This window comes from Anolis sagrei, chromosome 1 (genome assembly GCF_037176765.1).
Source record: "Anolis sagrei isolate rAnoSag1 chromosome 1, rAnoSag1.mat, whole genome shotgun sequence".
Taxonomy (NCBI): domain Eukaryota; kingdom Metazoa; phylum Chordata; class Lepidosauria; order Squamata; family Dactyloidae; genus Anolis; species Anolis sagrei.
This window is the reverse complement of record NC_090021.1, coordinates 3,224,530-3,367,187: the sequence shown is the minus strand read 5'-3', so window position 1 is coordinate 3,367,187 and position 142,658 is coordinate 3,224,530. Positions and strand designations below refer to the sequence as shown.

At 46.6% G+C, this 142,658-nt stretch overlaps 5 protein-coding genes across 6 annotated transcripts in view; 2 read left to right on the top strand and 3 right to left on the bottom strand.

Moving 5' to 3' along the window:
• Positions 1-1,778: 1,778 nt before the first annotated feature.
• LOC132761695 (zinc finger protein 658B-like) lies at positions 1,779-26,132 on the top strand. The gene is made up of 2 exons (XM_067471819.1): positions 1,779-1,813; positions 23,870-26,132. Exon 2 carries the CDS (start codon positions 24,040-24,042, stop codon positions 25,831-25,833), a length of 1,794 nt encoding a protein of 597 aa, XP_067327920.1. The 5' UTR covers positions 1,779-1,813; positions 23,870-24,039; the 3' UTR covers positions 25,834-26,132.
• Positions 26,133-58,468: 32,336 nt separating this feature from the next.
• Positions 58,469-80,005, top strand: SLC35F6 (solute carrier family 35 member F6). The gene is made up of 6 exons (XM_067471772.1): positions 58,469-58,634; positions 70,549-70,621; positions 72,480-72,651; positions 74,710-74,922; positions 77,074-77,184; positions 79,327-80,005. Exons 1-6 carry the CDS (start codon positions 58,555-58,557, stop codon positions 79,812-79,814), a joined length of 1,137 nt encoding a protein of 378 aa, XP_067327873.1. The 5' UTR covers positions 58,469-58,554; the 3' UTR covers positions 79,815-80,005.
• Positions 80,006-85,436: 5,431 nt separating this feature from the next.
• On the bottom strand, positions 85,437-116,505 carry LOC132761705 (uncharacterized). Of its 2 annotated transcripts, none has more exons than XM_067471718.1 (7): positions 116,283-116,505; positions 113,036-113,216; positions 101,353-101,559; positions 98,051-98,256; positions 95,212-95,431; positions 88,006-88,214; positions 85,437-85,893 (listed from the first exon to the last, which is right to left on the bottom strand). In XM_067471718.1, exons 1-7 carry the CDS (start codon positions 116,334-116,336, stop codon positions 85,870-85,872), a joined length of 1,101 nt encoding a protein of 366 aa, XP_067327819.1. In that variant the 5' UTR covers positions 116,337-116,505; the 3' UTR covers positions 85,437-85,869. The 2 variants fall into 2 exon arrangements, with proteins under 2 accessions (XP_067327819.1, XP_067327778.1); XM_067471677.1 differs by lacking the exon at positions 113,036-113,216 and adding an exon at positions 102,405-102,591.
• A 4,525-nt stretch (positions 116,506-121,030) lies between these two features.
• LOC132762158 (uncharacterized) lies at positions 121,031-130,803 on the bottom strand. The gene is made up of 4 exons (XM_060755118.2): positions 130,665-130,803; positions 125,954-126,080; positions 122,428-122,625; positions 121,031-121,374 (listed from the first exon to the last, which is right to left on the bottom strand). The coding sequence occupies exons 1-4, from the start codon at positions 130,743-130,745 to the stop codon at positions 121,166-121,168; spliced, it is 615 nt and encodes a 204-aa protein (XP_060611101.2). The 5' UTR covers positions 130,746-130,803; the 3' UTR covers positions 121,031-121,165.
• Positions 130,804-134,962: 4,159 nt separating this feature from the next.
• The window catches only part of LOC132779599 (uncharacterized), a 14,792-nt gene continuing 7,096 nt past the window's right edge, over positions 134,963-142,658 (bottom strand). Inside the window, exons 3-4 of the mRNA XM_067463190.1 lie at positions 139,452-139,658; positions 134,963-135,673 (exon numbers count right to left, since the gene is read on the bottom strand). Of these exons, the coding sequence (XP_067319291.1) occupies positions 135,471-135,673; positions 139,452-139,658 (410 nt within the window). The 3' untranslated portion in view covers positions 134,963-135,470. The remainder of the gene's footprint in view (positions 135,674-139,451; positions 139,659-142,658) is intronic.

Sequence of the window (142,658 nt, the reverse complement as noted above, 5' to 3'; positions counted from 1 at the left end):
GTTCATTCGTTCAGTCGTCTCCAACTCTTCGTGACCTCATGGACCAGTCCACGCCAGAGCTCCCTGTTGGCCGTCACCACCCCCAGCTCCTTCAAGGTCAGTCCAGTCACTTCAAGGATGCCATCCATCCACCTTGCTCTTGGTCGGCCCCTCTTCCTTTTACCTTCTACTTTCCCCAGCATAATTGTCTTCTCTAGGCTTTGCTGTCTCCTCATGATGTGGCCAAAGGACTTCAGCTTTGTCTCTAGTCTCCTTCCCTCCAATGAGCAGTCGGGCTTTATTTCCTGGAGGATGGACTGGTTGGATCTTCTCGCAGTCCAAGGCACTCTCAGCACTTTCCTCCAACACCACAGCTCAAAAGCATCGATCTTCCTTCGCTCAGCCTTCCCTAAGGTCCAGCTCTCACATCCGTAGGTGACTACAGGGAAGACCATGGCTTTGACTAGGCAATGGATCTTTGTTGCCAGTCTGATGTATCTACTCTTTACTATTTTATCGAGACTGGACATTGCTCTCCTCCCAAGAAGGAAGCGTCTTCTGATTTCCTGGCCACAGTCTGCGTCTGCAGTCATCTTTGCGCGTAGAAATACAAAGTCTGTCGCTGCCTCCACATCTTCTCCCTCTATTTTCCAGTTGTCAATCATTCTTGTTGCCATAATCTTGGTTTTTTTGATGTTTATCCTGGGAGACCTGAAAGCGAGGAGGAGCTGAGGAGCCTTCTAATCAAGGTGAAAGAAGAAAGTGCAAAAGCTGGGTTGCAGCTAAACATCAAAAAAACCAAGATTATGGCAACAAGAATGATTGACAACTGGGAAACAGAGGGAGAAAATGTGGAGGCCGTGACAGACTTTGTATTTCTAGGTGCAAAGATGAGTGCAGATGCAGACTGTGGCCAGGAAATCAGGAGACGCTTCCTTCTTGGGAGGAGAGCAATGTCCAATCTCCATAAAATAGTGAAGAGTAGAGACATCACACTGGCAACCCAAGATCCATTGCCTAGTCAAAGCCATGGTCTTCCCTGTAGTCACCTACGGATGTGAGAGCTGGACCTTAGGGAAGGCTGAGCGAAGGAAGAGAGGCGCTTTTGAGCTGTGGTGTTGGAGGAAAGTGCTGAGAGTGCCTTGGACTGCGAGAAGATCCAACCAGTCCATCCTCCAGGAAAGAAAGCCCGGCTGCTCATTGGAGGGAAGGAGACTAGAGGGAAAGTTGAAGTCCTTTGGCCACATCATGAGGAGACAGCAAAGCCTAGAGAAGACAATGATGCTGGGGAAAGTGGAAGGCAAAAGGAAGAGGGGCCGACCAAGGGCAAGGTGGATGGATGGCATCCTTGAAGTGACTGGACTGACCTTGAAGGAGCTGGGGGTGGTGACGGCCGACAGGGAGCTCTGGCGTGGGCTGGTCCATGAGGTCACGAAGAGTCGGAGACGACTGAACGAATGAAAAAAAACAAATCTCAAAGCTCCCTGCTTGAGCGGTGATGGCACGATCATCAGCATAGATGAAACTCTTTGTCTCTTCTGGCAGTGGCTGGTCATTTGTGGAGATGTTGAACATGGATGGAGTTGCTTGAGCCTCTCAATGGAGAAGGGAGGGCAGCACAGTCCCTGCAGCCAAGGAAGCCTGGCAGGAGAGAGAAGGAAGGAAGGAGAAAAGGAGCCCCAAAGGGCACCAAGCCCCGCCCCTTTCTCCTGACAGGCCCCGCCCCTTTGGCCAGCCCCCGTGGCCACGCCCACTTTGCGTCAGAAAGGCGTCGCCGCCGCCATTTTTGCCAGGAGGAAGACAAGGAAGGAAGGAGAAGAAGGAGGAGGAGGAGGTGAGGGAATGGCACTGAGTCTCTCTTTCTTTCTCTCCCTCCCTCTCTGTTTTCCATCCGGGACTCATTTCAGGAGGGAGTAAAGAGGGAGGGAGGCCTTTCTTTTCAAACTCAGCCGCCTCTTTCCTGAGGGATTCCTTCCTCACTGGAGGCCAAGCCCAGAGAGAGAGACTCAGAGAGAGAGGCCCAGGCCCTTCTAGAGTCTCCCTACACAGCCTGCATTCAGTTTCCCATCCAATGAAGGGTTTTAAACTCAGTGCCTTGTGTTTTGATCCCTGGTCTGTGCATTTTAAGCTATACTAGCCGTCCCCTGCCAGGCGTTGCTGTGGCCCAGCCTGCTGATCTGGAAAATAAAGTAGTGAGAAAGTGTTGGTTTCTGATATATGTAATTTCTTTATGCTTGTGGGTAAACAATATTTAATAGAATCATAGAATCAAAGAGTTGGAAGAGACCTCATGGGCTATACACATATAGTAGAGTCTCACTTATCCAACCTTCGTTCATCCAATGTAGAATCATAGAATCAAAGAGTTGGAAGAGACCTCCTGGGCCATCCAGTCCAACCCCAATCTGCCAAGAAGCAGGAATGTTGCATTCAAACCACCCCTGACAGATGGCCACCCAGCCTCTGTTGAAAAGCTTCCAAAGAAGGAGCCTCCACCACACTCCAGGGCAGAGAGTTCCACTGCTGAACGGCTCTCACAGTCAGGAAGTTCTTCCTCATGTTCAGATGGAATCTCCTTTCCTGTAGTTTGAAGCCATTGCTCCATTGCGTCCTAGTCTCCAGGGCAGCAGAAAAACAGCTTGCTCCCTCCTCCTCCCTGTGGCTTCCTCTCACATATTTGTACATGGCTTTCATATCTCCTCTCAGCCTTCTCTTCTTCAGGCTAAACACGCCCAGCTCCTTAAGCCGCTCCTCATAGGGCTTGTTCTAAATACACCATATCACTCAGAGGCTAAATACACCATATCACTCAGAGGCTCACCAGGCTCCTCAAGCCCTATCACCATCCTCCCCTCATGTTGATTCATGTAGGAACCAATGATACTGCAAGGCATACGTTTCAAAAGATCACAAATGATTTTCGAGCTCTAGGAGCAATGCTAAAAGAATGTAATGTACAGGTGGTCTTTTCATCCCTCCTCCCTGTTGTAAGACACGGACCCACAAGAGCCAGAAAAATAGTACAGGTCAATGACTGGCTTAGAAAATGGTGTCAGGAGGAACGCTTTGGCTTCCTCGACCATGGCCTGCTATTCCAGGAGGATGGCCTACTGGCAAGGGATGGGGTGCATCTCACACAAGCAGGAAAACACTTTTTTGCTCACAGACTCGCAAACCTCATTAGACGCACTTTAAACTAGGTCCACCGGGGGAGGGGGACAACAGCCTTGCGAACGCTACTTTACCCATAATGTCTGGGAATCGCCAGAAGGCTAAACGGAGGGCTGCACAAACACAACAAGGACCACGTACCAAAAGCACAATAATCCCAATTAAACAGCTCAAGGGAAGATTCCAGGGGCTCACATGTCTTTACACTAATGCACAGAGCATGGGAAATAAACAAGACGAACTCCAACTTCTAGCACTACACCACAAATATGATATCATAGCCATCACTGAAACCTGGTGGGATGACTCCTATCGCTGGAATGTAGATATCGAGGGGTATAACCTCTTTCACAGAAACCGAACAAAGGGGAGAGGAGGCGGAGTAGCCTTATATGTCAAAAACTCTTATGCTGCAGAAGAAATTCAAGACAGCAATCTGGGAAACCAGCTTGAAATCATCTGGATAAGAATCAAGGGAACTGGGACTCAAAAAGATGTCGTTGTAGGCGTCTACTACAGACCCCCAAGCCAGGAGGAAGATCTTGATGAAGTCTTCTGCCAACAGTTGACCAAACAGGCACAGAAAAGAGATGTAGTAGTCATGGGCGATTTCAACTATCCCGATATTTGCTGGAAAACAAACTCGGCCAAGAGTACAAGGTCCAACAAATTCCTCGCTTGCCTTGCAGACAATTTCATGGTCCAGAAGGTAGAAGAGGCAACAAGGGGATTGGCTACTCTTGATCTCATCCTAACAAATACGGAGGACCTGATCGATGCGGTCGAAGTGGTAGGATCCTTAGGGGCAAGTGACCATGTGCTCCTGCAATTTGAGGTACAAAGGAAGGCCGAAACTAAGACAAGTCAAACCCGCATTTTGGACTTTAGGAGAGCTGATTTCCAAAAAATGAAGGAAACGCTGAGCAGCATTCCGTGGACACAGATACTAAAAGACAAGGGAGCTACGGATGGATGGGAACTTCTCAAGAGTGAAATACTCAAGGCGCAATTGCAAACCGTGCCAACAAAGAGAAAAAATAGGACAAGTGCAAATAAGCCAGAATGGATGTCCAAAGAACTTCTAACTGTGCTAAGACACAAAAGAGACATGCACAAGAAGTGGAAAAAGGGAGAAATCACCAAAGAAGAATTCAAACAAATGGCCAACACCTGTAGGGAAAAGGTCCGCAAAGCTAAAGCAAAAAACGAGCTCAGACTTGCCAGGGACATTAAAAACAATAAAAAGGGCTTCTATTCTTATGTCAGTAGAAAAAGGAAAAACAAGGAGGCGATAGGACCTCTTCGAGGAGAAGATGGGGCAATGCTGACAGGGGATAGGGAAAAGGCAGAACTACTTAATGCCTTCTTTGCCTCGGTCTTCTCACAAAAAGAGAGTCTTCAACCTCAGCAAGATGGAGTGGATGAGGGATTGGAGGACATCCAACCTCAAATTGGGAAAGAAGTCGTCCAGGAATACCTGGCCGCTCTTAATGAGTTCAAGTCCCCAGGACCAGATCAACTACACCCAAGAGTATTGAAGGAACTAGCGGAAGTCATTTCGGAACCATTGGCAACCATCTTTGAGAGTTCTTGGAGAACGGGAGAAGTTCCAGCAGATTGGAGGAGGGCCAATGTGGTCCCAATCTTCAAGAAGGGAAAAAAGGACGACCCAAACAACTACCGTCCGGTCAGCCTCACGTCGATACCGGGCAAGATTCTGGAAAAGATTGTTAAGGAAGTGGTCTGCAAACACTTAGAAACAAATGCAGTCATCGCTAATAGTCAACATGGATTTATCAAAAACAAGTCATGCCAGACTAATCTGATCTCTTTCTTCGATAGAGCTACAAGCTGGGTAGATGCGGGGAATGCCGTGGATGTAGCGTACCTGGATTTCAGTAAGGCCTTCGACAAGGTCCCCCATGACCTTCTGGCAAGGAAACTAGTCCAATGTGGGCTAGGCAAAACTACGGTGAGGTGGATCTGTAATTGGTTAAGTGGACGAACACAGAGAGTGCTCACTAATGCTTCCTCTTCATCTTGGAAAGAAGTGACGAGCGGAGTGCCGCAGGGTTCCGTCCTGGGCCCGGTCCTGTTCAACATCTTTATTAATGACTTAGATGAAGGGCTAGAAGGCATGATCATCAAGTTTGCAGACGACACCAAATTGGGAGGGATAGCCAATAGTCCAGAGGACAGGAGCAGAATTCAAAACGATCTTGACAGATTAGAGAGATGGGCCAAAACTAACAAAATGAAGTTCAACAGTGACAAATGCAAGATACTCCACTTTGGCAGAAAAAATGAGATGCAAAGATACAGAATGGGGGACGCCTGGCTTGAGAGCAGTACGTGTGAAAAAGATCTTGGAGTCCTCGTGGACAACAAGTTAAACATGAGCCAACAATGTGATGTGGCGGCAAAAAAAGCCAATGGGATTTTGGCCTGCATCAATAGGAGCATAGTGTCTAGATCTAAGGAAGTAATGCTACCCCTCTATTCTGCTTTGGTTAGACCACATCTGGAATATTGTGTCCAATTCTGGGCACCACAATTCAAGAGAGATATTGACAAGCTGGAAAGTGTCCAGAGGAGGGCGACTAAAATGATCAAGGGTCTGGAGAACAAGCCCTATGAGGAGCGGCTTAGGGAACTGGGCATGTTTAGCCTGAAGAAGAGAAGGCTGAGAGGAGATATGATAGCCATGTATAAATATGTGAGAGGAAGCCACAGGGAGGAGGGAGCTAGCTTGTTTTCTGCTTCCTTGGAGACTAGGACACGGAACAATGGCTTCAAACTACAAGAAAGGAGATTCCATCTGAACATTAGGAAGAACTTCCTGACTGTGAGAGCCGTTCAGCAGTGGAACTCTCTGCCCCGGAGTGTGGTGGAGGCTCCTTCTTTGGAAGCTTTTAAACAGAGGCTGGATGGCCATCTGTCAGGGGTGATTTGAATGCAATATTCCTGCTTCTTGGCAGGGGGTTGGACTGGATGGCCCATGAGGTCTCTTCCAACTCTTTGATTCTATGATTCTATGATTCTATGATTCTATGATTCTATGAAGCAGAAAACAAGCTTGCTCCCTCCTCCTCCCTGTGGCTTCCTCTCACATATTTATACATGGCTATCATATCTCCTCTCAGCCTTCTCTTCTTCAGGCTAAACATGCCCAGTTCCCTAAGCCGCTCCTCATAGGGCTTGTTCTCCAGACCCTTGATCATTTTAGTCGCCCTCCTCTGGACACATTCCAGCTTGTCAATATCTCTCTTGAATTGTGGTGCCCAGAATTGGACACAATATTCCAGATGTGGTCTAACCAAAGCAGAATAGAGGGGTAGCATTACTTCCTTAGATCTAGACACTATGCTCCTAGAAAGTGTTGGTTTCTAATATATGTAATTTATTTCTTCTGGTGGGTAAACAATATTTCTTGCTGTTTCTTTGCCAGTGTTGATGTGGAGATTGTCTGGCTTGCCTACTCTGGGACATGCAACATATCATTACCCTGAGTTCTTGTGGGTTTTTTCGGGCTATAGGGCCATGTTCTAGAGGCATTTCTCCTGACGTTTCGCCTGCATCTATGGCAAGCATCCTCAGAGGTAGTGAGGTCTGTTGGAATTAGGACAATGGGTTTATATATCTGTGGAATGGCTGGGGTGGGGCAAAGAGCTCTTCTCTGCTGGAGCTAGGTGTGAATGTTTCAACTGACCACCTTCGTTAACATTTGAAGGCCTGGCTGAGCCTGGGAAAATCTTTTGTTGAGAGGTGTTAAGATGTGCCTGGTTATATTGTCGAAGGCTTTCATGGCTGGAATCACTAGGTTATTGTGGGTTTTTTCTGGCTATAGGGCCATGTTCTAGAGGCATTTTCTCCTGACGTTTCACCTGCATCTATGGCAAGCGTCCTCAGAGGTAGTGAGGTCTGTTGGAACTAGGACAATGGTTTTATATATCTGTGGAATGACTGGGGTGGGACAAAGAGCTCTTCTCTGCTGGAGCTAGGTGGGAATGTTTCAACTGACCACTTTCGTTAGCATTTGAAGGCCTGGCTGAGCCTGGGAAAATCTTTTGTTGAGAGGTGTTAAGATGAGCCTGGTTGTATTGTGGAAGGCTTTCATGGCTGGAATCACTAGGTTCTTGTGGGTTTTTTCTGGCTATAGGGCCATGTTCCAGAGGCATTTTTCCTGACGTTTCGCCTGCATCTATGGCAAGCGTCCTCAGAGGTAGTGAGGTCTGTTGGAACTGGGGAAAAGGGTTTATATATCTGTGGAATGACCAGGTTTATATATCTGGAATGACCACAGATATATAAACTCATTTTCCTACTTCCAACAGACCTCACTACCTCTGAAGATACTTATTTATTTATTTGTTTTATTTACTTTGCTTATATACCGCTGTGAGGGGCGACTCACAGCAGTGTACAACATAGAAAGAACAAGGTTCAAAATTCAAGACACAATCTAAAATATCAATCTAGCAATAACCAAAAACATCATCATCAAAAACATCAACAGTATCAATAATACAAAAAGCCATTCGCGTCGTCTCATCGTTTAAACCACAATGCAGTATCATTATCCGTTGTTCCATTCCTGTCATCATTACCAATTATTGTATTTCTTGTTCGAACGCCTTCTTGAACAGCCAAGTCTTTAATTTCCTGCTTGCCATAGATGCAGGCGAAACGTCAGAAGAAATGCCTCTAGAACATGGCCATATAGCCCGAAAAAACCCACAACGGTTATAACTGTTATAATTGTTGTTGTGAACTGATGTTGTGTTTTGTTGTCATGTAATGCGGGCATTGAACTGTGCCTTGCTTGTGGAAGCCGCCCTGAGTCCCCCCCGGGGTGAGAAGGGCAGGGTATAAGCGACCGTAATAAATAATAAATAAATAAACTTAGTGATTCCAGCCATGAAAGCCTTCGACAATATCATTACCCTTCTTTAAGGGTCCCTTTCAAATCTATGATACTGCATCTGTCATATATATATGTGTGTGTGTGTCTGAATGGCTGGATGGCCCTTTGTCAGGAGGGCTTTGATTATGTTTTCTTGCCCTGGTGAAGGGAGTTGGACTGGGTGGCCTTAAGGCAGCATTTTTCAACCTGGGAAGTCAAGACCCCGGAGGGGGGGTCACCAGGGGGGAGTCAGAAGGGTCACCAAAGACCACCAGAAAACACAGTATTTTCTGGCTATAGGGCCAGGTTCTAGAGGCATTTCTCCTGACGTTTCGCCTGCATCTATGGCAAGCATCCTCAGAAGCAGTGAGGTCTGTTGGAAATAGGAAAATGGCTTTATATGTCTGTGGAATGGCTGGGGTGGGGCAAAGAGCTCTTCTCTGCAGAAGCTAGGTGTGAATGTTTCAGCTGATCACCTTCATTAGCATTTGAAGGCCTGGCTGAGCCTGGGGGAATATTTTGTTGAGAGGTGTTAAGATGTGCCTGGTTGTATTGTCGAAGGCTTTCATGGCTGGAATCACTAGGTTCTTGTGGGTTTTTTCGGGCTATAGGGCCATGTTCTACAGGCATTTCTCCTGACGTTTCGCCTGCATCTATGGCAAGCATCCTCAGAGGTGTGAGGTCTGTGGGAATTAGGACAATGGGTTTATATATATGTGGAATGGCTGGGGTGGGGCAAAGAGCTCTTGTCTGCTGGAGCTAGGTGTGAATGTTTCAACTGACCACCTTCGTTAGCATTTGAAGGCCTGGCTGAGCCTGGGAAAATCTTTTGTTGAGAGGTGTTAAGATGTGCCTGGTCGTTTCCTCTCTGCTGTTTTGCTGTTGTAATTTTAGAGTTTTTTAATACTGGTAGCCAGATTTTGTTGGTTTCTAATATATTTAATTTCTTTCTTCTTGTGGAAAAACATTATTTCTTGCTGTTTCTTTGCCAGTGTTGATGTGGAGATTGTCTGGTTTGCCTACTCTGGGACATACAACATATCATTGCCCTTCTTTAAGGGTCCCTTTCAAATCTATGATACTGCATCTGTCATATATGTGTGTGTGTGTGTGTGTGTGTGTGAATGGCTGGATGGCCCTTTGTCAGGAGGGCTTTGATAATATGTTCTTGCCCTGGTGAAGGGAGTTGGACTGAATGGCCTTAAGGCAGCATTTCTCAACATGGGAAGTCAAGACCTCGGGGGAGGGCGGGCCCAATTCCATCGGTGGTGAGTTTGAAATGCTCTTTGATTGTAGGTGAACAATAAAATCCCTATAACTACAACTCCCAAATGTCAAGGTCTATTTCCCCCAAACTCCATCTGTGTTCACATTTGGGCGTATTGAGTGCATGTGCCAAGTTTATTCCAGATCCATCACTGTTTGAGTCCACAGTGTTCTCTGGATGGAGGTGAACTACAACTCCCAAACTCAAGGTCAATGTCCACCAAAGCCTTCCAGTATTTTCTGTTGGTCATGGGAGTTCTGTGTGCCAAGTTTGGTTCAATTCCATCCTTTGTGGAGTTCAGAATGCTCTTTAACTATAGGTGAACTATAAATCCCAGCAACTGCAACTCCCAAATGACAAAATCATAATGTTTTGCGTGATGGTCACTCCTTGTGTTGTGAGATGTTTTGTTGGCAAAATTTGGTGTGATTTCGTTCATTAGTTCTTTTGTTTTTAAGTACTCATTATGCACAGAGCATTTATATATAGATATAGATAGAAGATAGATAGATAGATAGATAGATAGATAGATAGATAGATAGATAGAGGGCAAAAAAACGTAATCAAAGCCCTCCTGACAAAGCACCATCCAGCCATAAATATAGATAGATAGGATTCACACAAACACAGATATAGTATTGTAGTTTTGAAAGGGACCCCTAAAGAAGAACAATAATATGTTACATGTCCCAGAGAAGGCAAACCAGACAATCTCCACATCAACACTGACAAAGAAACAGCAAGGAATACTGTTTACCCACAAGCATAAAAAATTACAAATATTAGAAACCAACACTTTCTCATTACTTTATTTTCCAGATTACCAGACTGGGCCACAGCAACGCCTGGCAGGGGACGGCTAGTATGTATTTAAAAAAAACACGTTTCAATGTGCGCCTTTTATAGAAATACAGTTCAGTATTTGTATTTTGTGGAGGTTTTTTAATATTGTTTACAATGTGTTTTAGTTCTGCTCTAACCTGCCTTGAGGCACAAGGGGAGGCTGGTTAGAAACACAATTATTATTCTTTCCACAGATATATAAACCCATTTTCCTAGTTCCAACAGGCCTCTCTACCTCTGAGGACGCTTGCCATAGATGCAGGCGAAACGTCAGGAGAGAATGCCTCTAGAACAGGGGTCCACAAACTTTTTAAACAGAGGGCCAGGTCACAGTCCCTCAAACTATTGGAGGGCCGGATTATAATTTGAAAAAAAAAAAACATGAATTAATTCCTATGCACACCACATAGATTTGTAGTGCAAAAAACCACTTAAAACAATACAATAATTAAAATGAAGACCAATTTTAACAAATATAAATTTATTAGTATTTCAATGGGAAATGTGGGCCTGCTTTTGGCTGATGAGACAGGATTGTTGTTGTTGTTGTGTGCTTTCAAGTCGTTACAGACAGATTGACCCTAAGCAAGGGCCGGGTAAATGACCTTGGAGGGCCACATTCGGTCCCTGGGCCTTAGTTTGAGGACCCCTGCTCTAGAACATGGCCATATAGCCCCAAAAAACCTACAACAACCCAGTGATTCTAGCCATGAAAGCCTTTGACAATATTATTATTATTATTATTATTATTATTATTATTATTATTGGCATGGGGAGGGAGGGCTCCTTGTGCGGCTTGGGTATAGGGAATAGAATAGAGAGTATATTGAAGTTGCATCTCAGGCTGATGTGAAATCTTTCTTTTCCGGGCTTCAAACAGCCACAGAGGCACTTGTGGTTTCCTCTGAGCGCTGAGTGAAAAAGAGGAAGTATGCTTCTTGAAAAAGAGTTGAAGCACGAGAAAAGGGATCTCTTTTGGGAAGGCACGTTGGTTTTGGGGACTGCGCAGGGAGTCCCCAAAACCAAAAATTGTCCTGTCGAAGACTTTCATGGCCGGAATCACTGGGTTGCTGTGAGTTTTTCAGGCTGTATGGCGAACATGTTCCTGCAGCACTCTCTCCTGACATTTTTCCTGCTGCATCTTCAGAGGTTCAGTTGGTGGTCAAGCAAGTGGGGTGTGCATAATATCTCTGGGATGTCCAGAGAGAAACAAACAAGGAAAGAAGCCTTGTTTATGTCAAGCAATTGTTAATGTTGCGGCCTTGGGGCCCACTCCCCACACCCACGCCACATTCCCAAGCTTCTCACCCTGCCCACACCTAAGCCACCCTCACTGCCCAAGCCCCACGCCCAAGCCACATTCCAAAGCACCCCTCTCTGTCCACCAAAACTAGCTTCCCTGCACCCAAGCTGCAATCGCAAGCTGCCCTCCCTGCCCATTCTTCGCACCCAAACTGCCCTCCTTTCCCACTTACGATACCCAAGCTGCCCTTCCTGCCTACTCCCAAGATGCCCTCCCTACCTACAACAAAGTCGACCTCCCTCCCCATGCCCAGTGCGGCCTCCCTGCCCACTCCCAAGGGCCATTCCCAAGTTGCAATTCCTGCCCACTCTCCAAAACCAAGGCGCCTTCTTCCCCACACCAAATCGACCTCCCTGCACCCAAACTGCTCTCTCTGCCCACTCCCCACACCTAAGCCACCCTCACTGCCCAAGCCCCACGCACAAGCTGGCCTCCCTGCGCAGACCCCAAAACCAATGCGCCTTCCCAAAAGAGATCCCTTTTCTCGTGCTTCAACTCTTTTTCAAGAAGCATACTTCCTCTTTTTCACTCAGCGCTCGGAGGAAACCACAAGTGCCTCTGTGGCTGTTTGAAGCCCGGAAAAGAAAGATTTCACATCAGCCTGAGATGCAACTTCAATATGCTCTCTATTCCCTATATCCAAACCGCACTTGCACTCCCTCCCCATGCCCAAGGCAGCCTACCTGCCCACTCCCCACACCCAAGCCACGCTCCCAAGGATCCCTCCCTCCCCATGCCCAAGGCAGCCTACCTGCCCACTTCCCACACTCAAGCTGCCCTCCCTGCCCACTCTCCACACCCAAGCCGCCCTCCCTGCCCACTCTCCACACCCAAGCCGCCCTCCCTGCCCACTCTCCACACCCAAGCTGCACTCCCTGCCCATTCCCAAGCCACACCCCCAAGGAGCCCTCCCTCCCCGTGTCCAAGTCAGCCTCCCTGCCCACTCCTCACACCCAATGGGGAGGAGGGGGGAGCCCCCCCCCCCAAAACAAATCCTGCCAATGGCTGCAGCAGGCCTCCTCCCCATTCTCTCTTCCCCTTCCTTCCTTCCTTGTCTCAGTTTCCCAAACTGCCTTTAATCCTGCATCTTGAGCTGGGTCTCCCTCTCTCAGGTCCCACACAGCCATATAACCTGGAATATGATGGCCATGTATAAATATGTCAGGGGAGGTCAGAGGGAGGAGGGAGCAAGCTTGTTTTCTGCTGCCCTGGAGACTAGGATGAGGAACAATGGCATCAAACTACAGGAAAGGAGATTCCACTTGAACAATAGGAAGAAATTAGAAACCGTCCTGAGTGTGTGTGTCCCCCTCCCTGCCTACAACAAAGCCGCCCTCCTTCCCCATGCCCAGTGTGGCCTCCCTGTCCACTCCTCATATCCAAGCCACATTCCCAACTTGCACTTCCTGCCCACTCCCCAAAACCAATGCACCTCCATGCCTACACCCAAGCTCCCCTCCCACCCACTCCCCACATCTAAGCCACATTCCCAAATTGCACTTTCTGCCCACTCCCCAAAACCAATGCACCTCCTTGCCCACACCCAAGCTCCCCTCCCTGCCCACTCCCCACACCAAAATGCCCTCCCTGCACCCAAGCCGTATTCCCAAGCTGCTCTCCCTGCCCACCCACCCCCCCCCCCACACATTCCCAAGCTGGAGGGTTGGGCTGGATGGCCCATGAGGTCTCTTCCAACTCAATGATTCTATGAATATCAAGGCAGATAGAATCATAGAATCAAAGAGTTGGAAGAGACCTCATGAGCCATCCAGTCCAACCCCATTCTGCCAAGAAGCAGGAACATTGCATTCAAATCACCCCTGACAGATGGCCATCCAGCCTCTGTTTAAAAGAATCCAAAGAAGGAGCCTCCACCACACTCCGGGGCAGAGAGTTCCACTGCTGAACGGCTCTCACAGTCAGGAAGTTCTTCCCCATGTTCAGATGGAATCTCCTTTCTTGTAGTTTGAAGCCATTGTTTCGCATCCTAGTCTCCAGGGAAGCAGAAACAAGGTAATCCATAATATCTGCTTTGAACGGGGTTCTTTCAACATACAGCTATTGGTGAACCAGTATCTTTCTTTGTAGTCCACGATGGTACTCACTACATAGGGTACTTTGACTACTAGTTCTTGACCCAAAATCAACTTCTCGGCTTCTCCTACTGTCCTTTTTTGTCGACTTCTCCTGTTATCCCCTTTCTGTCATAATAGATATCTTCATAAAGTTATAGCCTGGCCCCCAATTTTTTCATGCTCACCAATAGTTCTCCTGGGAGGGGGGCAAACGATCCTATTCAGTCCAGTCTTCATGTCAGCCTATCTAATAACTTTTTTTTTGAAATTATTTTTACTTAGAACTAGCTGTCCCCTGCCACGTGTTGCTGTGGCCCAGTCTGTTGATCTGGAAAATAAAGTAATGAAAAAGTGTTGGTTTCTAATCTATGTAATTTCTTTATACTTGTGGGTAAACAGTATTTCTTGCTGTTACTTTGTCAGTGTTGATGTCAAGAGTGTCTGGTTTGCCCACTTTGAAACATGCAAATATAATTGTCCTTCTTTAGGGGTCCCTTTCAAATCTATGATACTATATCTCTCTGTGTGTGAATCATATCTATCTATCTATCTATCTATCTATCTATCTATCTATGGCTGGATGGCTCTTTGTCAGGAGGACTTTGATTATGTTTTCTTGCCCTGATGAAGGGAGTTGGACTGGATGGCCTTAAGTATTTTCTGTTGGTCATGGGGGTTGTGTGTGGGAAGTTTGCCCCATTTTTGTCGTTCATGGGGTTCAGAATGCTCTTTGATTAAGCAGAGGCTGGATGGCCATCTGTCAGGGGTGATTTGAATGCAATATTCCTGCTTCTTGGCAGGGGGTTGGACTGGATGGCCCATGAGGTCTCTTCCAACTCTTTGATTCTATGATTCTATGATTGTAGGTGAACTGTGAATCCCAGTGATTACAACTCCCAAAAGCCAAGGTCTATTTCCCCCAAACTCCATCTGTATTTGTATTTGGGCATATGGAATATTTGTGCCAAGTTTGGTCCAGATCCATCATTGTTTGAGTCCACAGTGCTCTCTGGATGTAGGTGAACTACAACTCCCAAACTCAAGGTCAATGCCCACGAAACCCTTCCAGTATTTTCTGTTGGTCATTGGAGAACTGTGTGCCAAGTTTGGTTCAATTCCATCACTGGTGAAGTTCAGAATGCTCTTTGATTGTAGGTGAACTATAAATCCCAGCAACTACAACTACCAAAGGACAAAATCATAATTTTTGAGTGATGGTCACTCCTTGTGTTGTGAGATGTTTTGTTGCCAAATTTGGTGTGATTTCGTTCATTGGTTCTTTTGTTTTTAAGGAACTCATTATGCACAGACGAAAAAAGACAAACTTCCAGGTCTCCCAGGATATGTTTCTAGACTATAAGTCTTTCCATTCTTGTCTTCGGGTCATCGGTCCTTTAAGGCTTTACTTTTTGACACTGGTTACTTCCTAATAATATTTATTTCCTTATTTTCATTTTCAAGAATGTTTTTAAAAATGTCCCAATTTGTTTCCTGTGTTTTGGTTTTATTATAAGACATACTCTGTGTAAGTAAATCCATATTCATAATGTCTAGTATTTTTAATATCCGGTGATCTAACGTAGGTATTTCTTTGGCTTTCCAAACCTGTGCTAATTTTTTTTTGAAATAGATTTTTATTAAACAGTTTAAAACATATATACATGGAAAGAGGGAGAATATTCAAAAAGAAGATAGAAAAGTAGGAAATACAGTCAATTAAAGAAAAAAGAGAAGAAAAATAAAACAGCAGGAAAAAGAAAAAAAATACCAAAAATAAAAAATAAAAATACAATAAAATGACTTCCATTCCAATCTCAGGATCTTGTTGTCTTTTGTTTCATTATTATTTACCTCTTCTTTGTTTCTTTCTCTTTTCTATTCTTTTCATAGTCATAAAAGAGAACCCAGTCTGTCCTTTTTATAGATTTCCCGGTATTTTTCTTTAACAAAAAAGTTAACTCATCCATATCTCTTATTTCTTTTACCTTATTCACCCACTCATTTGTTCTTTTTTCAAAAACTTTGCAAAAATAATTCTAGCCGTTGTTGTAACATAAGTCAGTAATTTATCTTCATTTTCATCCTATTGTAGTTCCGAGTCAGTGAAGCCCAACAGATAGTATTCTGATTTTTTCTTAAACTTTTTGTTTAAACTTTTTTGTGTTTCCTCATCGATTAAAGACCAATATTTGATTGTTTCCTTACAAATCCACCACATGTGATAGAATATACTAGAATGTATTATTATTATTATTATTATTAACTTTATTTGTACCCCGCTAGCATCTCCCGAAGGACTCGATGCGGCTTACACAGGCCGAAGCCTCAAACACAATACAAAAGAAAACATATCACAGCAATAAACAAGCAAATCAAAACAATTAAGCAAAATAAACAACAATGACATACATCAAGACACTATTAAAACTGGTTCGGCCGGCGCAATGGGGTACAGGGTTAAAAGTGCTGATATGGCAGGAGGAACGTAGGATTAAAGTGTGATGTGCAGCAACATTTGTTGTACTAAAGTGCTTCCAGGACTTGGGATGGGGATTCCTAGTTTGGGAAGGCACAACGGAACAGCCAAGTTTTTAAATTCCTTTTGAAAACGGCTAGAGTGGGGGCCTGTCTGAGATCTTTTGGGAGGGCGTTCCAAAGTCTGGGGGCCGCCACGGAAAAGGCCCTGTCACGCGTCCCCACCAAGCGCGCTTGCGACGTGGGTGGGATCACGAGCAGGGCCTCTCCGGATGACCGTAACGAGCGTGTGGGTTCGTAGATGGAGATGCGGTCACGCAGGTAGGGTGGTCCCAAACCGTTCAGGGCTTTATAGGTGAGCACCTGCACCTTGAATTGGGCCCGGAAGATAAATGGCAGCCAGTGGAGCTCCTTAAACAGAGGGGTAGACCTCTCTTGATAATGAGCTCCGGTTAGCATCCTGGCTGCTGCACGTTGGACCAATTGCAGTTTCCGGGCCGTCTTCAAGGGTAGCCCCACGTAGAGCGCATTGCAGTAATCCATTCTAGAGGTGACCAAGGCGTGGACCACCCCGGCCAGATCAGCCTTCACGAGGTATGGTCGCAGTTGGCGCACAAGTCTCAGTTGCGCAAAGGCCCTCCCGGATACCGCCGACACCTGAGCTTCAAGTGTAAGCGAGGAATCCAAGAGGACGCCCAAACTGCGGACCTGTGGCTTCAGGGGGAGTGTAACCCCGTCCAACACAGGTAACCACCCTATACCCCGATTCGGTTTACGATCGACCAGGAGGACCTCTGTCTTGTCGGGATTGATCTTCAGCTTGTTCTTCCTCATCCAGATCGACACAGCGGCCAGGCACTCACCTAGCACCTGAGAAGCCTCCTTGGAATTAGGTGGAAAGGAGTAGTAGAGTTGTGTGTCATCTGCGTAGAGATGGCACCCAACTCCAAAACCCCGGATGACCTCTCCCAGCGGTTTCATGTAGATGTTAAAAAGCATGGGAGACAAAATAGAGCCTTGCGGGACCCCACAGGTCAAAGGCCAGGGGTCAGAGCAGGCCTCTCCCAGCTTCACCATCTGAGTTCGTCCCTCCAGGAAGGACTGGAGCCACGACAGAACCGTGCCCCCAAGGCCCATCCCGGAGAGACGACCCAGAAGGATACCATGATCGATGGTATCGAAAGCCGCTGAGATGTCCAGGAGAACCAGCAGAGTCACACTCCCCCTGTCTAGCTCTCTGCGGAGGTCATCCACCAAGGCGACCAAGGCTGTCTCGGTGCCATGGCCAGGCCTGAAACCAGACTGTGACTGATCTAGGTAGTTGGTATCGTCTAGGAAACCCTGAAGCTGAGAGGCGACCACCCTCTCCAGCACCTTTCCCAAAAAGGGGAGGTTGGAGATCGGCCTGTAATTATTCAACACCGAGGAGTCAAGGGAAGCTTTTTTGATAAGTGGGCGAACCACGGCCTGCTTCAGGTTAGATGGAAAAATTCCTTGCTCCAACGATGTATTGATAATTGGTACAAACCAGTCAAGCAACCCCCCTCTGGCTGATTTAATGAGCCAGGATGGGCATGGGTCCAGGGATGAGGTGGTCGCTCTCACAGCCCCAAGGATCTCCTCAACGGTTTCAGGAAGAACAAGCCTAAAAGAATCCCATAAAACCGGACAAGCAGGTGCCTCCGTCACCTCTTCTGGCACTGCGATGGAATTGGAGTCGAGCTCGAGGCGTATCTGGGCGACTTTATCTGCAAAATGGTGTGCGAAATCGCGACACCGAGCTGCGGGGTCGTCGGGGAGCTCCTCCACCGCTGGAGGGTGGAGGAGTTCACCCACGACCCGAAACAGCTCCGATGATCTATTTGCTGCAGATGCTATACGGGTGGTCGTGAATGACTTCCTGGCCGCCCGTATAGCCGCGGAGTATGCCTTAAGGGAGGCTCTAGCCCGTGTTCGGTCAGACACGTCTCGAGATTTCCTCCATTTGCGCTCTAGCCCCCTTCTCGTATGCTTCATCACGGCCAACTCCTCGGTGAACCAAGGAGATGGCCTGTCACGACGCAACGAGATGGGGCGTTCGGGTGCGATCGTATCTAACGCCCTGGCCATCTCCCCGTTGTAGAGAGTTACTAAGGCGTCGATAGAATCGCCAGGCTCCAAAGCAGGAAGAACCCCAAGATTCCTCAGGAATCCGTCCGGATCCATCAGTCTCCTAGGGCGGACCATCTTAATTTGTCCTCCACCCCTGGGGGGGTTTAGGGTCGCAGTAAGTCTAAATGTGATCAGATGATGGTCAGACCATGACACTGGAAGGATGTAACCTGTGCTAATTTAATTCTCGCTGCTGTAACTAAATAAAAGAATATCTTATTAGTGTTGTTATCCGTGGCAAAGTCTGTTGTGCCCAATAAAAAGTATTCCGGTTTAAAGTCATATTTGATTTGTAGAATTAATTCTATTTTTTTGTAAATCTGATGCCAAAAAGTTTTTATTCTTGTACACTTCCACCACATGTGGATAAAGTCTCCTCTGTGTTTGCCACATTTCCAACATTTCCCTTCTATCCTTCCTTTATTGAATTTAGATATCTGTGCTGGAATTAAATACCATCTATGAAAGAGTTTTAACCAATTTTCTTTAAGCTCGGTGGAGTATGTGTACTTTAATTTCCTTAACCATATCTCTTCCCATTCTGAAAAGCTAATAGAGCGGCCTATGTCGTTGGCCCATTTTATCATGGTTTCTTTTACCAATTCCCCTTCCATTGACCATTTCAGCAGCTGCTGGTATATTTTTCTAATTCGCTTTGTTTCTGATTTTATTATTTTATCCCAGAAGGTTTCTTCCATTTCGAAACTTCTTCTTCCCTCCTTGGTGGCCACTTACCTGGCCGTACTCATCCACGGCTCCATCCCACACTTCCTCTTCCTCTCGTTCCTTCAGTATTTTGAGGACATTCGTGCACACTGGTTCCTTTCCAGTCTTGGGCTGTCCTCTTTCTCTTATTTCTCCTTTCCATCTGTATTCTTTTTTCCTGCTGGCTCCTTCTTTTGTCTCTTTAATCCAGAGTCTTGTCACTTACTTAAGCGATCCTTTGTAGTCCGAGAATGATGTTCCTCCAAGTGTAGTGTCGTGACGGTGGGTCCGTAGGTGGCTGTGGAGCCCTGTTCTTGATTTGCATGTTCTCCCGCAATGAGGGCATTGGTTTCCAGGTTAAAGGCTGGTATGAATGGAGGGCAAAAGGAAGGTATGAATGGAGGGCAAAAGGGAGAAACTTGTCAAGAGGAAGGAGGTGTGTCAAGCCAACCCTGACCGGGACGGTCAGGGTTGGCTTGACACACCTCCTTCCTCTTGGCAAGTTTCTGCCTTTTGCCCTCCAGTCATACCTCTTTGAATTCAGCAGCACTGCTGGTCACAGCTGACCTCCAGTTAGCACACTCAATGGCCAGGGCTTCCCAGTTCTCAGTGTCTGTGCCACAGTTTTTAAGGTTGGCTTTAATCCCAACTTTAAATCTCTTTTCCTGTCCACCAACATTATGTTTCCCGTTCTTAAATTGGGAGTATAGTAACTGCTTTGGGAGACTGTATTATTTTCATAAACATAATTTGGAAGTAAAATTGGATTTTAGAAATCCTTCATCCACTGTGCCATAAGGGTGGCTTGGGTTTTAATATTCTCCTTCTTTCCATGCTGGTAGAAAGACTATTAAGTAAGTGGTATTTATTTATTTATTTATTTATTTATAGTGGTATGTATTTATTTATTTATTTATTTATTTATTTATTTATAGTGTCAACCAGACATTTTTTCCGTAATTCTATGCAAAATAAGTCTCTCTAGAACTTTGTAGAGGTGGCACAACAGGGAGATGGGTCTGTAGCTTTTTGGATCATTACGGTCTTTGCCTGGCTTCAAGATGGCGATGACTCTTGCTTTCCTCCAGATTTTGGGGATCTGACAGGATGCCGTGCAGTTGTTCATCAGCTCCAGCAGCCAGCGCCTTGCTTTTGGGCCAAAGTTCTTGATTTGTTCCATCCGTAGATCATCCAGGCCAGCTGCTTTGCCATTTTTACATTTATTGAGAGCCATGTCCAATTCAGTAGTTGTAAAGGGTGTAAAGGGAGTGTGGTGGAGGCTCCTTCTTTGGAAGCTTGTAAACAGGCTGGATAGCCATCTGTTGGGGGTGCTTTGAATGCGATTTTCCTGCGTCTTGGCAGAATGGGGTTGAACTAGATGGCCCATGAGGTCTCCACCTCAATAAGTCTATGATTCTATGATACCAGAGAGGGGGGGTGTACCGGAGTTGATTATAAATTTAAAATATGAAAATCGTGACATTTTTAAAGAAACTGGAAGCTGGCCTTGGCATACTTGACAGGCGATCTGAAGAAATAAAAACAAGAAGAATTAATTGAGCTAGAAATACAGAGGATTAAATAAATTGTGTATAAAGGTTCAGTGACGGAAATCAAGGTAGTGGGTAGGTTGTGGGGTTACTGTACTGTGGGTGGTGGGTTGTCTTTGTATGTGTATGTTTGTAAAATACTGTACAATGCTAGGTAAAATCTAAAAAAAGAAATACAAATGTCCGCCTCTTTCCTCCATTAAAATCTTTTTAAAACCTATCTATGCCATCTAGCTTATGGAGAGGTGGAGGATTAATATACTTTTACATATATCCCTGCCTTGATCTACCTCAGCCCGCTGGACGTGCAATAGTATTTTCTTTTAATGTATTAAAATTTAATGTATTAAATTTTAATGTATTTAATTATTTAAGATTGTCTGCACATGTCGTGACCCAGAGTCCAAAGATTGTCCAACACAGCTAGTAAGGGATTAACAGAGTCTTTAATAGGTCTTTAACAAGGCTAATAGCACTTAAACTGCAGTACTGATTAGCAACACAAAAGCCTTCAAGCAGGTAAACAAAGAGGGGGAAAAGCCAGGCTTTCCCAGAACTCAGTCACTTGGAAAAGGAAAGCTGGAACAAAACTGGCAATAGCAGATGCGTAGTCAAACAGTCCTGGATCATACATGGAATAAGGCAGCAAGAAGAGTCCCAAAAGGCAGATGGTGTGGCCAAGAAATGTTCCGAAGTCAAGGGCAAGGCGAAGTCACTCACGTAGTCCAATCCAGAGTCGAGGCACACGGTAACATGATAGCTGTATTCCCAGGACCCAAACGAAGGTAAGGCAGCACAAAATACCCGATACAACGCTTTGTCCTCTGAAAAACTACCCATCCCAAAGCCCTCATTTTATCAGCAGTCGCTGTCGCTAGATTGACTATCATCACTTACACCTGGATCATTATCTTCAGCTGCTGGCTCATTACTTCGCCAGAGCTGCCAGCGTTGGTCTTGTCTAGAATCCTCCCAAGAAGTACCTGCCTGCCATGTATCATGAAACCCCTCAAATTCATCGCTAGACGTGGGCTGTGTACATATGTCCTGAATTTCCCTAACCCGAGTCCAATCCAACTCTTCCATTTCCCCATCACTGGATCCCTGTTCATCCGAACTGTAATTATCGGCTATGTCTTTAAGCCGCTTGCTCATTAACTCCTCATCACTGTCAGTCTCACTGGCAAAGCATTTTATTCCCCTGTGATCCACTACTTCTATGTCTTCGGGTCCAAACCCTGCAAAGTCATCAGAATCACTGGGTGCCATAATAACATCCCTAATGCGTTCCAGCTGACGCTGCTCCTCCTCCAACTGTGCATCACTGCTTCTCCTCCTTCTCCTAATAGTAGCTTCACTATCAGGACGCTGAGTTACAACAACACATTCATCTCTCTCCAAAAACTTCTATCTTAGTTCCATGTCAGCTTGTCATGCCCAGCATTCTTTTTAAAAAAAAATTAATTATTACATTTGGCCCATCCATAGGTTTTTAAACATGTCGTGTTACTGTTAATGTTTATTGCTTATTTTTGCTAATGAGTTATTTATTGTTTTGTATTATTGTTGTTATTGTTTATTGTATTGTGGGCTCGGCCTCGTGTAAGCCGCACCGAGTCCCTTGGGGAGATGGTAGTGGGGTACAAATAAAATTATTATTATTATTATTATTATTATTATTATTATTATTATTATGTATTGTGTTTCATTTGTATGACTCCTTATGTTACATTATGTTTACTTAATTTAATTCTCGGCTAATTTTTGGTTGGTTTTATAAGTTATAATGAGATTATTATATTCCTTGTTTATGTCTTTATTGCTATGTGGCTGTTCTTGGCATTGAATGTTTCCCATTTTTATTATTTCCTGGAAACCACCCTGAGTTCCCTCACCTCAGGGAGAGTGTTGTAGTTGAGTCTCCTAGTAACGTAACCACTGATGATAGGAGTAGTAGAGGAGGGAAGAGAGGTGCTCAGAGTTTGGATGAGGAGCAACAAAGAACGAGAGTTAGGGAGATATTCATGTCTCCTACAAATGATGACTCATTTGAGGGTTTCTCAGAAGGGGAAATGGAGGAGGAAGGAGATGAAGGCAGGGGTTTAAAACGGATTACTCAGGAGCAGGCGTTTGACAAAGAGCGTCAGAGGAAACGGATCCGTGATATACTTACTGCTCCAACTGAAGAAGAAGAGTTTATGGGCTTCACTAGAAGTGATGAGTCTGGGAGTAGTGATGAGGAGGAGGATGGGTTGGATTGGACTTGTTTGCAAGAAGTCAGAGATGTGTGTACACAACCTACGTCCAGAGATACTTTCAAGGGGTTTTCTGGGGACTGGCAATCTGGTGATACATGGGGAGACCTAAGTCTTGATAAGAGATGGAAAAGTTGGTGAGAGGGGCGTTGGCGTTCAGCTGTGGAGGCTAGAGCAGCTGATAGCGATGAGTAAAGGGCAGAGGACGGTTCATCAACAGATAATGAGTTGTAAAATAAATGTAGGCACTGGAGTAATGGGACTTTGCAGAGGCAAAGTGTTGGATTCGTGCCTGGGTCTTTGTTGCTGCCGTTTCTCTTGTTGGGTCCTGGAACTACAGGTTGCTGCTTTCTCCGTGTATCGACTGGCTTTGGATTCCTGTAAGTACTGACTTCCCCTCTTCTTGACTTCGGATTGCCTGGAAAACGATGCTGCTTCTTGGACTCTAATATCTTTGACTTCAGACTGTTTTTGGACTGCGGCTTTGTGTTCTTCCACCTTGTTTACTTGCATACCTTGAACTCTGTGATTTTGGAGCATTTTGCTCAACCTTTTGTTTATCCCAGATTATTTGCAGGTTTGCTTTGTTCTGTTAGAAATGTAATATAATTGACTGGATGCCCTGTCACGACATATAAATAAATAAATAAAATCCGGATTATTTGCCAAGTTAAGTTTTTGTCTTGAAAACTGCTTGAAACCTTTTTGTTTTGGCCAGGGACACTGAAGTAAGTGTCCCTGAGTCCTTTTTGTTGCCTTAATAAACTTTGTTTGGACCTTATCCCTGTGTCTGGCTCTTTAAAGGCGTCTGGATCCCGACAGAGAGAGGGCGGGTAATAAATGCATCCTCCTCCTCCTCCTCCTCCTCCTTCTTCTTATTATTATATTTATACCCTGCTTTATCTTGCCAAAGGGAAATAAACATTAGGAGTCCCCCTTTCTTCCTTCCTTCTTTCATTCTTTCGTTTCTCCAACCTTTCCTTTCCTTTTTTCCTTTCTCAATTCATTCCCTTCTTGTTTAAGAATCAGTGGTTGCCTTTGTTGACATCAGTGTATGTGTTTGAGACCCAGATGTCTGCCTTTCTTGGTATTCCCATTTTCCATGTGACCCATGAAGGGAAGCGGGGAAAGTATTGAAAGTAAAGAAGATTCCTGGCTTTCATCACTGATCTTTTGCTTCTTTCTTCACCAGGGAAATGAGGATTCTATGGAGCCAACTCTTGGGTGCAGTAAGGAAACCATTAATATAGGAAGAAGGAAGAAACAATCTCACTGTGATGATCTTGCCGATTCTTGACTTCACTTACAGATAAGAAAGGAAATAAGTAGTGCCAAATATCTGTATTGCCGTTCATCACGCATATGAATATTGACATGGAGGAGAAAGCATTTAAATGCCTGGAGTGCGGAAAGAGTTTTACTCAAAGGGAAAATCTGGAGCAACATGAAAGGACTCACACTGGGGAGAAACCCTATAAATGCCTAGAGTGTGGACAGAGCTTCAATCATAATTCACGTCTACGTTTGCATCAAAGGACTCATACTGGGGAGAAACCCTATAAATGCCTAGAGTGTGGACAGAGCTTCAGTCAGAATGGAAGTCTACGTGTGCATCAAAGGACTCACACTGGGGAGAAACCCTATGCATGCCTAGAGTGTGGAAAGAGCTTCAGTGAGAATGGAAAGCTGCGTGTGCATCAAAGGACTCACACTGGGGAGAAACCCTATGCATGCCTGGAGTGTGGAAAGAGCTTCAGTGAGAATGGAAGTCTACAGGTCCATCAAAGGACTCACACTGGGGAGAAACCTTATAAATGCCTTGAGTGTGGACAGAGCTTCAGTCAGAGTGGAAGTCTACGTGTGCATCAAAGGTTTCACACTGGGGAGAATCCCTATGCATGCCTAGAGTGTGGACAAAGCTTCCCCCGTAATTCATATCTACGTTCACATCAAAGGACTCACACTGGGGAGAAACCCTATAAATGCCTGGAGTGTGGAAAGAGGTTCGTTGACAGTGGACATCTACGAAGACATCAAAGGACTCACACTGGGGAGAAACCCTATAAATGCTTGGAGTGTGGACAAACCTTCACTCAGAATTCACATTTACAGAAGCATCAAAGGACTCACACTGGGGAGAAACCCTATAAATGCCTGGAGTGTGGACGGAGCTTCACTGAGAATGAAAATCTACGTTTGCATCAAAGGACTCACACTGGGGAGAAACCCTATAAATGCCTGGAGTGTGGACAGAGCTTCACTCGTAATTCCAGTCTATGTTTGCATCAAAGGACTCACACTGGGGAGAAACTCAATGCATGCCTGGAGTGTGGAAAGAGCTTCACTGATAATAGAAGTCTACATAGACATCAAAGAACTCACACTGGGGAGAAACCCTATGCATGCCTGGAGTGTGGACAGAGCTTCACTCGTAATTCTGGTCTACGTTTGCATGAAAGGACTCACACTGGGGAGAAACCCTATAAATGCCTAGAATGTGGACAGAGCTTCACTTGCAATTCACGTCTACATGTGCATCAAAGGATTCACACTGGGGAGAAACCTTATACGTGCCTGGAATGTGGAGAAAGCTTCATTGAGAGTGGAAATCTACGTTCGCATCAAAGGAGTCACACTGGGGAGAAACCCTATAAATGCCTGGAGTGTGGACACAGCTTTATTAATAGTGGGAATCTACGTGTGCATCAAAGGACTCACACTGGGGAGAAACCTTATACATGCCTTGAGTGTGGACAGAGCTTCGCTCACAATTCAAGTCTACGTTTGCATCAAATGACTCACACTGGGGAGAAACCCTATGAATGCCTAGAATGTGGACAGGGCTTCGCTTGTAATTCACGTCTACATGTGCATCAAAGGACTCACACTGGGGAGAAACCCTATACATGCCTGGAGTGTGGACAGAGCTTTACTGGGAGTGGAAATCTACGTGTGCATCAAAGGATCCACACTGGGGAGAAACCCTATACATGCCTGGAATGTGGACAGAGCTTCACTCAGAGTGGAAATCTACGATCGCATCAAAGGATCCACACTGGGGAGAAACCCTATACATGCCTGGAGTGTGGAGAGCGCTTCAGTAAAAATGCAAGTCTACGTTCTCATCAAAGGACGCACACTGGGGAGAAACCCTAAACATGCCTGGAGTGTGGACAGAGCTTCACTCAGAGTTCAGGTCTACATACACATCAACGGATTCATGTAGGGGAGAAATCCTAGAAATGCATGGAGTGTGGACAGAGCTTCACTCATTATTTAGATCTATGCTTGCATCAAAGGACTCACACTGGGGAGAAACCCTATAAATGCCTGGAATGTTGAAAGATCTTCACTGATAATTTAAGTCTACAAAGACATCAAAGAACTCACACTGGGAAGAAACCTTATACATTCCTGGACTGTGGACAGAGCTTCACTTGGGTTGAAGTCTATGTTCACATCAAAGGATTCACACTTTGAAAAAAGCTTATACATTACTGGAGTGAAGCTTTGTCTGGAGTGTGGACAGAGCATCACTTGTAGTTCAAGTCTATGTTCGCATCAAAGGACCCATAATGGGGAGAAACTCCAGAAATGCATGGAGCGTGGAAAGAGCTTCTCTGAGAGTTCAAATCTACATAGACATAGAATTCACATCAGAAAGAACAGTATTATTTGACCCCAGAGAGACTCCCTAAAATAGAATTTTCCGAACTTTTCATGTTGGTGACCGTACCCAGTTGCTGAAGCTGGGGGATACCTGCTCGGACCCCTGGCCTTTGACCTGTGGGGTCCCACAAGATTCTATTCTTTCCCACATGCTTTTTAATATCTACATGAAACCTCTGGACAAGGTCATCCGGAGTTTTGAAGTTCGTTGTCATCTCTATGCAGATGACACGCAACTCTAATATTCCTTCCCACCAAAATCCAAGGAAGCCTCTTGGGTCCTGGACCAGTGCCTGGCTGTTGTGATGGGCTGGATGAGGGCCAACAGGTTGAAACTGAATCCTGATAAGACAGAGGTCCTCCAGGTCAGTCACTTGGCCGAACGGGGTATAGGATGGCAACCTGTGTTTGACGGGGTTACACTTCCCTTGAAGACACAGGTTCGCAGTCTGGGGGTCCTTCTAGACTCAGAGCTGAACCTTGAGGCTCAGGTGTTGGCAGTGGCCGGGAGGGCCTTTGCACAGTTAAAACTTGTGTGCCAACTGCGACCGTACCTCGAGAAGTCTGACTTGACCATGGTGGTCCACGCCTTAGTTACCTCAAGATTGGACTACTGTAATGCACTCTACGTAGGGCTGCCCTTGAAGACGGTTCGGAAACTACGGCTGGTGCAAAGGTCGGCAGCTAGATTAATAACACTGTTCAACGGAGAAAAAGTTGCGGGCCTGAAAATAGTTGTTCTTTTATGATTTTGGGGTGCTTAAAATGGAAATGACATTTAAAAATGTATATTGGCTCTAGTTTTTATGATATAAGCAATCACGTGATCACGTATGGTTGAAAAAATGCATGTTGCGACTTACACTATGGAAGATTCTAGAAAGTTGGAGGCCTGAGAATAGCTGTTCTTTTATGATTTTGGGGTGCTGAAAACGAAAATGACATTTATAAATATATATTGGCTCTAGTTTTTATGATATAAGCAATCACGTGATCATGTATGGTTGAAAAAATGCATGTTGCGACTTACACTATGGAAGATTCTAGAATACTTTAGAAAGTTTGATGACGCAGTATTAGTGCCGTGTGCAAAAGCCAGAAAGCCCTATATAAGGCCAGACTTTTGAACGGTGAGGGTCAGTCAGTTGAAGACTGAGACAGTCTCGTTAAACATCGTTTTACATTGTTCTTTTTACTGTAGTGATGCCTCGCACGTGTGTCAATAAAGCACTATGGAAAAAAGATATCAAGGCCAATGGACTCCGTCAATGCTGTCAGACTCCTGCTGGAGCATTGCAAGAGGGAATCCTTTCCTTGAATACAAAAGAAAAGTCAGGAGAAGCAAACGGGATATAAACTAAAGTCACGATTAAAGCGACATTTAAACTTTCAAACTTTTCAACTGCATTAGGCCTACTCATATAGTTTCTTGCTGCACAAACATAAACAATAGACTAATTAAATAAATATTTCTCATGTATAAACTATTGGCAATATAATTTGACTAAAATTTAGTAAATATTCACGGTTTATATACATGCAGTAAGGTTAGGCGCATTATCATAATATTAACGAGTTACCTATTGTGGAGAAAATTGAAATAGCTGTTGCATAAAAACCAGAGCCAATTAACACATTTAATTATTATATTTGAATTCAGCATGTTAAATTTATTAAGAAACGGCACATTTCTTTTCTGCAACTGAGAAAAACTGAAAATTTGTAGAACAGTGTAACTGGAGCAAGTTACAGGGAGCGGCCAACCCCCCTGTTTAAACAGCTCTACTGGATGCCGATAAGTTTCCGGTCCCAATTCAAGGTGTGGGTTATTATCTATAAAGCTCTTAACGCTTCAGGAGCTGCCTATCTGCGTGACCGCCTCCTCCCCTATGAACCCACACGATCCTTAAGATCTTCTGGGGAAGCTCTTTTCTCGCTCCCGCCCCCATCTCAGGCGTGGTTGGTGGGGACGAGGGAGAGGGCATTCTCGGTGGTGGCCCCCTGTCTCTGGAACTCCCTCCCCAGGGAGATTAGGCTGGCACCCTCCCTATCCACTTTCCATAAGGAATTTGTGAAGGAGACCGTTTTAATGCCACCGAATGCCACCAAATGTGAAGGTGCGTGTTGTAAAACACCCACTGCCACCTAATCTGTGAGGGAAGCCAGGCAATGATCAATATCAGACTAGGAACTATCTTATAAAGGGACTGTTAATTACAGAAGGTTTTATTCAGTGGATAGCGTAGCGTTTACTGTCTCTGGCTGACTTCACTATTGCAGGCTGTTCAACTTAGAAGAAACTGTATCAGGCAAGGCTTGAGGAAAACAGTAACAAGTTTATTTTAACAGGAGTATAACATGTTTAACTGTTTCTTCTCAAGAGGCACAAATCTTGATGGTTACATTGTAAAGGTTTCATGAGTAATCTCAGGCACAGACTTCAAAACGTTTCACAGCAGGCACAGCAGGCTTAAACCCTGCCAAACCTTGATTCTTAATTCAGAATCAACAACCTCCTGTAGCTCTCTCACTACCGGGCTCTTCTCTGCAATCACTTTGGTCACCAATTGATTCCCTGAATCTCCACCCTGAGATCCAGTCTTTCCTATAGTACACCGGCTACAGACACATTCCCTGAATCTCCACCCAGAGACTCAGTCCTCTCAGTAGCTCTCCGGCCACTGACTGACTTTTTAAAACAGCTACCTCCTGAAGAGGCAGTTGGCTCCGCCCCTGTTGCTATGGCAACTCAGCTAACGCCAAGCCACCATCTCCACCAAAACATAATCCTCCATACTTACCATCCCTAAACTACTGTTTAAATTACACATAACCAAAGGAATAAAATTTACACATCGTCACAGAATTAAAGACCTGGATGTTTCGTTATCCTTTTTCTGACTGAGGACTCTTATGACAAATAATCTGTATCATGACAAGAATCACAATCTGAATCTGAATTCCTATATTACATCATTATATATTCTTAAGTTGATCTGATCCTGTTAAACTGCTCTGTTTGCCATGCCATTTCCTATGCTATCATACAATTTTATCCACCTTATTGAACCCCCATTCTTTAATCAGTTCGCATAGCAGTCCCTTTCCCTCCCTCCAAAATTAGCTCGTTGTTGCTTGATTCTTGCTTGTGGTTGTTACGCTGTTTTATGCTATTTTAATTTGTTATTGCTTTTGCTCTTAGTTGTATTTTGCCTGGGGTTGGCAATTTACTCCATTAGAGAACATATTATCCTGATTTATATTATATTCTTGAGAGTCTTATAAAATACACATACATACATTCTTGTTTCTATGTTACTATAGATATTTGTGCATTGTTTGCTTTGCCCATGTAAGCCGCCCCGAGTTCCTTCGGGGAGATGGAGGCGGGCTAGAAAAATAAAGTTCATCTTCTTTTTCATCTTCACTCTTTTTAGACATACATCCTTTTGCAACATGTTAATTCAGTTTAACTAGTGACCAGCACTTAAACCAGTGGTTCTCAACCTTCCCAATGCCGCAACCCCTTAATACAGTTCTTCAAGTTGTGGTGACCCCCAACCATAAAATTATTTTTATTGCTACTTCATAACTGTGATTTTGCTCCTGTTATGAATCGTAATGTAAATATCACATATGCAGGATGTATTTTATTCACTAGACCAAATTTGGCACAAATACCCGAAACACCGAAATTTGAATACTGGTGGGGTGGGGACTTGATTTTGTCATTTGGGAGTTGTAGTTGCTGGGATTTATAGTTTACCCAGAATCAAGGAGCATTCTGAATTCCACCAACGATGGCATTGAACCAAACTTGGCACACAGAATTCCCATGACCAACAGAAAATACTGGAAGGGTTTGGTGGACGTTGACCTTGAGTTTTGGAGTTGTAGTTCACCTACACCCAGAGAGCACTGTAGACTCAAACAATGATGGATCTGGACCAAACTTGGCACAAATACTTAATATGCCCAAATGTGAACCCTGGTGGAGTTTGGGGAAAATAGACCTTGACATTTGGGAGTTGTCTTTGCTGGGATTTATAGTTCACCTTCAATCAAAGAGTGTTCTGAACCCCACCAACGACAGAATTGGGCCAAACTTCCCACAGAGAACCCCCATGACAAACAGAAAATACTGTGTTTTCCTGGTGGTTGTTGGCCACTAGGGCTGGGCGGTTTCGTTCTTCAATTTCGTAATTGGTTATTAATTCGTTATTTTTTTGATAACGAAGCGATATTGAACCATTCAGGAGCAACTAAAAAACGAAACGAATTTTTCAATTCGTTTCGTAATCGTTTCGTAATTGTTTCGAAATCGTTTCGAAATCGTTTCGTTATTATTTCCGCATGTCTGGTGCAAGTTTTATAGTTGTTGTTTGTTTTATCAGTGAAAAAAAATGTAATTATCACACCAACAGTCAACAACAGAGGGAGAGGGAAGCTTCAGAAGTTCCCCCTGTCCCATTTGGAGGTTTTTTTAGCGTATTGCGCGGTCGCGTCTGCCATTAACGAATCGATTCGTAATTGTTTCGTAATTGTTTCAAAATTTCCGAAATTTCGTAAATTTCGAACTTTTTTAAAGAAAAATTTCAGAATTCTTTTAAAAATCGAAACGCAACCCCCCCCCCCCCCTAAAAACGAATCGAGTTTAGAAACAAATTTTTCCGTGGTTGCCCAGCCCTAGTGAGCAGTCAAAGTCCTCTCTTTCCTCCTCCTTCTTCTTTCGGCCGCAGCAAACACACACACACCGGAGGCCCCCCCTCTCCTTTTTCCTTCTCTTTCTCAGCTTTTCTCCCTCTTCCCTCTCCTTCTCTTTTGTTATATCCATTTCTTTTCCTTTCTCCCTCTCCCTCTTTCTCCCTTCCTTCTCTCTTTCTCTTTTTTTCTCACCCTTTCTCCTCCTCTCCTTTTTATATCCCTTTCTTTTCTCCCTCTTCCTTTCCCTCCCTCCTTCCTTCTCCATGCCTCCACTTCCACACCAGCAGTTTTCTGGAAGAAGGGTGGGGGAGGAAGAAAGGGCAGCCGAGAGGAGGAAGGCTGCTGCTCCAAAAATGCTGCTTCTGCCAACTCCTGGTGGCCGGCAGGTGGGAGAGGGACTTCAGGAGCCCACCCGCTGTCCTACTCATCTACCCCTCCTTCTTCCTCTTCAAAACAGCGGTGATGGGGCAGCAGCGATAATAACACAATGTTCAGCCTGCAAAGCTGGAATGGCCATCTGATTGTGCTGTTCCTTTATGGCAGAAGGAGGTTGGACTGGATGGCCCTTGGAGGTCCCCTCCTATTCTAGGTTGCTATTATTATTATTATTATTATTATTATTTTCATTAGCAGAGGCTGAATGGCCATCTGTTACGAGTGCTTTGATTGTGCTTTTCCCTTATGGCAGGAAGGAGGTTGGAATGAATGGCCCTTGGAGGTCTGCTACTCTAGGATCCTATTAAGCCCTAAACGGCTCTGGCCCAGTTTACCTGTCCGAACGGATTCTCCCCTATGAGCCATCAAGGCTACTAAGATCTTCCGGGGGGGCCCTGCTCTCGGTCCCACCACCCTCACAATCATAGTTGGTGGGGACAAGAGACAGGGCCTTCTCGGTGGTGGCTCCCCGGCTTTGGAACTCCCTCCCATTAGAGGTTAGATCTGCCCCCTCCCTCCTGACGTTCAGGAAATCGTTAAAAACATGGCTCTGGAATGCGGCATTCAAAGACTGAACCTGGAACCTTCCCTGTGATGGATTATGATGAACTGCGACTATGAATATGATTATGACCATGACTGGATTGACGATTTGGCGTAGGAAACTGTAATGACTGTAATGATGTAATGATGATGTTTTATTGTACTGAGTTGTACTATTTTAATATGTATTGAGTGGTATTTGCTGTTTTGTCTGATTGTATTTGATATGTACTGTAAACCGACCTGAGTCCCTCGTCGAGGTTGAGAAGGCCGGTATAGAAATCCTCTAAATAATAAAATAATAATAATTATTAATATTATTATTAAGCAAGGTCTCTATGGCCATCTGTCAGGTGTGCTTTAATAGTGCTTTTCTCTTATGGCAGGAGGGAGGTTGGAATGAATGGTCCTTGGAGGTCTCCTCCTACTCTAGGATTCTATTATTATTAATAATAATAATAATAATAATAATAATATTTAGTTGAGGGTTAATGGTAATCTGTCAGGTGTGCTTTGTGCTTTTCCTGCATTAAGACAAAAGAAGGGGGTTGGACTGGATGGCCCTTGGAAGCCTCTTCCAACTCTAGGATTCTATCATTATTGTTATTTTTATTAAGCAGAGTTTGAATGGCCATATGTTGCAGGCATTGATTGTGCTGTTCCTACATGAAGGCAGAAGAAGGTTGGACTGGATGGCCCTTGGAGGTCTCTTGCAACTCTAGGATCCTATTACTATTAATCACTGTCAATTCCTCCCAAACCCCTCCAGTATTTTTTGGTGGTCATGGAGGTTCAGTGTACCAAGTTTGGTCCAGATCAGTCATTCATGGTGGTCTCAGTCATCTGTGGAAGTCAGAGCTGATTTGGTTGAAGGTACTGCAAATCCCATCATCCATTGTCCATATTCTCCCAAACATACTGTTTTTGTGATTCATCACTGTGCTTTAATTATGTTCAATTTGTAACAATGAAAATACATCCCGTATATCAGATATTTACATTATGATTCGTAAGAGTAGCAAAATCACAGTTATGAAGTAGCAACAAATATAATGTTATGGTTGGGGGTCACCACAATATGAGGAACTGTATTAAGGGGTCGCAACATTAAAAAGGTTGAGAACCACTGCGGTAAGGGGATGGAGCCCTTCTAATTTCTGTGGTGGAGGGTCAAATAAAGATTATTATTATTATTATTATTATTGTATTGTCGAAGGCTTTCATGGCTGGAATCACTAGGTTCTTGTGGGGTTTTTTGGGCTATAGAGCCATGTTCTAGAGGCATTTCTCCTGATGTTTCGCCTGCATCTATGGCAAGCATCTTCAGAGGTAGTGAGGTCTGTTGGAATTAGGACAAAGGGTTTATATGTCTGTGTGATGGCTGGGGTGGGGCAGGGAGCTCTTCCCTGCTGGAGCTAGGTGTGAATGTTTCAGCTGACCACCTTCATTAGCATTTGAAGGCCTGCCTGAGCCTGAGAAAATCTCTTGCTGGGAGGTGTTAATCTGTGCCTGGTTGTTTCCTCTCTGTTGTTTTGCTGTTGTAATTTTAGAGTTTTTTAATACTGGTTGCCAGATTTTGTTCATTTTCATGGTTTCCTCCTTTCTGTTGAAATTGTCCACATGCTTGTGGATTTCAATGGCTTCTCTGTGTAGCCTGACATGGTGGTTGTTGGTGTGGTCCAGCATTTCTGTGTTCTCAAATAATATGCTGTGTCCAGGCTGGTTCAACAGGTGCTCTGCTATGGCTGACTTCTCTGGTTGAAGTAGCCTGCAGTGCCTTTCATGTTCCTTGATGCGTGTTTGGGCAATACTGCTGCGTTTGGTGGTCCCTCTGGAGACTTGTCCACAGCTGCATGGTATACGGTAGACTCCTGCAGAGGTGAGAGGATCCCTCTTGTCCTTTGCTGAACGTAGCATTTGTTGGATTTTCTTGGTGGGTTTGTAGATTGTTTGTATGTTGTGTTTCCTCATCAGCTTCCCTATGCGGTCAGTGGTTCCCTTGATGTATGGCAGGAACACTTTTCCTCTGGGTGGATCTTCATCTTGACTCTCGTGGCTTGTTCTCTGTTGTCTTGCAGCTCTTCTGATGTCTGAGGTGGAGTCTCCATTGGCCTGTAGAGCCCAGTCTTTATCCTTGGCAGTTTAAAGACATGGTTCTTCAGTTTAACAGCTGAGTTACCCGTGTGCCATTCCATGAATGCTTATGAATATCACTTGTTCAAAGAGTTGTCTTCTAACAAGGTCATGCTTTTCTTGACTAGAGGTTTTCAGAAGGCGGTCACATGTTTTTGAAGATTCACATTTGCAGAACTGATGTGATATCATCTTTACTTTTTCGATAAGGTTATGGTGCACTTATTTCCAATCGGTTATGGAATTTCCAATACTGGAAGCTTTGGTGCTGCAACACATTTGTGCTGAAAGAAGGGATTCTCAGCAGGCAGCGACCACAATGAACAAGTGAGGGCCCGTTCTGCCACTGTACATTACATTCAGCAGGAAATCCTTTTTTCTTTTTTGGTTTCAGGGCTTTGTAAATGGAGGGGCCCTTTAGATTCTATGGCATATTAGACTTGAGTAAATACGACACACACAGTGCCTAGCAGGGTCTCAGCAGGGAAGGTCAGCCTTGAAGATGTCAGTTCTCAGCGGGTGCCCCTTCCTCCTCCTCCACATCCCTTAAATGTCAGGGGAACGTGTCACAATGGAAGCATCATCAGGAGACGCCAGCAGAGTGAGCCGGGAAGGATGCCAGGATGAGCTGCAGCTCCAGGTGCCAAGCACTTCCCCGGGAGATGTAGGGCTGTTGGAAACTGGCACCCCTGAAACATCCCTGAGCAGCTGCCAAGGCGTCACAAATTTATTTATTTATTTACTAGCCGTCCCCTGCCAGGCGTTGCTGTGGCCCAGTCTGGTGATCTGGAAAATAAAGTAATGAGAAAGTGTTGGTTTCTAATTTCTTTCTTTCTGCTTGTGGGTAAACAGTATTTCTTGTTGTTTCTTTGTCAGTGTTGATGTGGAGATTGTCTGGTTTTCCCAGTCTGGAACATGCAACATATAATTGTCCTTCTTAAGGGCTCCCTTTCAAATCTATGATACAATATCTCTCTCTGTGCATGAATCATATTTGTCTGTCTAATCTATCTATCTATCTCTCTATCTCTATCTATGGCTGGATGGCTCTTTGTCAGGAGGGCTTTGATTACGTTTTCTTGCCTTGGTGAAGGGAGATGGACTGGATGGCCTTAAGTATTTTCTGTTGGTCATGTGGGTTCGGTGTGGGAAGTTTGCCCAATTCTGTCATTGGTGGGGTTCAGAATGCTCTTTCATTGTAGGTGAACTATAAATCCCAGCAACTACAACTCCCAAATGTCAAGGCCTATTTCCCCCAAACTCCATCTGTGTTCATATTTGGGCATATGGAATATTCGTGCCACATCCATCATTGTTTGAATCCACAGTGCTCTCTGGATGTAGTTGAACTACAACTCCCAAACTCAAGGTCAATGCCCACCAAACCAATCTAGTGTTTTCTGTTGGGAGTCCTTTGTGCCAGGTTTGGTTCAATTCCATCATTGTTGGAGTTCAGAATGCTGTTTGATTGCAAATGAACTATAAATCCCAGCAAGTACAACTCTCAAATGACAAAATCAATGTTCTTGAGTGAAGGTTACTCCTTGGTTTAGTAGACCTCCAGAGAAGGCGACTCACTCCACCAGACTCCTGGGATGTCTATATGAGGTTTGGAAGGGACCCGAAATATCATCCAATGTGCTGCCCTCCACTTCTTGCCTTGCTGGAATACACAATCCAAGTGTTCTAACTAGGTTGTGCTCTGCCTCCAGCCCTGAGGAGAGGCCCCGAAGATCTAGAGTAATAATAATATTCAGAGAATGTGACCCAGCTTCTGTTCCTGATTGGAGAGAGTGGTTCCTTACTGTGTGAGGGTGCGGAGCTTGCATGTGGGGGGAAGGGAGGCCAGGAAGGCTCTCCTGGGATCCCCCTCCCCACTTTTGAGTCCTAGAGGGACTTCCTTCCTTCTTTCCTTGGGTGGGAGCAGCCGGGGGCCTCCCAACCAAGTCCACCCCGCCAGGGCTGTCCCTGCTCAGCCTCCTAGGTCAGCCAGGAAAGAGCGGGGCCTCAAGGGGACTCAGGCCAGGCAGACCCAGAAGGGACCCCTTGGGGTTAGGGTGGCTCTTCTGGGGGCTGGGCCCCCCTCCCTCCCTAGACTCCTGAGGGTTCACCCTGGGATCCCTTGTGGGCTTTGGGGCTGCTTGATCCTGAGAATGGAGAAGGGAGGGCAGCACATTCCCTGCAGCCAAGAAAGCCTGGCATCTCTGGAGAAGGAAGGAGAGAAGCCCCGAGAGGGAGGGAGGGGCCCCCAAAGGCCATCCAGTCGGGTAGGCCCCTCCCCTTAAGACGCTCCTCATAGGGCTTGATCTCCAGACCCTTGTTCTCCAGACAGAATGTGAACCAGCTTCTGTTCCTGATTGGAGTGTGTTGTTCCTTCCTTTGTGCTGGTGTGGGGCTTGCATGTGGGGGAAGGGAAGCCAGGCAGGCCCTCCTGGGGTGTGTTCCCCCACTCCTGAGTCCTGGAGGGCCTTCCTTCCTTGGCTGGAAGCAGCAAGGCTTCCCTCTTGGGCCTCTGGGGGCCTCCCACCCAAATCGTCCCCCCCCCCCCCAGGGCTGTCCCTGCTCAGCCTCCAAGACCAGCCAGGAGAGAGCGGGGGCCTCGAGGGGACTCAGGCCAGGCAGACAGAAGGGACCCCTTGGGGTTAGGATGGCTCTCCTGGGGGTTGGGCCCTTCCTCCTCTCTGTCCTCCTCTGGATGCAGCCTGGAGCTCTCCGAAGCTCTAGGTGCTCTAACTGCCTACTACAGGGAAAACCAACTGATCCCTAATCCATCTAAAACACAGACATGTGCCTTTCACCTTAAGAACAGACAAGCACCCCGAGCTCTGAGGATGATTACCTGGGAAGGAAACCCACTGGAGCATTGCAGCGCACCCAAATACCTGGGAGTCACTCTGGACCGAGCTCTGACCTACAAGAAGCACTGCCTGAACATCAAGCAAAAAGTGGGTGCTAGAAACAACATCATACGAAAGCTGACTGGCACAACTTGGGAAGTCTGATCTGGCCACGGTGGTCCACGCTCTTGTCACATCCCGGTTGGATTACTGCAACGCACTCTACGTGGGGTTGCCTTTGAAGACCGCTTGGAAACTTCAAATAGTCCAGCAAGAAGCAGCCAGATTGCTCACCGGAGCGGCGTACAGAGTGCACACCACCCCCCTGTTGTGTCAGCTCCACTGGCTGCCGATCCAATTCCGAGCACAATTCAAAGTGCTGGTTTTGACCTACAAAACCCTATACGGTTCCGGCCCAGTGTATCTGTCCGAATGGATCTCCCTCTACATCCCATCTCGAAGTTTAAGATCTTCTGGGGAGGCCCTGCTCTCGACCCCGCCACTCTCACAACTGAGGTTGGCGGGGACGAGGAGCAGGGCCTTCTCGGTAGTGGCCCCTCACCTGTGGAACTCACTCCCCGGGGAGATTAGATCGGCATCCTCCCTTTTATCATTCAGGAAAAAACTGAAGACCTGGATGTGGGACCAAGCCTTTGGGCATTCTGGCAGCTAAAGGAGAAACCCGACGATGAGCAGGAATTGATGAAATGGAATGGACATTCGGAACTCTAAACACTGAGCATGAGATTGTTATGTTTTGATATTGTATTGATGTTTTAATCTGTCAATTCGCTTAAATTGTTTTGTATGTTTTGTATAATGTGATATAGGCATCGAATTGTGCCTTCGCTTGTAAGCCGCCCTGAGTCCCCCCTCGGGGGTGAGAAGGGCGGGGTAGAAGTAATTGAAATAAATAAATAAATAAACTTGGGGATCACAACCAGACACAGTGAAGACATCTGCCCTTGTGCTGTGGTACTCTACTGCTGAGTATGCATGCCCAGTGTGGAACACATCTCACCACACTAAAACAGTGGATGTGGCTCTTAATGAGACATGCTGCACTATCACAGGGTGCCTGCGCCCCACACCACTGGAGAAATTACACTGCTTAGCCGGTATCGCACCACCTGACATCCGCCGGGAAGTAGCAGCCAATAGTGAAAGGACCAAGGCAGAGACATCTCCAGCTCATCCCCTGTTTGGGTATCAGCCAGCACGTCAATGACTTAAATCAAGACATAGTTTTCTTAGATCTACAGAGACACTCGCTGGAACACCCCAGCAAGCGAGAGTCCAAAAGTGGCAGGCCCAAACCCAGCACCTTAATCCATGGGTGATACCAGATGAGAGACTCCGCCCTGGGAACACAGAAGTCTGGGCGACTTGGAAGGTGCTGAACAGACTGCGCTCTGGCACCACGAGACGCAGAGCCAATCTTAAGAAATGGGGCCTCAAGAATGGAATCCTTGGCATGCGAGTGCGGAGAAGAGCAAACCACTGACCACCTGCTGCAATGCACCCTGAGCCCTGCCACATGCACAAGGGAGGACCTTCTTGCAGCAACACCAGAGACACTCCAAGTGGCCAGATACTGGTCAAAGGACATTTAACCAACTACCAAATTTGCAAAATCTATGTGGTTTTTTCCCCCCCCCCTTTTTTCTTTTTAATCTCCGTGTTTGCTTTGCTCTGTTAGAATTGTAATACAATGGTTGTTGATGTAATTGGTTTCTTCGATAGAGCTACAAGCTGGGTAGATGTGGGGAATGCCGTGGATGTGGCGTACCTGGATTTCAGGAAGGCCTTCTTTGACAAGGTCCCCCATGACCTTCTGGCAAGGAAACTAGTCCAATGTGGGCGAGGCAAAACTACGGTGAGGTGGATCTGTAATTGGTTAAGTGGACGAACACAGAGAGTGCTCACTAATGCTTCCTCTTCATCTTGGAAAGAAGTGACAAGTGGAGTGCCGCAGGGTTCCGTCCTGGGCCCGGTCCTGTTCAATGTCTTTATTAATGACTTAGATGAAGGGCTAGAAGGCAGGATCATCAAGTTTGCAGACGACACCAAATTGGGAGGGATAGCCAATAGTCCAGAGGACAGGAGCAGGATTCAAAACGATCTTGACAGATTAGAGAGATGGGCCAAAACTAACAAAATGAAGTTCAACAGTGACAAATGCAAGATACTCCACTTTGGCAGAAAAAATGAAATGCAAAGATACAGAATGGAGGACAATGCCTGGCTCGAGAGCAGTACGTGTGAAAAAGATCTTGGAGTCCTCGTGGACAACAAGTTAAACATGAGCCAACAATGTGATGTGGCGGCAAAAAAAGCCAATGGGATTTTGGCCTGCATCAAGAGGAGCCTAGTGTCTAGATCTAAGGAAGTCATGCTCCCCATGCTCTATTCCGCTTTGGTTAGACCACACCTGGAATATTGTGTCCAATTCTGGGCACCACAATTCAAGAGAGACATTGACAAGCTGGAATGTGTCCAGAGGAGGGCGACTAAAATGATCAAGGGTCTGGAGAACAAGCCCTATGAGGAGCGGCTTAGGGAACTGGGCATGTTTAGCCTGAAGAAGAGAAGGCTGAGAGGAGATATGATGAGGGCCATGTATAAATATGTGAGAGGAAGCCACAGGGAGGAGGGAGCAAGCTTGTTTTCTGCTTCCCTGGAGACTAGGACGCAAGGGAACAATGGCTTCAAACTACAAGAAAGAAAGGAGATTCCATCTGAACATTAGGAAGAACTTCCTGACTGTGAGAGCCGTTCAGCAGTGGAACTCTCTGCCCCGGAGTGTGGTGGAGGCTCCTTCTTTGGAAGCTTTTAAACAGAGGCTGGATGGCCATCTGCCAGGGGTGATTTGAATGCAATATTCCTGCTTCTTGGCAGAATGGGGTTGGACTGGATGGCCCATGAGGTCTCTTCCAACTCTTTGATTCTATGATTCTATGAGGCTGGATGGCCATCTGTCAGGGGTGGTTTGAATGCAATACTCCTGCTTCTTGGCAGAATGGGGTTGGACTGGATGATGGCCCAGGAGGTCTCTTCCAACTCTTTGATTCTATGATTCTATGATGACACGAGAAATAAAATAAGCCACTGGGTCCTCTCAAGGGACATTCATTCCCTGCAGCCAAGACAGCCTGGCAGCCCTCTCCAGAAGGAAGGAAGGAAGGAAGGAAGGAAGCCCAGAGAGGGAGGGGCCCCAAAGGCCATCTAGCCCCGCCCCCTTTCGGTCTGGCAGGCCCCGCCCCTTTTGCAAGCCCCGCGGCCACGCCCACTTTGCGTCAGCCCAGGCCCCGCCCCCTTCTTCTTCTCCGCCGCCATTTCTGCGAGGAAGACAACAAGGAAGGAAGGAGAAGAAGGAGGAGAAGGTGAGGGGTTTGGACTCAGTTTCTCTCTCTTCCTCCCTCTCTGTTTCCCATCCGGGACTCATTTCGGCCTCTTCCAACTCGACCAAGACAGGCTGAGGTGGGCCAGGAATGCCTTGGGGCCCTCTTTGGCCTCTTTTGTGCGGCAGGCAGGGCTGGGACACATCTCACCACACTAAAACAGTGGATGAGGCTCTTCATGAGACATGCCGCATTATCACGGGGTGTCTGCGCCCTACACCACTGGAGAAATTACACTGTTTAGCCGGTATTGCACCACCTGACACCCGCTGGGAAGTAGCAGCCAATAGTGAAAGGATTCCATCTGAACATGAGGAAGAACTTCCTGACTGAGAGACGTTCAACAGTGGAACTCTCTGCCCCGGAGTGTGGTGGAGGCTCCTTCTTTGGAAGCTTTTAAGCAGAGGCTGGATGGCCATTTATCAGGGGTGGTTTGAATGCAATATTCCTGCTTCTTGGCAGAATGGGGTTGGACTGGATGGCCCATGAGGTCTCTTCCAACTCTTTGATTCTATGATTCTATGACCAAGGCAGAGACATCTCCAGCTCATCCCCTGTTTGGGTATCAGCCAGCACGCCAACGACTTAAATCCAGACATAGTTTTCTAAGATCTACAGAGACACTCGCTGGAACACCTCAGCAAGCGAGAGTCCAAAAGTGGCAGGCTCAAACCCAGAACCTCAATCCATGGCTGATTCCCCCCCCCCCCCCCCCGGGCACACAGAGGACTGGACGACTTGGAAGGCGCTGAACAGACTGCGGTCTGGCCCCACGAGATGCAGAGCCAACCTTCAGAAATGGGGCCACAAAGTGGAATCCTCGACATGCGAGTGTGGAGAAGAGCAAACCACTGACCACCTGCTGCAATGCAACCTGAGCCCTGCCACGTGCACAATGGAGGACCTTCTTGCGGCAACACCAGAGGCACTCCAAGTGGCCAGAGACTGGTCAAAGGACATTTAATCAGCTACCAAAGTCACACATTTTGTAACTTGCTTGTTTTCTTTGTTTCTGTTAGAAATGTAATATAATTTGACTGGTTGTTCTGACACGACAAATAAGAAATAAATAAGGGCTGGGCAGGGAGGGGAAGAGGCACCCAAGGAGGGAGGAAAGAGGGAGGCCTTCCTTTCCAAACTCAGCGGCAGCCTCCTCTCTCCTGAGGGATTCCTTCCTCCCTGGAGGCCCAGGCCCTTCTGGAGGGACTCTCCTCCTCGCAGCGCCCGCCTTCAGTTTCCCATCCCGTTCTCGAACTCTGCTTCTTGTGTTTTGATCCCTGGTCTGTGCCTTTCAATCTGTATTTTGTAGAAACGCGTTCCAATGCGCGTCTTTTATAGAAACACAGTTCAGTATTTGTTTTATTTATTTATTTATTTCTCGTGTCAGGGCAGCCAGTCAAATATATTACATTTCTAACAGAACAAAGCAAACAAAAAGAGAAAATACAAAATGTGTGAGTTTGGTAGCTTGTTAAATGTCCTTTGACCAGTATCTGGCCCCTTGGAGTGCCTCTGGCGTTGCTGCAAGAAGGTCCTCCCTGGTGCATTGCAGCAGGTGGTCAGTGGTTTGCTCTTCTCCGCACTCGCATGTCAAGGATTCCACTTTGTAGCCCCATTTCTGAAGGTTGGCTCTGCATCTCGTGGTGCCAGAGTGCAGTCTGTTCAGCGCCTTCCAAGTCGCCCAGTCTTCTGCCTGCCCAGGGGGGAGTCTCTTATTTGGTATCACGTTCTAGGTTTGAGCCTGCCACTTTTGAACTCTCGCTTGCTGAGGTGTTCTAGCGAGTGTCTCTGTAGATCTTAGAAAACTATGTCTGGATTTAAGTTGTTGAGTCGCGATACCAGCTAGACAGTGTAAATTCTCCAGTGGTGTATGGCGCAGACACCCCGTGATAATGCGGCATGTCTCATTAAGAGCCACATCCACTGTTTTAGTGTGGTGAGATGTGTTCCACACTGGGCATGCATACTCAGCAGCGGAGTAGCACAGCGCAAGGGCAGATGTCTTCACTGTATCTGGTTGTGATCCCCAGGTTGTGCCAGTCAGCTTTCGTATGATATTGTTTCTGTTCATTCGTTCAGTCGTCTCCGACTCTTCGTGACCTCATGGACCAGCCCACGCCAGAGCTCCCTGTCGGCCGTTACCACCCCCAGCTCCCTCAAGGTCAGTCCAGTCACTTCAAGGATGCCATCCATCCATCTTGCCCTTGGTCGGCCCCTCTTCCTTTTGCCTTCCACTTTCCCCAGCATCATTGTCTTCTCTAGGCTTTGCTGTCTCCTCATGATGTGGCCAAAGGACTTCAGCTTTGTCTCTAGTATCCTTCCTTCCAGTGAGCAGCCGGGCTTTATTTCCTGGAGGATGGACTGGTTGGATCTTCTCGCAGTCCAAGGCACTCTCAGCACTTTCCTCCAACACCACAGCTCAAAAGCATCGACCTTCCTTGGCTCAGCCTTCCCTAAGGTCCAGCTCTCACATCCGTAGGTGACTACAGGGAAGACCATGGCTTGGACTAGGCAATGGATCTTGGTTGCCAGTCTGATGTCTCTACTCTTTACTATTTTATCGAGACTGGACATTGCTCTCCTCCCAAGAAGGAAGCGTCTTCTGATTTCCTGGCCACAGTCTGCGTCTGCAGCAATCTTTGCACCTAGAAATACAAAGTCTGTCACGGCCTCCACGGTTTCTCCCTCTATTTTCCAGTTGTCAATCATTCTTGTTGCCATAATCTTGGTTTTTTTGACGTTTAGCTGCAACCCAGCTTTTGCGCTTTCTTCTTTCACCTTGATTAGAAGGCTCCTCGGCTCCTCCTCGCTTTCGGCCATCAGAGTGGTGTCATCTGCATATCTGAGGTTGTGAATGTTTCTTCCAGCCATTTTCACCCCAGCCTTGCATTCCTCAAGCCCCGCACATCCTCGCATGATGTGTTCTGCATACAAGTTAAAAAGGTTGGGTGAGAGGATGCAGCCTTGCCGGACGCCTTTCCCAATCTTGAACCCGTCTCCTGTTCCGTGGTCAGTTCTGACTGTTGCTCCTTGGTCCTTGTACAGATTCCTCAGGAGAGAGGGGAGGGGGCTTGGGATGCCCATCCCACCAAGAACTTGCCACAATTTATGATGATCCACACAGTCCAAGGCTTTAGAATAGTCAATGAAGCAGAAGTGGATGTTTTTCTGAAACTCCCTGCCTTTCTCCATTATCCAGCGGATATTGGCAATCTGGTCTCTGGTTCCTCTGCCTTTTCTGAACCCAGCTTGAACGTCTGGCAGCTCTCACTCCATGTATGTATACAATTATGGCTACTCCTCTAGATTTAGAGTTGCCATATGCTTTCTCATAATATTTTACCCAGTTTAACTGTAGTTCATTTACATCTTCCCGTTTTTGATGAGTTTCTTGGAGAAAATAAACATGTGCAGCATCTTTAAGCAAAATTTCAATTCTATTATATTATACCAGGGCTCCTCAAACTATGGCTTGGGGGCCACATGCGGCCCACCGAGGACATTTATCCAGCCCGCCAAGGAAGAGGCCCCCCTCTCAGTGGAATTAGTCTTGGCTCTTCTAGTGCAGAGCTCCTTTTGTTCTTTCTGTCTCCCCCTCATGCTCTCTCTCTCTCTTTCACAATATATAATTACATATTGTTTTGGTGATTAATCACTATGCTTTATGTTCAGTTTGTAACTATGAAAATACATCCTGCATATCAGCTATTTACATTATGATTCATCACAGTAGCAAAATAACAGTTGTGAAGTAGCAACAAAAATAATTTTATGGTTGGGGGTCACCACAACATGAGGAACTGTGTTAAGGGGTCGCAGCATTAGGATGGTTGAGAACCACTGGTGTACATGAAGAAGGGGCACCCGATGATGTGCAGCTAAAGCGCTGAAAAATAGAGTGCATCTACACTGCAGAATTAATGCAGTTTGACACCAGTTTGACTGCTATGGTGTAATGCTATGGAATCTTGGGATTTAAAATTTTAAAAGTTGTTTCGCCTATTCTGCCAAATGATCAAACTGCAGATCCAGGATTCCATAACATTGAGTTAAAGTGGTTCTTCATTTTCAATATTGTATTAGTTCCCATTTTGTTCCTAGCTTCAAAATAAGACATGTGTAATGTGATCATCTTTTTTTAAAAAAAACCTATAGTCCGGCCCTGCAGCGGTCTGAGGAACAGTGAACTGCCCCCCCCGTTTAAAAAGTTTGAGGACCCCTGTTTAATACCAACTCCTAAGACCGCTTGTATAACGTGTTGACACTTTTAGTTTGCCCGTCATTTTTATACCATATATAGTTAACTTGTGAACTCTATACAGTGCTTCTCAACCCAGTTCTATTACCCGTATGTCCTTGTCCGTTCCACCCTCCCCTCTTGGCATTGAATGTTTCCCATTTTTGTTATTCCCTGGAAACCGCCCTAAGTCCCCTCCGGGAGAGGGGACGGGTTATAAATATATTGTTATATGTATTTATATGCTTCTTTACCTCCCCGAAGGGAGATAAATATTAGATGGTTCCCCTTCCTTCCTTCCTTCCTTCTATCATTCATTCTTTTGGTTCTCCATCCCTTTTTTCTTACTGGATTAATTCCCTTCTGGTTTAAGAATCAGTGATTGCCTTTGCTAGCATCTGTGTACGTGCTTGAGACCCTGATGTCTGCGTTCCTTGGTATTCCCAGTTTCAACATGACCCATGAAGGGAAAGGGGGGAAACCTTGTAGGTAAAGAATGTTTCTGCCTGTCCTCACTGATCTTTTGCTTCTTTCTTCACCAGGGAAATGAAGATTCTATGGAGCCACCTCTTGGATGCAGTAAGGAGACCAATAATATAGGAAGAAGAAGAAATAATCTCAAGGTGATGCTCTTGCTGAATTCTTGAGTTCACTTACAGATAAAGGGAAATAGTGCCAAGTATCCATATTGCAATTCAACAACCTTATCACTGTTGACATGGAGGAGAAAGCATTTAAATGCCTGGAGTGCAGAAAGAGTTTTTCTCGGAAGGTTCATCTTCAGCAACATGAAAGGACTCACACTGGGGAGAAGCCCTATGCATGCCTGGAGTGTGGAAAAAGCTTCCCTCATACTTCAAATCTACGTTTGCACCAAAGGACTCACACTGGGGAGAAACCCTATACATGCCTGGAGTGTGGAAAGAGGTTCACTCAGAGTTCAAGTCTACATTCACATGAACGGACTCACACTGGGGAAAAACCCTATAAATGCCTAGTGTGTGGAAAGAGTTTTACTCGGAAGGTTCATCTTCAGCAACATGAAAGGACTCACACTGGGGAGAAGCCCTATGCATGCCTGGAGTGTGGAAAAAGCTTCCCTCATACTTCAAATCTACGTTTGCACCAAAGGACTCACACTGGGGAAAAACCCTTTAAATGCCTGGAATGTGGAAAGAGGTTCACTCAGAGTTCAAGTCTACATTCACATGAACGGACTCACACTGGGGAAAAACCCTATAAATGCCTAGAGTGTGGAAAGAACTTCATTGACAGCGGACACCTACGTGTACATCAAAGGATTCACACTGGGGAGAAACCCTACAAATGCCTGGAGTGTGGACAGAGCTTCATTTGTAGTGCAGATCTAAGTTCACATCAAAGGACTCACACAGGGGAGAAACCTTTTAAATGCTTGGAGTGTGGAAAAAGATTCACTCAGAGTTCAAATCTACGTGTACATCAAAGGACTCACTTTAGGGAGAAACCCAATAAATGCTTGGAGTGTGGACACAGCTTCACTAACAGTGGAGACTGTGCATGTGTCAACAAGAGTAGACATTCCTAATTTCTCTCCTAACTACAAGCACAACTAAAACCTCCAAATGCCCATAAAGTGTCATAAATCTCTCCCTAACACGGGTCCAGATCAAAAGAGAGGAGACTGGGCAGTCATGACTGAAGGTGACTGAAGCCATAAATCTCAGAAAACAAACAGAAGACCGAGCGATAGGAAGTATGGCTGATAGAAAAGAGAAGAGTGAGGAGGAAGAAAAAAATTGAACAAGATTATTACTGCATTAGAACATCTTAAATTTATGGAGACAAAGACATCTAAAGAATTTATTAATATGGGTTAAAGAAAATTACTATAAGTTAATATGGTAGCTTACACCAGTATGAATAGCAAATATAAATAAAAACTACTCAAAAAATGCTGGAGAGGATGCCAAGAATCAGGAACATATATATATGTGTGTGTGTGTGTGTGTGGGTGGGTGGTGGCAATGTAAATATGTAAATAATTTTGGGGGAAATTATTTAGAGAAATAGAGGATATAATGAACATTAAAGAAAGAAGTCCTAGTATAGCTTTATTATCATTATATAATAAACAATTGAAGAAAGAGGATAAAGATGTGATAACAAACAAGGAATTGGAAAAGAGAAATAAATATACAAATAGAGGAGTGGTACAAGGAAGTATGGAAATTGGCAATAAATGATAAGCTGACATGTATATTAAAAGTTAAAAGAAGAATATGGAAACAAAGTGATTTTGATGAAATATGGAGAAAATTTATTGAAAAAGTATTTAAAAAGAAAGAAGGAAAGTTAGAATCATAGAATCAAAGAGTTGGAAGAGACCTCATGGGCCATCCAGTCCAACCCCATTCTGCCAAGAAGCAGGAATATTGCATTCAAATCACCCCTGACAAATGGCCATCCAGCCTCTGCTTAAAAGCTTCCAAAGAAGGAGCCTCCACCACACTGCGGGGCAGAGAGTTCCACTGCTGAATGGCTCTCACAGTCAGGAAGTTCTTCCTCATGTTCAGATGGAATCTCCTCTCTTGTAGTTTGAAGCCATTGTTCCATTGCGTCCTAGTCTCCAAGGAAGCAGAAAACAAGCTTGCTCCCTCCTCCTCCCTGTGGCTTCCTCTCACATATTTATACATGGCTATCATATCTCCTCTCAGCCTTCTCTTCTTCAGGCTAAACATGCCCAGTTCCCTAAGCCGCTCCTCATAGGGCTTGTTCTCCAGACCCTTGATCATTTTAGTCACCCTCCTCTGGACACATTCCAGCTTGTCAATATCTCTCTTGAATTGTGGTGCCCAGAATTGGACACAATATTCCAGATGTGGTCTAACCAAAGCGGAATAGAGCATGGGTAGCATGACTTCCCTAGATCTAGACACTATGCTCCTATTGAGGCAGGCCAAAATCCCATTGGCTTTTTTTGCCGCCACATCACATTGTTGGCTCATGTTTAACTGGTTCCCCGCGAGGACTCCAAGATCTTTTTCACACGTACTGCTCTCGAGCCAGGCATTGTCCCCCATTCTGTATCTTTGCATTTCATTTTTTCTGCCAAAGTGGAGTATCTTGCATTTGTCACCTCCATAAGAAGAGCTGAAATTTTGGACAGATGGTATGTAAAAGCTGTGGCTTGGGAGGGGGAAAGGGAGCACAGGGGTGAGAGATAGATGATACGTATAAGCAGAAAAAGAACAGTAGATGCCAAAAGTTAAAGTATGATAGATTGTATTGAATTGTATGAATCTGCTGTAAAATAAACAATGTATAACAAATGTATTGAACTATGATAAAATAATAAAAATATATTTTTTAAAAGGAACATCTTAAATTAAGCACGGAGAGTTTAAGACAGGGAAATGAACAGAGAAGAGAACAACTTACACAAATTAATAATCGTCTTGGGCTAATTTATTTATTTATTTATTTATTTATTTATTTACTATGCTTATATACCGCGATTCTCAGCCTACTGGCGACTCATTGCGGTGTACAACATAGAAAAAGGTGCAAAATACAACATCAAATAAAATAATCCACAGTACATAACTATCAACATCATCAAAACATCAACTTTATTACAAGATCATTCCGAGTCGTCTCTTCGTCCAATTCACAATCCGATACCATTTCCGTTGTTCCATTCCTATGGTCAAGTTACCAGTCATTGCACTTCTATTCAAAAGCCTTCTTAAACAACCAGGTCTTCAGCTTCCTGCGGAAGATCAACAGGGAGGGGGCTAACCTGATGTCTACGGGAAGGGTGTTCCACAGCCGAGGAGCCACCACCGAGAAGGCCCTATCTCTCGTCCCTGCCAGCCGTGCCTGAGATGCAGGCGGGATCGAGAGCAGGGCCTAATAGTAATAAGTAATTAATTACTTATTAATTAATTAATTACTTATAATTAATTAATTAATTACTTATTAATTGCTTATTAATTAATTACTAATAGTAATTAAGGTAGAAGAATGCCAATAAAATTTCAAAGAGGCAGCAGCCGAGATGAGAAGTTAAAAAAATGAATTGATGGCTTTGAAAAACGTAAATCGAAAACCCCTCCAAAAAGTTGCTGGCCTTGAAGACCGCTCGTGAAGAACCAAATAAGACCAAGGACAAGCCAGTTGGACAAAAAGGACCAAAAGATCTGGAAGCTGCAGAGAGAGGCGAGCTGACCGAGACAGGCTTAACTTGTCCTTGGTCTTACCTGGTTCTTCACGAGTGGTCTTCAAGCATCAGCAACTTTTTGAAGGGGTTTTTGATTTGCATTTTTCAAAGCCATCAGTTCAATTTGCTATGGGAAATCCAAAGGACGTGGAAGAAAAAAGAATGTTTAGGAACTTGAAGGACATGGATTTTGATTTGGAAAAAAATTAAAAATATTGAGAAGCAATTACGAAATCTTAAAGACAGAAAATAAGAGAGGAGAATAGAAGAACTGAAACAAGATCCAGTACAGAGACATAGGAATGAACAGCCTAAGAACTGTGGAATAATGAAATGTGGACAAATGGGGTTAAATGGGTGAAAGAAGTTTCAAGAGGGGAGAACCGGGGAAAGGCAACACAGTCACCAAGGGAGAGTCTGGGGATGAAAGAGAACAAAGGGAAAACTCTTTCAGGTTTCCCTCTGAGGGAAGGAGGGAGAGGTCTGGACTCGGAGGGGAATTTGGGGGGGGGGGGGGTGGCCCTCGCTCAGGTTCAACCTAAGGCTGGATCAACTCGAAAGCACACAACAACAACAATCCTATCTCATCGGCCAAAAGCAGGCCCGCACTTTCCATTGAAATACCATTGAAATAAGTTTATATTTGTTAAAATTGTTCTTCATGTTAATTATTGTATTTTAAGTGTTTCTTGCACTATAAATATATTTATTTATTTATTTGCTTTATTTCTATACCGCATATTTCAGCCCAGACAGGCGACTCAATGCGGTTTTAAGATATGTGCATTTTTTTTCAAATTATAATCCGGCCCTCCAACAGTTTGACGGACTGTGACCTGGCCCTCTGTTTAAAAAGTTTGAGGACCCCTGATCTAGAACATGGCCATATAGCCTGAAAAAACCTACAACTACCCAGTGATTCCGGCCATGAAAGCCTTCGACAATACATCAAACAAGTACACTTTAAGTTTCTGCAGCCTTTGGAACTCCCTGCTGCAGTCACGAAGGGAACAAATAATAATTTTGCCCAGCAGGGGTGTTTCATGCATGCCACATGATTATAGCTTCCCTCCTGGCTGCGCGGGCCTCCCATCGAAGTCCCATGTCACAGAAGGGGAACCAGCTTGTCTTCCTGAGTGGAGGGTGTTGTTGTTCCTGCTTCCTGTGTGATGGTGCGGGGCTTGTGTGTGGGGGAAATCCTTCCTTCCTTCCTTGGCTGGGAGCAGCAGTGATATCGAGACCGCTTTTGGAAGGATCTTCCCAGCCGAGGAGATCCTGAGGGTCCTTGGACCTTGGTGAGGGCAGCGAAGCCAATTTCAGCAGCAGAAAACATTAAAAATAATAAATCCTCACCAAAGCGGAAGAAGATGGCAACCGAGGTATTTTATTAGCGATTCAGCTGAGATCAGATGCAACTGTAGGGATATTTCCTCTACAAGCATACCGATACAGAGTTTACAGGCATTTTTATAGAGAAAATACAGGAAAACATTTTGAATTTCCCGCCCGCCCCTCTCTGCCCGGCTTCACGTTGATTGGTTGACAGCTTGAATAGCTGGGAGGAGGTTTGGCGGCCCGCCTCTCTCTGGGCCAATCAGCTAGCTTCTCCGCCTCCAAGGAGCCAATGGGTGCGCTTCTCTCACTTCTGAGGATGGACGAATCAGGAGAGAGAAGGCGGGACGACCGTGGACAATGGGGGAAATGATGGGATTATCGCTAGCCGGCCAGCTGTAATTTGAGGCATTGTTTTGGCCGGCAAAGTGTAATCCTTTTAAGAAAGGTTTTCCTGCCTTCGATCAGATAAGGAGAGTCCTTGATGGGTCTTGGCAAAGGGAACAAACAGAGCCAGGACAGGGGATCCCGGGGGTCGTCCTTGTCCTTTTGTAAATTAATCAAAGGATCCAAAGAAACCTCGCTCACCAGACAAACTCAGAGAGCGGGCGGAGGAAATCCCAACTTGTTATTGTCCATGTAGATGTTGAATAATCAAGCAAGTTTCGAGGGAGGCGGTGGTCCTCCTTCAGACAGTAACTTCTAACTGCAATTTTTCTAGGGCAAAAGTCAGAGGGCAAGACAAAGGGGCAAGCAATACTTTATACATGTCCACTTAATACATTTCATGCAGAAAAGATCCCTTCCCTATCCCAAACATTTAATAAAGAATTGATTTTTTTATTCGAAAACGTGGAGTCCTATGTTCCTGGAGAAAGTTTGTGGAAATGGAGGTGGCTTGCAGTTCAAAACAAGCAAGCAGAAAGTCATTTTCCCCTGGTTGAAGTCAGCAGATGGGCGCTGAGTTGATTGGTAACATGATCCATAAGCTTGGTCCTTGGGGAACTATAACTCCTTCCCAAGGACCGGGCCTCCTGCCCAGCCCCCTCTCCGGGGTCCCCTGGGGGCAGCCGCAGCAAGTCCCCGGTCGCGGGGCTAGGCAGGAACGGGCAGCAACGGGGAGAAACATGCTGTTTGTGCGGAGCCGGCAAAATTTGACAATCAGCTGTTTTCTGTCAAATTATATTCTTTAAAACAAAAAGATTATTTCCCAGGTGTAGGGGTCCGAAATGGGAAAAGCAAGATAGCAGTCTTATTTAGAATTTAATGGGGGAAAATATAAAATTAAAATGGAGCCGATCCACCATTTTGAGATTTTTGCGGATACGGAGGTCCAAAATGGCGGTTTCCATATCCGCGGTTACAGGGGACGCAGATCCAGCGTCCCTGGGACGCCAGGAAGGCATCCCAAGCAGGCTCACGGCTCTCCGGAGCCTAGAAAAGGGTTTATTCCATGCATTAGATCAGGGACCCTCAAACTTTTTCAACAGAGGACCAGGTCACAGTCCCTCAAACTGTTGGAGGGCCGGATTATAATTTGAAAAAATTATTTGTAGTGCAAAAAACACTTTAGAACAATACAATAAGTAAAATGAAGAACAATTTTAACAAATATAAACTTATTAGTATTTCATTGGGAAGTGTGGGCCTCCTTTTGGCTGATGAGATAGGATTGTTGTTGTTGTGTGCTTTCAAGTCATTTCAGACTTAGGTTGATCCTGAGTGAGGGCCAGGTAAATGACCTTGGAGGGCCGTATTCAGCCCCCGGGATGTAGTTTGAGGACCCCTGCATTAGATGGTTCAGGCAAGAGAAAGACACAAAGTATCAAGTGGAAAAACTTAAAAGTTGCAAATCTCAAGTACCTTTATTAGGGATTAGTTACAAAGTCAGGGCTTGGGGGAAAGTAAAAGAAGTTGAAGGCAGTCCTAGTTTGAGCTGTTGGGGCACATTTCATCAGTTTTCCCAACTTTGGCTTCCAGGAACTGCGGAACTCTCTGCTGCAGTTCACACCAACTTGAAGGCGGGGGCCTCCGCCGCTCTCGGGGTCAGCAGGGCTTCCCTCCCTCTTGGGCAGTGGTTCTCAACCTTCCTAATGCCGCGACCCCTTAATACAGTCCCTCATGTTGTGATGACCCCTAACCATAACATTGTTTTTGTTGCTATTTCAATAGAGTCATTTTACTGAGAGGCTAAGAAAGGCGGTATACAAATACAGTAAATAAATAGATAAAATAAATCATAATGTAAATATCAGATATGCAAGATGTATTTTCATTCACTGGACCAAACTGGGCACAAATACCCAATGCACCCACATGTAAATGCTAGTGGGGTTGGGGGAGGACTGATTTTGTAATTTGGGAATTGTAGTTGCTGGGATTTATAGTTCACCTATAATCAAAGAGCATTCTGAACTTCACCAGCATTGGATTTGAACCTAATTTGCCACGCAGAACTTCCATGACCAACGGAAAACACTGGAAGGGTTTGGCGGACATTGAACTTGAGTTTGGGAGTTGTAGTTCACCTATATCCAGAGAGCAAAGTGGACTCACACAATAGTTGATCTGGACCAACCTTGGCACAAATACTCAATATGTGCAAATGTGAACACTGGTGGAGTCTGGGGAAAATAGACCATGACTTTTGGGAGTTGTAGTTGCTGGGATTTATAGTTCATCACAATCAAAGAGCATTCTGATCTCCAAGGATAGAATTGGCTCAAACTTCCCACATGGAATCCCCATGACCATCAGAAAATACTGTGTTTTGTGATGGTCTTTGGCGACCCCTCTGACACCCCTTCGCGACCCCCTCAGGGGTCCCAACCCCCAGGTCCTGAACCGGTGCTTGGCCGCTGTGATGGTCTGGATGAGGGCGAACAAATTGAAACTGAATCCAGACAAGACAGAGGTACTCCTGGTTAGTCGAAAGGCCGAACAGGGCATAGGGTTACAGCCTGTGTTGGATGGGGCCGCACTCCCCTTGAAGACGCAGGTTCGCAGCTTGGGTGTGACCCTGGACTCATAGCTGAGCCTGGAACCCCAGGTTTCGGCGGTGACCAGGGGAGCATTCGCACAGTTAAGACTCGTGCGCCAACTGCGCCCGTACCTTGGGAAGTCTGACTTGGCCACGGTAGTCCACGCTCTGGTTACATCCCGCCTAGACTACTGCAACACTCTCTACGTGCGGTTGCCTTTGAAGACGGCTCGGAAGCTCCAGCTAGTCCACCGCTCGGCAGCCATGATACTAACAGGAGCGGAGCGCAGGGAGCATACAACCCCCCTGTTGCGCCAGCTCCACTGGCTGCCGATCTGCTACCGGGCTCAATTCAAAGTGCTGGCGTTGGCCTATAAAGCCCTAAATGGTTCGGGCCCAAGCTACTTATCTGACCTATCCGAACGTATCTCTGCCTATGAACCCACCAGGACTCTAAGATCTTCTGGGGAGGCCCTGCTCTCGATCTCGCCTGCATCACAAGCACAGCTGGCGGGGACGAGGGACAGGGCCTTCTCTGTGGTGGCCCCTCGGCTGTGGAACGCCCTGCCCATGGACATTAGATCAGCTCCTACGTTAATGGTGTTTCGAAGAAAACTAAGAACCTGGCTGTTTGAACAGGCATTCGGATAAACAGTCTATAATTCCGTTCCTATAGACGACGAATTGGATCACGATTCTAGTTACGAGACGTTAATGTGCTGTTATTGATGTGCCATTACTTTGTATATTATGCTCTCATGGTTTTAAATTGTATATTGCTATATTGTTATGACTGTCTTTTTGCTGTTGTTGTGAACCGCGTTGAGTCGCCTGCAGGCTGAGAAACTGCGGTATACAAGCAAAGTAAATAAATAAATACTTACTTACTTTACTTACTTAGGCGATCCCTCGCTTTCCGAGGATGATTGTCTTCCAATATTCTTTTGGGTCCGTATGTGGTTGTGGAGCCCTATTCTTGCTCTGCATCTTCTTCTGCAGTGAGGGCATTGGTTTCCAGGTGGAAGGCGGTCTCGGCCGGGGTTGGCTTGACGCGCCTTCCTCTTGGCACGTTTCTCTCTTTCACCCTCCACTCGTGCCTCCTTGAATTCTGCAGCACTGCTGGTCACAGCTGACCTCCAGCTGGAGCGCTCAAGGGCCAGGGCTTCCCAGTTCTCAGTGTCTATGCCAGAGTTTTTAAGGTTGGCTTTGAGCCCGTCTTTAAATCTCTTTTCCTGCCCACCAACATTCCGTTTTCTGTTCTTGAGTTTGGAGTAGAGCAGCTGCTTTGGGAGACGGTGGTCGGGCATCCGGACAACATGGCCGGTCCAGCCGAGTTGGTGGCGGAGGACCATCGCTTCAATGCTGGTGGTCTTTGCTTCTTCCAGCATGCTGATGTTTGTCCGCTTGTCTTCCCAAGAGATTTGCAGGATTTTCCGGAGGCAGCGCTGATGGAATCGTTCCAGGAGTTGCATGTGACGTCTGTAGACAGTCCACGTTTCGCAGGCATAGAGCAGGGTTGGGAGGACAATAGCTTGATAGACAAGCACCTTGGTATCCCTACGGATGTCCTGGTCCTCGAACACTCTCTGCTTCATTCGGAAAAATGCTGCGCTTGCAGAGCTCAGGCGGTGTTGTATTTCGGTGTCGATGTTGACCAAGGTGCTTTTCCAGCAGGCACCAGCCAACCCCTCCCCAATGCCAGTGATACAGCTTAATGGTGTAACATTAGAAAATGTTGATCATTTCGCTACCTTGGCAGCCACCTCTCCACCAAATAAATTAATAATAAGGTTGAGAAACGGTGTTCTTGGGGGCCTCCCTCCCGCCCAAGCCCCCCCCCCCCCCCGGGCTGTCCCAGCTCAGCCTCCTAGGCCAGCCAGGAAAGAGCGGGTGGGGGCCTCCAGGGGACTCAGGCCAGGCAGACCCAGAATGGTGGTGGACCACGTGGTGGGATTGTTATAATGGCTCTTCTGGGGGGTGGGCCCTTCCCCTCCCTCTGAGGACGCAGCCTGGGAATGATCCCTACTAGTCTGGGCTTGGGAGCTGCTTGAGCCTCACAAGGGAGGGCAGCACAGTCCCTGCAGCCAAGGAAGCCTGGCAGCCCTCCAGAAGGAAGGAAGGAGGGAAGCACAGAGTCTTCTGCGTGCCCAGGAAGGAGTCTCTAATTTGGTATCAGCCATTGGTTGAGATGCTGGGTTTGAGCCTGCCACTTTTGGACTCTCGCTTGCTGAGGTGTTCCAGGAAGTGTCTCTGTAGATCATAGATTCCGGCCATGAGAGCCTTGGACAAGGCCTGGGACCCCTTCTTGGGGTGAGGATGGCTCTTCTGGGGGGTGGGCCCTTCCCTTCTCTCCTCCTCCTGAGAGTTCAGCCTGGAATGATCCCTACTAGTCTGGGCTTGGGAGCTGCTTGAGCCTCACAAGGGAGGAGGGAGGGCAGCACAGTCCCTGCAGCCAAGGAAGCCTGGCAGCCCTCGAGGAGGAAGGAAGGAGGGAAGCACAGATTCTTCTGTGTGCTCAGGAAGGAGTCTCTAATTTGGTATCAGCCATTGGTTGAGATGCTGGGTTTGAGCCTGCCACTTTTGGACTCTCGCTTGCTGAGGTGTTCCAGGAAGTGTCTCTGTAGATCATAGATTCCGGCCATGAGAGCCTTGGACAAGGCCTGGGACCCCTTCTTGGGGTGAGGATGGCTCTTCTGGGGGGTGGGCCCTTCCCTTCTCTCCTCCTCCTGAGAGTTCAGCCTGGAATGATCCCTACTAGTCTGGGCTTGGGAGCTGCTTGAGCCTCACAAGGGAGGAGGGAGGGCAGCACAGTCCCTGCAGCCAAGGAAGCCTGGCAGCCCTCGAGGAGGAAGGAAGGAGGGAAGCACAGATTCTTCTGTGTGCTCAGGAAGGAGTCTCTAATTTGGTATCAGCCATTGGTTGAGATGCTGGGTTTGAGCCTGCCACTTTTGGACTCTCGCTTGCTGAGGTGTTCCAGGAAGTGTCTCTGTAGATCATAGATTCCGGCCATGAGAGCCTTGGACAAGGCCTGGGACCCCTTCTTGGGGTGAGGATGGCTCTTCTGGGGGGTGGGCCCTTCCCTTCTCTCCTCCTCCTGAGAGTTCAGCCTGGAATGATCCCTACTAGTCTGGGCTTGGGAGCTGCTTGAGCCTCACAAGGGAGGAGGGAGGGCAGCACAGTCCCTGCAGCCAAGGAAGCCTGGCAGCCCTCGAGGAGGAAGGAAGGAGGGAAGCACAGATTCTTCTGTGTGCTCAGGAAGGAGTCTCTAATTTGGTATCAGCCATTGGTTGAGATGCTGGGTTTGAGCCTGCCACTTTTGGACTCTCGCTTGCTGAGGTGTTCCAGGAAGTGTCTCTGTAGATCATAGATTCCGGCCATGAGAGCCTTGGACAAGGCCTGGGACCCCTTCTTGGGGTGAGGATGGCTCTTCTGGGGGGTGGGCCCTTCCCTTCTCTCCTCCTCCTGAGAGTTCAGCCTGGAATGATCCCTACTAGTCTGGGCTTGGGAGCTGCTTGAGCCTCACAAGGGAGGAGGGAGGGCAGCACAGTCCCTGCAGCCAAGGAAGCCTGGCAGCCCTCGAGGAGGAAGGAAGGAGGGAAGCACAGATTCTTCTGTGTGCTCAGGAAGGAGTCTCTAATTTGGTATCAGCCATTGGTTGAGATGCTGGGTTTGAGCCTGCCACTTTTGGACTCTCGCTTGCTGAGGTGTTCCAGGAAGTGTCTCTGTAGATCATAGATTCCGGCCATGAGAGCCTTGGACAAGGCCTGGGACCCCTTCTTGGGGTGAGGATGGCTCTTCTGGGGGGTGGGCCCTTCCCTTCTCTCCTCCTCCTGAGAGTTCAGCCTGGAATGATCCCTACTAGTCTGGGCTTGGGAGCTGCTTGAGCCTCACAAGGGAGGAGGGAGGGCAGCACAGTCCCTGCAGCCAAGGAAGCCTGGCAGCCCTCGAGGAGGAAGGAAGGAGGGAAGCACAGATTCTTCTGTGTGCTCAGGAAGGAGTCTCTAATTTGGTATCAGCCATTGGTTGAGATGCTGGGTTTGAGCCTGCCACTTTTGGACTCTCGCTTGCTGAGGTGTTCCAGGAAGTGTCTCTGTAGATCATAGATTCCGGCCATGAGAGCCTTGGACAAGGCCTGGGACCCCTTCTTGGGGTGAGGATGGCTCTTCTGGGGGGTGGGCCCTTCCCTTCTCTCCTCCTCCTGAGAGTTCAGCCTGGAATGATCCCTACTAGTCTGGGCTTGGGAGCTGCTTGAGCCTCACAAGGGAGGAGGGAGGGCAGCACAGTCCCTGCAGCCAAGGAAGCCTGGCAGCCCTCGAGGAGGAAGGAAGGAGGGAAGCACAGATTCTTCTGTGTGCTCAGGAAGGAGTCTCTAATTTGGTATCAGCCATTGGTTGAGATGCTGGGTTTGAGCCTGCCACTTTTGGACTCTCGCTTGCTGAGGTGTTCCAGGAAGTGTCTCTGTAGATCATAGATTCCGGCCATGAGAGCCTTGGACAAGGCCTGGGACCCCTTCTTGGGGTGAGGATGGCTCTTCTGGGGGGTGGGCCCTTCCCTTCTCTCCTCCTCCTGAGAGTTCAGCCTGGAGTTCAGTTCTGTTTCAAAGCTTCCAAAGAAGGAGCCTCCACCACACTCCGAGGCAGAGAGTTCCACTGCTGAATGGCTCTCAGAGTTCTTCCTCATGTTCAGATGGAATCTTCTTTCTTGTAGTTTGAAGACATTGTTCCGCGTCCTAGTCTCCAGGGAAGCAGAAAACAAGCTTGCTCCCTCCTCCCTGTAGCTTCCCCTCACATGTTTATACATGGCTATCTCCTCTCAGCCTTCTCTTCTTCAGGCTAAACATGCCCAGCTCCTTAAGCCGCTCCTCATAAGGCTTGTTCTCCAGACCCTTGATCATTTTAGTCGCCTTTCTCTGGACACATTCCAGCTTGTCAACATCTCTCTTGAATTGTGGTGCCCAGAATTGGACGCAATATTCCAGGTGTGATCTAACCAAAGCGGAATAGAGCATGGGGAGCATGACTTCCCTAGATCTAGACACTAGGCTCCTATTGATGTAGGCCAAAATCCCATTGGCTTTTTTTGTCACCACATCACATTGTAGCCAGATTAGAAAACCTGGCCAGGTCCCTCCTTTCATTCCTGATTGACTTCAGGAATTGCATTTTCCCATTAAAGACCCATCAAGAGACTTTGGCCCGACCTGGACATTGGCAAAGATTTGCAAACTCAACCAAAGCAAACGCCTTTTGCAAAACCTGGGCTGGGCTTCCCCAACTCCCTCCTCCTTTTCCTCCTCCTCCTCCCCCCTCCCGAGAGTCAGCTGGTTGGGGTGGTCATGTGACCGCCTCTTCTTCCTCCTCTTTCCCTAGTCCTTTGGCCTTTGGTGGGCGAGTGTTGGAGGCAGGATGGCGACCTGGACCAAGTACCAGCTCTTCTTGGCCGGCCTCATGCTGGTCACCGGCTCCATCAACACCCTCTCGGCCAAGTGAGTCTCCGGATCGAGGCCCTGCCTTGGGGTGGTGGGGGTGGGAATGACCCATAGCTTCCCAATGTCTTTGGTAGAGAGAGGATTGCAAGGACTGAGCTTTGGAGGATGCATGGTGGTGGTGCATGCAGCAAAAAGGGCTTTGCAGTGGGTCATGTCTATGGAACAGGCATGGGCCAACTTGGGTCCTCCCTCCAGGTGTTTTGGACTTCAACTCCCACAATTCCTAGCAGCCTACCGGCTGCTAGGAATTGTGGGAGTTGAAGTCCAAAACACCTGGAGGGAGGACCCAAGTTGGCCCATGCCTGCAAGCTTGGTCATAGTCTACAGGCTTTGTAAACAATCCATGGGAAAGGGATCTGAGAATCATAACAGAGTTAGAAGGGATGGTATCTCACTGAAATGATTTGTTTTATTACATATATTTATGTATTTATTTACTAGCCTTCCCCTGCCACACGTTGCTGTGGCCCAGTCTTCCGATCTGGAAAATGTTGGTTTCTAATATATACCATTTCTTTATGCTTGTGTTGATGTGGGGATTGTCTGGTTTGCCTACTCTGGAACATGCATGCAACATAGAATTGTCCTTGTTTAGGGGTTCCTTTCAAATCTGTGATACTATATCTCACTATGTGTGAATCATATCTATCTATATCTGTGGCTGGATGGTTCTCTGTCAGGAGGGCTTTGATTACATTTCCTTCCTTGGTGAAGGGATGGCCATAAGTATTTTCTGTTGGTCATGGGGGTTCCATGTGGGAATATTTGCTCCAATTCTGTCGTTGGTGGGGTTCAGAATGCTCTTTGGTAGTAGGTGAACTATAAATCCCAGTAACTACAGCTCCCAAATGTCAAGGTCTATTTTCCCCAAACTCTATCTGCGTTCATATTTGGGTATATGGAATATTTGTGCCAAGTTTGGTCCAGATCCATCATTGTTTGAGTCCACAGTGCTCTCTGGATGTAGGTGAACTATAACTCCAAAACTCAAGGTCAATGCCCCCTAAACCCTTCTAGTGTTTTCTGTTGGTCATGGGAGTCCTTTGTGCCATGTTGGGTTCAAGTCCATCATTGCTGGAGTTCAGAATGCTCATTGGTTGTAGGTGAACTATAAATCCCAGCAACTACAACTTCCAAATGACAAAATCAATTTTTTTGAGTGATGCTCGCTCTTTGGGTTTGTAAGTGTCTTGCGGCCAAATTTGGTGGCAATTCACCCAGTGGTTTTGGGGTTATGTGAATCCCACAAACAAACATTACATTTTTATTTATATAGATTTAATATATTTAATGAAAGCCTACCAATATGAGTCAAATTCTGATCATGCCATTCCCCCCCCCCCCAATACCCTAATTTCCATTGATAATTGATTGTTTTGGGCTGCATTACATACCTCCCCATACCATGCTTCCAGCATGAGATAGGTTATTATCTTGCAATGACTTGCAATGGTAAGTCTTGCCACTGTGAGCAAAATAATCACAAATTCTTTCTTTTCCGTTTCTAAATTCAACTTTGTGGCATTTATTAGTAACTTTGTGGCATCCGTCTCTTTTTTCTACCTCTTTAGTTTCCCTCCTCTAGACATAGATCCTAGAATCCTAGAGTTGGAAGAGACCTCCTGGGCCATCCCGTCCAACCCCATTCTACCAGGAAGCAGGAATATTGCATTCAAATCACCCCTGACAGATGGCCATCCAGCCTCTGTTTAAAAGCCTCTAAAGAAGGAGCCTCCACCACACTCCGGGGCAGAGAGTTCCACTGCTGAACGGCTCACACAGTCAGGAAGTTCTTCCTCATGTTCAGATGGAATCTCCTCTCTTGTAGTTTGAAGCCATTGTTCCATTGCGTCCTAGTCTCCAAGGAAGCAGAAAACAAGCTTGCTCCCTCCTCCTCCCTGTGGCTTCCTCTCACATATTTATACATGGCTATCATATCTCCTCTCAGCCTTCTCTTCTTCAGGCTAAACTTAAGCCGCTCCTCATAGGACATGTTCTCCCGACCCTTGATCATTTTAGTCGCCCTCCTCTGGACACATTCCAGCTTGTCAATATCTCTCTTCAATTGTGGTGCCCAGAATTGGACGCAGTGTGAGTCCAAACTGGAATGTGTTCAGAAGAGGGTGACTAAAATGATCAAGGGTCTGGAGAACAAGCCCTATGAGGAGCAGCTTAAAGAGCTGAGCATGCTTAGCCTGAAGAAGAGAAGGCTGAGAAAAGACATGATGAAGGCCATGGATAAATGCATGAGAGGAAGCCACAGGGAGGAGGGAGCAAGCTTGTTTTCTGCTTCCCTGGAGACTCGGATGTGATGGAGCCATGGCTTCAAACTACAAGAGAGGAGATTCCATCTGAACATGACGAAGAACTTCCTGACTGTGGGAGCTGTTCAGCAGTGGAACTCTCTGCCCCGGAGTGTGGTGGAGGCTCCTTCTTTAGAGGCTTTTAAACAGAGGCTGGATGGCCATCTGTCAGGGGTGATTTAAATGCAATATTCCTGCTTCTTGGCAGAATGGGGTTGGACTGGATGGCCCAGGAGGTCTCTTCCAACTCTAGGATTCTATGAGTCAACCCAATCTGTGATTTGTAGCCCACCTGAAAGTAACTTTACACACTCTCTAGCTGCATAAAAATAGTTGTGGATGGATAGATGGATGTGTACAAACTGACAAGAGGAGATTCCATCTGAATATGAGGAAGAACTTCCCAACTGTGAGAGCCGTTCAGCAGTGGGACTCTCTGCCCTGGAGTGTGGTGGAGGCTCCTTCTTTGGAGGCTTTTCAACAGAGGCTGGATGGCCATCTGTCAGGGGTGATTTGAATGCAATATTCCTGCTTCTTGGCAGAATGGGGTTGGGCTGGATGGCCCAGGAGGTCTCTTCCAACTCAAGGATTCTATGAGTCAACCCAACATGTGATTTGTAGCCCACCTGAAAGTAACTTTACACACTCTCTAACTGCATAAAAATAGTTGTGGATGGATAGATGGATGTGTACAAACTGACAAGAGGATATTCCATCTGAACATGAGGAAGAACTTCCTGACTGTGGGAGCCGTTCAGCAGTGGAACTCTCTGCCCCAGAGTGTGGTGGAGGCTCCTTCTTTAGAGGCTTTTAAACAGAGGCTGGATGGCCATCTGTCAGGGGTGCTTTGAAGGCAATATTCCTGCTTCTTGGCAGAATGGGGTTGGACTGGATGGCCCATGAGGTCTCTTCCAACTCTAGGATTCTATGAGTCAACCCAACGTGTGATTTGTAGCCCACCTGAAAGTAACTTTACACACTCTCTAACTGCATAAAAATAGTTGTGGATGGATAGATGGATGTGTACAAACTGACAAGAGGATATTCCATCTGAACATGAGGAAGAACTTCCTGACTGTGGGAGCCGTTCAGCAGTGGAACTCTCTGCCCCAGAGTGTGGTGGAGGCTCCTTCTTTAGAGGCTTTTAAACAGAGGCTGGATGGCCATCTGTCAGGGGTGCTTTGAAGGCAATATTCCTGCTTCTTGGCAGAATGGGGTTGGGCTGGATGGCCCATGAGGTCTCTTCCAACTCTAGGATTCTATGAGTCAACCCAACGTGTGATTTGTAGCCCACCTGAAAGTAACTTTACACACTCTCTAGCTGCATAAAAATGGTTATAGATGGATGGATAAATGGATAAATAGATAGATAGATAGATAGATAGATAGATAGATAGATAGATAGATAGATGTGTACAAACTGAAAAGAGGAGATTCCATCTGAACATTAGGAAGAACTTCCCGTCTGTGAGAGCTGTTTAGCAGTGGAACTCTCTGCCCCGGAGTGTGGTGGAGTCTCCTTCTTTGGAGGCTTTTAAACAGAGGCTGGATGGCCATCTGTCAGGGGTGCTTTGAATGCAATATTCCTGCTTCTTGGCAGAATGGGGTTGGACTGGATGATGGCCCAGGAGGTCTCTTCCAACTCTAGGATTCTATGAGTCAACCCAACGTGTGATTTGTAGCCCACCTGAAAGTAACTTTACACACTCTCTAGCTGCATAAAAATGGTTGTGGATGGATGGATGCTCAGTTCTTGTGGGTTTTTTCGGGCTATATGGCCATGTTCTAGAGGCATTTCTCCTGACGTTTCGCCTGCATCTATGGCAGGCATCCTCAGAGGGTGAGGTCTGGAGCTGGGAAAAAGGGGGTTTATATATCTGTGGAAAGACCAGGGTGAGACAAAAGGCTACTGTAAGATGGGCTAGGTGTGAATCTTTTCAATTGGGCTAGATTCACACCTAGCCCATCTTACAGTAGCCTTTTGTCTCACCCTGGTCTTTCCACAGATATATAAACCCCCTTTTTCCCAGCTCCAGACCTCACCCTCTGAGGATGCCTGCCATAGATGCAGGCGAAACGTCAGGAGAAATGCCTCTAGAACATGGCCATATAGCCCGAAAAAACCCACAAGAACTGAGTGTTTCCGGCCATGAAAGCCTTCGACAATACGATGGATGGATGGATGGATGGATGGATGGATGGATGGATGGATAGATAGATAGATAGATAGATAGATAGATGTGTACAAACTGAAAAGAGGAGATTCCATCTGAACATTAGGAAGAACTTCCCGTCTGTGAGAGCTGTTTAGCAGTGGAACTCTCTGTCCCGGAGTGTGGTGGAGTCTCCTTCTTTGGAGGCTTTTAAACAGAAGCTGGATGGCCATCTGTCAGGGGTGCTTTGAATGCAATATTCCTGCTTCTTGGCAGAATGGGGTTGGACTGGATGGCTCATGAGGTCTTTTCCAACTCTAGGATTCTATGAGTCAACCCAATCTGTGTCAAGATGGATCCTTCTTGATATGGCTACCAAATGCAGCATTCCTTTTTTTAATGATTCCCTTCAATGAAAGGCTTTTAGTTGACTTTTTCTCCCAGCCTTTGACTTATCTATCTTGGGCTGAGTAAGCATTAACTATCCTGACCGACCAGAGACATTTCAAGAGAGCTCACGTGCCTCGAAATTCTGCTGCATTAGCTTTAGAAAAACATGCTGTTGACCAGTTTGCCCTGAGGCTTCCTTGTCTGCTTCCTGGAGCCATAAATCCACCATGTGAGTCTGAGCAATCCCTCTGCCCTGGCCAGACATGCAAGGGTCAGTTGGGATCTCTTGCTGACCACAGTCAAAATATCAGAAACAGCCACGAAGGGACTTGGCTGTCATCTCATGGAGGACAAAAGCACCCGGCTCTCCGGCATTTATCTGAATTGCTTACTTTAGTCTTACTTCGCTTTTCTCCCAATGTAGGGACTCGAGGTGGCTACCAATAAACATAAAACAATCCTAATTAAAGCAATATGAACACATTGCAATCTAAATATAAAAGTTATAATCTGACACACATTTATTTTGCCCTAGTAAAATAGTAGATACACACCCAAAGTGATGAACAAAATGGTTTCATTTTTGAACTTAAAATAGATTGGAAATTGGGCTCTGGCTCCCACAGCTGAATACTTACTTACTTAGACGATCCCTCGTAGCCCGAGGATGATAGTCCTCCAAGGTCGGTGTCCTGGCGGTGGGTCCGTAGGTGACTGTGGAGCCCTATTCTTGATCTGCATTGTCTCCCGCAGTGAGGGCATCGGTTTCTAGGTTGGCAGAATCTTGGGCTAACAGCGGGAGCTCATGCCGCTCCCTGGACTCGAACCTGCAAGAAATACAAAATATAGAATCATAGAATCAAAGAGTTGGAAGAGACCTCATGGGCCATCCAGTCCAACCCCCTGCCAAGAAGCAGGAATATTGCCTTCAAATCACCCCTGACAGATGGCCATCCAGCCTCTGCTTAAAAGCTTCCAAAGAAGGAGCCTCCACCACACTCCGGGGCAGAGAGTTCCACTGCTGAACGGCTCTCACAGTCAGGAAGTTCTTCCTAATGTTCAGATAGAATCTCCTCTCTTGTAGTTTGAAGCCATTGTTCCATTGCGTCCTAGTCTCCAAGGAAGCAGAAAACAAGCTTGCTCCCTCCTCCTCCCTGTGGCTTCCTCTCACATATTTATACATCATGGGTATCATATCTCCTCTCAGCCTTCTCTTCTTCAGGCTAAACATGCCCAGTTCCCTAAGCCGCTCCTCATAGGGCTTGTTCTCCAGACCCTTGATCATTTTAGTCGCCCTCCTCTGGACACATTCCAGCTTGTCAATATCTCTCTTGAATTGTGCTGCCCAGAAATGGACACAATATTCCAGGTGTGGTCTAACCAAAGCAGAATAGAGCATGGGGAGCATTACTTCCTTAGATCTAGACACTAGGCTCCTATTGATGCAGGACAAAATCCCATTGGCTTTTTTTGCCGCCACATCACATCACTTACTTAGACGATCCCTCGTAGCCCGAGGATGATAGTCCTCCAAGGTCGGTGTCCTGGCGGTGGGTCCGTAGGTGACTGTGGAGCCCTATTCTTGATCTGCATTGTCTCCCGCAGTGAGGGCATCGATTTCTAGGCTGGCAGAATCTGGGGCTAACAGCCACTCCCCTGACTAGAACCTGCGAGAAATACAAAATATATAGCCTTCTAGGTTGTTGTAGGGTTTTTTTTTTGGGCTATATGGCCATGTTCATTCTCTCCTGACGTTTCGCCTGCATCTATGGCAAGCATCCTCAGAGGGTTGTTTTTGTTTTTTTGTCGTGTCAGGAGCGACTTGAGAAACTGCAAGTCACTTCTGGTGTGAGAGAATTGGCCGTCTGCAAGGACATGGCCCAGGGGACACCTGGATGATTTGTGTAGTATAACCAACCTGGACACAGCATATTAGTTGAGAACACAGAAATGCTGGGCCACTCGTTACACCCACCATGTCAGACTACACAGAGAAGCCGTTGAAATACACAAGGAGCATGTGGACAATTTCAACAGAAAGGAGGAAACCATGAAAATGAACAAAATCTGGCTACCAGTATTAAAAAAAACTCTAAAATTACAACAGCACAACAACAGAGAGGAAACAATCAGGGACAGCTAATCACTTCTCAACAAAAGATTGCTCCAGGCACTGCCAGGCAATCAAATGCTAACCAGGTAGTCAGTTGAAACATTCACATACTGGCTACCAGTATTTAAAAAAACTCTAAAATTAAAACAGCAGAGGGAAAACAATCAGGGACATCTAATAACCTCTCAACAAAAGATTGCTCCAGGCACTGCCAGGCCATCAAATGCTAATCAAATGCACACCTAGCTCCAGCAGACAAGAGTCCTTTGCCCCACCCTGGTCTTTCCACAGATATATAAACCCATTTTCCTAGTTCCAACAGACCTCACTAGCTCTAAGGATGCTTGCCATATATGCAGGCGAAATGTCAGGAGAGAATGCCTCTAGAACATGGCCATATAGCCCGAAAAAAACCTACAACAACCCAATGATTCCAGCCATGAAAGCCTTTGACAACATATAGCCTTCAGTTTCAAAAGTTACTATCTCCCCCCCCCCCCCAAGCTGGCTTTGTTATGATTGGCTGTGACCTCAGCAAGCCAGTAGGAGAAGGGAGGCAGGCAATAAGTAAACAATGAAGAGATGTCTAGTTGACTGGATTAAGGTGACCAATGTTTGTCCAACGACCCAACCAGGATATGACACAATGCAGAAGCTGTGGGGAACTTCCTAGTTCCTCGCAGATAGGAAGACACCCTTTGTGCTGAGTGATTTAAAATGTCCATTGATCCCATCATCTCCGTTGGCCTGGCTTTGCCCTCTGAAGTCTGGTCTGATAAGAGCCATTTACTTATTGTCCATGCAAGTGGACTTGGCGAAATCCTTTGTTAGGGGATTATAGGAGCAAGACATGGTGATATGAGCAAGCGTTTACAAATGCAGAGTAACTAACCTAGGAAATGGAATCACTCGACAAAGGAACTTGGACAACGTTATTTAACTAGGAGACGCTGATGATAGTGATGCTTGTTTTTATTGCTTCTATTGTGGTTTTATACTGTTTTAATGTTCAATTTGTATTTTGTTGTTATGTGTGCTGACTTGTTGTAAACTGCCTTGAGTTGCCGATAAGGCTGAGAAAGGTGATATACAAGTATAGTAAATTAAATAAATAAATAATCAACTCAGGAAGTGAGGAGGGGCTTCCAGAGCCATGAGTTGCTGATTTTATGAAAACAGTGGCTTTTTCCTTCATATTTTTCATATAGGCATACATACATATGGGGAATGGGGAATTGGGCAGGGGAGCATTCACAGAGTTCATAGGAAGAGGGGGAATCATGCAGGGTCTAAGGGGAAGTCACATCAGCCCCCCAAAGTCCATAAAGTTTGGAAAGAGTTTATAAAAGTTCCTTAAAAGTTCATGAAAGTTCATGGAAAGTCCATAAGAGTTCATGGGAGTGTATAGAAGGCCCTAGGAGCACTGAGTAGCCAGAGTCCATTCCTAAAACAGGAGTTTCATTCATAAAAAAGGAATCAAATTAATAAATAATAGCCAGTGGGTTGTTGTAGGTTTTTTTCGGGCTATATGGCCTGATGGGGTCTAGAGGCATTCTCTCCTAACGTTTCGCCTGCATCTATGGCAAGCATCGTCAGAGGTAGTGAGGTCTGTTGGAACTAGGAAAATGGGTTTATATATCTGTGGAATGACCAGGGTGGGACAAAGGACTCTTGTCTGCTGGAGCTAGGTGTGAATGTTTCAACTGACCACTTTGATTAGCATTTGATAGCCTGGAAGTGCCTGGAGCAATCTTTTGTTGAGAGGTGATTAGCTGTCCCTGATTGTTTTCCCTCTGCTGTTTTGCTGTTTTAATTTTAGAGTTTTTTAAATACTGGTAGCTAATCAAGGTGGTCAGTTGAAACATTCACACCTTGCTCCAGCAGACAAGAGTCCTTTGTCCCACCCTGGCCATTCCACATATATATAAACCCATTTTTCTAGTTCCAACAGACCTCACTACCTCTGAGGATGCTTGCCATAGATGCAGGCGAAATGTCAGGAGAGAATGCCTCTAGAACATGGCCATATAGCCTGAAAAAACCTACAACGACCCAGTAATTCCGGCCATGAAAGCCTTCAACAATACAAATAATAGCCAAATTGGTCAGAGCTGGTTTGGGTTACAGGGGCGTTGCCATGTGGGGCCATGGAAGAAGCCTTAGGTTCCCACATGGGGGAGAGATAGGGGATTATGGGATCATTCCAGCCTGGTGTCCTTGGCAAAACTATAAATTCCCTAATTTTGAATGATCTTTTACAGAGTCCTTGGGGGGGGGGGATCACCTCTGATTACACCTGTTGCTTAAAGTTTGATGAAAAGTTTTCACAGTTCCGTTCCATTTCCCTTTCCAGCTTGCTTTCGTTCATTTATTCATTCATTCCTATTTAACTGCAAATAAAAATCATAATATTTCTTTAATCATTTGGGGACCCCCTGTGATGATATCACAGACACCCCCACCCCGGTTTAGAAGCAGTGTCTTAAAGGAACCCTTACAGCGCTTTTGCAGAACTGCTGCTCCGGAGATCTCTTAAAGGAAGATTGACAGCCATGGCATCCGATCCATGGCGAAATACGCTCCGCTGCTCCTCTCTCTGCTACATCCCATTCTCAGGTTCTCAAAAAAATCAGGCATTTTGGCCCAGCATCTGCAAGACTGGAGCAAGTCCAGGCAGAGGCTACGTACCACACATTGTGGCCTGCGTTAAGAGGAGTTTATTTCCAAGTCGAAGGCAGCGATAACATTATGTAACACTATTTTTGTTCCTGTCATTTCCTCATTGGTTCTATCATAAAAACGTGGAAAAGGTTTATTAAACTGCAAAAACATTGTTCTTGCAGGAGGGAGGGAGGGACATCCTGTAACAGCACATTTTGCTAATAGTTTTTCAATGCCTATCTAATAATAATAACAACAACAACAACACTTAATTTATATTCCACCCTTCTCACCCCAAAGGGGACTCAGGGCGGATCACAGTACACATACACGGCAAACATTCAATGCCACTTTTGTATAGACAATACACAGACAGAACAGAAGGAGGTGCCTGTTGCAACTCGGGGTAGTTTGCATCACACAAAGCTATAGATTTTATAGTTTTTGAAGAAAAGGCAACGTCAAAACATAGTATAATATAAGAGATGCAAAGTTCCATAAGGCTTAAATCATAGAATCCTAGAATCAAAGAGTTGGAAGAGACCTCATGGGCCATCCAGTCCAACCCCATTCTGCCAAGAAGCAGGAATATTGCATTCAAATCACCCCTGACAGATGGCCATCCAGCCTCTGCTTAAAAGCTTCCAAAGAAGGAGCCTCCACCACACTCCGGGGCAGAGAGTTCCACTGCTGAACGGCTCTCACAGTCAGGAAGTTCTTCCTAATGTTCAGATGGAATCTCCTCTCTTGTAGTTTGAAGCCATTGTTCCATTGCGTCCTAGTCTCCAAGGAAGCAGAAAACAAGCTTACTCCCCCCTCCCTGTGGCTTCCTCTCACATATTTATACATGGCTATCATGTCTCCTCTCAGCCTTCTCTTCTTCAGGCTAAACATGCCCAGTTCCCAAAGACACAGTTCCCAAGATCCAAAGGCAAAAACATGAAGCATAATCCTTTAAGCAATGGTCAAACAATAGTCCATGGAAAACAGTTGAATACAAGATCCAAAATCCCAGACTCAGGAAGCCAGAAGCGTGCTGCTTAAAGCCAAGGTTAATCTATAGAAGTTGGCATGGAAAGAGCTACGTTGAACTGACAACCCCTGTGTGTCAGTGAGAAGGCTAAATACCCTTTGCAGACATGAACGCATTGCGATGACCTTTGGCAGACTTGGCTTCTCGCTTGCTGACCAAGCGAGAGCTTCTCCGGACCCTTAATTGCAGACGATCTTGCCTGCTCATTAATTGGTTATCTTCAAGGCTCTCTAACCCCTTATCTTGGTCCTGCAGCTGGACTGGATCACCGTGGGAAGGCAAAGGAGGCAAAGGCATCTCCACCTGGCTGTGTGGGAATTCACTCTCGTTATCAGTCTAACTAACATTCTTTTCCCCTGAGAACTGTCTTGCTGTTTCCCCTTCAGCAGCCTCACCGTCAACCCTATCTGAAGCATGTACAGAAATCTGTAACCCATCATCCTCATCATCATCTTGTAGGAACTCTGGCTCACAAAGCCCACAGGGTTCAGCTTCAGACTCAGAGTCAAACTGAGTCACAACAGTGCCATGGAAGTCCAGGGGGTGCTGTTGCTCCATCCTCTTTGATGAAGAGCTGTCAGGACTTCCTCCATCCTTTTGGTCGCCCAGCATTTTCTGATCTTTCTTTCTGGTGTTGCAAAATGACTCCCCTGCTTTTTTAGCAGTACCTAATTTCTGTAATCACAGCTAAAGTTTTTTTTTTCAAATTGCTTAGGTAAACAATGAGCTAGGCTGACAGTTGGCAGCTCACGCCAACCCAGGGCTTCGAACTTGCAACCTTTTCGTTGATAGATCTTATAATTGCTGATGATTTACCAGCTGTACTAAACCTAGTTTGAACAACTGGAGTAGAACAACTACTTTCAAAGTAAGCACCACACATTAAATGCTTTCAAACCAGGAACAGAACAAATTTCAAATTTGGTTATGTAGTCATAGAATCATAGAATGCTAGAGATGGAAGAGACCTGGTGGGCCATCATCCAGTCCAACTCCATTCTGCCAAGAAGCAGGAAAATGGCATTCAAAGCATTTAAAATGTTTCCCAGCCTTACAATTCCCATTATCCCCAGTCTGTATGGAGGATAATCCGAAGCCATGGGGGTTGTTGAAACCTGGGTCTTGAAAGCAAAACGAAAGGAGAAAAGCAACCTCGGGATGTGGCGCTCTGTGCATGATGCTCCTGAAAGACAAAGGTGATGTGGACTTACAAAATGTGTGTATATGGTTCTTCAAAGGGGTGTCCTCTGCCTTCCAGGTGGGCCGACAAACTGAGCGCCGTGGGGTGCAATGGGACAGAGGAACACAACTTCCAGCATCCTTTCCTCCAGGTAAGCAGATTGAAAGTGTCTGGGAACACTACGGTTTTAAGGTCACCGTGTTAAGGCTCCTCTGATTCTCCTTACAGGTATAGTCCAGAAATACCATTTCCAAGTTCTGGCAAGCAGACCCACTACCTGAGTCATGGGGCGCGTCCACACTGTTGAGTTAACACAGTTTGACAACCACTTCCACTGCCACGGATATTGGGTCTTGTGAGTTGTAGTTTGACACGGTCTTGAGCCTTCTCTGCCAAAGAGGGCTGGTTTCCTGCCAAACTACAACTCCCAGGATTCCATAGCATTGAGTCATAGCAGCTAAAAATTATTTTGAGCTGTATTAATTATACAGTTTAGATGCAACCAAGGTTATTCTCTCTTCCTTTATTGAATGTTTGAGCCATGAGGAGAGTCAGGGAAGAAAAAATAATCATTATTATCATTACTATAATCATTACTAGCTGTACCCAGCTAGGCGTTGTGTTGCGCAAAGTGTGTTTTAGCCAAGTCTCATGCAAAAGACACACAAACAAGAGGAAAAAGGAACAGAAAAACTTTACTCTTATCAGCAGAGGCAATAAACATAAACTTGCAGTGTTGTGTACAAAATCAAACAGTGCAACCAACTCCACAAAGTCAACGTTGGCACAGAAATACAACACCGCCTGAGCTCTGCGAGTGCAGCTTTTTTCCGAATGAAGCACAGAGTGTTTGAGGGCTGGGACATCTGTAGGGATATTAAGGTGCTTGTTTATAAAGCTATTCCCCTCCCAACCCTGCTCTATGCCTGCAGGACGTGGACAGTCTACAGACGTCACATGAAACTCCTAGAACGATTTCATCAGAGTTGCCTCTGAAAAATCCTGCAAATCTCTTGGGAAGACAAGCAGACAAATGTTAGCGTGCTGGAAGGAGCAAAGACCACCAGCATTGAAGCGATGGTCCTCCGCCATCAACTCCACTGGACTGGCCACGTCCGGATGCCCGACCACCGTCTCCCAAAGCAGTTGTTCTACTCTGGACTCAAGAATGGAAAATGGAATGTTGGTGGACAGGAAAAGAGATTGATAGATGGGCTCAAAGCCAACCTTAAAAACTCTGGCATAGACATTGAAAACTGGGAAGCCCTGGCCCTTGAGCACTCCATTTGGAGGTCAGCTGTGACCAGCAGTGCTGAATTTGAAGAGGCATGAGGAGGGTGAAAGAGAGGAATGTGCCAAAAGGAAGGCGCGTCAAGCCAACCCCGACCGAGACCGCCTTCCACCTGGAAACCAATGCCCTCACTGCGGGAGTTTCTGGAGTAGAACAACTACTTTCAAAGTCAGTGCCACACAATTAAACAGGAAATAACACTTTCAAACCAGGAACAGAACATTTTTTGAAATTTGTTACTATATAGTATAATGCGAGTTGTTCTTTGGTGAGGTGCTAGCACTCTTTGGCAGAGAAGGCTTGTAAATAAATACCTTGTAAAAGTCACAGCTCCCAGAATTCCATAGAACTCAGACATGATAGTTAAAAAGTGTTTTCAAATTGCATTAATTCTACAATGTAGATCAGGTAGGCTGTTAGGAATTGTGAGAGTTGAAGTTCAGAATACCTGGAGAGCCGGAGTTTGCCCACACCTGATGTAGATGCACCGCATGCTAGTGAGGTGTGCCTTGTTCTCCCAGCTCTGGGAATACGAGGCACACTTTGAAAGTACCGAACGCATGTCCCCAGAATTCAGCACCCTGGGAAAAAACCACTTTGAAATCTTAGACTGAAACCTGGAGTGGATTCTCATCTTCCGGACCCTCCTGGTGATAATGTTATGGAAGAGGCCAAGATCCAGATGTTGACTGGGCTGCCTTGGCTTTGTGCTTTGCAGGCTGTGGGCATGTTCCTGGGGGAGTTCTCCTGCCTGGCCGTCTTCCACCTCCTCCGCTGCCGAGACCGTCGCCGGACGGAGCCCGTCATGGCCGCCTCGCAGCCCTTCAACCCCATCCTCTTCCTGCCCCCGGCCCTCTGCGACATGACCGGGACCAGCCTCATGTATGTCGGTAAGTGCCTCCGGGTCTCTCCCTCCCTCCTTCTCTCTCCCTTCCTCTCTCCCTGCCTCTTTCCCTCTTTCCTTCTCTCTCTCTCACCCTTCCTCTCCCCTCCCTCTCCCCCTCTCTTCTTCCCTCTCCCTCTCTTTCCTTCTCTCCCCCTCCCCCTCTCTCCTTCCCTCCCTCTCCCCCCTCTCTCCCTCCCTCCCTCTCAAGTTCTCTCTCCTTCTCTCTCCCTCCCTTTCCTTCTCTCCCTCTCCCCCTCTCTCCCTCCCTCCCTCTCAACTTCTCTCTCCTTCCCTCTCCCTCTCTCCCTCCCTTTCCTTCTCTCCCTCTCTCTCCCTCTCTCCTTCCCTTCCCTCCTATTTCCCTCCCTCCCTCTCCCCCTCCTTCTCCCTCCCTCACGCTCTCTCTCCCTCTCCCCTTCCCTCCTATTTCCCTCCCTCTCCCCCTCCCTCTCCCTCCCTCACGCTCTCTCTCCCTCTCCCCTTCCCTCCTATTTCCCTCTCCCCCCTCTCTCTCCCCCTCCGTCTCCCTCCCTCACACTCTCTCTCCCTCTCCCCTCCCTCTCCCTCCATCATGCTCTCTCTCCCTCTCCCCTTCCCTTCCCTCCTATTTCCCTCTCCCCTTCCTCCCTCTCCCTCCCTCACGCTCTCTCCCTCTCCCCTTCCCTTCCCTCCTATTTTCCTCTCCCCCTCCCTCCCTCTCTCCCTCCCTCTCCCTCTTTCCTTCTCTCCATCTCTCCCTCTCTTTCCTTCTTTACCTCTCCCTCCCTCTCTCTCCATCCCACCCTCTCCCCCCCTCACGCTCTCTCTCCCTCTTCCCTTCCCTCCTATTTCCCTCTCCCCCCTCTCTCTCCCCCTCCGTCTCCCTCCCTCACACTCTCTCTCCCTCTCCCCTCCCTCTCCCTCCATCATGCTCTCCCTCCCTCTCCCCTTCCCTTCCCTCCTATTTCCCTCTCCCCTTCCTCCCTCTCCCTCCCTCATGCTCTCTCTCCCTCTCCCCTTCCCTTCCCTCCTATTTTCCTCTCCCCCTCCCTCCCTCTCTCCCTCCCTTTCCCTCTTTCCTTCTTTCCATCTCTCCCTCTCTTTCCTTCTTTACCTCTCCCTCCCTCTCCATCCCACCCTCTTCCTCTCCTCCTATTTCCCTCTCTTCCCTTCTCCCTCCCTCTCTCTCCCTCTCTTTCCTTCTCTCCCTCCCTCTCTTCCCCTCTCTCTCTCTCTGTCCCTCCTTCTCTCTCTCCCCCTCCCTCTCTCCCTCCCTCTCTTTCTCTTTCTTTCTTTCTTCTCCATATAATTTTATTGCAATCATATAGGGAATGGAGAAGGGTACAAAAGTGGATACAGAACAAGGGCATTTTGAACATCCAGCTGTTAGGAATTGTGGGAATCCAGAACACTTGGAGGGCCAAAGTTTGCCCATGCCAGGACTAAAGCTTTCATGGATTTTGGTATCTGCGAGGCTTCACCGTATAATCTCATGTGTTGGGAGGATCATTGCCTTATGTCTGTTATTTTGAGAGACTGCTGCCTTGCACAGGGAGAACCAGAGTGGGCCAAAATACAACGAATGCACTTTTTGTCACTGTGCATGACATTTCATTGAATTATAGAATCCTAGAGTTGGAAGAGACCTCATGGGCATCCAGTCCAACCCCATTCTGCCAAGAAGCAGGACAATCATGTTCAAATCACCCCCGCCAGATGGCCACCCAGCCTCTGTTTCAAAGCCTCCAATGAAGGAGCCTCCACCACACTCTGGGGCAGAGAGTTCCACTGCTGAACAGCTCTCATAGTCAGGAAGTTCTTCCTCATGTTCAGGTGGAATCTCCTTCCTTTCCTGTGGTAGGAAGCCATTGCTCCATTGCGTCTCCAGGGCAAGGGTTTTCTGCTGCCCTGGACTGGCAGCAAATCTTTTTTGGGGTTTCAGAATTTTGCAAATTGAAGCGTGCATGAGATGGGATGGTGCACAAGACTCGGGAGAAATATGGTCATTTGAATGAGTCAGGCAGCCTATGTCTCTCTCTTTCACAAGCTCCTCATGTTCCACCCCTCCTTGCCTCTCTTCCAGCTCTCAACATGACCAGTGCCTCCAGCTTCCAGATGCTGCGAGGAGCGGTCATCATCTTCACGGGGCTCCTCTCGGTGGCTTTCCTGGGCCGCAAGCTGGCCCTCAGCCAGTGGCTGGGCATCCTGATCACCATCCTGGGCCTGGTGCTGGTGGGCCTGGCCGATCTCCTCAGTGGCAGTGGGCAGAGCCACGGACTCAGCCAGGTCATCACAGGTAGGTTCTCCAGTCTTGGGAATGACATCTAACCCCTGTCAGAGGGGAGTCTGGGAATTGTAGTCCTAAAAGCCTTTTTTAGTAGTACTTTACTTACTTGTTGTCTAAGTAAGATTGTCCACCAAGTTTGGTATCCTGGCAGTGGGTCTGTAGGTGAATGTGGAGCCTGATTCTTGGCATGCATGTTCTCCTGCAGTGAGGGCATTGGTTTCCAGATGGAAGGCGGTCCTGGTCGGGGTTGGCTTGACATGACTTAGAATCAAAGAATTGGAAGAGACCTCATGGGCCATCTAGTCCAACCCCATTCTGACAATAAGCAGGAATATTGCATTCAAATCACCCCTGACAGATGGCCATCCAGCCTCTGTTTAAAAGCTTCCAAAGAAGGAGCCTCCACCACACTCCGGGGCAGAGAGTTCCACTGCTGAACGGCTCTCACACTCAGGAAGTTCTTCCTCATGTTCAAATGGAATCTCCTCTCTTGTAGTTTGAAGCCGTTGTTCCGCGTCCTAGTCTCCAGGGAAGCAGAAAACAAGCTTGCTCCCTTCTCCTCCCTGTGGCTTCCTCTCACATACTTATACATGGCTATCATATCCCCTCTCAGCTTTCTCTTCTTCAGGCTAAACATGCCCAGCCCCTTAAACCGCTCCTCATAGGGCTTGTTCTCCAGACCCTTTATCATTTTAGTCGCTCTCCTCTGGACACATTCCAGCTTGTCAATACTGACTTGCTGTTGGCACGTATCTCTTTCTCCCTCCATTCATGCCTCTTCTAATTCTGCAGCACTGCTGGTTATAGCTGACCTCCAGCTAGAGTGAGCACTCAAGGGCCAGGGCTTCCCAGTTCTCATTGCCTATGCCAGAGTTTTTAAGGTTGGCTTTGAGCCCATCTTTCAATCCCTTTTCCTGCCCACCAACATTTTGTTTCCCATTCTTGAGTGCGGAGTAGAGCAACTGCTTTGGGAGATGGTGATCAGGCATTCGGACAACGTGGACAGTCCAGCGGGGTTGATGGCGGAGGAGCATCACTTCAATGCTGGTGGTCTTTGCTTCTTCCAACATGCTTACGTTTGTCTGTCTGTCTTTTTAAGACATTTGCAGGATTTTTCAGAGGCAGCACTGATGGAATTGTTCCAGTAGTTGTGTTTGACGTCTGTAGACAGTCCACGTCTTGCAGGCATAGAGCAGGGTTGGGAGGACAATGGCTTTATAAGCAAGCCCCTTGGTATTCCTATGGATGTCCTGGTCCTCAAACACTCTCTGCTTCATTCGGGGAAAAGCTGCACTCGCAGAGCTCAGGCAGTGTTGTATTTCTGTGCCAACGTTGACTTTTGTGCAGAGGCGGCTGCCAAGGGAGTAGAAATGGTCAACGTTTTGTAATGTTACACCATTAATTTGTATTTCTGGCATTGGAGAGGGATTGGTTGGTGACTGCTGGAAGAGCACTTTGGTTTTCTCGATGTTCAATGACAGGCTGAGCTTCTCGTATGCTTTTGCAAAGGTGTTTAGAGTGTCTGTAGGTCTTCTTCTGAATGCGCTCCACCACACTCCAGGGCAGAGAGTTCCACAGCTGAATAGCTCTCACAGTCAGGAAGTTCTTCCGAATGTTCAGGTGGAATCTCCTTTCTTGTGCACTGGTACCTTTGGTACCCTGTAATGAGATATAGTAACAAGTAAGCCCAAGAGCCCCAAGGAATGCTTTCCAAAGTCCCCTGCCATGTAGAATACAGACGTTTGTCCAAAGATAACCCAATCCTTTCTCAGTCTCACATCTGGTTTCTTGTCTTGCGTAGGCCATCCAGTCAAACCCCTGCTACCTTCATTCAGGAAAACCACAAAACATCCTCGACTTTCTCTTCTGCAGGCTAATCGTATCAACCTCTTTCAGCCACTCCTCATAGGGCATAGTCTGGAGATAATAATTACAACCATTAATTATAATGATCCTACAGAATCCTAGAATTGGAAGAAACCATAAAGACCTTCCAGTCCAACCCATCAAATCCCTCCCAATAGATGTCCATCCAGCCTCTACTTAATAGCTTCCAAAGGAGGAGCCTCCACCAGACTCCGAGGCAGAGAGTCCCACTTTTGGGTGGCTCCTACCCATTGCTCTCCCGCATGCTCAGGGTCTCTCCTCCTCCTTCCGCAGGTGACCTTCTCATCATCATGGCTCAGGTGATTGTGGCCATCCAGATGGTGCTGGAGGAGAAGTTTGTCTACAAGCACGACGTCCATCCCCTCCAGGCGGTGGGCACCGAAGGTAAGCAAGGCCCAGATCATTGCAATTCCATGGAGCTCCCTCTGTCCTCATCAATTAGATTATTAGTGGTGGATTTCATTAATAGGGTCTCTCCAGAACTATCCAGGTCCTCTGGTGCAACGCTTTGGCACTTTTGCAGGAAGCGAGGGTCTTCCCGGGCACTGGGGATTAGAAGATCAGTGTGTTTTATGACCCGGGTACCATTAGAGACAAAGTTGAAGTCCTTTGGCCACATAATGAGGAGACAGGAAAACTTGGAGAAGACAATGATGCTGGGGAAGACGGAAGGGAAAAGGAAGAGGGGCCGACCAAGGGCAAGGTGGATGGATGATATCCTTGAAGTGACTGGCATGACCTTGAAGGAGTTGGGGGTGGTGACGGGCGACAGGGAGCTCTGGCGTGGGCATTAGGGAGGTGCATATCAGATATTTTTGCAATTCATAACAGTAGCAAAATGACAGTTATGAAGTTGCAACTATAATAATGTTATGGTTGGAAGTCACCACAACATGAGGAACTGAGTTAAGGGGAAGTCTTCCACAGACGCCCAGCTTACTAACTATGGAGCCCTCTCTCAAGTGCTGCCTTCAAACCCAACCCTTTTCCAGCCTACGTCTGGAGGAAAGGAATGAAGGAGGGAAAGGGGGAAGGAAGGGAGAAAGAGGGATGGAAGGAGGGAAGGAAGGGAGAGAAGGAAGGAAAGAGAGATGAAAGAAAAAAAAGATGGAAGGAAGGAAAGAGAAAGTGAAGGAAGGATGGGACCAAAGAGCAAAGGAAGGAAGGAAAGAAAGAGGTAGAGAAAGAAAGAGGGGAGGGACGGGACGGGACGGGGAGGGAGGAAGGAAGGAAGGAAGGAGAGAGAAGGAAGGATGGGACCAAAGAGCAAAGAAAGGAAGGAAGGAAAGAAAGAGATAGAGAAGGAAAGAGGTAGAGAAAGAAAGAGAGGAGGGAGGGAGGGAGGGAGGGAGGGAAAGAGAGGGGGGGGGGAGGAAGGATGGGACCAAAGAGCAAAGGAAGGAAGGAACGAAAGAGGTAGAGAAAGAAAGAGGGAGGGAAAGAGAGGAGGGATGGGATGGGATGGAACAGGGAGGGAGGGAGGGAGGGAGGGAGGGAGGGAGGGAGGGAGGGAGGGAGGAAGGAAGGAAGGAAGGAAGGAAGGAAGGAAGGAAGGAAGGAAGGAAGGAAGGAGAGAGAAGGAAGGATGGGACCAAAGAGCAAAGGAAGGAAGGAAGGAAGGAAAGAAAGAGATAGAGAAGAAAAGAGGGAGGGAAAGAGAGAAGGGAGGGAGGGAGGGAGGGAGGGAGGGAGGGAGGGAGGGAGGGAGGGAGGGAGGGAAAGAGAGAAGGGTGGGAGGGAGGGAAAGAAGGAAAGGAGAGGGAGAGAGAGAGAGGGAGAGAGAGAGAGAGAAGGAAGGATGGGACCAAAGAGCAAAGGAAGGAAGGAAAGAAAGAGGTAGAGAAGGAAAGAGGGAAGGGAGAGAGGGAAAGAAGGAAGCAAGGAAGGAAGGTGGAGAAAGAAGGAAAGAGTGAGGGAAAGAAAAAAGAGATGGAAGGAAGGAAAGAGAGACGGAAGGAAGGAGAGAAGGAAAGAAGGAGAGAAAGGGGAGGAAGGAAGGAGAGAAGGAAAGAGGTAGAGAAGGAAGAAAGGAGAGAAAGAGGAAGGTTGGCCACAGCAACACATGGCGGGTACAGCTAGTGTGCATGTGTGTATGTGTATGCATAAGGTAAAGGTTTCCCCTTGGCATTAAGTCCAGTCGTGTCCAACTCTGGGGTGTGGTGCTCATCTCCATTTCTAAGCCGAAGAGCCGCCGTTGTCCATAGACACCTCCTCGGTCATGTGGCCGGCATGACTGCATGGAACACCGTTACCTTCCTGCAGAACTGTATTAAAGGGTTGCGGCATTAAGAATGTTGAGAAACACTGGGTTAGAGAGAAAGCTTCAGTGGAGATTCCTTTCTTCCGGGAGTGGATTTCTCTTCCTTCCGAGGGGGAGATTCCTTTCACTTCCTGTTGTCTCAGTGCCATTCTTAACTATGCGTCAGATGTTTGTAACTTGGGGACTTCCCGTATATACAAGTGTGGAGGCTTCTTTCCTCCTGATGCGACCTTGGTATGTAACTTTGCGCTCTCTCCTCTGGCCAGGCTTCTTTGGCTTCGTCATCCTCTCCCTCCTCCTGGTGCCCATGTACTTCATCCCGGCCGGCGAGTTCGGCAGCGAGCCCCGCTTTGTCCTGGAGGACGCGCTGGACGCCTTCTGCCAGATCGGCCACCGCCCGCTCATCGTCCTGGCCCTGGCGGGCAACATCCAGAGCATCGCCTTCTTCAACTTCGCCGGAATCAGCGTCACCAAAGAGATCAGCGCCACCACCCGCATGGTGCTGGACAGCCTCCGGACCGTGGTCGTCTGGGCGGTCAGCCTGGCCCTGGGCTGGGAGATCTTCCACGGGCTGCAGATCCTGGGCTTCTTTGTCCTCCTGGTCGGAGCCGCCCTCTACAATGGGCTGCACCAGCCGCTCATGGACCGACTGCCCTGCCGGAGGGAGAGGGCTCCCGACACCGCGGGTCCCGAGACGGACAGGGAAGGACTCTTGGCCACGGACGGAGGGGCGTCCATCAATGGGGACAGCTGAGCCCGGCCCCAGCACAGGGCTTTTGGGACCGAAAGGTGCACAGATAGATGCCTTTGACTCCGGCAGCTGTGTTTTGCCATAACTTCTGGGAAGTTGTTCTCCCCTTCGGTCATTTTACTCACTATATATCAGGCCTGGGCAAACTTCAGCCCTCCTCCAGGTGTTTTGGACTTCAACTCCCACAATTCCTAACAGCCGGTAGGCTGTTAGGAATTGTGGGAGTTGGAGTCCAAAACACCTGGAGGGAGGGCCGAAGTTGGCCCAGGCCTGATATATATACTAATATACATACTCATACATACATAACGTAAACCTCATATATGTTAATGACAGGTTTCTTTGACTTGTGGAAAACTGTTCTCCCATTTGGCCACCCTGTTTGCCATATATGTATGTGTGTGTATACAACTCACATGTGACTCAGGCAGCTCTGTTGCATTGTAACATTTGGGAATCTGTTCTCCCCTTCAGCCATCTCTCTCTCTATATGTGTGTGTGTGTATATATGTGTATGTGTATATATATACACACACATACACATATTTACATACATACACACATTTCTTAAATGTAATTCCACATATATATACACACACACATGCACATACATACATACACATTTCTTAACTGTAACTCCATATATATATATACATATATATATATATATGCATACATACACATATATATACATATATATACACACAGAGAGACATGCACACATACACTGATGTGTGTTTTTGTGTATGTATGTATGTATGTATATATATATATATATATATATATATATATATATATATACACCACATACATACATACACACATTCCTTAAATGTAACTCCATATATACACACACACACACATACATGCACACACACATATATAGAAAGGCTTTGGATAGTCTGTCTCTCTCTCTCTATATATATATGGATATGTGTACGTACACATGCATACACACACATTTCTTAAATGTAACTCCATATATATATATATATATATATATATATATATATATACACACACACATACACACACACACATATACACGCATACATGCACTCACACATATACAGATGCTTTGGATAGCCTATAGATATGTGTGTGTATATGTGTGTGTGTGTATGTATATTATATGTATGTGTATATATATATATATATACACACACACACATACACACATATGCACACACATATATAGAGGCTTTGGTTAGCCTATATATATGTGTGTGTGTATACCCACACACACCCATATATACATACACACAAGTGTATCACTCAGAAGTTTGACTTTGCACCTTCCTGCAGATTTCTTTGGGCAGCTCTCTTGCTCTTTGTCTTCATGGAAGCCATTCTCCCCTTCTGTCATCTTACATGGGTTCGCCCTATGTGTGTGTGTGTGTGTGTGTATCAGATTTCTGATAAATATATCTCAGATTTCGTGGGCCGTTCTGTTTCACCGTAACTTTTAATTACACTTACTTTGCTTAAAAACTTGCCCTTTCTTCTAATCTTTCACTTTGCCATCTTCCCAAAAGAAGGAGTCATGTCTTGTTGAGGTTTGGAGAGTCTGCAATGACCACCTCCCTTTCTCTCTCTGATGCAGTTGCTGACATTGCCATCTGTGCATGATGGGGGTTGTAGTCCAGCCCAGCAGGAGGACACTTGCTTTAACCTGTGCCAACTACGTTTTTCCGTGGCTCTCTCCCACGACCAAAAAATGGGATTCTTTCCCTCCATGAGAGACTTTTTACATACAGAGCAGAGCTTTCCTGGGTTTGTTTTGTGGATGATGGTGATGGGAGTACATGGAGGCGGGGGAAGCAGGCAAGGGAGGGAAGGAGGGCTGGGTTCTCTCTCTTGGGAATATTAATGAAAATGCATCAAGTAGTTAATAAAAAAACAGCCTGATTTGGAAGCTCTTTTGTGGCATCCCTGAGTACAACACTGGAAGTCTCGATCTATGAATCCCAACGAGAGAAGGTGCAGATAAGACTGTCGTGGAATCATAGAAGAGAAGGGGATTTCAATTGATGCAGCCCGGAATCACATTTGCTATGTTAGCTGCTGCATCACACTGTTGACTCATGTTAAACCAGCTCCATGATCCTTTTGTCAAGCCAGGTGTTATTATTATTATTATTATTAAACTTTATTTGTACCCCGCTAGCATCTCCCGAAGGATTTGATGCGGCTTACACAGGCCGAGGCCTCAACACACAACATAGCAATACAAACTAGGCAAATCAAACAATTAAAAACAGGATAAAGCAAATAAACAACAGGCAAAAGCAATACACTAAAACACAATAAGAACTGGGCCAGGCCAGAGTAATGGGTACAAGAATTAAAAGTGCTGATGTGACAGGAGGTGTATATGAGGCTTCAAGGGCAAGTGTGATGTGCGATATGCAGCAGTCATTGGTTCTGATAAGGTGCTTATGGGACTTGGTAGTGGAGATTTCCTAATCTGGGAAGGCGCATCAGAAAAGCCAAGTCTTCAAGTTCTTTCTGAAGACTGCCAGTGTGGGGGCCTGTCTAAGGTCTTTGGGGAGGGTGTTCCAGAGTCTGGGGGCCACCACGGAAAAGGCCCTGTCCCGCGTCCCCACCAAGCGCGCTTGCGACGCAGATGGGATCACAAGCAGGGCCTCTCCTGATGACCGAAGTGAACATGTGGGTTCGTAGATGGAAATGCGGACATGCAGGTAAGCTGGTCCCAAACCATTCAGGGCTTTGTAGGTAAGCACCTGCACCTTAAATTGGGCTCGGAATATAAATGGCAGCCAGTGGAGCTCCTTGAACAGGAGGACTGACCTCTCTCTGTAAGGGGCCCCCGTTAACATCCTGGCTGCTGATCGTTGGACCAGTTTGAACTTCCGAGCTGTCTTCAAGGGCAGCCCACGTAGAGCGCACTGCAGTAGTCCAGTCTGGAGGTGACCAAGGCATGGACCACTCCAGCCAGATCCGCACATCCTAGGTGTTGCACATCCTATACCTTAGGTAATTCACACTGGAAGGTAAAGGTAAAGGTTTCCCCTTGACATTAAGTTTAGTTGGTGGTTGACCAACTAAACTTAATGTCTCCATTTCTAAACCATCTCAAAGAGCTGGCGTTGTCTATAAACTCCTCCAAGGTCACATGGCCAGCATGACTTGCTCTCCAGACCCTTGATCATTTTAGTTGCGCTCCTCTGGACACATTCCCACTTGTCAACATCTCCTTTCTAGGCACCACAATTGAAGGGAGATGTTGACAAGCTGGAATGATCAAGGGTCTGGAGAACAAGCCCTATGAGGAGCGGCTTAAGGAGCTGGGCATGTTTAGCCTTCAGAAGAAAAGGCTGAGAGGAGACATGATAGCCATGTATAAATATGTGAGAGGAAGCCACAGGGAGGAGGGAGCAAGCTTGTTTTCTGCTTCCCTGGAGACTAGGACGCAAGGGAACAATGGCTTCAAACTACAAGAGAGGAAGGAGATTCAGGGTAGAATCATAGGTAGAATCAAGATCCAATCTCATCCATTGTTCCATGTTCCTATATTTAATACACTAGTATTGTCATACTAGTCCATGTCCTTTAAACTCTACAAACATCTACTGTCCGAAGGCCTGATCCCAAAGCCATGATTTTAATTTCTTTCTGAAAGCCAGGAGGGAGGGAGCAGATCTTACCTCATTTGGGAGTGTGTTCCATAGGCGAGGGGCCACCGCCGAGAAGGCCCTGTCTCTCGTCCCTGCCATTTGCGCAATTGATGGGAGCGAGAGCAGGGCCTCCCCGGATGATCTTAGATTACGAGATGCAATGTAGGGGTAGATGTGTTCGGGCAAGTAAACTGCGCCAGAACCGTATAGAGCTTTATAGGTCAGAACCAGCACTTTGAATTGGGCTCGGAGATGGACTGGCAGCCAGTGGAGCTGGCACAACAGGGGGGTGGTATGCTCCCCATTTGCTGCCCCAGTTAGTAATCTGGCTGCCGCCTGTTGGACTAGCTGAAGTTTCCGAACCATCTTCAAAGGCAGCCCCACGTAGAGTGCATTGCAGTAATCTGTTCAGGATGTAACCAGAGCGTAGACGACCATGGCCAGATCAGACTTCCCAAGGTAAAGGATGGAACTGTCTTCTGCCCCACTCTCTCTTCACTCTGGCCCAGAGCAGCAGTTGGTGCGGGGGGGGGGGGGGGGTCTAGACCAGTGCTTCTCAACCTGGGGTCCTCAGATGTTTTGGTCCATAATTCCTAACAGCTGGCTGGGATTTCTGGGAGTTGTAGGCTGAAACACCTGGGGAGCCACAGGTTGAGAACCACTGGTCGAGACACTAGACTCCTCTTGATGCAAGCCAAAATCCCATTGGTTTTCTTTGCTGCCACATCACATTCCTGACTCAAGGTCCCCCATGACCTTCTGGCAAGGAAACTAGTCCAATGTGGGCTAGGCAAAACTACGGTGCGGTGGATCTGGAATTGGTTAAATGGACGAACCCAGAGGGTGATTCTCCCCAAGGCTTCCTCCTCTTCCTCCTGGAAAGAAGTGACGAGTGGAGTGCCATCCGCAGGGTTCCGTCCTGGGCCTGGTCCTGATCAGGATCTTTATTAATGACTTAGATGAAGGGCCAGAAGGCAGGATCATCAAGTTTGCAGACGGGACCAGATTGGGAGGGAGAGCCAATACTCCAGAGGACAGGAGCAGAATTCAAAACGATCTTGACAGATTAGAGATGATAGGCCAAAACTAACACAATGAAGTTCAATGGGGCCAAATGCAAGATACTCCACTTTGGCAGGAAAAAAGGAAATGCAAAGATACAGAATGGGAGGCAATGATGCCTGGCTCGAGAGTAGTACATGGGAAAAAGATCTTGGAGTCCTCGTGGACAACAAGTTAAACATGAGCCAGGAATGGGATGTGGCGGCAAAAAAAGCCAATGGGATTTTGGCCTGCATCAAGAGGAGCATAGTGCCTAGATCCAGGGAAGTCATGCTCCCCATGCTCTATTCCGTTTTGGTGAGACCACACCTGGAATATTGTGTCCAATTCTGGGCACCACAATTCAAGAGAGATATTGACAACCTGGAATGTGCCCAGAGGAGGGCGACTAAAATGATCAAGGGTCTGGAGAACAAGCCCTATGAGGAGCGGCTTAAGGAGCTGGGCATGTTTAGCCTGAAGAGAAGGCTGAGAGGAGATATGATAAGGGCCATGTATAAATATGTGAGAGGAAGCCACAGGGAGGAGGAGGGAGCAAGCTTGTTTTCTGCTTCCCTGGAGACTAGGACACAATGGGACAATGGCTTCAAACTACAAGAAAGGAGATTCCATCTGAACATTAGGAGGAATGTTCAGCAGTGGAACTCTCTGCCCCAGAGTGTGGTGGAGGCTCCTTCTTTGGAAGCTTTCAAACAGAGGCTGGATGGCCATCTGTCAGGGGTGATTTGAATGGAATATTCCTGCTTCTTGGCAGAATGGGGTTGGACTGGATGGCCCAGGAGGTCTCTTCCAGCTCTATGATTCTGTGATTCTTTGTTCACCTTCCTGTCCACAAGGACTCGAAGATCTTTTCCATACTTCCTGCTATCGAGCCCGGCATCCCCCAGGATGCCATGCAAAAATGAAATTTCTGCAGTTTCATAAATCTTTTCTGTGTTTTTATGATGGAACAAATTAGGAAATGGCACTGATAACCCAGGAACAAAAATCATAGTCTTACACAGCCATATATACCATACAATGATGCAGTGAAATGTATATGAAATGCCACAAATCAAAGTTTGCATTGTGTTTGGAACATTTAAAGCCATCGACGGATGTATCTGCAAATAGAAAAAGGCCAATTGTAATCATTTTAATGCTAATAATATCACAATCCTCCTTCGACTTGACCGCCCGCCTTTTTCTCAGTCATGAGACTCCGACGTGGCTAGCAGCACATCTAAAGCTTTGTGACTCCCAAGGTTTGGATGAAGTGTGGAAGCCATCTTGAAGCGTGTTGCCAACATGGACTGGATGCGCTACAGCCAGGTGTTGAGCCTGCAGCCTGGTGTCCACAAAGTAGTTGCTGTCCTTCATCAGAAAGGGAGGCATAATTTCCCCTGGAAGGAGAAATATAGCGTCAGCCATGGCAAAGTCGCAAGGAAAACCTTCCAGCCTTCACTTTCCTGAAGATTTCCATTTTGGTGGCTAAACCTAAAGAGACTGAGAAAGCGCAGAATTCTGAGAAATTCTTTGCTTTCAGTCTCTTTCCCAGCAAACTCTGCTTTCTCCCTGCTGCTTCCCTTTAAGTTAAAGAGGAAAGGCAGCCTTTTTGGCTTGGCTTGCTTGCACGGTCAGCTCCAGCTCTCCATGCAGGGACATGGGAGAAGCATCCCACAAGGATGTATTGTCGAAGGCTTTCATGGCCAGAATCACTGGGTTGTTGTAGGCTTTTTCGGGCTATATGGCCATGTTCTAGAGGCATTCTCTCCTGACGTTTTGCCTGCATCTAGTCTACATAGTCTACATCAGTGTTTCTCAACCTGGGGGTCGGGACCCCTGCGGAGGTCGCAAGATGGTGTCAAAGGGGTCGCCAAAGACCATCAGAGAAAACAGTGTTTTCTGTTGGCCATGGGGGTTCTGTGTGGGAAGTTTAGCCCAATTCTATCATTGTCCTTTGATTGTAGGTGAACTATAAATCCCAGTAATTACAACTCCCGAATGTCAAGTTCTATGTTCCCCAAACTCCACCAGTGTTCACATTAGGGCATGTTGAATATTCGTTCCAGGTTTGGCCCATATCCATCATTGTTTGAGTCCACAGTGCTCTCTGAATGTAGGTGAACTACAACTCCAAAACTCAAGGTCAATGGCCACCAAACCTTTCCAGTATTTTCTGTTAGTCATGGGAATTCTGTGTGTCAAGTTTGGTTCAAATCCATCATTGGTGGAGTTGAGAATGCTCTTTGATTGTAGGTGAACTATAAATCCCAGCAACTACAACTCCCAAATGACAAAATCAATCCCCCTTAACCCCATTTGGGTGTATTGGGTATTTGTGCCAAATTTGGTCCAGTGAATGAAAATACATCCTTCATATCAGATATTTATATTACGATTCATAACAATAGTAAAATTACAGATATGAATTAGCAACTAAAATAATTTTATGGTTGGGGGTCACCACAACATGAGGAACTGTATTAAGGGGTCGCGGCATTAGGTAGGTTGAGAACCACTGGTCTACATAGTCTACAAGTCTACATAGGGACCCCCAAAGACAGCATTGCCCAAACACGAATCAAGGAACAGGAAAGACAGTGCAGACTACTTCAACCAGAGAAGTCAACCATAGCAGAGCACCTGAGGAACCAACCTGGACACAGCATGTTACTTGAGAACACAGAGATGCTGGACCACTCCAACAACCACCATGTCAGACTACACAGAGAAGCCATTGAAATCCACAAGAAGCATGTGGACAATTTCAACAGAAAGGAGGAAACCATGAAAATGAACAAAATCTGGCTATCAGTATTAAAAAGCTCTAAAATTACAACAGCAAAACAACAGAGAGGAAGCAATCTGGGACATCTAATCACCTCTCAACAAAAGATTGCTCCAGGCACTGCTAGGCCATCAAATGCTAATCAAGGTGGTCAGTTGAAACATTCACACCTAGCTCCAGCACACAAGAGTCTTTTGTCCCACCCTGGTCTTTCCACAGATATATAAACCCATTTTCCTAGTTCCAATTGCTCGAGCCAGCTGAGCAATTGGTCGCAGGAAAGCAAGCAGGCTGACACTAACGAGCAGCCTGACTTTGATGATTCGGGAATCTTAGATTGGGCTGATCGTTTGGAATTCAGAGTTCGAAAGAGTGTGAGAATAGCTAACAAGGAGGTCAGAGGCCAAACAAATACTTTCATGCTTTGCAAAGGGTATTAAGCAGTGTGTTTAGAGACAAACTTTGTCAGAGCAACTTTTCGTTCAACCAAGAAGCTCGTTCTCGTTCATCTGGATTATCTACAGTTCTTGTGTTCATGGCCTTGGGACTTTGCCACGTTTCAAAGGGACTCTGTTATGCTGGTGCTTCATTGAATTCATGCTTTAAAGTTTGAACTTTTGGAACTATACTTTTCTTTTTAAGAACATATTATCTTTACTTTCTAATAAACTACAAAGACCTCAGCCTGTGTGCAGTTTGGTGTTATAAGCAAGGTGAATCTAACCTGACTTGCGGCACACTCTTCAAGGACTTTGACCACAACGGCCACGGCCTCCTTGTTCGTCTGGCAGAAGTAGAAGCCATCTTCAAGCGTGAAGCGAGTGTGGACGGTGCACTCCACGGCCCGGTGTTGTGCCTGCTTCCCTGTGTCCACAAGGGAGGTGCTCTCCTTCGGTTTGTGGTGCAGCATCACCAAGACTGCCTTTGGCTCACCTGGGAGGAGAAACACGGGAGAAGCCATGGAAGAACTGGCTGGGAAACAGCTGCCCAGACTCTGTTTCAAACCTCCAAGGAAGGAGATTCCACTAGACTCTAAGATACAGGCAAAATCTCTTTTCTTGTCAACTGAATCAAGGCTCTTGCATTCCTTCTTGACATGAATAAAAGATGTATGATGTGGTTTCGATGAAATTGTGTGAAAAGTGTACAGTTGGAGACCATATATCCTAAATATGCCATCCTAAGAAATGAAGGATGGAAAACTACAAAAGAATTCATGAACTGCAATTAAAAGTTGCTGAACTGCTGATGACCAGAGACAAATGATTAACTCTGTGGTGGAAAACAACATGTTTACATTACCAGAGACCATGACTCTTTTAAGATACCGTATATACTCGAGTATAAGCTGACCTGAATATAAGCCAAGGCACCTAATTTTACCACACACAAAAATGAGAAAACGGATTGACTCAAGTATAAGCCGAGGGTGGGAAATGCAGCAGCTATTGGTAAATTGCAAAATAAAAATAGATACCAATTAAATTACATTAATTGAGGAATCAGTAGGTTATATATTTTGGTAATTTAAGATGACTGTCCAACTCTGATTAAATGATTATTTACCTTCTTCAATGTAAATGTGCTCACGTATCCTTCCAATAATAATAAAGAGAGCAACATAACAAATGTAATAATAACAATAATAATAAAAAGAGTAAAATAATTAATGTAGCAATAACAATTATACAGTAATAATAAATGTATAATAGAGTATAATGATAAGTGTAATAATAATAAATAGAATAAAAAATAAATGAAATAATAATAATAATAGTAAGTAAAATAATAAATAACCTTGACTCGAATATAAGCCAAGGGGGACTTTTTCAGCCTAAAAAAAGGGCTGAAAAACTAGGCTTATACTCGAGTATATACGGTAAGTCAACGCAATGGCTCCTTACATTAAGAATAAAAACCAGCATCACTTAAGGAAGAAAAACCAACATCTGTCTGGAACTGATGGGTATCATATTCTTTTTGCTGTCATTATTTACAACTTTTTGGAACATCAGCAGAAATATTGCTATATAAGACACTTTACTACGTATTTCAAACATTGTGGCAGACAGGATGTTATAGCTCAGCAGCAGTCACAACAGCCAGGAGCTGATGGGTTCCCTGATGACTTAAGAGTCAGGCTTTCCTGGGATTTCTTCTGAAAGTCATCTTCAACCTCAGCAAGATGGAGTGGATGAGGGATTAGAGGACTTCCAACCCCAAATTGGGAAACAAGTCATCCAGGAATACCTGGCTTCTCTAAATGAGTTCCAGTCCCCTTTCAGGGCCAGATCAACTCCACCCAAGAGTATTGAAGGAACTAGCGGAAGTCATTTTGGAACCGTTGGCAACCATCTTTGAGAGTTCTTGGAGAACGGGAGAAGTTCCAGCAGATTGGAGGAGGGCCAATGTGGTCCCAATCTTCAAGAAGGGAAAAAAGGATGACCCAAACAACTACCGTCCGGTCAGCCTCACGTCAATACCGGGCAAGATTCTGGAAAAGATTGTTAAGGAAGCGGTCTGCAAACACTTAGAAACAAATGCAGTCATCGCTAATAGTCAACATGGATTTATCAAAAACAAGTCATGCCAGACTCATCTGATCTCTTTTTTTGATAGTTACAAGCTGGGTAGATGCGGGGAATGCCGTGGGTGGAGCATGTCTGGATGTCAGTAAGGCCTTCTTTGACAAGGTACCCCATGACCTTCTGGCAAGGAAACTAGTTCAATGTGGGCTAGGCAAAACTATGGTGAGGTGGATCTCTAATTGGTTAAATGGACGAACCCAGAGGGTGATTCTCCCCAATGCTTCCTCTTCATCCTGGAAAGATGTGACAAGTGGAGTGCCACAAGCAGGGTTCCGTCCTGGGTCCGGTCCTGTTCAACATCTTCATTCATGACTTGGATGAAGAGTTAGAAGGCAGGATCATCCAGTTTGCAGAGGGGACCAAATTGGGAGGGAGAGTCAATATTCCAGAAAATAGGAGCAGGATTTGAAATTATCTTCACAGACTAGAGAGATGATGGGCCAAAACTAACAAAATGAAGTTCAACGGGGACAAATGCAGGATGCTCCACTTTGGCAGGAAAAACGAAATGCAAAGATACAGAATGGGGGATGCCTGGCTCGAGAGCAAAAAATGATCTTGGGAGTCCTCGTGGACAACAAGTTAAACATGAGCCAACAATGTGATGTGGTGGCAAAAAAAGCCAATGGGATTTTGGCTTGCATCAAGAGGAGCCTAGTGTCTAGATCTAGGGAAATCATGCTACCCTGGACCACACCTGGAATATTGTGTCCAATTCTGGGCACCACAATTCAAGAGAGATATTGACAAGCTGGAATGTGTCCAGAGGAGGGCGACTAAAATGATCCAGGGTCTGGAGAACAAGCCCTATGAGGAGTGGCTTAAGGAGCTGGGCATGTTTAGCCTAAAGAAGAGAAGGCTGAGAGGAGATATGATAGCCCTGTATAAATATGTGAGAGGAAGTCACAGGGAGGAGGGAGCAAGCTTTTTTCTGCTTCCCTGGAAACTAGGACACGGAACAATGGCTTCAAACTACAAGAAAGGAGATTCCATCTGTACATGAGGAAGAACTTCCTGACTGTGAGGGCCATTCAGCAATGGAACTCTCTGCCCCAGAGTGTGGTGGAGGCTCCTTCTTTGGAAGCTTTTAAACAGAGGCTGCATGGCCATCTGTCAGGGGTGCTTTGAATGCAATATTCCTGCTTCTTGGCAGAATGGGGTTGGACTGGATGATGGCCCAGGAGGTCTCTTCCAACTTTAGGATTCTAGGATTCTAGATCCATTATTCTTTGAGTTCAAAGTGCTCTCTGGATGTAGGTGAACTACAACTCCCAAACTCAAGGTCAATGCCCACCAATCTCTTCCAGTGTTTTCTGTTGTTCATGGGAGTTCTGTGTGCCAAGTTTGGTTCAGTTCCATTGTTGGTGGAGTTCAGAATGCTCTCGGATTGTAGGTGAACTATGAATCCCAGAATCCCAAGTGACAACTCTTCCCCAAGCCCACCAATATTTAAATTGGGGCGTATTGTGCATTTGTACCAAACTTGGTCCAGTGAATGAAAACACATCCTGCATATCTGATATTTACATTACAATTCATAACCGTAGCAAAATTACAGTTAGCAACAAAAATAATTCTATGTTTGGGGGTCATCACAACATGAGGAACTGTATTAAGGGGTCATGGTAGTAGGAATGTTGGGAAACACTGCTTTAATGAGTACTTGTGACATTCTCAACCTCTTTGTTTCCAAACTAAACATACTCCGCTCCCTTAGCTGCTGCTGCTCCTCTTGCGGGGTGATCGCCAACTCTACTTCATTATCATCGCAATGCCAACGCACATGGTGATGGAGGAGATGCGGGAGTGCTAGCTAGACATGGCATAACTTCCAAGAAAAGGAGAAGTTTGGTTAGCTATGGCAGGCCTCGACTTACAGTGGAGACCCTCAAGAGCGTTGGCCATGTCGATGTCCACCGAGGAGGTCACAGGGCAGAAGACCAGCAGGAAGTGCCGGGAATCCCCTTGGAACCTCTTCGTCTTGAGATTTATCTTGGGAAGGCGGTCAGAGACCCTCCGTAAGAACTCACTGTCACAGTCCCCGATCTGCCCAGTGACAAGCACCTGGATGGGAAAGTCTGGAGAAGGGAAGTGAGTGTGAGGGATGGATCACAGAACAGCACCAAGAGCAAGCCCACCACAGTCTCACCTGGAAAGAGAAACACAGCATCAGCCATGGAAAGGTTGCACAGAAAATGGGTGTCACCTCCAGACTGTTGTTTATTTGACCTCAGAGCGCCTGCTAAGAGGCACAAAACAAATGAAGCGTACTGTGTGTTGTCGAAGGCTTTCATGACTGGAATCACTAGGTTCTTGTAGGTTTTTTCGGGCTATAGGGCCATGTTCTAGAGGCATTTCTCCTGACATTTCGCCTGCATCTATGGCAAGCATCCTCAGAGGTAGTGAGGTCTGTTGGAAATAGGAAAATGGGTTTATATATCTGTGGAATGACTGGGGTGGGGCGAAGAGCTCTCTGCTGAAGCTAGGTGTGAATGTTTCAGCTGACCACCTTCATTAGCATTTGAAGGCCTGGCTGAGCCTGGGAAAATGTTCTGTTGAGAGGTGTTAAGATGTGCCTGGTTGTTTCCTCTCTGTTGTTCTGCTGTTGTAATTTTAGAGTTTTTTAATACTGGTAGCCATATTTTGTTCATTTTCATGGTCTCTTCCTTTCTGTTGAAATTGTCCACATGCTTGTGGATTTCAATGGCTTCTCTATGTAGCCTGACATGGTGGTTGTTGGTGTGGTCCAGCAATCCTGTGTTCTCAAATAATATGCTGTGTCCAGGCTGGTTCATCAGGTGCTCTGCTATGGCTGACTTCTCGGGTTGAAGTAGTCTGCAGTGCCTTTCATGTTCCTTGATGCGTGTCTGGGCAAGGCTGCTGCGTTTGGTGGTCCCTCTGTAGACTTGTCCACAGCTGCATGGTATATGGTAGACTCCTGCGGAAGTGAGAGGATCCCTCTTGTCCTTTGCTGAACGTAGCATTGGTTGGATTTTCTTGGTGAGTTTGTAGATTGTTTGTATGTTGTGTTTCCTCATCAGCTTCCCTCTGCGGTCAGTGGTTCCCTTGATGTCTGGCAGGAACACTTTTCCTCTGGGTGGATCTTCATCTTGACTCTCGTGGCTTGTTCTCGGTGGTCTTGCATCTCTTCTGATGTCTGAGGTGGAGTATCCATTGGCCTGGAGAGCCCAGTTGAGGTGGTTCAGTTCATCTTGGAGGAGGTGGGCTTCGCAGATTCTTTTTGCGTGGTCTGCCAAGGCTTTAATGGGGCTTCTTTGTTGACTTGGGTGATGGTTGGAGTTTTTATGTAGATATCTATCTGTGTGTGTGGGTTTTCTGTAGACGGTGTGACCCAATTGTTGATCTGGTTTGCGGATGACTAGGACATCCGCAAAGAACTTGCAGGTGAAACGTCAGGAGAAAAATTGCCTCCAGAACATGGCCATATAGCCCGGAAAAACCTACAACAACCCATATAAACCATATTTTCATCACATTTAAACTGTTCCCTTTCTTGAAGATTTCCATTATGACAGCTAAACATTTCTAAACTTTTTAAAATATACTGCAACCAACAGGTTTATTTATTTATTTATCGTGTCATCACCATACCATTGTATTACATTTCTAACAGAACAAAACAAACAAGCAGATTAAACACAAAATTTGCAAGTTTGGTAGTTGATTAAATGTCCTTTGACCAGTATCTGGACACTTGGGAGTGCCTCTGGTGTTGCCGCAAGAAGGTCCTCCCTGGTGCATGTAGCAGGGCTCAGGGTGCATTGCAGCAGGTGGTCAGTGGTTTGCTCCTCTCCACACTCGCATGTCATGGATTCCACTTTGTGGCCCCATTTCTGAAGGCCAGCTCTGCATCTCGTGGTGCCAGAGCGCAGTCTGTTCAGCGCCTTCCAAGTCGCCCCGTCTTCTGTGTGCCCAGGGGGGAGTCTCTCATTGGGTATCAGCCATTGGTTGAGGTTCTGGGTTTGAGCCTGCCACTTTTGGACTCTCATTTGCTGAGGTGTTCCAGCGAGTGTCTCTGTAGATCTTAGAAAACTATTTCTTGTTTTAAGTTGTTGACGTGCTCACTGATACCCAAACAGGGGATGAGCTGGAGATGTCACTGCCTTGGTCCTTTCACTATTGGCTGCTACTTCCCGGCGGATGTCAGGTGGTGCGATACCGGCTAAACAGTGTAATTTCTCCAGTGGTGTGGGGCGCAGACACCCCGTGATAATGCGGCATGTCTCAAGAGCCACATCCACTGTTTTAGTGTGGTGAGATGTGTTCCACACTGGGCATGCATACTCAGCAGCAGAGTAGCATAGCGCAAGGGCAGATGTCTTCACTGTGTCTGGTTGTGATCCCCAGGTTGTGCCAGTCAGCTTGCGTATGATATTGTTTCTAGTGCCCACTTTTTGCTTGATGTTCAGGCAATGCTTCTTGTAGGTCAGATAACGGTGCAGAGTGCCTCCCAGGTATTTGGGTGCACTGCAATGCTCCAGTGGGATTCCTTCCCAGGTGATCTTCAGAGTTCGGAATGCTTCTCTGTTCTTGAGATGAAAGGCACATGTCTGTGTTTTAGATGGGTTGGAGATCAGCTGGTTTTCCCTGTAATAGGCAGTAAGAGCACCTAGAGCTTCAGAAAGCTTCTGTTTAACCATCTCAAAGCTTCCTGCTTGATCAGTGATGGCACGGTCATCAGCATAGATGAAACTCTCTGTCCCTTCTGGCAGTGGCTGGTCATTTGTATAGATGTTGAACATGGATGGAGCAAGCACGCTCCCCTGAGGCAGGCCGTTCTTCTGTTTCCGCCATCTGCTTCTCCGGCCCTGGAACTCAACAAAAAAGCTCCTGTTTTGTAGCAGGTTTCCTATGAGGCGGGTGAGGTGGTTGCCCTTTGTGATACTATACATTTTTTTCAGGAGGAGGCGGTGGTTCACGGTCTCATAAGCCGCTGACAGGTCTAGGAAGAGAGCTCCTGTGATCTGCTGCCTTTCAAAGCCATCTTCTATGTGCTGAGTCAGGTTCGGCACTTGCGATGTGCAGCTTTTGCCTTTCCTGAAGCCAGCTTGCTGTGGGATCAGACAGGGGTCTATTTTTTCTGTAATTCTATGCAAAATAAGTTTTCCAGAACTTTGTAAAGCTGGAAAATTAAATAGCCTCTCTAAGAGGTCATTTAGAGCCAAAAAAGGTGAGCATTAGATAGAACTAAAAGTAGATATATTATATCATGAGAACTTGCTGGTGTAGCTCTACAGTACATTGAGTCCATATGGAGAAACGTTTCCTGTAACCTCCCACGCCTCGTTCTCCTTCACCCACCCTGATGCTATTTCACCCACCTTTCTTGCAACATGAATACCACTTTCTTTTCTTCCTTGGCTCCCAGTCTTCCAACATCTGGCCTCTTCTGTCCGCCGGAGGCTTCTGTTTCTGCCGTTGATGCTCCAACCTGTGGGAGGCCAATTCTGGCGGGATGCCTCTCGGGTGCTTGCTTTCTTGCTTCACCAACCGGTCCTGGGGAAATCGCTTGACCGCAGGGTTGGAAGGCTCTCTGGCCATCTGCAAAGGAGGAGAAGTCAGCAGGCTTCCAAACAACCCAAGCATGAAGTAGGATTACTCTGGAGCAGGAAGTGGCATGGGCAGTGGTTCCCAAGTTGGAAACTGCTCTAGCTGTCATGGAACTCTGGGATTTGTAGTTTGGTGGGATCACCTTTGGGAGGGATGAAATGGGGTATTATTATTATTATTATTATTATTATTATTATTATTATTAATAACTGGGAGGTATTGTCGAAGGCTTTCATGGCCAGAATCACTGGATTGTTGTAGGTTTTTTCGGGCTATATGGCCATGGTCTAGAGGCATTCTCTCCTGACGTTTTGCCTGCATCTATGGCAAGCATCCTCAGAGGTTGTGAGGTCTGTTGGAACTAGGAAAATGGGTTTATATATCTGTGGAATGACCAGGGTGGGACAAAGGACTCTTGTCTGCTGTAGCTAGGTGTGACTGTTTCAACTGACCACTTTGATTAGCATATAATGGCCTGACAGTGCCTGGAGAAAACTTTTGTTGAGAGGTGATTAGATGTCCTTGTTTGTTTCCTCTCTGTTGTTGTGCTGTTGTAATTTTAGAGTTTTTTAATACTGGTATCCAGATTTTGTTCATTTTCATGGTTTTCTCCTTTTTGTTGAAATTATCCACATGCTTGTGTATTTCAATGGCTTCTCTGTGTAGTCTGACATGGTGGTTGTGAGAGTGGTCCAGCATTTCTGTCTTCTCCAATAAAATGCTGTGTCCAAGTTGGTTCATCAGGTGCTCTGCTATGGCTGGAGAGAATGCCATAGACCATGGCCATATAGCCCGAAAAAACCTACAACAACCCAATAACTGGGATCCTCAAGCACAAAAAACTTTGAAGCAGACTTCTCCGTAATGGCAGTAGTTATTTGGCTCTAAAAGTCTATAACATTTGCTGTGCTGGATATTTTCTTGTAAGGTAGAGTTATCAAGCATGAATACTTTAGAGCAAGCTATTTAACCTCAGCAGACTGAAAGCCAAAACCGAGGGTACAACAACATCTGTTCTAGAACTCCAGTATGCTGATGACAACGTCATCTGTGCGCATTCAGAAGAAGACCTACAAGCCACTCTAAACACCTTCGCAGAAGCATACGAGAAGCTCAGCCTGTCATTAAACATCGAGAAATCCAAAATGGTCTTCCAGCAGTCACCGGCCAATCCCTCCCCAATGCCAGAGATACAGCTTAATGGTGTCACATTAAAAAATGTTGACCATTTCCACTCCCTTGGCAGCCACCTCTCCACCAAAGTCAACACTGACACTGAAATACAACACCTCCTGAGCTCTGTGAGTGCAGAATTTTTCCAAATGAAGCACAGACTTTGTATTTCTAGGCGCAAAGATGAGTGCAGACGCTGACTGCAGCCAGGAAATCAGAAGACGCTTACTTCACTATCTCAATAAAATAGTGAAGAGTAAAGACATCACACTGGCAACAAAGATCCGCATAGTAAAAGCAATGGTCTTCCCTGTAGTCACCTACGGATATGAGAGCTGGACCAGAAGGAAGGCTGAGCGAAGGAAGAGAGATGCTTTTGAGCTGTGGTGTTGGAGGAAAGTTCTGAGAGTGCCTTGAACTGCGAGAAGATCCAACCAGTCCATCCTCCAGGAAATAAAGCCCGGCTGCTCACTGGAGGGAAGAATAGTAGAGGCCAAGATGAAGTCCTTTGGCCACATCATGAGAAGAAAGGAAAGCTTAGAGAAGACAATTAGACTGGGGAAAATGGAAGGAAAAAGGAAGAGGGGCTGACCAAGGGCAAGATGGATGGATGGATGGGATCCTTGAAGTGCCTGGATTGACCCTGAAGGAGCTGGGGGTGGCAACGGCCAACAGGGAGCTCTGGCGTGGGCTGGTCCAGGAGGTCACCTAGAGAAGACAATGATACTGGGGGAAATGGAAGGAAAAAGGAAGAGGGGCCGACCAAGGGCAAGATGGATGGATGGGATCCTTGAAGTGACTGGATTGACCTTGAAGGAGCTGGGGGTGGTGACGACCATCAGGGAGCTTTGGCGTGGGCTGGTCCAGGAGGTCACCTAGAGAAGACAATGATACTGGGGGAAATGGAAGGAAAAAGGAAGAGGGGCCGACCAAGGGCAAGATGGATGGATGGGATCCTTGAAGTGACTGGATTCACCTTGAAGGAGCTGGGGGTGGTGACGACCAACAGGGAGCTCTGGCGTGGGCTGGTCCAGGAGGTCACCTAGAGAAGACAATGATACTGTGGAAAATGGAAGGAAAAAAGAAGAGAGGCTGACCAAGGGCAAGATGGATGGATGGTATCCTTGAAATGACTGGATTGACCTTGAAGGAGCTGGGGGTGGTGATGACCAACAGGGAGCTCTGGCATGGGATGGTCCATGAGGTCACAAAGAGTCAGAAATGACTGAACGAATGAACAACAACAACAAATTGCACAATTATGCAGGAAAGATCAAACCAGGAACAGAATATTGTTTCCAATGTTGTTACATAGTGTTAGGAATATCATCACCAGCCTTCCTCCCAATAATGAGATTCCTGAAACTATTCACATATCAAAAGCACTGCAGATCCCAGGTCCAGGACGGAGCACGATGGACGGCACGGCCTCCTCACCTCTTTGCAATGGACCTTGAGGACGTTGGCCACAGCGGACACGGCCTCCTTGTTCTCCTGGCAGTTGTAGAGGCCATCTTCGAGTGTGTAGCGAGCGTGGACGGTGAGCACCACGGCCGGGTGTTGAGCCTGCAGCGTGGTGTCCAGAAAGCGGTTGTATTCTTTTGGTTTGTGATGCAGCATCACCAAGACGGCCTTGGGCTCACCTAGAAGGAGAAACATACGTGAAACCAAGGGGAGGCTGGAGAAAAACAGGTCTCTCCTCCAGCCTCCACTTTCCTTACAATTTCCACTCTGGTGACTAAATGTATCTAAGCTTTTTAAACATATAGGCAGTCTCTAAGTTACAAACACATGACTTAAGAACAACTCATAGTTAAGAATGGGGTTGAGACATACATGATAGCCATGTATCAATATGTGAGAGGAAGCCACAGGGATGAAGGAGCAAGCTTGTTTTCTGCTTCCCTGGAGACTAGGACGCAAGGGAACAATGGCTTCAAACTACAAGAGAGGAGATTCCATCTGAACACGAGGAAGAACTTCCTGACTGTGAGAGCCGTTCAGCAGTGGAACTCTCTGCCCCGGAGTGTGGTGGAGGCTCCTTCTTTTCAAGCTTTTAAACAGAGGTTGGATGTTCTTGTGGGTTTTTTTGGGCTATAGGGCCATGTTCTAGAGGCATTTCTCCTGACGTTTCGCCTGCATCTATGGCAAGCATCCTCAGAGGTAGTGAGGTCTGTTGGAATTAGGACAATGGGTTTATATATCTGTGGAATGGCTGGGGTGGGGCAAAGAGCTCTTCTCTGCTGGAGCTAGGTGTGAATGTTTCAACTGACCACCTTCATTAGCATTTGAAGGCCTGCCTGAGCCTGGGAAAATCTTTTGTTGAGAGGTGTTAAGATGTGCCAGGTTGTTTCCTCTCTGCTGTTTTGCTGTTGTAATTTTAGAGTTTTTTAATACTGGTAGCCAGATTTTGTTCATTTTCATGGTCTCTTCCTTTCTATTGAAATTGCCCACATGCTTCTTGTGGATTTCAACAGCTTCTCTGTGTAGTCTGACATGGTGGTTGTTGGTGTGGTCCAGCATTTCTGTGTTCTCAAATACTATGCTGCGTCCAGGTTGGTTCCTCAGGTGCTCTGCTATGGCTGACTTCTCTGGTTGAAGTAGTCTGCAGTGCCTTTCATGTTCCTTGATTCGTGTTTGGGCAATGCTGCGTTTGGTGGTCCCTATGTAGTTGGATGGCCATCTGTCAGGGGTGATTTGAATCCAATATTCCTGCTTCTTGGCAGAATAGGGTTGGACTGGATGGCCCATGAGGTCTCTTCCAACTCTTTGATTCTATGATTCTATGGCAACAGAAAGTGAAAGGAATCTCCCCCACTTGAAAGGAAGGTGAATCCACTCCTGGAAGAGTCATGATCATGATCACACTGAAGCTTTTTCTCTACAACAAGCTATTTTGTTTCAAAATCCAGTGATCACAGAGACAGAAAGTGAGGTGGAATCTTCTGAACAGGGGCATATGCAATAAGAAATTCAATGTGCAGATTTGATAAATGTGAATTTAATATGATGTGTGGGAATGAATGGAAAGCTGTATGGATGGAACTAATAATTGTGGAGACACCAATAAAATATTAAGGCAATAACTAACTACCTGCTTGCTGGACTGTAATTAAAAGTTGCTAATAAGAACTAAAAAGTAAACTGTGATGAGAACTGGATAGAGATAAGATAAATGTTTACAATGTTAAGAAGGAAGTCACCATAAGATCAACACCAATCAAGAAGAGTCAACATCTGGCCAGGAAACTGAGATAGAACCAGGATGGAAGACATCTATCATTCATTTACAACTTTGGGACTACATCAGCAGACTATTCCTCATATTTAATTTTTTTTTCATATTTAATTACTTATTAATCGCCCTCCATCAGAGGATGCTCTAGGCGATTTACAGCTAAATTGTAAAAGATAAAATACATACATACAGAAATTAAAAATTAACAGAGATCGAATGCTCTAGTAAAAAGCCAGGTCTTAAGTGCTAGAGTAAAAGGTCCTAAGTCACACATGGCTCTCATATAGGGTGGCAAGGAATTCCACAAGGCAGGGGCAGAAATAGAAAAAGTCCTACGTCTGGTACTTTCCAAGGGCACTTCTCTAGGACCCGGTATAGAGAGTAAGTCACGTTGGGCTGGTTGTTGCGACCTCAGATGATGGGAGAAGGAGAGGCGGTCCCTAAGGTACAATGGACCCTGGCCATAAAGAATTTTAAAGGTCAGATTCCTACAAAAGACTCAACCTAATAATGTTCAAATGGTGGCAGACCTGAGGAGTCTGGTTCACCCGCTATGCTCTGCTCCATGGGAAGGAGAGAGATGGTGTATTCGGAGAGTGGCAGATTTGCACAGGAGCAGCCTGGTCACTTTGGGGCTTCTTTCCCAAGGGAAGAGGAAGAAGCGCGCTTTTGGAGTCTTAGATTTTGTGCAGGGAGCCAGGTTCTGCTGCATGGAAAACACAGATCTGGTCCTTGGCATTGTGCTTAGGGAAAGGATGCATTTTGGAGTTATGAAGTTATGGAAGTTTTGGAACAATGTGTTGGAAGGGCTGCAGGGAAGCAGGGTCTGGCCTAAGAGGTGCCTCTCTAAGGAGGGAGAAAAGGATATAATAATATTTGAATGCCTGAGGATGAATGCGTGTATATGCGGTATGAATGCGGAGTGAAAATGTAATTCCCCTTTGTCTGTTTTTTAGCCATTATTTATTTATTATTATTTATTTTAAAAATTTATATCACGATCGTCTCAACCTCCGTAGAGAAACTCAGTCCGGCTTACAGCAAGGATTCAATGCTAATACTACAAACTAAAAACAACATATAATAACAAGTTAAAATACATGTAGCTTAAAATTACAAATAAGCCAAATCGCCAAGATAAAATCATGTCCAACTCAGTCCATATGAGTGGTCAATAACTTTGTTCTGTAGCCGGTTTCAACCATTACTCTGGGAATGCTTCCTTCCATAGCCAGGATTTCACCAGCCTTCTGAAGGACAGGAGGGAGGGGGCAGATCTGATCTCAATCGGGAGAGAGTTCCATAGCCGAGGGGCTACCAAGGGGCCACCAACCCAACACCCAAAGTCTGTCTCTCCTGGTACCCAAAGGATAGCCCTCCTGGTGCCAAGGCTGCAGCTGACAGGCATTGAGCTCGTCATGCCAAGGAGGCAACATCTGGGTGTGAAAGGGCTTTCCAAAGACAAGAGATGCTTGGTTAGCTGTGGCACGCCTGGACTGACCTTGGAGATGCTCCAGCGCATTCTGCATGTCGGTGCCCAACCGAGAGGCCACCGGGCAGAAGACCAGCAGGAAGTGGTCGGAGTCCTCTCGGTACCTCTCTGGCTTGAGCTTGATGCGATTACCGGAAAGGCGGCCAGAGACCGTGTTTAAGAACAGATCCTCGCAGCCACCGGTTTTTCCCCTGACCAGGACCTGGATGTTGAAAACTACAGAAAGGAGAGAAGGAGAGTCCATAATGCTCTCTGGATGTAGGTGAACTACAACTTCCAACCTTTTCAATATTAGGTTCTTGTGGGTCTTTTCGGGCTATAGAGCCATGTTCTAGAGGCATTTCTCCTGACGTTTCGCCTGCATCTATGGCAAGCATCCTCAGAGGTAGTGAGGATGCTTGCCATAGATGCAGGCGAAACGTCAGGAGAAATGCCTCTAGAACATGGCTCTATAGCCCGAAAAGACCCACAAGAACCTAGTGATTCCAGCCATGAAAGCCTTCGACAATACTTTTCAATATTTTGTTGGTCATGGGAGTTCTGTGTGCCAAGTTTGGTTCAATTCCATCGTTGATAGAGTTCAGAATGCACTTTGAACTATAAATCCCAGCAACTATAATTCCCAAATAGCAAAATCACAATTTTTTTAGTGATGGTCAGTCCTTGTGTTGTGAGACGTTTTGTTGCCAAATTTGGTGTTAATTCGTTCATTGGTTCTTTTGTTTTTAAAATACTCATTACGCACAGAGCATTTATATATATATATAGATTATTATTATTATTATTATTATTATGGAGGCTTTGAAGCAGAGGCTGGATGGCCATCTGTTAGGGGTGCTTTGAATGTGGTTGTCCTGCTTCTTGGCAGAATGGGGTTGAACTCTATGTCCCACGAGGTCTCTTCCAACTCTAGGATTCAATGAGAGCCTACTGCATTGTGTAGATTGCCGCGGCACAGCTGTGCAGCACAGGATTGTAACACTACACAACCTAACCACCCCAGAACCACACTTCAGATCTGAGCAGAGAAATGTTTGCCACCTCATTCCTTTTCCACTCACCTTTTTTAGGCCTCCTTTGCTTCTCTTGCTTTGGCTTTTGCCTGGCCATCTGGGGCTCCTTCTGCTTCGCCCCAACCTTTCCTGCCTTTGCCTCCTGGGACACCGGTCCTGGCAGGTCATCTTTCAGCGGCTCAGCAATGGCTTGACCTTGCTTTTCGCTTCCAAGGTCCGGGGACTTGTTCTCCATCTGCAAAGGAGTAAAAGTTTGCAGGGCTCCAAGCCACACAGGTGTGGAATGGGATGACTCTACTCTAGAGCAGTGTCTCTCCTCCTTCCTCATGCCGCGACCCCTTCATCCAGTTCCCCCTGTTAGGTTGACTCCCAACCATAATATTATTTTTTTAATAAATAATTTTTATTTGATATAAAGTAAATACATAGTAACCAAGTAAGGGGGGGGGAGTAGTACTTTGAAGAAAAGTAGGAAAGTAAAGAGATAGAAATTCTTATATAAAAAAGAGAAAAAAAATCTGGAAAACTGAAGAGTAAAAGAAGAATATATATCCAAAAATCTATTGTGGATAAAAATAAATGGGGGAGAAACCCCAAAAAACAAAACCAAACAAAAGGCGATGACTTCATAGAATCATAGAATCCTAGAATCAAAGAGTTGGAAGAGGCCTCATGGGCCATCCAGTCCAACCCCATTCTGCCAAGGAGCAGGAATATTGCATTCAAATCACCCCTGACAGATGGCCATCCAGCCTCTGTTTCGAATTTTCCAAAGAAGGAGCCTCCACCACACTCCGGGGCAGAGAGTTCCACTGCTGAACAGCTCTCACAGCCAGGAAGTTCTTCCTCATGTTCAGATGGAATCTCCTCTCTTGTGGTTTGAAGCCATTGTTCCATTGTTTCCTAGTCTCCAGGGAAGCAGAAAACAAGCTTGCTCCCTCCTCCTCCCTGTGGCTTCCTCTCACATATTTATACATGGCTATCATATCCCCTCTCAGCCTTCTCTTCTTCAGGCTAACTTCCTTCTAATCCTACACGGGTTTCAATTTTATTGTCTAGCTTGGGGACCCGGCGCTGCCCGGGTGATTTGAGAAAGGAATTGTGTCTCAAGGTTGGTCTTGATCAGTTATTTATATGGCTTGCAGTGCTCTCAGGAAGTGAGTGTGGGTACTGCAAGTCCCATCAACTATCGTCTGTTCTCCTCCAAACTGCCCCAGGATGGAGAGTGGGTCATGGGGGCTCTGTGTGCCAGGTTTGGTCTTGATTGGTCATTAGATGAGGGTTGCAGCAGTCTTGGGAAATGAGTGGAGGTACTTGAAGTCCCATCATCCATAGTCTGTTCTCCCCCAAACCTCACCAGAATGTTGAGTTGGACATGGGCACTCTCTGTGCCAAGTTTGGTCTTTATTGGTATTTGCATGAGTGTCACTGTGGTTTCAGGAAGTGAATGAAGGTACTGCAAGTCCCATCATCCATTGTCCATCCTCCTTCAAGCAGCACCGGAATGTAGGGTGGGTCATGGGGGCTCTGTGTGCCAAGTTTGGTCTTGATGGGTCATTAGTTGAGGGTTGCAGCAGTCTTGGGAAGTGAGTGGAGGTACATGAAGTCCCATCATCCATAGTCTGTTCTCCCCCAAACCTCACCAGAATGTTGAGTTGGCCATGGGCGCTCTCTGTGCCAAGTTTGGTCTTTATTGGTATTGGGCTGAGATGGGCAGGGTAGAAATACCGTAAATAGATAAATCAAGTAGAAAGCCATATTCCATAATATTTGGGGCTGGGCTCTAATTGGTCATTCTCAAAGGCTTGTTGAAACAACCTCTTACGAAAGGAAGGGACGGATGGGACCTGTCTTATTTCCCTTGGAAGGGCATTCCAGAGGCAGGGGGCCAACACCAAGAAGGCCCTCTCTCTTGTCCCCACCAAACTGGAACCTCAATACATTATTATTATTATTATTATTATTATTATTATTATTATTATTATTATTTGGGGTTCTTTTACCCCGCCCTTCTCACCCCGAAGGGGACTCAGGTCAGCTTACAAAAGCAAAGGCACAATCTGATGCCTGCATCACAAAAACAATCAAATACAAAATTACATCAATACACAGTTAACAACAAATATACATTGTAACCATAAAATCAATAAAATCAATAAAACCAAATACAAACCCAATTTCTCCTCTTACATGGTCAGCGTTCGCTACTCATAGATCTAGTTTTACGTTCCACTTCATCAATCCTGCTGGTCTTACTCGCCTGGTTGTCTGATTTAGTTGCCGGAGTGCCCAAAGGCCTGGCCCCATAACCAAGTCTTCACCCTTCTCCAAAAGGCAAGGAGGGATGATGATGCCCTGATTTCCCCCAGGAGTGAGTTCCACAGGTAGGGGGCCACCACTGAGAAAGCCCTGCTCCTCGTCCCCACCAGCCTCACTTGTGACAGTGGTGGGATCAAGAGCAGGGCCTCCCCAGATGATCTCAGACTCCGGGGTGGGACGTAGAGGGAGATACGTTCGGACAGATACACTGGACTGGAACCATACAGGGTTTTGTAGGTCAAAACCAGCACCTTGAATTGTGCTCGGAACTGGATCGGCAGCCAGTGGAGCTGATGTAACAGGGGGGTGGTGTGCTCCCTGTACGTTGCTCCGGTGAGCAATCTGGCTGCCGCTCGCTGGACTAGTTGAAGTTTCCGAACAGTCTTCAAGGGCAACCCCATGTAGAGTGCATTGCAGTAGTCTATTTGGGATGTAAGTGTTCTTACATGGCGGATACCAGATGAGAGACTCCCTCCTGGGCACACAGAAGATGGGTGACTTGGAAGGCACTGAACAGACTGCGCTCGGGCACCACGGGCCAACCTTAAGAATTGGGGCCACCAAGTGGAGGCCACGACATGTGAGAGCAGAGAAGAGCAAACCACTGACCACTGGCTACAAGGCAGCCTGAGCCCTGCCACGTGCACAATGGAGGATGCCATGATAGCAACAGCGGAGGCACTCCAAGTGGCCAGCTTCGGGTCAAAGGACATTGAATATCATGCCAAGTTTTAAAACTCTGTTTGTGTTTTTACAAACATTACCACTGTACCCTCAGTTCGCTTCTGATGCAATAAATCAAGATCAAGTCTCAGCCGACTCAACCTAGTTTGTGGCAGCCACAAGAACAAAGTTCCTGGAGTAGAACAACTCCTTTCAAAGGAAGTATTGCACCATTATGCAGGAAAGAACACTTTCGAACCAGGAAGAGAATATTGTTTCCAATGTTGTTACATAGTGTTATTAATATCATCACCAGCCTTCCTCCCAATAATGAGATTCCTGAAACTATTTGCATATCAAAGGCACTGCTGATCCCAGGTCCAGGACGGAGGCTCAGGGACGGGACGACCTCCTCACCTCTTTGCGATGGACCTTGAGAATTTCGGCCACAGCTGACATGGCCTCCTCGTTCGCCGGGCAGTCATAGAGGCCATCTTCGAGTGTGTAGCGAGCGTGGATGGTGAGCACCACAGCCGGGTGTTGCGCCTGCAGTGTAGTGTCCAGAAAGCGGTCGTATTCTTTTGGTTTGTGATGCAGCATCACCAAGACGGCCTTGGGCTCACCTGGAAGGAGAAACATACCTGAAGCCAAGGAGGGGCTGGAGGGAAACAGGTGTCTACTCCAGCCTCCACTTTCCTGACCATTTCCACTCTGGGGGCTCCATGTGTCTAAGCTTTTTTAACAACTCGTGGATTCTAGGAGTGCTTTGTTAGCTGCCACGACTTGGAAGAGACCTCCTGGGCCATCATCCAGTCCACAGTGAAGACATCTGCCCTTGCGCTATGCTACTCTGCTGCTGAGTCTGCATGCCCAGTGTGGAACACATCTCACCACACTAAAACAGTGGATGTGGCTCTTAATGAGACATGCCGCATTATCACGGGGTGTCTGCGCCCCACACCACGGGAGAAATTACACTGCTTAGCCGGTATTGCACCACCTGACATCCGCCGGGAAGTAGCAGCCAATAGTGAAAGGACCAAGGAAGAGACATCTCCAGCTCATCCCCTGTTTGGGTATCAGCCAGCACGCCAACGACTTAAATCAAGAAATAGTTTTCTTAGATCTACAGAGACACTTGGTGGAACACCCCAGCAAGCGAGAGTCCAAAAGTGGCAGGCCCAAACCCAGCACCTCAATCCATGGGTGATACCAGATGAGAGACTCCCCCCTGGGCACACAGAGGACTGGGCGACTTGGAAGGCGCTGAACAGACTGCGCTCTGGCACCACGAGATGCAGAACCAATCTTAAGACATGGGGCCACAAAGTGGAATCCTCGGCATGCGAGTGCGGAGAAGAACAAACCACTGACCACCTGCTGCAATGCACCCTGAGCCCCGTCACATGCACAAGGGAGGACCTTCTTGCGGCAACCCCAGAGGCACTCCAAGGGGCCAGATACTGGTCAAAGGACATTTAACCAACTACCAAATTTGCAAAATCTGTGTTTTTTTTCTTTTTCTTTTTAATCTGTGTGTTTGTTTTGCTCTGTTAGAATTGTAATACAATGGTTGCTGATGACACGATAAATAAATAATCCAGTCCAAGCCCATTCAGCCAAGAAGCAGGAAAATCGCATTCAAAGCACCCCCAACAGATGGCCATCCAGCCTCTGCTTTAAAGCTTCCAAAGAAGGAGCCTCCACCACACTCCAGGATGGACACACATTGGCGTGATTGGTGTCTTGTGTCCAAATTTGGTGTCAATTCGTCCAGTGGTTTTTGAGTTCTGTTAATCCCACAAACAGACATTACATTGGGTTGTTGTAGGTTTTACGGGCTATATGGCCATGTTCTAGAGGCATTTTCTCCTGACGTTTCGCCTGCATCTATGGCAAACATCCTCAGAGGTAGTGAGGTCTGTTGGAAGTAGGAAAATGGGTTTATATATCTGTGGAAAGACCAGGGTGGGACAAAGGACTTTTGTCAGCTGGAGCTAGGTGTGAATGTTACAACTGACCACCTTGATTAGCATTTAATGGCTTGGAAGTGCCTGGGGGAATCTTTCTTTGAGAGCCATGGAGAAGAAGAACTCAACAGGTTCCTGGAACATCTTAACAGCATCCACCCAAACATCCAGTTCACCATGGAAAAAGAAAATGAAGGAGGACTGCCTTGTCTAGATATCCTAGTCATCCGCAAACCAGATCAACAATTGGGTCACACCGTCTACAGAAAACCCACACACACAGAAAGATATCTACATAAAAACTCCAACCATCACCCAAGTCAAAAAAGAAGGTCAGTTGAAACATTCACCCCTAGCTCCAGCAGACAAAAGTCCTTTGTCCCACCCTGGTCTTTCCACAGGTATATAAACCCATTTTCCTACTTCCAACAGACCTCACTACCTTTGAGGATGCTTGCCATAGATGCAGGCGAAACATCAGGAGAAAATGCCTCTAGAACATGGCCATATAGCCCGGAAAACCTACAACAACCCAGTGATTCTGGCCATGAAAGCCTTCGACAATACATTAAACATACATACATACATACATACATATATATATATATATATATATATATATATATATATATATCCCGATAGTAGAATTGGCCAGAACAGAATCCCATTCTTTCCCAGCTCCGGCCTATCCCATTGCTTTCTGCAACCCAACACCCAAAGTCTGTCTCTCCTGGTACCCAAAGGATGGCCCTCCTGGTGCCAAGGCTGCAGCTGAAAGGCACTCCACTAGTTGTCATGCCAAGGAGGCAACGTGTGGGTGTAAAAGGGCTTTGCAAAGGCAAGGGATGCTTGGTTAGCCGTGGCATGCCTGGACTGACCTTGGAGATGCTCCAGCGCATTCTGCATGTCAGTGCCCACCCGAGAGGTCACTGGACAAAAGACCAGCAGGAAGTGGCCGGAGTCCTCTCGGTACCTCTCTGGCTTCAGATTTATCTTGGGAAGGTGGTCAGAGACCTTCTTTAAGAACAGATCCTCGCAGCCACCTGTTTGCCCAGTGACCAGGACCTGGATGGTGAAACCTGCAGGAGAGGAGAGAAGAAGAAGAGAGGGTGAGGGTGGCACTCTTTGGAGGCCTTGGGCATGGAAAGGAAAGCTTTGCAGGCTGAACTTTGCAGGGCAAGCAGAGAATCAAGCCAGGATATTTGGACAGCCCATGCCATTGCCTTTCAACGCCTGGTGGTGAAAACTAGATCTGGCCTGGAGGACCTCTTACTCAGCTACAGTCTTCCTGAATTGAATTCTGCCCTGGACATGACCAAGAGACAACTAAGAGACTGGCTGTTTTGGATTAACTCAAGAAGGACCCTGCAATCAATCAGGAACTCAAAGTTTTCCCCATGTTTCCCCTTTTTGAAAACTGAACACTTCAGAGCCAGATACCTGATTAAGCTCAAGCCTCCTTCCTTGAGAATCTCCTTCACCGAGCTGCGATTTCAAGTGATGCCAACCGCAGTGTTAGATGGTCGCTACCAAAATGTTCCCTGGGAAAACAGACTATGTATTTGTAGTCAATGTCAGGTAGAAGACATTGTGCATTATCTGTTGGTCTGCCCTTGCGCTATGCTACTCTGGTGCTGAGTATGCATGCCCAGTGTGGAACACATCTCATCACACTAAAACAGTGGATGTGGCTCTTAATGAGACATGCCGCATTATCACGGGGTGTCTGCGCCCTACACCACTGGAGAAATTACACTGCTTAGCCGGTATTGCACCACCTGACATCGGCTGGGAAGTAGCAGCCAATAGTGAAAGGACCAAGGCAGAGACATCTCCAGCTCATCCCCTGTTTGGGTATCAGCCAGCACGTCAACGACTTAAATCCAGACATAGTTTTCTTAGATCTACAGAGACACTTGCTGGAACACCCCAGCAAGCGAGAGTCCAAAAGTGGCAGGCCCAAACCCAGCACCTCAATTCATGGGTGATACCAGATGAGAGACTCCCCCCTGGGCACTCAGAAGACGGGGCGACTTGGAAGGCGCTGAACAGACTGCGCTCTGGCACCACAAGATGCAGAGCCAATCTTAAGAAATGGGGCTACAGGGTGGAATCCTCGGCATGCGAGTGTGGAGAAGAGCAAACCACTGACCACCTGCTGCAATGCACCCTGAGCCCTGCCACATGCACCAGGGAGGACCTTCTTGCGGCAACCCCAGAGGCACTCCAAGTGGCCAGATACTGGTCAAAGGACATTTAACCAAATACCAAATTTACAAAATCTGTGTGGTTTTTCTTTCTTTCTTTTTTTTTTCTTTTTCTTTTTAATCTCTGTGTTTGTTTGCTCTATTAGAATTGTAATACAATGGTTGTTGATGACACGATAAATAAATAAATCTGTTGGTCTGCCCATTGTATAGTGACCCAAGGGAAAGACACCTGAAACCCTTGTTGACACAGGATGAAGGGAACTCTATTGCAGAAACAGTGCGGTTTCTACTGGGCGATACAAATGACTATGTAACTTACAAAGTAGCCCTTTTTGCTCGCTCTGCAAAAAAAGATCAGAAAGACAGAGTTAGATAAAATTGCTATCAATTGCCAAGGAGATTCTAAGGGTTAACTGGATCCTCTCCTAAAATGTATTTTAGCTATTATTAACTTCCATTGTTTTGTTGTGGGAGCAAATTATGGTTCTGTTTAGCATCTTTGGTGCCTGAGGGTACTATTGTGTGTGCGTGTGGTGCTTTTTGTCATGGCCTTGGGCCCGTACAATAAACTATTTTGATGATGATGATGAGATAGTAAACAAAGCGGAGAGGAAGAAAATGAGCTCGCTGGAAATGTAGTGATGGGAGAGAGTGATGATGAATCATAGAATCACAGAGTTGGAAGAGACCTGATGGGCCATCCAGGCCAACCCCATTCTGCCAAGAAGCAGGAATATTGCATTCAAATCACCCCTGACAGATGGCCATCCAGCCTCTGCTTAAAAGCTTCCAAAGAAGGAGCCTCCACCACACTCCCCCTGGGGCAGAGAGTTCCACTGCTGAACGGCTCTCACAGTCAGGAAGTTCTTCCTCATGTTCAGATGGAATCTCCTTTCTTCCAGTTTGAAGCCACTGTTCTGCGTCCTAGTCTCCAGGGAAGCAGAAAACAAGCTTGCTCCCTCCTCCCTGTGGCTTCCTCTCATGTATTTATACATGGTTATCATATCTCCTCTCAGCCTTCTCTTCTTCAGGCTAAACATGCCCAGCTCCTTAAGCCGCTCCTCAGAGGGCTTGTGGATGATAGGAAAACCAATACACATATCCTGGAGCTACATCAATCCTGGCCTCTCCCAAGAAGCCAACATGACAATGGGCACACCAACAACCACCATGTCAGACTACACAGAGAAGCCACTGAAGTCCACAAGCATGTGGACAATTTCAACAGAAAGGAAGAGACCATGAAAATGAACAAAATCTGGCTACCAGTATTAAAAAAAACTCTAAAATTATAACAGCAAAACAACAGAGAGGAAACAACCAGGCACATATTAACACCTCTCAGCAAGAGATTTTCCCAGGCTCAGGCAGGCCTTCAAATGCTAATGAAGGTGGTCAGTTGAAACATTCCCACCTAGCTCCAGCAGAGAAAAGCTCTTTGCCCCACCCCAGCCATTCCACAGATATATAAACCCATTGTCCTAATTCCAACAGACCTCACTACCTCTGAGGAAGCTTGCCATAGATGCAGGCGAAACGTCAGGAGAAATGCCTCTAGAACATGGCCCTATAGCCCGAAAAAACCCACAAGAACCTAATGACAAAACTGACTACAAGACAGGAACTTTTCAAACAGAAAAAGTTTGGCCATCTGTTGAAGAATCCGGCAGCAATCCAATCCTTTGAAAGTCAAGGCCCCGTCTTTTTAAGGAGTACGAATATTATTTGTGGTTGCAGAGGAATAGCCATTTCAAGTTGGGTCCATCTTTTAGAAAAACCCTGTATTTAAAATATTATAGAATCACAGACTCATTGAATTGGAAGAGACCTTGTGGGCCATCCAGTCCAACCCATTCTGCCAAGCAGGAAAATATTGTATCTTTGTTGTTGTTGTTTTGCTTGTTTGGTTGTTTTTGTTGATTGCTTGAGTTCCAGTAAACAGAGATATTGACAAGCTAGAATGTGTCCAGAGGACGGTGACTCAAAGGTTCAAGGGTCTGGAGAACAAGACTTATGAGGAGCGGCTTAAAGAGTTGGGCATGTTTACCCTGCAGAAAAGAAGACTGAGAGGAGACATGATGAGGGTCATGTATAAAAATGTGAGGGGAAGTCATACTTGTGCACCAGTTGCGCCCGTATCTTGGGAAGTCTGATCTGGCCACGGTGGTCCACGCTCTTGTTACATCCCGAATAGACTACTGCAACGCTCTCTACGTGGGGTTGCCCTTGAAGACTGTTCGGAAACTTCAACTAGTCCAGCGAGCGGCAGCCAGACTGCTCACTGGAGCAACATACAGGGAGCATACCACCCCCCTGTTGTGCCAGCTCCACTGGCTGCCGATTCAGTTCCGAGCACAATTCAAGGTGCTGGTTTTGACCTACAAAACCCTGTACGGTTCCGGTCCAGTGTATCTGTCCGAACGTATCTCCCTCTACATCCCACCCCGGAGCTTGAGATCATCTGGGGAGGCCCTGCTCTCGACTCCGCCATTGTCTCAAGTGAGGCTGGCGGGGACGAGGAGCAGGGCCTTCTCAGTGGTGGCCCCTCACCTGTGGAACTCACTCCCAGGGGAAATCAGGGCATCATCATCCCTCCTCGTCTTCAGGAGAAGGGTGAAGACGTGGTTATGGGACCAGGCCTTTGGGCACTCTGGCAATTAAATCAGACAATCAGGCGAGTAAGATCAACAGGAATGATGAAGTGGAACGTTAAATTAGATCTATGAGTTAGCGAACGCTGCCCATGTAAGAGGAGAAACTGGGTTTGTATTGGTTTTATTGATTTTATTGTTATAATGTATGAATTGTTGTCAACTGTGAATTGATGTAATTTTGTGTATGATTGTTTTTATGATGCAGGCATCAAATTGTGCCTTTGCTTCTGTAAGCCGCCCTGAGTCCCCTTCGGGGTGAGAAGGGCGGGGTAAAAGAACCCCAAATAAATAAATAAATAAATAAGGGGGAGTAAGCAAACAAACTATACGGAGCTTACAACACCCCTATTAAAAGAGCTTCACTGGCAGTCGATAAACTACCGAGCCAAATTCAAGGTGCAGGTTATGACCTATAAAGCCCTAAACAGATTGGGTCCTGCCTATCTTCACGATCGCATCTCTTTCTATGGACCGCTGTGAACTCGAAGATCTTCCAGGGAGGCCCTCCTTTTGCTCCCCCCACCATCACAAGTATGGTTGGTGAGAACAAGTGAGAGGGCCTTCTCGGTTGTGGCCCCCCACCTCTGGAATGCCCTTCTCGGTTGTGGCCCCATCCCTCCCCTCCTTTCGTAAGAGCTTGAAGACCTGGTGGTGATTGTCCCGCTTCTTGGCAGAATGGGGTTGAACTATATGTCCCACGAGGTCGCTTACAACTCTAGGTTTCTAGGATTCTATGAGAGCCTACTGCATTGTGCAGATTGCCATGGCACAGCTGTGCAGCACAGGATTGTAACACCACACAACTAAACCACCCCAAAACCACACTTCAGATCTGTGCAGAGAAACCTCTGCCACCTCCTCACCTTTTTTATGCCTCTCTTGCTTCTCCAGCTTTGGCTTTTTCGTCTGGGGCTCCTGCTGCTCCGCCCCGGCTTTTCCTGCCTCTGCCTCCTGGGACAGCGGTCCTGCTAGGTTGTCTTTCGGCATCTCATCAAAGGCTTGGTCTTGCTCTTCGCTCCCAAGGTCCGGGGACTTGTTCTCCATCTGCAAAGGAGTAAAAGTTTGCAGGGTTCCAAGCAACACAGGTGTGGAATGGGATGACTCTAGAGCAGAGTCTCTCCGCCTTCCTAATGCAGCGACCCTTTAATCCAGTTCCTCCTGTTATGGTGACCCCCAAACATAACAATATTTTTGTTGCTACTTCATAACTGTCATTTTGTTCCTGTTAGGAATTGGGTTGTGGCGCAGCTGGTTAGGAGTCAGCTGCATTAAAATCACTACTGACCAAAAAGTCATGAGTCCAAAGCCAGCCCAGGTTGAAGTAAGCTCCCGACCGTTTGTTTAGCTTGCTGTCGACCTTTGCAGCCCAAAAGACAGTTGCATCTGTCAAGTAGAAAATGTAGGTACCGCTTTATGCAGGGAGGCTAATTTAACTAATTTACGACGCCATGAAACTCTCCAGCAAAGTACAAAAGAATGAGGAAGTGCTCCATTGGTGTCACAAGTGGATAGTGAAGTGACAGCTCCCCCGTTGGCTGAAATTTGAGCATAACCTCATAAAGATGGAAAGTTAAATAGCCTCTGTGTGTTTATCTATATATGTTGTGTATCTATGGCATTGAATGTTTGCCATGGATATGTCGGGGTTGGCTTGATGCACCTTCCTCTTGACACGTTTCTCTCTTTTGCCCTCCATTCGTGCCTCCTTGAATTCTGCAGCACTGCTGGTCAAAGCTGACCTCCAGCTGTGACCAGCAAATATTCAATGCCATAGATACACAACATATATAGATAGGCACATAGAGGCACAGAACCATCAAGGGCATTAAGATCTTCTGGAGAGGCCCTGGTCTTGGTCCCACCACCTTCGCAGTCGCATTTGGTGGGGATGAGAGACGGGGCCTTTTCTGTGGTGGCTCCCCGGCTATGGAACTCTCTCCTGAATGAAATTAGATCTGCCCCCTCCCTCTTCGCCTTTAGAAAGCAAGAGAAGTCTTGGTTTTGGAACAAGGCATTTGCAGAGTGATGGCTGGGACCAGTAATGGACTAAGGTATTGACCACAATGTGCGGACTGAGTTGGATGTTGTTTTTATCCTGGCAAATGTTTTAGTATGCTTTTTATCTGATATGTGTTTTTAACTTATTGTTAATATATGATGTTTTAAAGGTTGTTTGTGAGCACTGAATCCTTGCTGTTAGCCGGTCTGAGTCCCTCTACGGAGGTTGAGAAGATCGGGATACAACAGTTTTAAATAAATAGTAATAATAAATGTATTGCCAAAGGCTTTCATGGCTGGAATCACTGGGTTGTTGTAGGTTTTTTCGAGCTATATGGCCATGTTCTAGAGGCATTCCCTCCTGACATTTCACCTGCATCTATGGCAAGCATACTCAGAAGTAGTGAGGTCTGTTGGAAATAGGAAAATGGGTTTATATATCTGTGGAATGACCAGGATGGGGCAAAGGACTCTTGATTGCTGGAGCTAGTTGTGAATGGGTTGTTGTACGTTTTTTCGGGCTATATGGCCATGTTCTAGAGGCATTCCCTCCTGACGTTTCGCCTGCATCTATGGCAAGCATCCTCAGAGGTAGTGAGGTCTGTTGGAACTAGGGAAAAGGGTTTATATATCTGTGGAATGGCTGGGGTGGGGCAAAGCGCCCAAACATGAATCAAGGAACATGGAAGGCACTGCAGATTACTTCAACCAGAGAAGTCAGCCAGAGCAGAGCACCTGATGAACCAACCTGGACACAGCAGATTATTATTTGTGAGCACAGAAATGCTGGACCACTCTCACAATCACCATGTCAGACTACACAGAGAAGCCATTGAAATCCACAAGAAGCAGGTGGACAATTTCAACAGAAAGGGGGAAACCATGAAAATGAACAAAATTTGGCTACCAGTATTAAAAACCTCTAAAATTACAACAGCAAAACAACAGAGAGGAAACAAACAAGGACATCTAATCACCTCTCAACAAAAGTTTGCTCTAGGCACTGCCCGGCCATCAAATGCTAATCAAGGTGGTCAGTTGAAACATTCCCACCTAGCTCCAGCAGACAAGAGTTCTTTGTCCCACCCTGGTCATTCCACAGATATATAAACCCATTTTCCTAGTTCCAACAGACCTCACTCCCTCTGGGGATGCTTGCCATAGATGCAGGCGAAACGTCAGGAGGAAATGCCTTTAGAACATAGCCATATAGCCTGAAAAAACCTACAACAACCCAATAATAAACATTGTGATCCACCCTGAGTCCCCTACAGGGTGAGAAGGGCTGAATATAAATATTGTAAACAAACAAATAAATATCCGATATGCAGGATGGATTTTCATTCGCTGGATCAAACCTGGCAGAAATACCTGATACTCCCAAATTTGAATACTGGTGGGGAAGTAGCAGTGGAAATAATGTCTTAAGCCCTATGAGGAGTGGCTTAAGGAGCTGGGCATGTTTAGCCTGAAGAAGAGAAGGCTGAGAGGAGATATGATGAGAGCCATGTATAAATATGTGAGAGGAAGCCACAGGGAGGAGGGAGCAAGCTTGTTTTCTGCTTCCCTGGAGACCAGGACGCAAGGGAACAATGGCTTCAAACTACAAGAGAGGAGATTCCATCTGAACATGAGGAAGAACTTCCTGACTGTGAGAGCCGTTCAGCAGTGGAACTCTCTGCCCCGGAGTGTGGCGGAGGCTCCTTCTTTGGAAGCTTTTAAGCAGAGGCTGGATGGCCATCTGTCGTGGGTAGAGAGTGCCATGCACTGGAAAGACAGTCTCTTGACTTCCAGGAATCCGAAAGCAAAAGCTGTCAGGCAGCCTCTTGGCCCTTTTCTGGCCTCTGGCAGCAAAAACAAGGAGGCGGCGCTCAAGGGGGAGGGATTTCCATCTCTGGGATGCCTAGTTTCCAGCAGATAAGGAAGTGAGGCACAAAACAGGAGTGCTCTTTCGGGGGTCCCCCTCTTTCCCTTTCCTTCCCGTCTTCCAGGAAAGCAGGGCTTTTGTTTCGCCCTGCTCTCTGCACATGCTCAGGGGCTCCTTGCTCTTCTCTCCCTCCCTCCCTGCTGGGACTGGGCGCCAAGGGGGGCTCCTGAGCCTCTCTTCCTTACCCCGACATCAGGCGTACTCTCGGGAGAGCTGGCTCCAGCGCGAGGAGAAGGCATCTCCCTCCCCGGGGAAGAAGGCGTCGCTTGGGCCAGGGTCCCCACCCTGCTCCGGCCTCCCGGGAGGAGGAAGCCAGGAAGGAAGGAAGGAAGGAAGGAAGGAAGGAAGGAAGGAAGGCCTTCCCAATTAGGAAACGAGGACGAAGGAGAGGTGGATGGACGGAGAGAGGAAAAAGAGAAAGCGAAAGCCAAGGAGAGAAGAGGAGGAGGGGGAGAAGGGGGGAATCGTGCCCCGCCCCTCTTGCAGGAAAAGCACCATCAAAGCACCCCCAGCAGGTGGCCATCTGGTCTCTGTTGAAAAGTCTCCAAGGAAGGAGCTTCCACCACACTTTGAATCATAGAATCATAGAATCCTAGAGTTGGAAGAGACCTCCTGGGCCATCCAGTCCAACCCCATTCTGCCAAGAAGCAGGAATATTGCATTCAAAGCACCCCTGACAGATGGCCATCCAGCCTCTGTTTCAAAGCTTCCAAAGAAGGAGCCTCCACCACACTCTGGGACAGAGAGTTCCACTGCTGAACGGCTCTCACAGTCAGGAAGTTCTTCCTCATGTTCAGATGGAATCTCCTCTCTTGTAGTTTGAAGCCATTGTTCCATTGCGTCCTAGTCTCCAAGGAAGCAGAAAACAATCTTGCTCCCTCCTCCTCCCTGTGGCTTCCTCTCACATATTTATACATGGCTATCATATCTCCTCTCAGCCTTCTCTTCTTCAGGATAAACATGCCCAGCTCCCTAAGCCGCTCCTCATAGGGCTTGTTCTCCAGACTCTTGATCATTTTAGTCACCCTCGTCTGGACACATTCCAGCTTGTCAATATCTCTCTTGAATTGTGGTGCCCAGAATTGGACACAATATTCCAGGTGTGGTCTAACCAAAGCGGAATAGAGCATGAGGAGCATTACTTCCCTAGATCTAGACACTAGGCTCCTATTGATGCAGGCCAAAATCCCATTGGCTTTTTTTGCTGCCACATCACATTCCTGGCTCATGTTTAACTTGCTGTCCACGAGGACTCCAAGATCTTTTTCACACGTACTGCTCTCGAGCCAGGCATTGTCCCCCATTCTGTATCTTTGCATTTTGTTTTTCCTGCCAAAGTGGAGTCTCTTGCATTTGTCACTGTTGAACTTCATTTTGTTAGTTTTGGCCCATCTCTCTAATCTGTCAAGATCGTTTTGAGTCCTGCTCCTGTCCTCTGGAGTATTGGCTATCCCTCCCAATTTGGTGTCGGTTGGTTGGAAACCGCCTTGAGTCACCGATTGGCTGAGAAAGACGGTATACAAATACAGAAAATAAATAAATAAATAAATAGACTCCTCTTGATGCAGGCCAACATTCCATTTACTTTTTTTGCTGCTGCATCACATTCCTGGCTCATGTTCCCCTTCCTCCCCACGAGGACTCCCAGATCTTTCCAACACTTCCTGCTGTCAAGCCAGGCATCATCCATATTCTTTCTCTTTGCATTTCCTTTTTTTTCTGCCTCAGTGGAGTCTCTTGCCTTTGTCCCTGTTGCACACCATTGTGTTGGTTTTGGCCCATCATCTCTCTCATCTGTGAAGATCATTTTGACTTCTGCTCCTGTCTTCTGGAGTATTGGCTATCCCTCCCCATTTGGTCTCATCTGCAATCTTGATGGAGCTTCTGGAATTCCATTTCCAGAGCAACTCAAGGATCAACAAAGATCAGAGATAAAGAGCTACATGATATGGTGAAGGTATGAGCTCACTGGAAGTCCAAAGTCTTACAAAGAAGGACTGGAAGAGAGTGAAGAATCTCTCTACTAAGGCTTGTGTCAATACTGTGTATACAGCTTTCCTACAAAGGTCCACGTGGTGATTGTCTCCTCCTTATACTGGAGGGGGGGGGTGCTTCGGGGGGGGTTACTTATTGCTGTACTTTACTTACTTACTTAGGCAATCCCTCATAGCTCGAGGATGATTGTCTTCTGGATGTGTTGTCTTGGCAGTGGGAGTGTAGGTGGCTGTGGTGACCTATTCTTCATCCGCATGTTCTCCCGCAGTGAGGACATCAGTTTCCAGACGGAAGGCAGTCCCGGTCAGGGTTAGCTTGATGTGCCTTCCTCTTGGCACGTTTATCTCTTTTGCCCTCTGTTCGTGCCTCTTTGAATTCTCAGCTCATCTTTAATTACTTATTAATCGCCCTCCATCCGAGATGCTCCAGGCGATTTACACTGCAGAAATTACACAGGATAAAACACATACATACAAATATTAAAATTAACATGAGTCAAATGCTCCATTAAAAAGCCAGGTCTTAAGCACCAGGACAAAACGCTCCAAGTCACGCATGGCTCTCAAATAGGGAGGCCATAAGGAATTCCACAAGGCAGGGGCAGAAATAGAGAAGGCCCATCTGTGTCTGGTGCTTTCCAAGTGCACTTCCCTAGGACCCGGTAGATAAAGCAGATCGCGTTGGGATGCTAGTGGCAACCTCTGATGATGGGAGAAGGAGAGGCGGTCTCTAAGATACAATGGACATCCCTGGCCATATAAAGTTTTAAAGATCAGGACCAGCATCTTATACAAACCACGATACTCAATTGGGAGCCAGTGAAGATGCCGCAGCACTGGTGTTCTATGGCATTTCATAGGCGTTTTTGTGGGTAACCTGGCTGCAGCATTCTGGACAATATGGAGCTTTCGGGTCGTAGAAATAGGAAGGCCAACATACAAGGTGTTACTATAGTCCAGCCTAGACGTGACCATGGATGACTGTTGCCAGAGCCTAATCCAACAGGTAAGGTGCCCGTTGCCTCGCTTGTCGTAGATGGAAAAAGGCATGTTTGCTGGCAGCAGCGACCTGAGCCTCCATCGTCAGCTGCGAATCCAAAACAACACCTAAGCTCTTAACAGTAGGCGATGGAGGTAGAGCAGTGCCATCAAAGGTAGGTAACGGATGGGTCGGACCTATCGGGCGGCCATGCCACAGGATCTGTCTTCGCCGGATTCACCTTCACTCTGCTAGTACCTAGCCAGTTCGACAGAGCCTCCAGGTATCAGGTGAAATTGTCAGGTATTGACGTTACTCCAGGCTCCAAGCGCAACAGGAGTTGGGTGTTGTCCGCATATTGATAGCAGTCCAGGCCGAATCTCTGAACCAAACTGGCAAGGGGTCTAACATAGATGTTGAAAAGAAGAGGGGAGAGAATTGCACCTTGGGGTACCCCGCATAGGAGGGGAATTCTGAAGCACTGCTGGTCACAGCTGACCTCCAGTTCTGTTGGCCATGGGGGTTCTGTATGCCAAGTGTAGTCCAGATCCATTGTCGATGGAGGTCACCGGGCTCTCTAGATGCAGGGGGAACTACAACTTCAATCATGTTGGTTCAGTCCCCAAACCCCACCAGTATTCAAAGTTGGTCATATTTGGTATTTGTGCCAAGTTTGGTTAAAAACTATCATCAGCTGGATGCACAACATGGGTGAACTATAACTCCCAACCTCTAAGATTTGTTCCCTTGAATTCCCACCAGTATTCAGATTGGCACGTTGGGTATGTGTGCCAAATCTGGTCCAGATCTATTGTCCATTTGGTTCTCATTGCTACCTGAAATTGGGTGAACTCCAACTCTTGGTGATGCTGCACCAAGGAGGAGATTCCATCTGAACATGAGGAAGAACTTCCTGACTGTGAGAGCCGTTCAGCAGTGGAACTCTCTGCCCCGGAGTGTGGTGGAGGCCCCTTCTTTGGAAGCTTTTAAACAGAGGCTGGATGGCCATCTGTCAGGAGTGATTTGAATGCAACATTCCTGCTTCTTGACAGAATGGGGTTGGACTGGATAGCCCAGGAGGTCTCTTCCAACTCTTTGATTCCGATTCTTTAAATTCATGGTCGGTTCCCTCCAAACCTCACCAGCATTGCACGTTGGCCATGTTGGGTCTGTGGGCCAAGTTTGGTCCAGATCCATTGTAATTCCAGTGTTCTTTGATTGCAAGTGAACTACAATTTCCAAATTTGTGGGTCAACACCCCCCCTCCCCCCAAAAAACCCCTCACCTGCATTCAGTTGGCCACACTTGATAGGTGTCCTAATTTTGGTCCTGATCTGTTGCCAACTGGGTTCACAGTGCTCTCTGGATGCGGGTGAAATGCAATTCCCAGAATCCAAAGTCAATTCCCCACAATGCCCACTGGTATTCAAACTTGGCCATGTTGGGTATGTGTGCCAAGTTTGGTCCAGATCCATTGTCAGCTGTGTTCACGGTGCTATTTGATTATGGGCGAACTACAATTTCCAAATTCATGGGTCACACCCCTCCCCCCAAAGTATTCAAATCTGGCCCTATTGGATCTGTGTGCCAAGTTTGATCCATATCTGTCGTCAGCCGAGTTCAGCATTCTCTGGATGTGAATGAACTATGAACTACAACTCCCAGAATCCAAGGTGAGTTACCCCCAAACCCCACCTGTAGTCAAAGTTGGCCATGTTGGGCCTGTGTGCCAAGTTTGGCACAGATCCTTTGTCATTTGTGTTCAGAGTGCTCTCTGGATGCGAGTGAACAACAACTCCCCAAAATCAAGGGCAATTCCACCCCCCAAAAAACCCTTCCATTATTTTCTGTTGGTTATGGGGGTTCTATGTGTCAAATGTGGTTGTGATACGTCATTGGTGAGGGTCGCAGTGGTCTCTGAAAGTGGGAGCCAATAAGAAATCGGCCACAAACATACACATACACACATACGGTCACTTTTATTAGATACAGATATAGATATAGTTTTCAAGACATGAGTGGTAACATATGTGGATGCCAGAGACCCATGGCCGTTCTCCTATGCCCATCAGACCCCAAGATCATGGGGCTCCCCTCACCCTGTGCAGTGGTATTTGAGGACTTCAGCCACAGTGTTCACAGCCTCCTCGTTCACCTGGCAGGTGAAAAGGCCATCGTCGAGTGTGTAGCAAGCATGGACGGTGCGCACCACGGCTGGGTGATGCGCCTGCAGGTAGGGGTCCACAAAGCGGTTGCTCTCCTTCGGTATATGGTGCAGCATCACCAAGATGACCTTCGTCTCACCTGGAAGGAGATGCACAACGCAGACCATCAAGGGGTTGGTGGGGAAACCTTTCCTATGACTTCCAATTCAGGGGCTATTTATTATTATTATTATTTATTTACAGTATTTATATTCCAGCCTTCTCACCCCTCAGAGAGCCCCCAGTGGCGCAGTGGGTTAAACCCCTGTGCCGGCAGGACTGAAGACTGACAGGTCGCAGGTTCGAATCTGGGGCGAGGCGGATGAGCTCCCTCTACCAGCTCCAGCTCCTCATGCGGGGACATGAGAGAAGCCTCCCACAAGGATGATAAAAACATCAAATCATCCAGGCGTCCCCTGGGCAACTGTTTGCTGTTGGCTACAGTAAGCCACTCTGAGTCCCCTTTGGGGTGAGAAGAGTGGGGTATAAATATAGTTAATAAATAATAATAATAATAATAATAATAACAATAAGCCACTGTATGCCCGGCTCAGGCCTTATGGCATTCTTTTCTGCAGATTTGCTACAAACACCCGAAGTCTGTTTCTCCACCCGTGCTTCACCGCCCTCTCAATGCAAATATATCCAGATACTGATCCCAAGGAGGAAATGCGGGAGGGTTGGCGAGGTCTTATTTTGCAAAACATGGAAACCCCTGCCTTCAAATTGATCTGACCACAGCAGGGTCCTAGGTGCATGAACTGACCAATTATCAACAGACAGTGGCACCAGCAACAGCTCAACAAGGAACTATTTTTTCCCCTTTCAGGCTCCCTTGGCCACTTTGTAGCAAACCCCTAACAAAAAAATCCTTTTTCCTAACTTTCAGCTCTGCATGATACATTGTGCCCTTTCCTGACTCCAACTATGAACCTTTTCTACCCTGAACTACAAAGCCCCACTGGCTCGGTTGGGATGCTCTAGAGGCGTCCCAGGAGGGCATGGAACTTCGATCCCTTAATCCGCGGATATTGGGGCCCATCGGACCTCTGTATCCGCGGCTTAACCGATTCCTTCCAAACCGACGCTATCTTCTTTCTTAATTAATTTTAATACTAACTGCTTCAAAGGGAGAGAGGTTTGCTGGACTTACCACTGAGATCTGCCACAGCGTTCTGCATGTCGGTGCCCACCCGAGAAACCACCGGGCAGAAGATCAGCAGGAAGTGGGCAGAGAAATCATCGTTCTTGAGATGGATAAAATTACCGGAAAGGTAGTCGGAGACCTTCATTAAGAACTTATTCTCACAACCAGCAGTCTGCCCAGTGACATGGACCTTGATGGGGAGCTCTGGAGAAGGAAAAAGAAGAGAAGAGAAGAGAAGAGAAGAAGGTGAAGGAAAACATTCTCTTGCATCTACATTGGCCTCAAATGAACCAAAAAAAAGGTTCAAAACTGAGTTCGGAAGTAGAGGGCACTGTTGGTTCAATTCTAAAACCACTTCTGAATATTTTTTTAAAACGTTCCGAAACTTCCAAAAACTTCTGAATCAATTTCTTAATGCAGATGCGCATGTGCAGTAGGGAAAAACAGTCCTGGCACTGAGGAAAATTGAGGGAATTCTCCCTCCTTCGTTTTTAGACCAATTCTGATTAAACTTGCTACAGTGGTAGAACACATGGACCACTGTTAGCTCACCAAATTTCATAACCTTTGACTTATCCATGGATTTTTGGTAAATTTTCAAAGATTTTATAAAAAAAACATTTTTCATAATAAAGAAAATCTGTTCCTGGTTTGAAAGTGTTATTTCCTGTTTCACTGGGAGGTCTTTACTTTGAAAGTAGTCATTCTCCTCCAGAAACTTTGTTTGTGTGGCACAAACTGTGTTAATTTGGTGGAGAACAGAAATTATAGAGACCCCATCAAAGGACATCTAGACTGACCCCCTTCTTCTGGGCAGAAAGGCACCATCCAAACTCTCCTGACATCCATTTGCTTCCTCTACTGAGCTGGAGGGGACCCTCAAGACACATCCATCCGTTTATTCCTGTTTGCAGATGCAATCCATCATTTTATTTTATCATTACTTACTTACTGACTGTAATGGGCTAGCTGGCTGGCTGTGGCTGGCTATCCCAGGGCCTTGTTCATGGCAATCAGGCCAAAGTAAAAGGATTGTTTTTATAAAGCAGTTTATGTTCTCTTGGCTTTGCAAAAGTTGTTTATTGCTTGCTTTCTTTAGACTCCTTTGTATATTCAATCAATCTATTTTATATTTAGACAAAGACTGCTACAGACAGCTATTTTTGGGTCCTTCAGCCATCATTTGGCTACTGAGCAGACATGCATTGTGGGAAATGTAGTGTATCAGCAGGGCCTTTTGCAAACTCTACCATTGGGGGCTGGCCTTCCCAAACTACAGTTAAGATGGCTACAACGTGTCTGTAGACCAGGACATCCATAGGGAGACCAAGGTGCTTGTTTATAAAGCTATTGTCCTCCTAATCCTGCTATACACCTGCAAAACATGGACTATCTACAGGCTAAACATGCCCAGCTGTTTAAGTGCTCCTCATAGGGCTTGTTCTCCAGACCCTTGATCATCTTAGTCGGAGAACAAGTCCTATGAGGAGCGGCTTAAAGAGCCAGGCATGTTTACCCTGGAGAAGAGACGGCTGAGAGGAGACATGATAGCCATGTATAAATATGTGAGAGGAAGTCACAGGGAGGAAGGAGAAAGCTTGTTTTCTGCTGCTCTGGAGGTTAGGACATGGCACAATAGCTTCAAACTACAAGAGAGGAGATTCCATCTGAACATCAGGAAGAACTTCCTGACTGTGAGAGCCGTTCAGCAGTGGAACTCTCTGCCCTGGAGTGTGGTGGAGGCTCCTTCTCTGGGGGCATTTATTTATTTATTTATTTATTTATTTATTATTTGAACTTCTATGCTGCCACTCCCCTGGGGCTCGGAGCGGCTTACAAGAATGGCTAAAATCTAACACAATTTAAAACAATTTATAAACAGCAATATCAAACATTAAAAGCCTGTTGAAACAGGTATGTCTTACATGCCCTGCGGAAAGCTGGTAAGTCCCGCAAGGCACAGACTTCAGGTGGCAGAGTATTCCAGAGTGATGGTGCCACTGCTGTGAAGGCTCTGCGCCTGGTTGCTGTTAGACGCAAGGTCTTGACACTGGGAATTTCCAATAGATCTTGGTCCTCAGAATGGAGGGATCTCTGGGGCTGGTAAGGGGTGAGGCGGTCCCTCAGGTACATCGGCCCCAGACCATGCAAGGCCTTCAAGGTGAGTCCCATCCCTTTGAAAGTGATCCGGTGCTCAATGGGTAACCAATGCAGCTGCAGTAAGATTGGGGTGATGTAGCATCTCATCGGAATTCCTGCAAGAAGCCGAGCAGCTGCATTCTGTACCAACTTGAGCTTCCGGATCACCGACAGAGGAAGGCCAATGTAGAGGGCGTTACAGTAGTCCAGTCTGGAGATGACCGTTGCCTGGATCACCGTAGTTAGGTCGTCCCTGGACAGGGAGAGGGCCAGCTGTCTAGCCTGCCGCAGGTGAAAGAAGGCAGTTGACCATCTGTTGGGGGTGCTTTGAATTCAATTGCCCTGCTTCTTGGCAGAATGGGGTTGGACTGGGTGGCCCATGAGGTCTCTTCCAGCTCTATGATTCTATGATTCTATGTCACATGCAACTCCTGGAACGATTCCATCAGCATTGTCTCTGGAAAATCCTGCAAATCTCTTGGGAAGACAGGCAGACAAATGTCAGCATGCTGGAAGAAGCAAAGACAGCCAGCATTGAAGCAATGGTCCTCCGCCATCAACTCCGCTGGACCAGCCACATTGTCTGAATGCCCAGAAATCACCGTCTCCCAAAGCAGTTGCTCTACTCTGAACTCAAAAACGCAAAACAGAATGTTGGAGGGCAGGAAAAGACATTTAAAGATGTACTCAAAGCCAACCTATGCCAAAATCTTTGGCATAGACACTGAGAACTGGGAAGCCCTGGTCCTTGAGCACTCTAGCTGGAGGTCAGCTGTGACCAGCAGTGCTGCACAATTTGAAGAGGCACGAATGGAGGGCGAAAGGAAGAAATGTGCCAAGAGGAAGGCACATCAAGCCAACACTGACCGAGACCGCCTTCCACCTGGAAACCAATGCCCTCACTGCGGAAGAAGATGCAGATCAAGAATAGGGCTCCACAGCCACCACCAAGACGCAACACTTGGAGGGACATCATCCTCGGGCTACGAGGGATCAGCTAAGTATAGTCACATTAGGGCATACTGAATATCCGTGCCAGATCCATCGTTGTTTGAGTCCATAGTGCTCTCTGGATGTAGGTGAACTACAACTCCAAAACTCAAGGCCAATGCCCACCAAACCCTTCCAGTATTTTCTGCTTGTCATGGAAGTTCTGTGTGCCAAGTTTGGTTCATGTTTGGCTCCACAGTCACCTGTGTACTCACCACTTAAGAGGACAATCTTACTCAGACAACGAGGGATCGCCTAAGCAAGCCAGTTTGTAAATCTCTGCTTTATGTCATGCTTTCAAGGAAGATGGGCTATTGTCAAAACAGCTTAGCCCATTGTTTCAGTCCAACCCTGAACCCTTCCATGCCAAAAGCATTTGCTTAACACCAATAATTTCACCCACCTTTTTCAATGCATATACAGCAGCTTCTTTGCTTCTCCCACTTCTGCCTTCCTCTCTCCTCCGGAGGTTCTTCCAGCAGCCACGTTTCCTCCCCTCCACGACATAGGCAACGGCGCAGACATGCAGCCTGAAAGCGGGGAGCAGAGGTTACATGGGGCACGAGGAATCCCTTTGGCCTCAGGGTTGGAGGACTCATTCAACGCCTGCAAAGGAGGACAAGGCCACAGGCTCTCCAGCCAGATGAGTATGGGCAGTCCCCGAGTTGCAAACATCTGACTTACAAATGACTCCTAGTTAAGAACGGGTTGAGACAACAGGAGAGGTCAGACCAATGGCAATGGCAAACCACCCCAGTATTCCAGAGGACAGGAGCAGAATTCAAAATGATCTTAAGAGAGGAGATTCCATCTGAACATGAGGAAGAACTTCCTGACTGTGAGAGCCGTTCAGCAGTGCAACTCTCTGCGCCGAAGTGTGGTGGAGGCTCCTTCTTTGGAAGCTTTTAAGCAGGTGCTGGATGGCCATCTGTCAGGGGTGATTTGAGTGCAATATTCCTGCTTCTTGGCAGAATGGGGTTGGACTGGATGATGGCCCAGGAGGTCTCTTCCAACTCTTTGATTCTATGATTCTATGATTGGCCAAAACTAACAAAATGAAGTTCAACAGGGACAAATGCAAGAGACTCCACTTAGGCAGAAAAAAAGAGACAGAATGGGGGACGATGAGGCCTGGCTCGAGAGCAGGACGTGTGAAAAAGATCTTGGAGTCCTCATGGACAACAAGTTAAACATGAGCCAGGAATGTGATGTGGCGGCAAAAAAAGCCAATGGGATTTTGGCCTGCATCAAGAGGAGCCTAGTGTCTAGATCTAGGGAAGTCATGCTCCCCATGCTCTTTTCTGCTTTGGTTAGACCACACCTGGAATATTGTGTCCAATTCTGGGCACCACAATTCAAGAGAGATATTGACAAGCTGGAATGTGTCCAGAAGAGGGCGGCTAAAATGATCAAGGGTCTGGAGAACAAGCCCTATGAGGAGCAGCTTAAGGAGCTGGGCATGTTTAGCCTGAAGAAGAGAAGGCTGAGAGGAGATATGATTGTTGTTGTTGTTCATTCGTTCAGTCGTCTCCGACTCTTCGTGACCTCATGGACCAGCCCACGCCAGAGCTCCCTGTCGGCCGTCACCACCCCCAGCTCCCTCAAGGTCAGTCCAGTCACTTCAGGAGATATGATAGCCATGTATAAATATGTGAGAGGAAGCCACAGGGAGGAGGAGGGAGCAAGCTTGTTTTCTGCTTCCCTGGAGACTAGGACGCAATGGAACAATGGCTTCAAACTACAAGAGAGGAGATTCCATCTGAACATGAGGAAGAACTTCCTGACTGTGAGAGCCATTCAGCAGTGGAACTCTCTGCCCCGGAGTGTGGTGGAGGCTCCTTCTTTGGAAGCTTTGAAACAGGGGCTGGGTGGCCATCTGTCAGGGGTGATTTGAATGCAATATTCCTGCTTCTTGGCAGAATGGGGTTGGACTGGATCATGAGGTCTCTTCCAACTCTTTGATTCTATGATTCTATGAAAAGTGTGCCATTGGACATAGGATTGTAGAATTGCTTCTTGGCAGGGGGTTGGACTAGATGGCCCATGGGTTCTCTTCCAACTCTATGATTCTATTCTTGCCAAGAAAACTAAATGGAGCATTACAACCAGGTGTATAAACCCCATTTTCCTAGTTTCCAACAGTCTTCTCAACCTCTGAGGGTGCCTCCCATAGATGCAGGCGAAACGTCAGGAGAGAATGCTGCTGGAACATGGCTACCAGTATTTAAAAAACTCTAAAATTACAACAGCACAACAACAGAGAGGAAGCAAACAAGGACATCTAATCACCTCTCAATAAAGGTTTGCTCCAGGCACTGCCAGGCCATTATATACAAATCAAGGTGGTCAGTTGAAACATTCACACCTAGCTCCAGCAGACAAGAGTTCTTTGTCTGACCCTGGTCATTCCACAGATATATAAACCCTTTTTCCTAGTTCCAACAGATCTCACTACCTCTGAGGATGCTTGCCACAGATGCAGGCGAAACGTCAGGAGAGAATGCCTCTAGAACATGGCCATATAGCCCGAAAAAACCTACAACAACCCATGGCCATGAAGCCTGAAAAACTCACAACAACCCAGTGATTCCGGCCAGGAAAGCCTTCAACATTGAGTGTCATGCCATGTTTTTAAACTTCATGTTTCCAAAATACTTGAGAACTGTGTCTTCTGTTCGCTCCTGATAGGAGATTATCAATCAAGAAGTTCTGATGCTGATGATCGTGCCATCACTGCCCAAGCAGGCAGCTTTGAGATGGTAGAACAGAAGCTTTCCGAAGCTCCGGGTACTCTTACTGCCTATTACAGGGAAAACCAGCTGATCCCTAATCCATTTAAACACAGACATGTGCCTTTCATCTCAAGAACAGACAAGAATCCCGAGCTCTGAGGATGATTACCTGGAAAGGAAGGTATCCCACTGGAGCATTGCAGCGCACCCAAAAACCTGGGAGTCACTCTGGACCGTGCTCTGACCTACAAGAAGCACTGCCTGAACATCAAGCAAAAAGTGGGAGCTAGAAACAATATCATACGAAAGCTGACTGGCACAACCTGGGGATCACAACCAGACACAGTGAAGACATCTGCCCTTGCACTTTGCTACTCTGCTGCTGAGTCTGCATGCCCAGTGTGGAACACATCTCACCACACTAAAACAGTGGATGTGGCTCTTAATGTGACATGCCGCATTATCACAGGGTGTCTGCACCCCACACCACTGGAGACATTACACTGTTTAGCCGGTATTGCACCGCCTGACATCCACCGGGAAGTAGCAGCCAATAGTGAAAGGACCAAGGCAGGGACATCTCCAGCTCATCCCCTGTTTGGGTACCAGCCAGCACGTCAACGACTTAAATCTAGAAATAGTTTTCTAAGATCTACAGCAGTATTTCTCAACCTAGGGGTCGGGACCCCTAAGGGGGTCATGAAGGGGTGTCAAAGGGGTCGCCAAAGACCATCAGAAAACATAGTATTTTCTAGGTTCTAGAACATGGCCCTACAGCCCGAAAAAACCCACAAGAACCTAGTGATTCCGGCCATGAAAGCCTTCGACAATACATAGTATTTTCTGTTCGTCATTGGCATTCGGTTAGGATGTTTGACCCAATTCTATTGTTGGTTGAGTACAGAATGCTCTTTGATTGTAGGTGAACTGTAAATCCCAAGAACTACAACTCCCAAATGTGAAGGTCTATTTCCCCAGACTCTACTGGTGTTCACATTTGGGCATATTGAGTATTCGTGCCAAGCTTGGTCCAGATCAATCATTGCATGAATCCACAGTACTCTTCTGGATGTAGGTGAACTGCAACTCCCAAACTCAAGGTCAATGCCCACCAAACCCTTCCAGGGCTTTCTGTTGGTCATGGGAGTTCTGTGTGCCAGGTTCAGTTTAAACCCATCGCTGGTGGAGTTCAGAATGTTCTTTGATTATAGGTGAACTATAAATCCTAGCAACTACAACTCCCAAATTACAAAATCAATCCTCTCCCCCCCCCCCAACCCCACTAGCATTCACATTTGGGCATATTGGGTATTTGTGCTCAATTTACTCCAGTGAATGAAAATCCATCCTGCATATCGGATATTTACATTATGATTTATGACAGTAGTAAAATGACAGGTATCAAGTAGCAACGAAAACAATATTATGGTTGGGGGTCAACCCAACATAAGGAACTGCATTAAGGGGTCACGGCATTAGCAAGGTTGAGAACCACTGATCTACAGAGACACTCACCTCAGCAAGCGAGAGTCCAAAAGTGGCAGGCTCAAACCCAGCACCTCAACCAATGGCTGATACCAGATGAGAGACTCCCCCCTGGGCAGGCAGAAGACGGGGCGACTTGGAAGGCGCTGAACAGACTGCGCTCTGGCACCACGAGATGCAGAGCCAACCTCAAGAAATGGGGCTACAAAGTGGAGTCCATGACATGCGAGTGTGGAGAAGAGCAAACCACTGACCACCTGCTGCAATGCACCCTGAGCCCTGCCACATGCACAAGGGAGGACCTCCTTGTGGCAACACCAGAGGCACTCCAAGGGGCCAGAGACTGGTCAAAGGACATTTAATCCACTACCAAGCTTGCAAATTTTGTATTTTGTCTGTTTTGGGGTTTTGGGTTTTTTTTTCTTTGTCCTGTTAGAAATGTAATATAATTGACTGGTTGCACTGACACGATAAAGTTCTGTATCTTGAATTCTGCTCAGGAGGCGAGGCTTGCTTCCAGGAACCCGAAAGAGAAAGCCAAAGGCAGAAGGAGGCCAGGCCGGCGCTCCAGGGAGGCTCCGGCCTCGGGACTTGGCACCGGGGGCATTTCCGGCCAAGGCAGCCTTGTCCGGAGGGGGGGGGGTCAGTTTCCAACAGAAGGGAAAGCGAGGCACACTCAGGAGGGCCACCCCGGGGGTCGCCGCTCCCACTTCCCTTTCCTCCTCCCAGGAAACCAGGGCAAAGCTCCCCCGCCCCTGGCTTGGCACTCTTTCGCACCCCGCCCTGCCCTGCCTTTGCTCTCTGCACATGCTCAGGGGGGCAAAGGGGTCCACCCGGCCCTCCTCCTCCTCCTCCTCCTCCTCCTCCTCCTCCTCCTCCTCCTCCAATAATACTGACCGCTCTGCAGCAGAGGTCCCAGAACCAGATGAAGGGGAAGCAAAACCAGTAACAGACCCGGCGCCAGCCGCAAGTCCCCATCTCCGCCCAGAAAGTGAAACTGAAAGAGGAAGAACACCCGGGGGAGGGGGTGGAGGGAGGCCCTCCTAATTGGTCGCCTCGCCACACACCCCGGGCACAGACCCAGCGCCTCTGAGCATGGGCAGAGTTCCCCTTGCCTCTCTCTCTCTCTCTCTGTTCCAAAGGGGCCGAGCCTGGGTAGAGACACTTTTCTCAAAGGAGGGCGTGTTGCAAAATACGCCTCCTTTTCTTTTCAATCTATTTTTATTAAGGACTAGCCATCCCCTGCCACACGTTGCTGTGTTTATGTGTGTGTATATATTTGTTTATATATGTGTTTGGGAATTGTCCTTGCTGGGATTTATAGTTTACCTACAATCAAAGAGCATTCTGAACTCCACCAATGATGGAATTGAACCAAACATGGCATACAGGGCTTCCATGACCAACAGAACACACTGGAAGGGTTTGGTGGGCATTGACCTTGAGTTTGGGAGTTGTAGTTCACCTACATTCAGAGAGCACTGTGGACTCAAACAATGATGGACCTGGACCAAACTTGGCACGAATATTCCATATGCCCAAATATGAACACAGGTGGAGTTTAAGGGAAATAGACCTTGACATTTGGGAGTTGTAGCTGCTGGGATTTATAGTTCATCTACAATCAAAGAGCATTCTGAACTCCACCAGTGATGGAATTGAACCAAACATGGCATACAGGATTTCCATGACCAACAGAACACACTGGAAGGGTTTGGTGGGCATTGACCTTGAGTTTGGGAGTTGTAGTTCACCTACATTCAGAGAGCACTGTGGACTCAAACAATGATGGACCTGGACCAAACTTGACACAAATATTCCATATGCCCAAATATGAACACAGATGGAGTTTGAAGGAAATAGACCTTGACATTTGGGATTTGTAGTTACTGGGATTTATAGTTCACTACAATTAAAGAGCATTCTGAAACACACAAACTTCCCACACAGAACCCCCATGACCATCAGAAAATACTTAAGGCCATCCAGTCCAACTCTCTTCACCAGGGCAAGAAAATGTAATCAGAGCCCTCCTGACAAAGAGCCATCCAGTCATAGAGATAGATTGATAGATATGATTCTCACACACACACACAGATATAGTATCCTAGATTTGAAAGAGGCCCTTAAAGAAGGACAATGATGTGTTGCATGTTCCAGAGTAGGCAAACCAGACAATCTCCACATCAACACAGACAAAGAAACAACAAGAAATACTGTTTACCCACAAGCAGAAAGACATTACAGATATTAGAAACCAACACTTTCTCATTACTTTATTTTCCAGATCACCAGACTGGGCCACAGCAACGCGTGGCAGGGGACGGCTAGTATATAATAAAAGTGAATGTTTGTTTGTTTGTATGTGTGTATGCAGAGGGCGGAAGTGTATGTGGCAGCTTTCTGATTGGCTCTCACTTTCACAGGCCAGATACTTGCACGAGCTAAAGACCTGGACCAAACTTGGCACACATAACCCCCATGACCCCCTGTACGTCCTGGTGAGGTATGGGGGAGGACGGGCAAAGGATGATGGATTTGTAGTACATTCAACCCCTTTGGCTCCCACAGACCACTGTGGCCCCCAATAAAGACAGATAAAGACCAAACTTGGCACACAGAGCCCCCATGACTCAATCTATTTCCTGCTGTGGTTTGGAGGAGAGCGGACCATGGATAATGGGACTTAAAGTACCTCCACTCACTTCCCGAGACCCCTGCAACCCACAAGAGGCGCTCCACAAGAGTGAGAGAAAAGAGGGGTCAGGGAGAGGTTTCCCAAGGGAAACAGAATGCTTTTGCTATGGCTTTCTGAATAAATATAGGGTCCATGAATCTATACTCTTCAGTGAGTCCAACGTTTGGTTTTCATGCACAACCATGTCTTTTGCTTCATGCCTGACATCCATACCTTCCTGTTCATGCTGAGATTCCTGTGTATGTCTGCCTTGGACTCATGATCATGCTGAGATTTCTGGAAGCTGTTCATCTTGGTTTCAAGCTTTTGCATTTGGATTTATTGGTTCAAGTTTGCTTCTGTTCCTTCAAGGGACTTTGGTTCTTGCAACCTTTTGGAACTGAGACTTTACTCCTGTGGATTTGTTTACTGGATTTTTGGACCTTCCTGTTTCCTGACTTGGATTTTGACTGGATTATATTGCACTGCTCAACTGACTATTTTGTGGACATTTCATTATTACTTGTTTGAATGCTTTTTACCTTTTTGGCTATTGCTATCTTAGTCTTCAATAAACTGCTTTTCTAATAAAGAACATTGGTGTGTTCACAGGTTCAAAGGTGCCAACCCCAGCCTTGGTGTGCAACAATTTCCTGATTAATTGTGAGGCTCTTACTTTGAAAGTAGTTGTTCTCCTCCAGAAACTTTGTGTGACTGCCACAAACTATGATGATGATGATGATTATTATTATTATTATTAAACTTTATTTGTACCCCGCTAGCATCTCCCGAAGGATTCGATGCGGCTTACAAAGGCCAAGGTCTCAAAACACACATAACAATACACCTAAAGCAAATTAAAACAATTCAAGCAGTATTAAAAACAAAACAACAAGCAATAAACAATACATCAAAACACGATAAAACTGGGCCGGGTCAGAGTAAAGGGTACAGGATTAAAAAGTGCTGATGTGACAGGTGATGTGTAAGGATTGTGGGGCAAGTGCATTGTGCAGTGTGCAGCAATCTTAATTCTAATAAGGTGCTTCTGGGACTTGGTATTGGAGATTTCCTAATTGGGGAAGGCACATCGGAACAGCCAGGTCTTCAAGTTCTTTCTGAAGACTGCCACTGTAGGGGCCTGTCTAAGAACTTTTGGGGGGTGTTCCAGAGACGGGGGGCCACCACGGAAAAGGCCCTGTCTCGTGTCCCCACCAGACGTGCTTGCGACGCAGGCGGGATCACGAGCAGGGCCTCTCCAGATGAACGTAGTGATGAATCTATGAATCTATGATGAGGCAGGGACATCTAATTACCTCTCAACAAAAGTTTGCCACAGGCACAGTCAGGCCATTGTATGCTAATCAAGGTGGTCAGTTGAAACATTCACACCTAGCTCCAGCAGACAAGAGTCCTTTGTCTCACCCTGGTCATTCCACAGATATTTAAACCCCTTTTCCTAGTTCCAATAGACCTCACTACCTCTGAGGATGCTTGCCATAGATGCAGGCGAAACGTCAGGAGAGAATGCCTCTAGACCATGGCCATATAGCCCGAAAAAACCTACAACAACCCTATGATGAATCTATTGGTCATGGGAGTTCTGTGTATGATTGAATCCCATGTTGGGGGATTCAGAATGCTCTTTGATTGCAGGAGCTACTGCAACTCCCACATGTCTCCCACTATTTTCCCCAAACCTCGCCAATATTTTCTGTTGGTCATGGGAGTTCTGCATGCCAAGTTAAGACAGTTACCCATGTTACGACATGCTTGAAGTCAAAATTTCATTTATTTGTTATTAGAAATAAAAAAATCACAATATATCATTACATATTGTTATTGTGATCAATCACTATGCTTTATGTTCAGTTTGTAACAATGAAAATACATCCTGCATATCAGATAGTTACATGACGATTCATAACCGTTGCAAAATAACAATTGTGAAGTAGCAATGAAAATAATTTTATGGTTGGGGGTCACCACAACATGAGGAACTGCATTAAGGGGTCACGACATTAGGAAGGTTGAGAAACACTGGTGTATGAGGGCTGAATTAAAAGTTATGCCTCCACCTTCGTTACTCCTCAACAGATGGCAGTACTGGTATGCGGCAGGTACTGGCTTGTTCAGTAGACTCGCCTCTACAGTTCCATTTTGGTGGGAAGCCTTAGCATTGAACAGTTGTGTTGTTAAAGTACGAAGTGTGGAACTCTGCGTAGACAGTCGGTCAATGCAACTTAAGCAACATGCAGTCATTGAAATCTTGATAGCAGCCACCCAAAGGAGATTCATCAGAGAGTGCAAGCTGTTTATGAGGATTGTGTTGATCTGAGTACTGTGCGTCATTGGGGGAGTAAGTTTAAAGATGTTGAGGTGGGAACATCTGACTTGCGTGACCAAAGAGTTGGACGTCCTGTGACAGCAACCACCGAGTTTCACAAGCAAAAGGTTGACAGATTGATTCAGGATGATCGTCGTATCACTTAAGAGAGAAATTGGATCTCACCACCATACGACATCCTCCATACAGTCCAGAATTAGCACCGTCTGACTTCCATCTGTTCCCGATAATGAAAGAAGATCTGCGGGGACATCATTATGCTTCTGATGAAGACGTTGAGAGAACTGTGAGACGCTGGTTGTGGAAACAGAGTGTCGACTTCTTCTGTGACGGCTTCAGAAAACATGTTCATCGTTGGCAGAAATGTATCCAATTGTCTGATGATTATGTGAGAAAGTGAATAGTGGTAGTTAAAGAGCACATTCTAAGGATTATTTCTGCATTTGATTCATTAAAATATTCCCATCCAAACCCAAGTAACGAAGGTGGAGGCATTACTTTTCATTCAACCCTCATAGATCCTTGAATAGATATAGCTGTTTTAAGACCCGGAAACTGTGGGTGCAGAGAGTGAACTGTAATAACAATGCCAACAGGAATCTCATCCTCCTGATCCTTTCCTTTTGCCTTTCTCCCAGTCTCACGATTGCATTGTAGTCTCAGAGACCCCCTTCACCCATTAGCAGTGGTCTTTAAGGACTTCGGCCATTACAGCCACGGCCTCCTCGTTCATCGGGCAAGGGTAGAAGCCACTTTCGAGAGTGTAGCGAGCGTGGAGGGTGCGCACCACGGCTGGGTGATGCGCCTGCTTCTTGGTGTCCACGGGGGAGGTGCTCTCCTTCGGTTTGTGATGCAGCATCACCAAGACGGCCTTCGGCTCACCTGGAAAGAGAATCAGAAGCGGTTCTGAAGGCAGAAGGGGTTGGACTGGATGGCCTTTGGGGTTCCCTCCCAACCCTAGGATTCTATGAACAGAATGACCTGCATTGTCGAAGGCTTTCATGGCTGGAATCACTAAGTTCTTGTGGGTTTTTTCGGGCTATAGGGCCATGTTCTAGAGGCATTTCTCCTGACATTTCGCCTGCATCTATGGCAAGCATCCTCAGAGGTAGTGAGGTCTGTTGGAATTAGGACAATGGGTTTATATATCTGTGGAATGGCTGGTGTGGGGCAAAGAGCTCTTCTCTGCTGGAGCTAGGTGTGAATGTTTCAACTGACCACCTTCATTAGCATTTGAAGGCCTGGCTGAGCCTGGGAAAATCTTTTGTTCAGAGGTGTTAAGATGTGCCTGGTTGTTTCCTCTCTGCTGTTTTTGCTGTTGTAACAACCAGGCACATCTTAACACCTCTCAACAAAAGATTTTCCCAGGCTCAGCCAGGCCTTCAAATGCTAATGAAGGTGGTTGAGCCTGGGAAAATCTTTTGTTGAGAGGTGTTAAGATGTGCCTGGTTGTTACAACAGCAAACAGACCTCACTACCTCTGAGGATGCTTGCCATAGATGCAGGCGAAACGTCAAGAGAAATGCCTCTAGAACATGGCCCTATAGCCCGAAAAAACCCACAAGAACTTAGAATGAACTGCCTTTTGCACTGCCTTCCATACAATTTCAACAGAAAGGAGGAAACCATGAAAATGAACAAAATCTGGCTACCAGTATTAAAAAACTCTAAAATTATAACAACAAAACAACAGAGAGGTAACAATCAGGGACCCCTAATCACCTCTCAAAAAAAGATTGCTCCAGGCACTGTCAGGCCATTATATGCTAATCAAGGTGGTCAGTTGAAACATTCACACCTAGCTTCAGCAGACAAAAGTCCTTTGTCCCACCCTGGTCATTCCACAGATATATAAACCCACTTTCCCAGTTCCAACAGACCTCACTACCTCTGAGGATGCTTGTCATAGATGCAGGCAAAACATCAGGAGAGAATGCCTCTAGAACATGGCCATATAGCCCGAAAAAACCTACAACAACCCAGTAAAATCATAATTTTAGTATAATTAATATAATTGTTGTACTCCAGGACAGGAAAAGCTTTAAACACATGTGGAATAGGGGAAACAATCCTTTTATTGAAGATAATTAAAAAGCAGCAAGTAAAAAAGCCTTTTAAGAAATAGGTAAATCCAATTAGATAAGAATATAAGTGGGGGCAAAAATAGTCCAGGGTAAAGTTCAGCAAAGTCCATGAAAGCAAAGTCCACATGACTCTAATACAATCCAGAAAATCAGGAATACATTGATCCAAGGTTTGGGTAAGCAATCATGAACTCCAGGAATCAAAACCATGAAATATGAATCTTTAAAGCAAGGCTTTCATGAACAAGGACAAGAACTTGGCGTGATTCCAAACGATGCTTCATCTGACTACACATCCCAAACTTGAGACTTTTATCCCCTCGTTAGCTAGGTCACTAGCGGTCAGAAATTGGTTTCTCTTTAATTGAAGCTTTGTTATTGTTTTCTGTCAAAGCCATTGCTCGGCTCTCCTGTTTTGATTTATCTCTTCTCGTCTATCTCTGCGCTCGTTATCTACTTGCTCATTAACTTTTGCAGCTAGGCCAGATGCCTGGCTATTTTCATGTTCTCTCTCATGAGAACTCTCTGGTAACAATTCAGAAAGCACGCCATCATCCCCACACACCTCAGGGACATTCTCATGGGAAACTGCAGGGATCTCCTGGTCATTCTCTGCATCAATATCACTGACCAAACCGTTGCCATCTTGAAACTCATCTTGAACCTCATTAACATCATTCCCCACATCCAAAATCCCCTGATCCTGAAACACAGTCACAGTCTGAACTCCAACAATAATAGCCACCAACATCCTTGTCCTTTATGTCCTTTTCCATCCAATAATGAGATGCCTGGCAGGTAGCAGCATCCTGAAAGCACTACATATTCCAAGACTTGGACAGAGCGCCAGGGATTGCGGGGTCCCCCTTCCCCCCTTTGCAGTGGTCTTCCGAGACTTTGGCCACAATGGCCACGGCCTCCTCATTCATTGGGCAGGCATCGAAGCCATCTTCAATGTTGCATCCCAGATCAGGAAACGAGACCATAAGATTAAATCCACCACACTGGACTGTAGGAAAAACAATCCTTTTTTATTGATGAAAAATTGGTTACAAAAGAAAGGCAAATGCAAAGTCAAAAAGCCACAATAGAAACACAGCAGTCAGGAAAATCTCTGAGCTTGAGCAAAATTCCAAAAACCAGAATACAAAAACCAGGAACCTGTTAGCGTCTCACTAACCATGTACTTGAAAACTAGAAGCCTCTGGGCTTACCGGCCATGGAACACAGGAATTCTGCCAAGGCACAGCCGCAGTCCAAAACGTTGCTTGATCTAACGAGACACCCGGAAGGAGGCCCCTTAAGCCAAAGAAACTATTCCTTGAAACGCCCCTTGACTTTGAAGCCTGGGCCTGTCTCTCCTGTAATCTATTTGACCTTCGTAGAAACTGTGAATCACTCCTGTCTCTAGCTATCTGTTCCTTTTGGTCCTCATTAAAAACACCCAGGTGTGATTTCCTCTGGAGAGCTATCACGGCTGGATTCCAAAACATTTTCATCCGGCTGTTCAGTTTCACTTTCCTCGCCACTGACCTCAGCATCAACAACAGTTTCAACACTGTCAGGGAGAGATACCTGTTCAGTGGCTTGCTCAGTTGGAAATACAATCAGAGAATCAGGTTCACACAGAGATTGGGGCTCAGGTTCACACAGAGCAGGCTGAAGCCCAACACTCAAGGGTGTAGAGAGCATGGAGAAGGGTGTAGAGAGCATGGAGGGTGTGCACCTTAATGGCAGATTGGGTGGCCCTGGCAGTCTCTTCTAGGAGAGGTTGGCAGGAAAACAGGTCTTTCCACTTTCCATATGCTTTACGCACACTGGGACCAGCAGGTGAAGCAGGCTTATTTGATCTTTTTTGCTCCAACTTGCTGTTTGTGCATGCTCAGAAGAGAAACTGAAAGAGGTTGCTGCTTGCACTACAGGCCGTCCCTGAGTCACAACCACCCGACTTACAAACAGCTTCAAGTTAAGAATGGGGCGGAGACAACAGGAACTGAGAGGAATTTCCCCCTTGGAAGGAAGAAAGGAAACCCACTCCTGGAAAAAGGAGTCTCCACTGAAGCTGTACCTCCTGTTCTTGTTTCCACAACAGGTTTGCTAAGGAACCCCTGGTAGCGCAGTGGGTTGAACCCCTGTGCCAGCAGGACTGAAGACCGACAGGTTGCAGCTTCAAATCCGGGGAAAGTGTGGGTGAGCTCCCTTTATCAGTTCCAGCTCCTTATGTGGGGACATGTGAAAAGCCTCCCACAAGGATGGTAAAAACATCAAAACATCCGGGTGTCCCCTGGGCAATGTCCTTGCAGACGGCCAATTCTCTCACACCAGAAGTGACTTGCAGTTTCTCAAGTCGCTTCTGACATGACCAAAAAAAAAGTTTGCTGCAGATCCGCGGCCGAAACCTAACACCCTAAGTTTGTTTCTCCTGATACCCAAAGTCTGGCCCTCCTGAGGCCAAGGCTGCAACTCAAAGGCACCCAGTTAGTCACCCCAAGGAGGAAATGCAAAAGAGTTGGCTATGTGTGGAAGGACTTTGCACAAAGGAGAGGCTTGGTTCACTGCAACACGACTGGACTTACTGCCAAGACCCTTGAGAGCGTTGGTCATGTCACTGCCCACTGAGGAAGCCACCGGGCAGAAGACCAGCAGGAAGTGACCAGAGACCTCTCGGTACTTCTCCGTCTTGAGGTTAATACGATGATGAGAAAGATGGTCAGAGAGCTTCTTTAAGAACTGTGCTTCACAGTTACCAGTCTTCCCAGTGACAAGCACCTGGATATGGAAATCTGGGAAAGAGAAGAGGGACAAAGCTCTCTTGAGTTACACCTAGACTGCACTTTGGAGACATCACCTTCCTCGGAGTCTTGAGAAAGAGTGTCTCACAGGAGTCCCCCAGCTCAGTGTAACTCTGAACCCTGGACCCTCAGCTGCCCAGGTATCACTCCAAAGCAGATCTCAAGCAGGAAGAGTCTGGAAGTACTCCCAAGGGGCCTTGCAGTGTTCTTGGGGACAAAAGGAAGGAGCAGCTGCCTATGGGTCTGATGGGGCTCCTTAAAGCCAACTTGATGGCAATGAGATCTACCAATTCCTGACCACCAATGGCCCCAAGGTCCAGCCTATTACACAGGGCAGACTATGGGCGCTTCTACACTGTAGAATAAATGTAACTTGACACCATTGAATTGTCACAGCTCCAAGGTATGGAACCCAGGAGGGAGTTGTAGCTGCTTTGAGTCATATTTTGAGAGGAAAGAGGGGTCATAGAATCATGGAAAAGATCCTATGGGCCATCCAGTCCAACCCTTCTGCCGGGCAGGGAAAGCAGAATCAAAGCACCCCCAAGAGATGGCCATCCAACCTCCGTTCAAAAGCCTCCAAGGAAGGACCTTCCAGTGGACTCACCTTTGGACAGCTATTTTTACAATGAGGAAGTCCTTCTTAATCTTCAGGGGGAACCTCCTTTCCTGTAATTTGAACCCATGGCTCTGAGTCCCAGTCTCCAGGGCTGCAGAATCCTAGAGTTGGAAGAGACCTCATGGGCCATCCAGTCCAACCCCATTCTGCCAAGAAGCAGGAATATTGCATTCAAAGCACCCCTGACAGATGGCCATCCAGCCTCTGTTTAAAAGCTTCCAAAGAGGGAGCCTCTCGGTTTGTCAATATCTAATCATCAGAGGCGGCCCTAGGTAATTTTCAACGGTATAAGCAAACAGTATTTTGCCCCCCCCCCCCCCAACCAATCACTGATATATATTTTCTGTTTGTTGTGGGAGTTCTGTGTGCCATATTTGGTTCAATTCCATAATTGGTGGAGTTCAGAATGCTCTTTGATTGTAGGTGAACTATACAAGCTGGAATGTGTCCAGAGGAAGGCAACTAAAATGATCAAGGGTCTGGAGAACAAGCCCTATGAGGAGCGGCTTAGGGAACTGGGCATGTTTAGCCTGAAGAAGAGAAGGCTGAGAGGAGATATGATAGCCATGTATAAATATGTGAGAGGAAGCCACAGGGAGGAGGAGGGAGCAAGCTTGTTTTCTGCTTCCTTGGAGACTAGGACGCGGAGCAATGGCTTCAAACTACAAGAGAGGAGATTCCATCTGAACATTAGGAAGAACTTCCTGACTGTGAGAGCCGTTCAGCAGTGGAACTCTCTGCCCCGGAGGGAGTGTGATGGAGGCTCCTTCTTTGGAAGCTTTTAAGCATAGGCTGGATGGCCATCTGTCAGGGGTGATTTGAATGCAATATTCATGCTTCTTGGCAGAATGGGGTTGGACTGGATGGCCCAGGAGGTCTCTTCCAACTCTTTGATTCTATGATTCTATGATTCTATCCCAGTAACTACACTTGCCGCACTTGCTCCCTTGCCTGGCCCGCTTTGGGTCCGGAGGCGTGCCTGAAGACCCGGCGTGTGCACCAAAAGTCACCTCTTCTCCTGACTTTCTCCTCAGGCATTGGGACCAAGAGAGAGAGAGAGAGAGAGAGGTGGAGATGCTCACCTTTCCTGAAGTTAGGCGCAAAAACAAAGGAGGGAGCGGAGGTGGGAGATACCTCCAGCCGGAGGGGCTCTCTCTCTCTCTCTCTCTTGGTCCCAATGGCTGAAGAGAAAGTCAGGAGAAGAGGCGACTTTTGGTGCGCACGCTGGGGTCTTCAGACACGCCTCCGGACGCAAAGCGAGCCAGGCGTGGCAGCTCCGCCCCTTGGCCCACCCGCGGATTGGGGAGAGGAGAGAAGGCGGGTGGAGCGCCGGGGGATCAGGAAAGGAAGCCGGTCATGGGGAAAGGATCAAATGCGGAGAACGATTGAGCGCCGGCTCTGCTCGCGCACCCGGTGGCCAGGCGGAGCAGGAATGAGAGGGACAAGGCGAGGCTCAAGGGCCCGGCCCCTTTGGGAAGAGGATCGCCCGGCAGCGAGGCAAGGAAGCCGTGGCTCCCCCCGGACTGCTAGGGCTGTTGTGAGCTGAGGGGGCGCTCCTCAAGTGACGGTCGAGGGGCATTTACAGAGGCACCTCTGCGCCCCTGGCAAAAAAAAGTGTTCTGCGACCGCTTACTTCGCATAATGGACGGGCCGCCCTTGTTAATCATGCACCAGTGCATCAAGCAGAAAATGCTAAGGACAGACCTGTAGCGAGGGGGTGGTTTTAGGGGTTCAACCCTCCCCCCCGAAATGTTTCAGATTTTTTTTTAAAAACCTGGTTTACTCATGAATTTTAACTGGTTAAACAAATCTGAGATGCAAAAAATTAAGAGTCCCTCCAGAATTGCAAGCACTATCTCAAGCAAATATTGACAATTTATTCACACTGTTATTACTTGCAGCAAGAGCCGATGTAGTGAAGCAACCAAGTTGGGTGTGTGTGTGTTGAATGCTCTCATTAAGGAGGCCAGACTTGGTGGAGGTGGTTGACAGGGGCGGAGCTGCAGGCTATGGAAGAATGCTCTGCCCCTGCTGTGGTCTTTGCTACAGCGTGAGCTAGGAGGCAGGTTTCAGACCCCCCCCCCTGCAAAATTTTCAAACCCCCCCCGCAAAATTTTCAACCCCTCCCGAATTTTTTTTCTGGCTACGGCCCTGGCTAAGGACTGTGTAAGACAATAACTACCAGCATCCCATCACATGGAAACATGGCAGTTGAAGTGGTATCAAACTGCTTTCCTTCTGCTCTTGTTACATCCCGAATAGACTACTGCAACGCTCTCTACGTGGGGTTGCCCTTGAAGACTGTTCGGAAACTTCAACTAGTCCAGCGAGCGGCAGCCAGATTGCTCACCGGGGTGACATACAGGGAGCAT

What these genes read in the sequence shown, in the direction of transcription:
- LOC132762158 (XM_060755118.2), bottom strand. Translation starts at nt 130,745, where the DNA reads ATGGGGACTTGCGGCTGGCGCCGGGTCTGTTACTGGTTTTGCTTCCCC. An exon ending in GGGACCTCTGCTGCAGAGCG is followed by an intron (nt 126,081 to 130,664) that starts GTCAGTATTATT and finishes CCCCGCTTTCAG; the next exon opens with GCTGCATGTCTGCGCCGTTG. An exon ending in CTGTATATGCATTGAAAAAG is followed by an intron (nt 122,626 to 125,953) that starts GTGGGTGAAATT and finishes TTCCTTCTCCAG; the next exon opens with AGCTCCCCATCAAGGTCCAT.
- LOC132761695 (XM_067471819.1), top strand. Translation starts at nt 24,040, where the DNA reads ATGAATATTGACATGGAGGAGAAAGCATTTAAATGCCTGGAGTGCGGA.
- SLC35F6 (XM_067471772.1), top strand. Translation starts at nt 58,555, where the DNA reads ATGGCGACCTGGACCAAGTACCAGCTCTTCTTGGCCGGCCTCATGCTG. An exon ending in GACCAGCCTCATGTATGTCG is followed by an intron (nt 72,652 to 74,709) that starts GTAAGTGCCTCC and finishes CCTCTCTTCCAG; the next exon opens with CTCTCAACATGACCAGTGCC. An exon ending in ACTCAGCCAGGTCATCACAG is followed by an intron (nt 74,923 to 77,073) that starts GTAGGTTCTCCA and finishes CTCCTTCCGCAG; the next exon opens with GTGACCTTCTCATCATCATG.
- LOC132761705 (XM_067471677.1), bottom strand. Translation starts at nt 116,336, where the DNA reads ATGCCTTCTCCTCGCGCTGGAGCCAGCTCTCCCGAGAGTACGCCTGAT. An exon ending in TCAAGGTCCATTGCAAAGAG is followed by an intron (nt 95,432 to 98,050) that starts GTGAGGAGGCCG and finishes CCTCCTTTGCAG; the next exon opens with ATGGCCAGAGAGCCTTCCAA. An exon ending in AAGAGTGTGCCGCAAGTCAG is followed by an intron (nt 85,894 to 88,005) that starts GTTAGATTCACC and finishes TTCTCCTTCCAG; the next exon opens with GGGAAATTATGCCTCCCTTT.